The sequence below is a fragment of the Symphalangus syndactylus genome, chromosome 4, assembly GCF_028878055.3.
Source record: "Symphalangus syndactylus isolate Jambi chromosome 4, NHGRI_mSymSyn1-v2.1_pri, whole genome shotgun sequence".
NCBI lineage: Eukaryota > Metazoa > Chordata > Mammalia > Primates > Hylobatidae > Symphalangus > Symphalangus syndactylus.
In genome coordinates this window covers 18310824-18422433 of record NC_072426.2, presented here as the reverse complement: position 1 = coordinate 18422433, position 111610 = coordinate 18310824, and the positions used below count along the sequence as shown (strand labels likewise).

The following is a 111610-nucleotide window of genomic DNA, read 5'->3' as shown; positions in this document are numbered from 1 at the left end:
GGGGCATTGCCCCCATAAACTTATTGTAAAGCAGCAATAATTTCACCATTCTTCTACCCAGGCTTCACCATAAATTGGATGTTTGTTTTTACTTCAGTTTTAAAGGAATTCGTGTTGCTTCGATAGGGGCTCTATTCAAACTGAAGTTTTATCTTTCTGAGTGCTGCAAAACTAGATCCTATTCATACATGTTATAACAAGTTAGTACAAATTAGTACAAGTTTATTTTGGTACAAAACAATTTGAAATCTACACACTACTTTTTTTATAATAAGCACTTTCCATGAACTTTTTGATGACCCCTTGTAGATATACAGTAATTTTTGCAAACTAAGAATTTGAAGACACCAGTCCTCTTAAAGATTTTCCTAATTCATAAAAATCACTTAGTGTTATCAGAAACTGTTTGCTAAATAACTGTATACACACAACTTTAATATCAACACTTGCTGAAGATCGGTGTTTTAGCCTTTCTACCCAGGTCAGGTTGTGAAAGATAATGGAAAACAACCTCAAATGAAAGAAGCCACATATCTCTTTTACCTTTCTGCTTAGGTGTACATGTTATGTATGTAGCTCTTGTATTGAGGAAGAAATAAAAACTAGCGCAGCTTCTGTGTGGATCTTTGTTTTACATTCAAGAGTATACCAAGCATAGAGGAAAGCTGACATATTAACTATTACAAAATTGTTTAGAATATGTGTACAAATATTGCACAAAGTGTTTATTACAGTCATTATAAAAAGACTTCCTAATAAATTCTTAGGTAAATGTTTGCTGCCATCAGAAATTAAATACTAAATACTAAATAAATACTAAATATTGTGTCAGAAATTTTTCTAGTGCTTGATGTGACATTCTACCTGCAAAATATACATTCACCCAGGAAAGAGTTAAATACAGTCAAAAGGAGAGATGGGTAAAAAGGGGAAAAAATCTTCAAATATTTATTGAGAACCTTTGTGTCATACTCTTCCAAAAAATAGTTATTTTTCAGAGAGAACATAGATGATTATTCTCATGAGTTAATTCTTAAGAACTTTTCATCAATATTTACTTAAATGAACAACTTTCATGAACTTTCTAGTTTATTAAGTGCAATTTACAAGTAAAGAACAGATACAGTTTATGGTGAAATCATTAATGTATGATTTACACAGAATTTTGCATGTACCCATGTATTTATAAAATATGTATTTGTAGCATAATATAAATAATGTGGCTACATTAAGCTACAATTACATATTATTTTCTCTAATTTATGAATTTGATGTCTACTATTGGCTTACTATTACCTACATAAATAAACCAGTTTAAATTAAATATTATTTTAGGGGAAACATATGCCAGGACAGTTAACAAAGAACCTAAGTTTAAATGCGTACATCTATAATATTGCATATTATGTTTTTATAAGCGTTATGACAACTTTTAACATTCAAAGAAAGCTCTCATTTAAGTAAATAAAATTCCAGATCATCTTAAAACATATATAGATTTCCATGGTAAAATCAAGTTTGGCCTATTTTCCCTTTGTATACATTGTAACACAAATCTATTTTCTCTTGTGCAGTTATATACTTAGTAGGTAACATGCACACACACACATATACATACATAAATTTTTTTTTCCATATTTATTTTTGCTGTTGGGTTTGTACTCACAAACCATAACATAAAAGTGGAACTTGCAAATCCAACTGCTACTAGAATTTGATTGTAAACAATGAAAACAAACTTTACCTAAGTAAACAGAAAAGAAATCTGTTAGAAGGACATGGATTAGCTCATAGAATCAAAGGGAAAGTTGATAAGTAACCCCATGAAGGACAGGTCCTAGAGTAGTTCCGGAGGTCTAGGTGGGAGGAATCAGTGAACAACACTCCCAGAAAGCTCACTGGAATGAATCTACATTGGCCATTTTTCTGTCTCGACCTCACTGTGCTCAGGATTCAGATATAGGGGAGAGAGTCTGATCTGCGTAGCCAGGTTCATGAGGCCACAACTTGACTGCGGCAGCTGGACATCTTCACTGAAATTACCGAGAAGAAAGTTGGCATTCGAGAAGACATAGATTCCCAAAGGAAAAGTGAACTGTCGTTACTGAAAAGGGGAAGTGATTCTGGGCAGGCAAAAGCAGTACATGTTCGTAGATTCTAAAATATGGGATACCATCACTACCATAATATTTACTTTCAACTTCTACCTATGGCTTCAATCATTAATACTTTATACATTCAAATGGAAGCAAGGCTTTCATTAAAAATAATGAATTAAAAAACCAGGACTTTTTTTTATTTATCCTATTTATCTCTTTCATTCACCTATTACTGCTAAGCTTTCATGAAGCATGCAAGCCTTATACAGATAATCTCTTTGCACTTGAATAAGTATTGACTACAAGCCAGGAGACCTAGACTCTATTCCCAGTTGCTTCTCTAATGTTCTAGGAGATATTAACTGAATGCTTCTTAGGATTTAGTTTCCTCATTTGTGAAATGAAGGCATTAGAATACATTAAGCTCCAGCCGTAGCATTCATTCTGTAGTTTGCTGATGGCCGGCAGAATTCTCTGCTGTTGGTTTCTGCCACCCTTTCCCAGAGTCAGGCCTTTCTGCAGAGGAGCCATTGGCTTAGTGCTTATAATTCCTGGAGGATGACTACTGGCCGGAGAATACCCAGCTCCTGCTGAAGAGTTAAGATGAGTTCATTCAATCATTCACTGACGCACTCACTCAATGAATCATTAACCAAGCTTACAGTATTCCAAGCATTAGGGGATGCAGGTGAGAGCCACTACTCTCAAGAAGCTCACGGATTCTGGTTCATAGTAATCCCTAAGTAAGAAACAAGATCTTGTGAATTTGAAGAAAACTGAAGCCAAGAAAGAGTTATATAAAGATCAGTTCATCCAGGTGTGCTAACTGTAGAGAGAGGTTATGTATAAAGGCTACGGAAGCAAGGAAGTGTGCACTCTTCCCACTGCAGGAGGTCAGAGGGCCAGATATAGTTCTGGAGGACTTAAAAAACAAACAGGAGTTTGAGGCATTTATTTATTCAACGGTTATTGAACACTTTTGTGAAAACCCTGTTGGGCAATGGAGAATGGCTATGGAAATGAAAGCCAGAGTGTATAGAAGATAGAGTGAGAGCAGAGGGAGGATAGGAAAGGAAAGATGTTTTCGACAGTAAAGTCAAGAAACAGCACACCTGCAGTTATGACTTCATAAAAACAGAATAATACCAGCAGCTATGACCTAGTGCTTGCTCTTTGGTAGGCATGATTCTAACTGCTTTCCAGGTACCAATTTATTTTTGAGACAGGTACTGTTACTATTTCTGTTTTTCAGTTGAGAAAATGGAGAGAGTTTAAGCCATCTTCCCAGGGTAATGTGGTAAGAATGCAGCAGGCTTGCGATTCGAACCCAGACAAAGCAGTCTTCAGAGTCTGGATGTTTAATCATCAAGCTATACCACTTCCCTGCACATTTTCAATAGCTGAACAAACAATCATCCAATATAAATTTAGTAGGGTTGATCTATTTTAGACCAAATCAAAATACCGAGCCAGTTTAAAAGAATAAATTAGTACACACAACTATAAATATTCTTCTTAAAATTACACCATCATTTCCTTTTTATAGTCTCTTCACCGCACCCCTAGGATACATTTTCTCCAAATGCAGCCTTTATGACAGAATCTTTGGCTAGAAATTAACACTTGGATAGAGCTGGGAAAAATCTGATCTATTTGGGGTTTCTTAGGTTAGAAAAGGAAAGCTTCTTGTGAAAATGGAAAAGTGTGTTTATTTTGTTTACTGGAAGAACAGTATTTTTGGTTCATAATAATTCCTAAGCGGAGGCAGGTGAAAGCCACTACTCTGTAGTTTCTCAAGAAACAAAATCTTGTTAATTTGAGAAAACCTGAAGGAAAATAAATAAATGTACTATTGTAGGACAATCTAATCACATTTCCCGCCTCAGATTTAAGGTGTAACCTTAATAAGAGTTATAAAAAGTTGTTATTTGATTACAGAATCTTTTATTTTATTAGTAGTACTCATTTTTAAATACATTATCTGGAGATACATAATCTTGTACCAAGTTTTGGTTGTGATTTTTTGAAACTGGTAACAAGGAAGTTAAGAACTAATACTATTACGAATTAAGAAGCATGACATATACACATTCTCACAATAGAGACACACAGCAAAGTTTGAAGGATCATATAGAGATAACTTTTTGATCTCTATAGAATTATTTTCCATAAAATAACAAAAATCTTAAGTCTAACGCCCAAATTTTTCCATCAGAATTATTTCTAGGCTTTTTCATAACTCACAGAACTATTTCTTTCCTCTGAATTTCCATGACATACTCTCTTTTTTCAAGGTATTTGGCCCTTCTTTGCCTGAAATCTAAAGGACTACTATATGTGTATAATTGTTCTTATCCTGCGTGAAGCATGTTCACTGTGCACTGGTTACCCATTTGTCTGAGTCTGGTGACAAATGCAAGTTGCTCTGGTTTGAGGCCTTTGCTCATGCTGTTTCTTTGGCCTGAAGCACCTTCGCCCACTCGCTCACCTAGCTACTATGCATTCCTCCTTCAGTTCTAACTAAGATATTACTGTTTTCAGGAAGCCTCTTCTGGCACCCCACATCCACTTAGCTGTCCTTCTTCTGTACTCCCATACCTCCTCCATTATTGTGTATGTTCTTTAAGTGCCCGTTGACTTGGCTGTCTTCCTGCGGGATTGTTAGCAAAGACCTCTTTATTACCTATCAAAGAATCTGACACCTAATAGGGGCCAGGAATATGAATGAATTAATATCTAGATCATCAGAATCTCCAGATCTTTTATTGCCACATATTTTTCGCCATGTTTTTACAAAGATCCACTTTCCTAAATCCGAAACTTAGAGAAAAAATTTCCATGAATTAATTACCCTGATCTCACTAAGTTTTATAATTTAAACTTTTCCTAATTCTCTACCCTGACAAGATGATTCTTAATTTTAATTCACGGCTCCCTGATATGGTTTGGCTGTGTTCCCACCCACATCTCATCTTGAATTGTAGTTCCCATAATCCCTACGTATCGCGGAAGGGACCCGGTGGAAGGTAATTGAATCATGGGGGCGGTTACCCTCATGCTGTTCTCATGATAGTGAGTAAGTTATCATGGGATCTGATGGTTTTATAAGGGGCTTTTCCCCCTCTTTACTCGATACCTCTGCTTCCTGCTGCCATGTGAAGAAGGAGTTGTTTACTTCCCCTTCCACCGTGATTGTAAGTTTCCTGAGGCCCCCCCAGCCATGCTGAACTGTGAGTCAATTAAGCCTGTTTCCTTTATAAATTGCCCATTCTTGGATATTTATTAGCAGCATGAGAACGGATTAATATACACACTCTGTGGGACTAATAGCCACCCTCTACTGCATGCCTTCAGTGAACATACTTTTTAGGTATTCAGTCTTTTGCATCAAACATTTGACCAAGAGGAATACCAGATAGTGCCAGGCCTAGTGTCATTCCTGGAGAACATGCCTCCATGGTGCTTCTCTGTGTGGGGGAGGTTTTGCCTGGTCCTCTGCTGCCTCTTGGCTCCCTTTCCACAATTTCCATCTGAATCTGCTGCTCTGGGGTGCTGGTTTCTTCTCCCTGACACCTTGTAATTGGCCTGGACCTGGCTTCTTGTCTATGCCCTTGCCTCCTGGCCTGGAGCTGAGATTTGCCTGCTGCTTGTCCTGTTCTGATCCCAGCACACTCAGGGCAGGGCACGCAGCTGTCATTATCATTAGCTGCATGGAGCACTTTCATGTCCTAATGTTGCTGCCCCTATGATCCTCACAGCAGCTGGGAAAGGAAGGCACTTGTCATTTTCAAATCCTTTTGCATTTGTTGCAGTGTTGAAAATTTAATAACTTTGTTTCTCATAACCAATTTACTCTTTCTCACCTGCTAGATTGTGTATTTTAAGTTTAAGGATTCACAATAACTGAGTTTTTTTGTGGTTTAAAGTCTTTTGGGGATACCTCAGTCTCTTCTGGGAAAATGCTAATTATTTAAGATTTTCTCTTCTTTTTTTTTACTCAACTCCAAGACGCCATCATGACATCATGTGAAGGGGGCGAGGAGGGTGGTAGCAAAAAGGAGTTTTGGATTCAGATGGTGACCTCGGTGGCCTCTCCCTGGTCTCTGCAGTTGAGTGGCTGATCTGGTCCCTGGACTTGTGACTGTGGTGGCTGATAGTCCCATTTGCCCTACGAGTTGTGTAAACACCTACCATTGGACTATTTGCCTATCTGTCTCTCTTCTGGACTTTGTTAGTCCATTGGGCCTTCTGGAACTCTACTTTCCCCAGCAGGATACACAGGCACTTCTGGATCCCCTGCTCATCAGATGCAGGCCAGGAGAGCAGACTCTTTGGTCTACACAACTCTCTCCACCAAGTGCCACTGTTGGGCTTCTCACCCCACGTGTCCTCCCAGAATTCCACAGAGGGAGCAATGCAAAGACTCTCTTCTTGCAGGTTCCCCAGTATATCTAATGCACCACCCTACTGGCAAGACTTTTGCCTGGAAGAGATGGTCGAGAGTGAGTCTTACTTCCTGCCTCTGTCTCCTTTCTCTTTGTTGCAAATCTTTCCTAGGCCAAAAGAGATGATAGGCTGGCCTCTCCTTCCCCTTTGTCACATTCTTCTGAATACTGAAACCCTCTTGATTTTTGTATTCCAGTTATAATCCTAAAGCCTTGGGCAGAATAACCAAAGGTTACACATTAAGAAAAGTAAAAGAGGAAAAACTCATTAATATATACCAAAATAGTGCAAGTATTCCCAATACAATATTGATTTGGAGAAAACACTAACTATAGCAAAAGTTCATTAATTTGCACTGAAAGGTGGAGTCAGTCTGGATTAGCAAAATGTTTAAGTTATTGACTATTACCAAAGAAAAATAACATGAAAGTGTGTAGAAAGAAAATAAAATATTATTAAAGATAAGAGACAACTGTTACTGAGCATTTGGAAGGGCTGGGCTCTACATGTTTTGTAGAGTGCTATATATGTTATGCATATATGTCGATATACATACATGTTACGCATATATTACATGTATATGTTCAGAGCTTTACATATACGAGCCAATTTATCTTCACAATCTATTTTACAGAAGAGGAAACAACACAGAAAGATTAGCAACTTGCCCAGTGTCGAGAAGTTCGTAAGTTGTTTTGCTAGGTTTGTCTGACTAAGGCAGACTCATGTATAACTTCCATACAATTCATCTTTTAAAAAAATAAATTCTATGAAAAGATAATTAACCAATAAAAGAAAATAATATAATTAGTATATTTTATATAGAAATGACCACTCTTGATATTTTCTCTTATTCACCTAGTATTATATAAAAATTTTCCATTGCTTATTTTTTGAACAAATACTTCACAAATTTTATAATGAAAGGTTCAGCCACTGTTTTACCTAGCTATTCAGAAAGTCCACCCTATAAGGATTTGCCTTAAGGCATTTTACTCTATGATTTACACAGAAATAAGCACAATCTTTCCTTATTATATTTGTCATTTAATCTACTTTCTCTATGCACTTTGTAATTACAAGGTGTCAAAATATTTAGTCAATTCACTAGGAATTTTAAAAAAAACAGTCAAAGATCACTTAGCTTCACTTAACCATACAGCCTCTTGAACGGATTGGACTGACAAAATGTAGAAAAATATGAGCTTTTAGACACTGTATTTAATAATAAGATATTTAGAAACAAAATATGTGTGTAAATGACTTGCTTTGGAATAAAAGACATACTATTCAATACAAGCAGACACCTTAGGTAACTTTTGAAAATTGAACTTATGAAAATCAAAATTTAAAAATAACCAACTATAATAAGTAATTTAAAAATTTTTAAAATAGGTATAATGGCAATAAAAAAAGGACTTTGTTTTTTTTTTTTTTTTTTTTGAGACGGAGTCTCGCTCTATCGCCCAGGCTGGAGTGCAGTGGCGCAATCTCGGCTCACTGCAAGCTCCGCCTCCCGGGTTCATGCCATTCTCCTGCCTCAGCCTCTCCGAGTAGCTGGGATTACAGGCGCCCACCACCACGCCCGGCTATTTTTTTTTTGTATTTTTAGTAGAGACGAGGTTTCACCGTGATCTCGATCTCCTGACCTCATGATCCGCCCGCCTTGGCCTCCCAAAGTGCTGGGATTACAAGCGTGAGCCACCACGCCCGGCCAGGACTTTGAAAAACTTTATTAAATCTAGTCCTTAGATTTTTTTTTTGGTTTTTGACAGAGTCTCACTCTGTCGCCCAGGCTGGTGTGCAGTGACATGATCTCAGCTCACCACAACCTCCTTCTCCTAGGCTCAATTGATTCTCCTGCCTCAGCCTCCCCAGTAGCCGGGATTACAGGCATGTGCCACCACACCCAGTGAATTTTTGTATTTTTAGTAGAGATGAGGTTTTGCCATGTTGGCCAGGCTAGTCTTGAACTCCTGTCCTCAAGCAATCGCCCACCTCGGCCTCCCAAAGTGCTGGAGTTACAGGCATGAGCCACTGCACCTGGTCTTGGATCTTTATTTCTAATACCGTTCTCAAATTAAAGGTACCAAGATTCCTTGAAGAAATGGCTGATTCTAGGATGGGGTCAGGGAATGCATATGGTGAGCCGAAATCATCTTGTAGTGCTAGAAGGTAAGAAAGTCCTTAAAACCACACACACTCACAGCAGTAGGGGTATGACAAAGGAACACAGGAGCCGAACGAAAAAGCCAACGGCCAAAGCTGGAACAATTTGAGCAACAATGTAAAGTAGTATAGAATTATAACCCAAATGTAAAATAAATATCTGTGAGTCCATACTGACTAAATTATGGAATAAATAAATAATTAATTGGAGGAAAAGGAACACATCTGTCGCGCAGAAGAATTCCAAATAATTTATGAAAATAGGCAGGGCACAGCGGCTCACGCTTGTAATCCCAGTACTTGGGAGGCCTAGGTGGATTATCACTTGAGGCCAGGAGTTTGAGACCAGCCTGGCCAACATGGCAAAACCCTGTCTCTACTTAAAATACAAAAATTAGCTGGGCACGTTGGCACACACCTGCAGTCCTAGATACTCATGAGGCTGAGGTGGGAGGATCACCTGAGCCCAGCAAGTGGCGGCTGCAGTGAGCCATGATTGCGCCACTGTACTCCATCCTGGGTAACAAAGTGAGACTCTGTCTCAAAATAAATAAATAAATAAATAAATAAATAATAAAAATATTCCACCCAAAAGGATGAAACATAGCTCTCTACTCCTTAAGTGTAGGTTTTGTGTAGTGCTCCCCTTCCAAAGGGCACTGTGTAGAAATGGGGAAAAAAGAGTAGTTTTATAATGGAGACTGACGAACACTACCTCAGCCAGGTGATCAAGATTACATCGACAGTGATAATTAATGTGTACAATATGTACCTTTGATATGATGTCATATAAATGGCACTTGACCTCTGTGGTCTCCCGTAAAACCCGTAACCCATTCTACAATGGACCTCACCAGTACCCCTCAAAACTGTCAAGGACATCAAAAGTAAGAAAAGTCTGAGAAACTGCCATAGCCGAGAGGAATCTAAGGAGACGTAACTACAAATGCAATGTAATATCCTAGATGGGATCCCGGAACAGAAAAAATACATTAGGTAAGAACTAAGGACATCTGAATAAAGCATGGATTTTAGTTCATAATAATGTATCAATATTTGTTAATTTTAACAAATGTGCCATATTAATTTAAGATATTAATAATAAGGAAAACTGGATGTAAATTCTCTGTGTAATCTTCACATATTTTTCTGTAAATCTAAACCTATTCTGAAATAATAAGTTCATTTTTAAAAAAGAAACTATATGTGAATATGATATTGCATAGCACATTTCCAGACCCTACTACTAGTATTCAGGAAACACATAGGACTGAAAAACATATTACACTATACCGTGGGATACACTCAGTAAAATGTAGGCTGTAGAAAAGGCCACAGGACAATGACCCAGTTTCTTCATCAAATAAATTGCAAGAGGGAAAAAAAGAAAAAGTTGAAGATTAAAATAGAATCGAGGCATATTAACCAATCAAAATGTGTGGGCCTTATTTGGTTACTGATTGAAACAAACTGCAAAAAATATATAAAATTATGAAACAACTGGAAATTTGGATACACACTAAATATTTAATGATATTAAGTAATTCTTGTTAATTGTATTTGGGATTTGATAATACTATTGTGATTAATTTTAAAAAATTCTTTCTTTTTAAATATACACATTGAAATATTTAAGAATTAAATTATAGGATATCTGATGTTTGCTCCAAAATAACACGGGGTAGAACAGAGATTGATGCAAGTACAGATGAAGCGAGACTGGCTATGATTTGTTAATTGTTGAAACTGGGTTAGGTGTGTGGGGATTCATGATAGTACTCCATATGCCTATTCACATGTTTAAAATTTTCCATAATAAAAAGTTAAATAAAATAAACCTACAGAGTGAAAATAACAGTCTAATAAGCCTTACTGTATAGTACTCTACTTGTAAATAGTAAAGTGTTTTCCACCTACACATCACCAGTTTTCAAAATAGCAGCTTGAAGATAGAAAGTGACATTTAAGCTGCATCTACAGGAAGCCAAAAATCTACTGGTTGATTTGATTAGTTCAGGCAAAGAGCTAGTCAGTTTAGAAGAGGGAAAAAAAATCAAACTGCTCATTTTGCTGAGTTTACTGAATAGTACTTTGTATAGTAACATGCACATAATAAGTGAATAAGTTATTAATATTTGCTGGTCAATAGATTACTGAATTTAATATTTGTCTGGCACCTTAATGAAGACATGATTTGACTGTCAATAAAAACTGTAAAAGAACTCAGAAACAAAGTAAAGGTCACAAGGCCTAGCTCTAGGTAAAACTGTGAAGGGAGCATTTATTTTTCAAATATTTATGTGCAATGAACATCACTGTAAACACACATAACCTAAATTGATGATAAGTACCAAAGCATGAAACTATTATTACATTAAGTTTGGATAAAATTCGATCAAAAGTTATAACAATATATATCTGTGCTGAAGTGGTATTTTAACGATTTACGTATTATTTTTTTAAAGCCTAATATAAGGACCCTAATGTATAGAACTCTCTAAAATTTACAAAGCACTTTCATGTTGCAGTATATCATGTTACCTCATTTTGGAAATCAGACAAAAATAGGTAATATTATCTGTGTTTATCAGGTAGAAAGTAGGCTCTGGGAGGCCCCGTAGTGTTCCCATTGCCAGAAGCAGAGGAATGGAGACTGAAACCCAGGTGTTATGGCACCAAGTCCAGTGCACTTAGCTATCTCTCAGGAGGAAATTCATAATATATTCTTGCCGCTTCTACTTGGGTTACAGTGGAAAGAAGGTTGACATGAACAAACATCTTTAGGAACACGAATAATCTTCTCTTTTGCCAATCTCTGGTATTTAAATCATGTTCATAAACTGGTGCTTCCTCTCAATGACTGTATATTATTAATAGTCAATATTCTGGGCAAGGTAATGCTCCATTAGCATTGCATCCTGTTTGTTCAGTGATGAACAGCTGAGATCCAGAAATTAAGCTCTGTGAGAATGCTAAATATTCTTCTCAACATTATTAAATCCTTTGATGTTGGAAAAAATGAATATGCATTAAAGTATACTAAATATTGTATAATAACTTTACAATGTCAATTAATACAAAGTTCATCATTCTGGTCCATTATTTGGCAAATGGCCTTATTCTTCCACAGTGTCTTTCTCCAGGAGGACTTCTGTTCTCCTCAGTAGATTTAGTCTATTTACTTATCACACTTTCACTGCTGCTTGAATCCATTTTCCACCCTATTTTATGTGCAAAGAAAACCATTCATAATAGTTTAAGTGACTGTTTTTCTCACCTCATTAATGACTATTTCTCAAAGTATTTTAAACAATGTTTTGGAATCAGTCCATCACTTGCTTTTGCATATAGACCGTATTTTTTTCCAACTTCCCCCAAATGACTTGCCTTTGTTTTTAATTAAGGGCTCCTCTTACGGTTTCTTCCTGAGTATCCCCTTTGGAGCTAGACAGATTCTTGTTTTGCACAGCAGTCTGTCCAGCCAAGAATAAAAACATAGGCATGCATTGCAATAAGGTTTAAGTGGATTTAATCAGAATGCAGTATAACAGTTCAAATATGTTCATATTTCAAAGACCATAGAAGAAGTTAACATTATATGCTCAGTTTTGGCAATATGAACAAACCAAATTGTCAAACTGTACCAACAGAAAATAAATGTACTTCCAAAACCATTTCCCTGATCCACTGCAGTTTGATCATACTGGAGAATGTGACTCATAGGGTTGTCAAAGGGTATTTTGCCGCTTTACCTCATGCAGAATAATCAGACTAAGAGGACCTAAAATGTCACTTCACAAACACAAGTTGAGGAAACGGAAAGAGATAAACTGGGTTGAAAAAAGAATGCCTGTTGGACCGTGGCAGAGTGGCAGTGCATGTATCCAGTTTAGCCTCAGAAACTCGGGTAAGAGTCAAAGATGAAGACTGAGGTTCAGGGGAACTTGATCTTCCCGAAGCATTCGCACCAGGGAATTAAGGACCTCCATCATCTGCATATATTATTGGTGATTCATTGCCCTGCTTCACCAAGTGTATTAGCTTTGTGTATTAGTGTATTGCTGCAGTAACAAATTACCACAGATGTAGTAGCTTGAAGCAACACAGATTTATTAACTTACAGTTCTGTAGGTCAGAAGTCCAGCAAGAATCTTACCAGATGAAAATCAATGTGTCGGCAGGGCTCTGTTTTTTTCTGGAGGCCAGCTCAGCAGGTCCAATCTCACTGACTCTTCTGTCATCACATCTTTTTCTCTGGCCACAGCCAGGACAGGGACTCTGTTTTTAGGGATTTGCATGATTAGATTGGGCCCACCTGGATATTGCAGGATAATTTCCCCATCTCAAAGTCCATAACCTGAATCCTATTTATAGAGTACCTTTGCCGTGTAAGGAACATAGTCACAGGTTCTGGGGATTAGGGTGTGAATTTCTTTGTGAACCATTATCCTGCCTACCACACCAAGTAAAGAGTAGAATGATAGAGACTTGGGGTGCAGGCTTTTTCTGGCCTCCATCTTTCAACGTTTCCTCATGTCTTAACCTACCGACTGGATCTGGACCTACCACGAATGCACCCCACCATATTTTAACCCTATACTCTTATTGTTTACTGTCAGCTCACCTGGCTTTAAAAACCACATCATCCATAATTTACTCCATATTCTCAACAACAATATCTATAAGTCTGGAAAATTTATATGAAATAAGTTACTTTTTATGTTAGCTGAAAAAATAAGCATTTATTCTTAGGAAAAATCTTGCATTCACACATCAGCCATCTTCTGGAGCCAGGGGTGGGGGCAGACATTTTTTTCCAAAATTAAACATACTCATTACAATACAATCACAAAGCAGGTCATCATATATTTAACAATGGCGGCCAATTTGGATTCTATTAGATAAATAAAATTTGAATCAATGGGTTTCTTCAGAGAAGGACATCCAGCGAATTCCTACCTCCTTTGTAGTTTTTAAATGACCTAGGTGACCTCAAGAGGCCAGAAGATTATCTTATCATGTTCTTAGGTCTGAACGAATAACTGATTCTCTGTTTATTAAAAAAAAAAATACAGTATCATGCCGGGCACTGTGGCTCACGCCTGTAATTCCAACACTTTGGGAGGTCGAGGCAGGCAGATCATGGGCCAGGAGTTCAAGACCAGCCTGGACAGCATGGTGAAACCCCCGTCTCTACTAAAAATACGAAAATTACCTGGGCATGGTGGCACACGCTTGTAATTCCAGCTACTCAGGAGGCTGAGGCAGGAGAATTGCTTGAAGCTGGGAGGCAGAGGTTGCAGTGAGCTGATATCATGCCACTGCACTCCAGCCCGGGTGACAGAGTGAGACTTCATCTCAAAAAAAAAAAAATACAGTATCTTATTTTAAAAGAACAGTACTAATACAAGTTTTGAAGTGAAATTTCTACCAAAATTTTATTAATGAATGGAGTTAGGTTGTTTTTACATTACTTAAAGTGGAGGCAAAATCAAATTTACCTTGAAGCTAATTAAATTTAAGCTTCAAACCCCCTAATTTTTATTAGTACTATTTGACCATATTTTTCTAAAGATGATCATAAAAATTGCACAGGTTTCAGGCCCCATAAAACTTGGGTCCATTTACCACTGGCAGAAGGAGTTTTCTGTCTCAATTATGTGTTTAATAATCATAATATTTTCTTTAAAAATGTACATTTGGTCATATTATTTTACTGTTTTCTATCTCTCGGGTGTGATAAGCTTATTTGTTCACAGTTCCTCATTTCTCTCCCCCTTTCCCATGTTTTCTTGTGGTGCAATCAATTTCCTCGCCCCACTGACTTTGGAATTGCTTTGCCAATGGAATGTGAGTGGATAAGAAGTACGCTATGTCCCTGCAGAAAACTCCAGTGATCTTGTGGGGAGTAGCTCTTGCCCCCCTCATCTTCTGCCCTTCTCTCTGAGTATTATATGCTCCAAATACTGGCTGCTGCTTTAACCTGGGTCCCAGAATGAGACATAGAGCCTAGCCACGGTTGCCACAAGCCTGATCAACATACTGCCCTCCTATAATGTGAGCGAGAAATAAATGTTTGTGTTTGCACTGAGATTTGGTTATTATTTGTTACTGTAGCAAAAGCCAGGGTGATTGCCATTCTGCTTACTTTTTCATTTCACCATGTCTATCTATCTGTTTATTACTTATCTGTCCACACTAGTGTTTTCCTGGGTTTGCAGTATGCATATTACGCTCTTTGATTGCCTCTAACTAGCATACTTATTGATGGTTGCCAAGGACTGAGTCATTAAGCGCATACCTTCTCTTCCCTGGAGACAGTCCATTGTAAGCACTTTTTTTTTTTAAAAGTAAATTGGCAGGTATACATGAAGAAGGAAGCTTACATCACTGGGGACTTCCGATCTCAAGCCTGTACTACACGCTCACCATTTTCTGAAAATGCAAAATCCATCTCTGTCTTTTCCTTGAAGTTTTTAAATAAAATAAGTGAGAGGATTTTTTTCTGCCTAATTATTTTTAATTATGCCCCTATAGAATTAGTGCAAATTTCCCCCACTTGTTTATCTGAAAACACATTATGTGAAGTGAGGCTACGTCCCCTGATGAGCACTATTTACATTTTAAAGTATCTAAACATGAGTCTCTTCTGCCGCTCCTCTCCAATGTGGCCAAATTAACATCATTTCAATTTTTGCATTTCTACTAAATTTCCTCAATCAGTGATAAGAGATGTTATTTTTGCATGTGAGTTTATTAAATATATTATTTCCTTAAACACACAAAATTATGAAAAAATCTATCCCTTCCCTGAAAAGTGCTGTGATTCTAAACTATCAACTTTCAGCCAGGCACAGTGGCTCACGCCTGTAATCGCAGCACCTTGGGAGGCCAAAGGGGGCAGCTCACCTGAAGTCGGGAGTTCAAGACCAGCTTGGCCAAATGCTGAAACCCCCGTGTCTACTAAAAATACAGAAATTAGCCGAGCGCAGTGGCTCACGCCTGTAATCCCAGCACTTTGAGAGGCTGAGGCGGGTGGATCACCTGAGGTCGGGAATTCGAGACCAGCCTGACCAACATGGAGAAACCCCGTCTCTACTAAAAATACAAAATTAGCATGGCGTGGTGGCACGTGCCTGTAATCCCAGCTACTCAGGAGGCTGAGGCAGAAGAATCGCTTGAACCTGGGGGGCGGAGGTTGCAGTGAGTCGAGATCGTGCCATTGCACTCCAGCCTGGGCAACAAGAGTGAAACTCTGTTTCAAAAAAAATTAAAAAAATAAATAAATAAATACAAATTTTAGCCGGGCATAGTGGCGCACGCTTGTAGTCCCAGCTACTGGTGAGGCTGAGGCAGGAGAGTCGCTTGAACCCAGGAGGCGGAGGTTGCAGTGAGCCGAGATTGCTCCATTGCACTCCAGCCTGGGAAGAAGAACAACTCTGTCTCAAAAATAAAAGCAAAAGGGCCGGGCGCGGTGGCTCACGCTTGTAATCCCAGCACTTTGGGAGGCCGAGGCGGGCGGATCACGAGGTCAGGAGATGGAGACCACGGTGAAACCCCGTCTCTACTAAAAAATACAAAAAATTAGCTGGGCGTGCGGCGGGCGCCTGTAGTCCCAGCTACTCGGAGAGGCTGAGGCAGGAGAATGGCGTGAACCCGGGAGGCGGAGCTTGCAGTGAGCCGAGATTGTGCCACTGCACTCCAGCCTGGGCCTGGGCGACAGAGCGAGACTCTGTCTCAAAAAAAAAAAAGCAAAAAACAAACAAAAACAAAACAAAGAGAAAACTGTGAACTTTTTTGACTATATGAGATGTATTGCCCTTGAGATATCATAACACATTTGTAGAAAACCCCATCCTTGGTAAGACAAGCTATCCTTGAAAAACAGCAAGATATTCTCTTATTTTACAATTATTTTGATGAATTTGACTGAATGTGCATCCCTTGGTCCTGTTTCAAACATTCCTAAATCTGAATTGTAAATAAAGCTTTATTTAAAAAAAAGTTTTTCTAGAAGTAACCAGTTGCAGTTATGTAAAACCTTAAATGCTATTTAAAACAACTTAAATTTAAGAAAGGAAAAGAGCAAAACAAGTTAATATTCAATAAATTAGGTTGAAAAATAATCCAGGATGTGGAGAATGCCAGAATATTTTTGGGCCTCTTTTTGGTGTGAGTTCAAATTTATCCTTACAGTAAAATAAAAATGTCCAAAACAAGGGAAGAAGGATTTCAAAGCATATCATACTACAAATTATAGTAGGTACTCAGCAAATGTTGAGAGAATGCACTGGACCAACCTAAAGAAATGTGCCTTTTTTTCAGGGGATAAGAAAATGGAAAAAGACACTTTGGAACATTGTATGGATATTGAAATTTAGGTTAGGTTGATATTTATTTGGATTTAACTGTGAAGACAACTCATATAATTGCCTGGCTATATTATTTCTTATTTTAGACTGAATGCTCCTTTAGCAAATAAGAATTTTACTTCTTTTAGGTCGAGACCAGTGGAGTGCACAAGGTCACCTGTGAGCACCATTTCTGAGGCTGACTTTGTTTTGGTGGGAACAGTGCCATATAACCAACCAGTCACAGGGTAGACCACGTCAGCACTGGATATGGGTATCAGGAAGCTTTGGGGCGAATCTTAGCTCTGGCATGCACCAGGAGGCTTTGGCCGAGTACTTCTTTCTAAATTTTCATTTCTTCACCTGTAAACAGAGGATAATGATGTCTCCATCACAAGATTGCTGGAGAATTTAACAAAATTCTGGAAGTAAATTGTAGTGAACTGAATGATGGTCCATAAAAAGACAGGCTCAGGTTCTAATCCCTAGAGCCTATGAACGTGACCTTATTCAAAAAAAGGGCCTTTGCAGATTTAAATTAAAAATCATGAGATGAGGAGATCATCCTGGATTGTCCAGGTGTGCCCTAAACCCAATGACAAGCATCCCTACAAGAGTGAGGCAGCAATACATTAGACAGACAGAAGAGGAGACTGTCTTGTGACCACGGAGGCAGAGATTGGAGGGAAGTGGCCACAAGTTAAGAAATGTTTACATTTCTGTTGGCACCTTGACTTTTGACTTCTGGACCCCAGAACTTCAAGAGAATAAATTTATCTTGTTTTAAGTCACGCAGTTTGTAAAAATTTGTTATAGCTTCCGTAGGAAAGTAATGCGTAAACTTTGTGGTCCATAGTAAGTGTTTAATAAATATAAATTTTCTCCTTTTATTTTAACCTGTTATCACTGTCACATGCATTTTTAGAAGGTATACAACAATTAAAGCTTCACAGTTAGGGAATGTGAAGTTATTCACTCACGGCATGTCTCCCTTTCTATGGTCTTTAATTGTTAAGGGAATACAATACAGGGTAGCTCTTGGAATCTAAATGTGTCGGCACAAAACTAGCCCAGTGTGTATCAGTGGGAGAGATAATAAATAGCACTGGGGGCTGGAAAGTTATTTTAGAGGACAGTCTCAAGCAACACAATGTTTCTAGAATCTGTGACCCCTGTTTACTCAATGCCCGCCCAATTACTGTGACAACCCAAATCTCCCCACTTTCCAATTGACACCCTGCTGTTTGAGCCTCATTAAGTCCAGCCTAACCTCAGGCCCTTCAGGCTCATTCTGTATCTCCTTGGAAGAAAGACTCTCAGCCTCACACTCTGCTCCCATGAACTTTGTCTAAAATGGGCCACTTGATTGCCTCCTACTTTGTACGTCCTGGAGTAGACTACCCCACCCCATCCTGGCCTCTGGGAACCCACCCTTCGGTACTGGCTACTTAACACCCCAGCAAAGAGGAAGTAGGACTTGGAGAAGAATGTGTTAACAAAAGAGCTCAACATGATAATAAAATATAATTGATATATTTGTATATTTAAAGCTACAAAGATGGTGTATTTTATGCCATCTAAAAATGTAAGATATATTGTAAATTTTCAAAGAATAGATATAAGGTATTCAAATATTATATATTCAATTACTATTTTTAAAGTTATGCATTTCCAAACTAAAAAAAAGTGTCAAAAGTCTTTAAATATTTATAATCTTTGACCCAGTGGTGCAATTTCTAGGACCCTATCACAAGGAAAAAAGAATTTTATATGTGACCAAAGAACTATACATAAAGTTATGTTCTAGAATATTGTTTATCATAATATAAATTTAAAGCAACCTAAATGAGGAATGGTCATGTGAATTATAGCACATCTAGATGATGGACTTATATGCAACAATTAAAACGATGTCTACAAAATATTTTTAATTATGTGGAAAATACGTTTGAGAGAAAAAAGTGGTTTATAAATTTTATTGTATTTAAATATTGTTTGTTGCATCCAAATAAGAAAAGAAGAAAAATTATCTGTTTGCAGATGACATAATCTTATATGTAGAAGACCCTAAAGATTCTATTAAAAAAAAAAAAAAACCTGTTAGAACTAATGAACAAATTCAGCAAAGTTTCAGGATACAAAATCAACATGCAAAAATCAATTGTGTTTTTATATACTAACAACAATCTGAAAAGGAAATGAAAACAATTCCATTTACAGCAGCGTAAGAAAGAATAACAAACTTAGGAATAATTCTAACCAAGGAGATACACTTTTACCTGAAAACTACACAACATTGCTGAAAGGAATTAAAGAAGACCCAAATAAATAAAAAGACATCCCAGGTTCATGAATTGGAAGACTTAACATTGTTTTTTAAAAAAATTATTTTTTATTTCATTAGGTTTTTGGGGAACAGGTGGTGTTTGGTTACATGAATAAATTATTTAGTAATGATTTCTGAGATTTTGGTGCACCCATCACTCAAGCAGTGTACACTGTACCTAATGTGTAGGGAAGACTTAATATTGTTAAGATGCTTATACTACCAAAAGCCATCTACAGATTCAATGCAATCTCTATCAAAATCCCAATGGCTTTTTTGCAGAAATAGAAAACGCCATCCTAAAATTCCTATAAAATCTCATGAGATATTGAATAACCAAAACAATCTTAAAAAATAACAAAGGTGGGGCTGGGCATGGTGGCTCACGCCTGTAATCCCAGAACTTTGAGAGGCTGAGGTGGGTGGATCACGAGGTTAGGAGATGGACACAATCCTGGCTAACATGGTGAAACTCTGTGTCTACTAAAAATACAAAAAATTAGCCAGGCGTGGAGGTACATACTTGTAGTCCCAGCTACTTGGGAGACTGAGGCAGGAGAATCACTTGAACCTGGGAGGCTGAGGTTGCAGTAAGCCGAGATTGTGCCACTGCACTCCAGCCTGGGTGACAGAGTGAGACTCCATCTCAAAACAAACAAACAAACAAAAAACAACAAAGGTGGTGGTCTTACACTTTCTGTTTTCAAAACATACAAAAAGCTATAGTAATCAAAACAGTGTGATACTGGCATAAAAACAGGCATGTTGATTGATATAATAGAAGAGAGAGGCCCGAAATAAACCCTCAAATATATGGTAAAACAGTCTTTGACAAGGGTTCCAAGACCACTCAATGGGAAGAGGTCGATCTCTTCAACAAATGGCTCAAGGGAAACTATATATCCACATGCAAAAGAATGAAATTATGCATTTATCTTATGCTATATATGAAAATTAAGTTAAAATGTATTAAAGACCAAGGCATAATAACCAAAACTATAAAACCCCTAGAAGAAAACATAGGGGAAAGTTTTCATGACATTGGACTTGGCAATGATTTCTTATATGTGACACCAAAAGCATAGGCAACAAAACCACAAATAGACAAATGGGACTACATAAAACTTTAAAACCTTTGTGCATTAAAGGACACAATTAACAGAATTAATAAGTGAATGGGAGAAAATATTTGCAGATCAGATAGCTGATAAGTGCTTAACATCCAGAATATATGAAGAGCTCCTACAATTCAACAACAAAAAACAACCTGATCAAAAATGGGCAAAGAACTTGAATAGGCATTTCTCTAAAGGTGATATACAAGTAACCAACAAGAATATGAAATGATGCTCAACACCACTAATCATTAGAACAATGCAAAACAAAATCACAATGGAATATCACCTCACATCCATTATGATGGCTACTATAAACAAACAAACAGAAAATAACAAGTGTGGACAAGAATGTTGAGAAATTGTAATCCTGTGCACTGTTGGTGGGAATGGTGAAACTACTATGAAAAAAGTATAATGGTTTCCTCAAAAAATTAAAAATAGAACTATAATATGATTCAGAAATCCTGCTTCTGTCTGTATGTCTAAAATAATTGAAAGGGGACTCTCAAAGAGATTTGCACATCCATGTCATAGCAGCATTATTCACAATAGCCAAGAAGTGGAAGCAACCCAAATGTCCATGGTTGGGTGAGTGGATAAACAAAATGCTGTGCAATAGTCCCTTCTTATTCCTGATTTCACTCTTTGTGGTTTCAGTAACCAGTATTCAACTGTGGTCCAAAAAATCACATACAATAAGATACTGAGAGAGAGACAGAGAGAAAGATACCACATTCACACACTTTTATTACAGTTTATTTTTATAAGTGTTCCATCTTATTATTAGTTATTGTTGTTAATCTGTTATGGTGCCTTAATTTATAAATTAAACTTTATCATAGGTATTTACGTATAGGAAAAAACATAGTAGACCCGTAGTTTCAGGGATATGCTGGGGGTCTTGAGGCATAACTCCTGTGGATAAGGGGACTATTGTGGAATATAACAATGGGTTATTCATCTTCAAAAAGAAAGGAAATATCGATCAGGTATGGTGGCTCATACCTGTAATCCCAGCCCTTCGGAGACTGAGGTGGGCAGATTGCTTGAGGTCAGGAGTTCCAAACCAGCCTGGCCAACATGGCAATACCCCGTCTCTCCTGAAAACACAAAAATTAGCTGGGCTTGGGGATGTGCACCTGTAATTCCAACTACTCGGGAGGCAGAGGCATGAGAATTTCTTGAACCTGGGAGGTGGAGCTTGCAGTGGGCTGAGATTGCACCACTGCACTCCAGCCTGGGTAATAGAGTGAGACTCTGTCTCAAAAAAAGGGAAATCTTGTCATGTGCTACAATGTGAATAAACTGAGAACATTATGCTAAGTGAAATAAGCCAGTTACAAAGGCAAATACTGTATAATTTCAATTATGTGAGGTATCCAAAGTAGTCAAATTCACAGAAACAGAAAGTAGAATGGTTGTTATCAGGAGTACGAGAGGAGGAAAAAATGCAGAGTTGTTCAATGAGTTTCAATACTTCGAGATGGAAAAGTTCTGGAGATCTGTCATACAGCTATGAGAGTACACTCAACACAACTGAACTGTATACTTAAAAATGATTATGATGAAAATAATTATTTTAGAAAGCCTTTAGAATGTTTCATGGAACTACATACAACAAAATTATATTAAATATGGAAATAAAGGACCATGGAAAATAGGATGAAAGAAGTCTGAATAGAAAAACATAAAGTTAAGCTGGGAGTATTTTGTTCACAACATGAATGCTGTAAGGCTTTGTGCTGTTGACTGTAGGCTTTTTGGCAGCCATTGCCAACTGGAGGCTCGTCATGATATTGTAATCTACAAAAATGAATTTATAGTATGAACTTAATTAGGTCATAAATAAACATAAATATATATATATATGAAACCTTAGAAAGAAACATGCCAAAATGTTGACAAAGGTTATTACTAGGCAGTGGTGGTAATATTTTCTTCTTTATACTTGAATACATTCTCTAAAATTTTCCCAATTGCTTGTTGTGAATGAGAAAAGAAAGTAGTTTCTTGAGATGGAATCTACATTTGTTGAAGATACGGTGAACATTGTTCAAATGACAACAAAGTATTTAGAATATTACATGAATTTAGTTGATAAAGCAGTGGCAGGGTTTGAGGGGATTGACTCTAATTTTGAAAGAAGTTATACTGTGGATAAAATAGCAAACAGAATCACACACTACAGAAAAACTTTTCATGACAGGAAGAATCAATCAATGTGGTAAATCATTGTCTTATTTTAATAAATTCCCACAGCCACCCTAACCTTCAGCAAGCACCACCCTGATCAGTCAGCAGCCATCAACATTGAAGCCAGACCCTTCATCAGCAAAGACCAAGACTAGCTGAAGGCTCAGATGATTGTTAGCATTTTGTAAGTAATAAAGTATTTTTCAATTAAAGCATGTAAATTGTTGTTTTTAGACAAAATGTTATTGCACATTTAATAGATTACAGTATAGTATAAACATAACTTTTATATGTACTGGGAAACAAAGTTTGTGTGACTGGCTTTATTGCAATATTCACTTTATTGTGGTAGTCTGGAATTAAACCTGCAATATCTCTGAGGTATGCCTGTACCATAAAATTTACCTGTTTAAGTGTACAATTCCATTGTTTTTATATATTTACAGATATATATATATATATATCATCACAGTCTAATTTTCATTATCCAAAAGAGAAACCTCATAGCTATTAAGAGTCATTCCCCATATTCCCCATTCTCCTGCATCTCAGCCTTAGATAATCACTAATCTACTTTCTGTCTCTACAGATTTGCATTGGATGGACTTTTCATATAAATAGAATCATAATATATAGTCTTTTGTAACTGGTTTCTTTCACTAAGTGTAATTTTTTGAGGTTCATTCATGTTATAATATCTATCAAGTCTTCATTCCTTATCATGGAATGATACTTCATTGTGTGGATGCTATGGTTTAATGTTCCCACCAAAACTCATGTTGAAACTTCATTCCCATAGTAAAAGTATTAAGAACTTGGAACTTTAAAGAAGGGATTAGGTCATGAGGGTTCCACCCTCATGAGGGGATTAACGCTACTATGGAGGGAGTGGGTTAGTTATCTCAGCAGTGGATTACTGATGAAAAGGATGAGTTTGGCTTTCCTCTGTCTGTCTTACATGTTTGCTTTTGCCTTCTGCTATAGGATTGCCCTCACCAGTTGCTGGACCGTAGTCTTGGATTTCTCAGCTTGCAGAACCATGAGCCAGATAAACTTCTCTTCTTTATAAATTACCCAGTCTGTGGTACTCTGTTATAGCAGTGAAAAATAGACTAAGACAATGGATTTACCACATCTCATATTTCCATTCATCAGGAGGCAGACATTTGGGCTCTTTCCACTTTTTGGCTAGATTTTTTAACTGTTAATAGTTTTTTTCCACGTGAAGCCTATTTCCTAAAGGGTCTTCTTTTTGAAAGTCTTATAGCATGATTAATTTATCCCATTTATATTAATCTAAGACATTAAATGACTATTATTTAAAGTTCCCAGATAGCATGAGATAATCAATTATCAATCATTATCCTTTTAGACAATCAATTATTGTACTAAACTGATGTCATCTCAGTCAAAAAGCAGAGACTTGGCATTTTAGTGAGCTCATACAGCTTCAAGTTAAATGTCCCATTTCTGCAAGGTTTTCTGATATAATGAATATAACACACAGTTTCCCATCATTACCTCTGAGGCCACTGAAGGGCCTGGAGATAGGACCTGAGGTTGCAAGTCCCTGTTTCAAATTACAGAAGAGTGTAACAGGCACTTAGCTTTATTGTTTTCAATTACATAAAGTAACAAGGACTAATTTCCAAAGCATTGGCATAAAATGTCCCCAGGGGATTTGGTTTAATGAACAGCTAAAAGTGATCTACAATGAACATATTTGCTATTGTTCATAAATGGTGCTTTTAAAGAGCTTTAGTTTTTTTTCTTAGGGAGGGAAATCTGGTTTAGCCTGTTCGTATGTTGTAATAAAGGAGAACCTTGCATCGCATTCTGTCCCAGTAATTCCCACTGGTCCACCGAAGAGCAAGCATAAATCCTCTTTCTTCCTGATGTCTTTTTACCCAGCTTGCACCCATCTCACGTAGAAGAGAGCTGATCCTGATGGCCTGGTTTCAGCATTAGGAAGGGATTACTTTTTCCAGGGTGGAACTGTCTAAGGCATTTACACATCCAGCAATTACAGGTAGGGTCCCTTTTCTCTGACTCCATCTTAGTTCTTTTTTTTCCATCTCCAACAGCGTCCAGGTTCATTGCTCTGACCTGCGAAACAGAAGCAAAGCAAAGGAAATGGCAACACTTAGATTAATTTTGAAAAAAAGAGATGATGCTGATGAGGAAAAGGTAGGAAAAATGCCATGAGATGAAGGCTATCCAGAGAGTAACACTCTTTCATATGCTCTTTTACAAATCTAACTTGGTCTGCCCCTGCCCGCGGGCTAGGTCTGCTGGACCCAGGTTTGCATTTGCTAAGAAGATCTGTAGCAGAAGGTCCAGGTCAGCTAACTCGTCTAACAAACAGTCCCAGACCTCAGTGGCTTAATTTGATACAAATATATTGCTTCCTCACATCACAGTCAATGTGGTTGGCAGTCATGCAGGAAGAGTTCAGGTTTCTTCTATCTTTTGACACCACCACTGTCAGCACATATCCTAGTTGTCGCAGAATGAGTGGCCAGGCATGCAAGTCACGTATATCACTGCCACCCATCTTCCATTAGTCATAACTCACATAGCCTGAGCCTAATTGCAAAGGGGCCCAGGAGGAAAGTAAATGGGCTTGGTAAACACTGGGCAGTGTCTCTGCCACACCAGGTCTGGGCTAGGGGATGAGAAATATTTCTATTCCTCTCTGAAGGCCTGATTCTGGTGTCTCTGGAAGGGATTCATTGTCACACTTAACAGTAAATTCTGAGATTTGCCTTTCAATTTAGTGAATAGTAGGGGTTCACTTGAAGTTGAATTGCTGAATATTCCTGATTCTCCATCAAAACATCATCTCAAATAGCATCTAATGGTACCTGAATCAACAGTTGAAATTCTGAAAAAGTGAAATTCAAAAGCTTTGCTGGATCCTCTCTAAGTAGATTTTATTTAGTGTTGTAAAGGTCAATAAGAGTGCAGTAGTGTACTAGAGTTTTGGCTCTTTTCCTGATTTACACTGTTGACATTTTTTTTTATCACTGAAAAAGATTTCACCTTAAGCAAAAAAAAAAAAAATGCTACTGGGATTTTCATTTAACCTATGTGTGCACAGGACACACTGGACTTTCAGGAGTGAAGCCCAGTGGTTAAGAGCATGGGTTCTTTGAAGACTGTCTTAGTGTGACCTTGAGCAATTTCCTTTTTTGTTTGTTTGTTTGTTTGCGACAGTGTCTTGCTGTGTTGTCTGGCTGGAGTGCTGTGGTGCGATCTCAGCTCACTGCAACCTCCTCCTCCTGGGTTCAAAGGATTCTCATGCTTCAGTTCTGGAGTAGCTGGGATTTACAGGTATGCACCACCATGCCTGGCCATGTTTTGTATTTTTTGTGGAGATGGTGTTTAACCATGTTGCCGAGGCTGGTCTCGAACTCCTGACCTCAAGTGATCCTCCCACCTTGGCCTCCCGAAGTGCTGGGATTACAGGTGTGAGCCACCACACCTGACTGAGCCATTTACTTAATCCTCTGTGCCTCAGTTACCCTATCTATCAAACTGAAGGGTGAGGCACAAGGATGATAATAATAGTACTTACCTGGAATAAAGTGGATTGCCTTGCTTATCCTATATTCCACCTCCCTCCAGGGGTCTTTCCCCTCCTGCGGAGGTTGAAAAGCTAATATGTGCATTTCTCAAACCCCTTGGCATGTGGGGATTTGGATGTTAGGTCAGTCTTGTCATTTAGATTGGCTTGTTTGAAATTTGGAAGGCAGATGTGAGGAAGCCATTCTCTCACCTCACTTGGCCATTTTTCTGCTGGAAAGCTAGATCTTGGAGATGTGAGGCTACATCTGCAGCAGGGGTCCAGCGTCCTTTTCCCAGCTTCTTTGGTGCCAAAGGCAGGGGTAGTGGTGGGATCTGCAGCAGCTTCTCAAATCTAGATTCCTGCTCTGGGATGCATTCTTGGATTTACTAGCTCTCAGTGACCTTGAAAGTAGCAGTAGCTTTCCTAGCGGGAGAGTTCTGTATTTCTCTGATAATTACTTTTGGAGGCCCAGCCTAGAACCTATTCCTTCAGCCTTTCCAACAACTTTGTAAACATCTAATTCCTTGTATTGAATCCCAGCTTGCATAAAGTGGTTTCATTTTTTCTGTAATGAATCCTGACAAAATCAGTATCTCATAGTGTTATTGCGAGAATGAAATAATGTATGTAAAACACTAAAACCTGGCATGTAGTATTAAACACATGAGTTTTACTATTATGTACACATATGACCAAGAATGTGAAAGGAGCTGTTACAGGATTGTCCAAAGAGTTCTATTTTAAAAGTTGAATCTAGCTCTAGCAATATGGCTACCCAGCAGCAAATAAAGTGGACATTTAGTTATACAAGGTTAATTTGCCCACATTCCCTTTCACATGCGAATTAAGAAAAAGCTGTTCAGCCCTCTGCTGACCCCATTACTTTGACAATTGCCATTTCACCTGGTCCTAAAAGGGCGCAACCTCAAATTACTCTTTAGCTCTTGGACTTTATGAGAACATTGTGGATAAAGATGAAAATGCACCAAGAACAGAAATATCTTATTAAAACCCTCTTTTTAAAAATCAATTTATTTAATTACAGGAGCCAGCTAAAGATGAATAACTGTCTATTCTAAAAAAAAGTGCTAATATAAAAGAAGAAAATTTTAAACAAAATTGTATTTGGTCACTTTGAAACTTCCTTTATCAAGATTTTAAAAGCCTAATTTAACATTCATTATTTCATCCTGAAATCCACTCAGTCTGCCTTTCTTATAAATTACCTTTTCAATGCATGCTTTGTTATCAAAGCCACAGAATCGTTTCCTTTTGTGGTTCCTTCTATTGAGCTGATATTTTGAATCCAAAGTGACCATTACTTGCCAGGCATGAGGAATTTTCAACAACTCAGTATCATTAATGAAATTTGGGTGGCTGTTTTTGGGGATGGCAGATGTTTGTTATGAATGATGATGATGACATTTTTGACAAAAGAGAGACTATGTAACTAGCTTTTTCTGGAAATAATTCAGTTTCATATTTACATCCTTGTATGACTTAATAAGCATCTTCTATCATCAAAGAAGGATTGCTGGATACCACAAAGAAGAAAGGTGTGAATACACTTTAGAACCAGGTAGACTCTAAAGAGATTCTAGCTACAAATTTAATAGCAATTTTTGGCAAAAATTATTCCCAAATCTCATTTGTAAAATAAGGATAATCATAGTTTCTCCCTGGATTTTTTTATGATAACATAAAAAACATGTATATAAAACATGTTTATAAAATACATGTATATAAAATACTTAAAAGAGTGCTTGGCCCATAGGAAATCTATGGAACTACTCCTGATTACAAACAAGTTGCTTTAGTTTTCTCACTAAAACTTCTTTGCAGAATATTAAGATAAGTTTGTTTCAAGACCTAGTAAATGCTTCTAAGTATTATTCTGACTGTTATTACTATTCTTTATAATTAGTCAACTCTCTTTGAACCAGAATATTTCACTAACAGAGTACTCCTAAAATATGACAGATGACAATGGGTTACTGTATTTTTCATAAATCACTCAATAGTTCTAAAAAATAATAGGTTAAAAATAATAAAACAAAGCTGGAATAAAAATGGCTACAGACCTAAATGCCATAGAATCAGTTCATGAATTTCTATTGTTGCATGAAAAAAAGGAATTTTTTTTCCAGTTGAGCACCTGTTTATTTCAATCACCAGAGCACGGGAGACTATATCTGAAAATTCTGCTTCTGAGCTCAGCATTTAAACTTACTCCAAAGATGGTTTTTATGCTATTTCTAGACAGGAAATACAAACTGTTCATAGAAGTATTAAATATTCTTATAGTCGTTATTGGGAATGTTTTATGTTTACAAATGTGACTTCAATTATAACCATGTAGGGCTTTAAAAAGCCAAAGGCAGAGGGCCATTGGTGGTAATTATGCCACTGACATTTTCTACAATGATCATTTGTTGATCCCCATGACTGTATTTTCCTCTGCATGTGCAAAGATGCAGAGAGTTGTTAAGAGTTCCGAGTATTCTGTTAGTTTTGAGTTACCAAAGCCAAGACCCCTGCCCTGGTCCAAGGAACTGACTGGGTCTTGGAAGTTGAGGAGGGAGTTTCCTTCTAAGTGCCCAATGCCTCTTGTCCTTCTAAGGCATGATCCACACAAACCCAGGGAATAAGGACCCTGATCCCCCATAGCCATCACTGGCCATCTGACTTGCCTTTCGCTTTACCTTGGCCTATTGTTCTGTAACCAGACTCCTCAGTGCTCTGTCAGATAAATGGCAATCAAATGTGATTGTCAAAGTTCTACCTCCTGGTGTCAGTACTGAGGTTTATGACAGTGGTATATCTGACTGCTACTCTGAAAATGACCTGGAATTACCACATTTGGGGCTCTATCCTTCAAAATCAGAGTATTTGACACCAGATATTACAACATAAAAATTAGGTGTAGATAATGAGTAAAATCCTCCTTTTGTAAAAAAAAATTGTGGTTTTTCCTTCTTTGACATCCCCTAATTTGTAAAAATTTTTAGAGACAGGGTCTTGTTCTGTCACCTAGTCTGGAGTGCAGTGGCATGTAGCATCATAGCTCACCGCAGCCTCAACTCCTGGACTCAAGTGATCCTCCCACCTTAGCCTCCCAAGTAGCTAGGACTACAGACATGTGTCACCATGCCCAGCTAATTATTTTATTTTTTGTAGAGATAGGGTCTCACTATGTTGCCCAGCCTGATCTGGAACACCTGGACTCAAGTGATCTTCCTGCCTTGGTCTCCTAAAATGCTAGGATCACAGCCTGAGCCACTGTGCCTGAGCCATCCCCCAATTTTAAAAATACTTTATGGGGGTATAATTTACATACCATAAAATATGCTCATTTTAAATATATATTTCAATTACTTTTTGCAAATTTACCCAGATTTGCAACTATCACCAAAATTCAGTTTTAGAACATTTTGGATTGTTCATTGCTAGTATATTGGAATACAATTGATTTTTGTATATTGACCTTGTGTACTGCAATTTTGCCAAACTTTTCAAAAGTAGTTCTAACAGTTTTTTTTTTTCTATGTGTGTGTTCCTCAGGATTTTCTAAATACAAATTCCTGTTGTCTGTGAATAAAGACAGTGTGCTTCTCCCCTAATTTTTAACAGATTTCAAATCCAGTCAGTTTCTGAGAAGGAGATACTGGGAGGAGATGCTGGTCTTGGCCACACAGCCCCTGCAGGGTGTCTGTCTGGCAAATCTGGCAAGAACCAGGAACCTATTTCTTGTTTTCAGGAGCAGGACCCCTCTTTGGAGTTATTTATTTTCTTATAACTGTAGTTATAATTACATATATGTTTTTATATATTTATAACTGATATTTAGCACAGTTAATGAGAGTGTTTTCCTTCTTAGGTTAAAAAAGAAAAGAAATGCAAGACTGGTAATTCAAATGCTTTTGGGTGGCATTTATGGACACAACTATACACATGTACTGGAATTTCTACTAGGTGTTCATTGCCATTGCTTCTTACTCAGCTGAGCAATGAAAGAATTACTCAGCCCTCACAAAAAAAATTGTCTCCTTTATTTTCCTTTTTTCTGCACAATTTGTCAATAGCGCTTGATTTTGACATCTTCATAAACTCCCTTCGACTTCATATCCATGACCCATTTATTGCTAAATTCTACTCCTTCTCTCTTATCATATTGACAAAAAAGGCTTAACTTCTTAAATTATTCTTCTCCCTTTCTCTCCTTGGCCACCTGAAAGGCCGAAGATATTTTCTCCACTGTTAAAGCTACTTAATATTCTTCCAGATAAAATATCAATCTACACATTTACCATTCCTCATCTTGATTAATGTAAACTTCTCCTGTCGGCCTTACTTATAAATCACTTTCATTTGCCAAAAATTATTTTCCATCTTTGTTCTTGTAAGAGCATATCTTTACCAGACTCTTCTTTTGTTAACTGCATTCCCCCTTAGGATTTCCATGATGTTATGAATCTTGTTTGTCTTCTATGTGTTCTGCTTCCCATCATCTTGGCTAATGTTTTAACTTTGAGGACTTTAGTCTCTGCGCATCTATCTTTTTGAAATGAAACTCCTCTACCCACTTCAGAGAGTAGCACTCTTGCATCCACACGTTTACCAACCTGGGGGTTTGGAAGTCGGGAAATGTGTTCTGTTTTAGTCATCTCTGTGCCCCCAGCACAGGCCTCTGCTTAAAGTTGCCTCTTCACGTTCCCTGACGACTGAGCATCTTCTAGGCACCTGATGCCCTGCTGCACTCTGGGGACAGAAAAAGGAATTAGAAGCTGTCCAGGGCTTTGATGGGCTCACACTCTAACTTTGAGTATTGTGAAAAGAGAAACTTATTATTCATTGTGATGAAGGCTATAATGGAGGCACAGACAAACGGCTGTGAAAACATAAAGAAAAGACCTGCCCAGGGGTGAAAGTTTCATGAAGAAGGTGCCACTGGAACAGGACTTTGAGGGAGTTTTTACCAGAATCGAGACTCTAAGCGAAATGGTTCCATAGCTGTTGAAGTAAAATTGAAAAAAAAAAAACAAACAAACCAGTATATTAGGAGCAAATATTCTGGGCTCCAGTTCCATCTTTGCTATTTTCTAGTCATGTGGTCTTGGCCACAACATTTATCTGTGTTCTGATTTCCTTATATTTTAAATGGGAACGATATGACAACATACCTGTCAACAATTCTGTGAGAATCACATGAAATTATACATGTGCAAATCTAAAACATTATATGAAAATAGCTTAATTTCAATATATGCTATACATATGGTATGAAAGTCTGTATTCCCTATTGGGAGGCCAATCGATAGTATTTGTGGTTAAAAGTAATTTTTATAATATATATTAACATATATAATATATAATTATTAAAAATTATGATTAAAAAATCAACTGAGAAGAGAAAAGCATGTTATTTAGAATTTTGGAAGCAAGACACTAGGGGAATACCTGAAAGTGTTTGCTTTTGGGGAGTGAGCTTTGGAGGGCAAGTGTGTAGTAGGCAGGTACTTATGTATCACTTGACTGTTAAAACATTTGGCTTTAAAAAAGGTAAAAGTAAATAAAAAAGAGTGGAGATCCATCGAGAAGGGAGTTTATTTGTGACCTGGAATCCCCTGTTCCATCATACCCCCAAAGAAGAGCACAGACCCTGCCCCTTGAAGCCTGACCTTGTACCCAGACGCTCACTCTGACTTCAGGATGGGAGATTAGTGAAGTTCTAAAGCAATAGCTCCTAATGCGGGATGCACTGTGCCCTCGGGGAAAGTTTTCGTCTTCTGGCGAGTCATTATTAATTGTCACAGTGACAAGGGATGGTGAGGCAGGTGAGGGAGGGTCTGGAGTGGGTCACTGGCGTCTCCTGGGCAGGAACTAGGGATGCTAGACATCTCGCAATGTGTGAACAGGTCCACACAGTGTAGGATTGTCCTGACTCTCTCATGGCTGTCATATATCCCACTGTACATTCATGTAGTTAAAAACAAGTCACCTTGTTTAAAAGTATCCAAGCCTAGAATCTAACTGTGTTTTAATATATTCACATTGAATTTTCTGAAATTTTCTTGCAGTTTTAAACATGTTTAGTTCAGACCTTTAATACGTATTGTGTGCACCATTTCAGAAAATCATATCACCAATAGTAACACCATTTCTAGACTTTGAGACTCCAGTGCAACTGTAACTGTTGCATCACAGTGATTCCAAGCATATGTAGAAACATATTTTTTCTTTATTTCAAAGTTTCAAGTATAAAGAAGCATGTTGATAATCCACTGAATAGGTTTTATTTTTCCTAGGTTGTGCATCTATCTCTTCCATTATGTCTTCTTGTGAAGTCATGCCTAAACATCTACATATTAAAATACACAGTTTATTATAAATTACTTACAAATTCATATTCATTTTACAGCTAGAGCAGTATGTGTTGATTTTGAAATTATGCCTGTAGATAGGTTATATTATCTATGAACTTTGTTTCAAGATAGTAAAAGAGTTTTGAACAAATATTTATTACATAAAGCAGTAAGTCTGATAGGGCTTGAGTATAGTTATTTTAGGAAGGCCTGGAAGTTCTTTTTTGTATTTGACCTGGATCCCTACTGTCACTGTTTAGGGCCATTTTCGATTTTTGGTCACATTCCCCCTCCCTTTAGAGATGAAAAAGAGCTACTCAGAACCACCTTAAATTTTTCTTTCTCTTTTTAAGTCCAAAGGTGTCAATGATGTAATATTGCCCACTAGGTTTGGCATAGCAAAGCCTTTTCTGGTTGTAAATATAATTTTGCATAGTTCACAGTTCAAAATCCACGTTTTTGTGTGTGTGTGCGTGTGTGTGTGGAATCAGCTGCAGGATGGCAGGAGCTTTTCTGCAGTCTTTCACTGCAGCCTCTTTGGAGCTTCCCCAACTGGTTATGTAGAACTGGTCCTGCTTCCTGATCTTGGGGGCCCCATGTGCCTCTACCCCAGAGCTAGGGCGCACTCTGCATTCTACCCTTCACACTGCTAATTCACCAAGCTAATTAGGCTGGTTAAGGGTCTGTAAAGGCAGAAATCTGTTGGAGTTTAGTCTCATTCATTTCTTTCAGAGGAACTTGCAAGGAAGCTCCTGTCAGCTTTTGGAACGGGAACAGAATCTCAAAGGCTTGGCATGAGAAATAGCTGAAGGTGCCAACCTTCCAGGCCAAATATTCTAGTCACAAAGAGTCCCAATTCAACTTTTTCCCTTGAGGCAAACTTCAAAGTATGCAGGAATCAAAAACTCATATAATGAAAATAAACCAAGGGATAACACACTTAGCTAAGACTTGCTGGAAACACATTTCTCCCACTGTACCTCAATTCTCTCTGCCTCCAGAAAGACCTCATGGTACTTAATTACTTGCAAGGAGGACAGAGCAGGTTTTCTGATGTTCACTTTATTCCAGTTGCGCCAGTTTTATTAAGTAAAGTTATGTAGCTTACCACTAGCCAGGCACTGTTCTAAGCACTTTAAAAATGTTAATTTATGTAATCCTCATAACAACCCTAGGAGATAGGCACTTTTATTGTTCTTATTTTACAGATGAAGAAACATGTACACATTGTCTATTTTCCTTTGCTGGTATATGTTTTTCTTCTTTCCTTTTTTTTTTTCCTTACATAAGGTTTTAGGACAATGCATAATTTTCTTGTGGAACTTTTTTTAATGATTGAAAAAAATCACAAAATGACTAGAGCAAAGCATAATCTCAAAACACGATGTTTAGAGTTGTGAGTTTTTTGTTCTAGTGAAATATAAGCTACTTAAGGAATTCCATAGAAGGGCATAAACTAAAACCTCTTAGAGATTCATTTGACCATTAGGCCTAATTTAGGAGAATAAAACAGCACCAGAGGTTTTAATCTCTTGATTTTCTCATCTTTTTATGTGCTCTTGGCATTGCCTAATTTTTTCCCCCACTAGTGAACCTCTAGGCTTCTGGGGGTGGCAAGAGAAGAATAGCATCCTTACAACCTGTGTAAGGCTATTGTTCACACACCAATGCACATATTAAAAGAGCAAATGTCCAACTATGGTCATTCACACTTTTCCTTGCACCTATATAGTACCATTTATGTGCAAGCTTTTGTGACAATTTGATTTAATGAATATCCAGCTAGTTGGTTTAAAAAACTATCATAGTTCTAGCAAAGCCTTGAGACTTGTGGTCTGTTAAAATTAGAACCCTCCTACTGGAGCATTTTGGATTTTGAAAAAGAAAAGTATATGGCAGCTTCACTTATTAGATAAATCTTCTGTAATATAATTTCCTTAGGGTATTGCAATTCTTACCACCCCTATTTTGGAATTCTGAAGCACATGCCATTTAGATTTGGATTATTTTCAACTATCAATTAGTGGGGAGAGGTGGGACTACTCTCCCCTTTACAGCATTTTTCCATGCCACTGAAATTTTACAGGAAGCTTGGTATTAACTGGAACGGTCAGAGAATGTGGATGTCTGGCTACTTGGATAAGCAAAGAGTTAATGAGAAAGCCCATTCTGTTAGAACTCTTAGCCTTCTTTGTAAAACTAATTAGCCCACCTAATGGCCTTAGAAAACAAAGTATGTAGTACTAAACATCACTGATTCTTTCTTTTAGAGAACAAGGTATTGGTATGCCTCAGGGTCCTCATTCAGGAGGACCATTATTGCTCTACAGAACTGTAGTCAGAGAACAGAGGGGACAGGACTCAACCTTCATTGCTTCCTGGACTTACCTACTCTGGAATTCTTTTCACTTGTATCTCTAAGTTATTTTTTTCCTTTCTTTCTTTTTTTAATCAACAAGATGCACAGGCTGTGGAGCAGCTTGCCAGGGTTTAAATTCTAGTTCTACCATTTACTCATTGTATGATGTTTAACAAGTTAATTCCCCATTCCTGAGTTTCCTCATCTGTAAAATAGGCAAAATAGTAGCACCTACAACAACCCATTACTACTCATGTTATGAGTATTAAATATCCACACTAAAGCACTAAGGAGAATGTCAATGTCTGTATCTGAAATTAGGCAAACTGCAAAGTCTAATGGGACAGTCTCCAAGACTGTCCTCACTTCTGACACTAACTGCAAGCCTAGGGTGGGTCTCTAAAACCATGCCTAGTTTTGATAATTCACTGAAAGAGCTAACAACTTACTGAAAGCCATTACACTGATAACTGTTACAGTTTACTACAGGATATACCTTAGAACCAGCCAAAGGAAGAGACACATAGGGCCAAATCTAGGGGGGCTCCAAACACAAAGCTTCCATTATCCACAGGATGTTCTACTCTCCTGGTCTCAATGTGCAACAATACACATGTAATATTGCCAACCTGGGATGCTCACCTTGGCTTCAGTGTCCGGAGTATTTATTGGAGCTTCATTATGTAGGCATGATTGATTGTTTGCACATGTGGTTAAACTCAGTTTCTAGTCTCTCCCCTCACTCTCCAATGTCAAGCTAACACCACATGGCTCAAGGGCCACACCATGGGTAACCTTGTTAGCATAAACTACCAGGAGTTGTCTAGCCCACCATGAATAACAAAGACGTTTCTTTCACTTGGAAAATTCCAAGAGTTTAAAGGTTACCTCCCAGAAGCCAGGGACAAGGACCAGACCTCTCTTTGGGTCAGGCCAATTTCTTTATTACGCAGGGTAAGCATTCTCCTAATGTTTATGATTATCATAGTAATTGCCCTCTTTCTCTTATAAGAAGATGAAAGAAAAACATTTTTTCCCACTTCTCTTATTATAAAAATGTACAAACATACAGAAAAAAACATTGTAAGAAACACCAATATAACCACCACACATTTTGCCATATGTATCTATCTAGATGAATATGTGTATACATATGTGTGCATATATAATAGGTATATTATGTATGGGTAATATTTTTGGTAAATCATTTGAAAATCAGTTGCAGCTGTCACAACCATTTATCCCTCAACACTTCAGCACACATTTCCTATGAATAACTACAATACCACTATTATAACTTATAAAGCTAACAGTAATTTCCTAATATGTAATATCCAGACTATATTCTAATTAAAGATAAAATATGAGTTAATTGAGGGATCCAGTTAGTTGCCAGACTCCTTTTCCCCAGACGCATGCTCATCCTGTATTTCCCCCATGGAAGAATCTAGGGTGGCTTCATGTTTCTTGCTGATCAAGTCCAAACACTGGTGGTTGACTTTCAAAGCTTTCTATGATCTTGTGGGTGTTTTGTGCATTGCCTATGTTCCCACATACATTTACATAACATTTCCTGAGTGCCTACTGTGTGCCAGGCATGGTGCTGATTGCTCTGTATTCACAATCTTGGTTCCTACTGCCTCATTCCATCAACCTTCTGCTCAGACATGGTGTCTCCTCATCTTTCTGCAAAAACTGTGTGGATTAATCGTCGAGAGGAGTTATTTTGTCCTCTCAGCCTTTAAAGTTCCTAGTTCAGTAGTCTTCAAATTGTGTCCTATGGATTCAGTTGATGAGCCCCAGGAGTGGCCTTGAGGTTGAGGTGATGGCCAAGAGGGTGGGTCATAGTGTCCCTATAGCTTCCCCTACTACCACCGAGAAAGAATTGTTATTATTCTACCACTTTAAAAAAAATAGTTTTACAAACCATTAATCTAATCCAGCCAAATCCTTTTACAGAACAGTGAATCAATTTGCTCAGATATCCAAAACTTGGGTTTGGAGAGAAGAACCTACTTCAGGGATATTTGAGTACCTATGCTTACCTTTAGCCTTTGGAAAGGTTGTCCCCTTGTCTGAACAGCCACTCAAACTCCTCTCAGATCCACTCTTACCTCCTTAAAGCATTGGCAACATCTACCCTTTCTTTACCATTAAATCTCCCAACAAGCTGCCCAAGGTGGTATCTTTTTCTGCTCTCCTAAAGCATTTTTAGTCTGAACTGCATACATTTAACATTTAATTCTGTGCTCTGGAAAATATTTTTTCTTTTTTTGTGTGTTTTAGTTTTCTCTCCCTTCAAGGTCAATGGTACTTTGAACTCGGGAGAACAACTTGGACTTTTTAGTCCGCCAAACAAATAAACATTCACCAAATAATTACTGTGTACCAGGCACTAGTTGAGGTGCTTTGAAGAAATAAGGATGAATAACTCCTTGCTTCCAGAGGCTCAAATTCTACTTGTGAAAAGAGACAAGGAAATAATGTTCTACAGTGTGAATGAAGTAAGTACAAAATACAGGTCAAGAGAGGTGCTGTGAAAATGCAAGAGGAAATGCAACTCATTGTAACAGAAAAGATCAATAAAGTTTCCATTTGTTTCTATCCATCACGGGGCACCCTGTAGACAAGTGCTGTTGATTAACAGAGGGTTTTACTCCATCTCAGTTTTGATGAATTAGTATTCAACTTTGCTGGGAAAAAAATCCAGAAGTGGATATGGCCAAAGGCCTGTTTTGCCTTATAAGAACAAAGCCAAAAATTAAATCTCTTTTTGGGGTTGTGATTACTCTTGTAACACAGGGCTCAGAACATAGTAACTGCTTAACAGTTGCTTGTTAAAAGCAGCTTGTGGTGCTTTGTATATACCAGTTTTTAAGAGTACCATTTATTATCAATTTCCTACATTGAATTCCATTAAAGAACAAAAGCACATTTTAAAATCACCTTATTCCGATTCGATCCTACCTTTGGGAGATTTCAAAAATTTCTCAGGAAAAAAAGCAATTCTTTTGGAATTCAAAGGAGACTCAGCTCCAAGAATAAAACTACATCAGATAATTATTAAGGTCAAGCCCAGGTCTATGATTCCTAACTCTGAGGCTACCTTCCTCTTATCATTTATTCCCCAAAACTATTTTACCTCAAATTCAAATTCCATTGGCAATTTGTGTGACATTCTAGGGTTTTCTAGTACAAAAATATATTAGTGGAAGAGCCACAAGAAATACTCAGGACGAATTATTTCCTGGAAATACAACTAAACATTAATTATGCCAAACCCAAATTGTCATTTTTGGCAGGCACTCTCTGGCAACCAGATGAATAATACTCTTAAGATGTTATTCATTAAGTTAACGTATTTAATTTCTTGTGGGTTTGTTTATGGCTAACATCTGTTAAAGTCATGGAGATATAGTTCCCAAAATGAAATCCATTAGAGAAACTACATTAAAGGTGTACCACGAAAGAGGTTAGGATTCCATAATGGCTCTTGTAAATGTATGTTTATTTGTGTTACTATGTAATTAATGTTGGCTTCCCCAACCACTATACTCTAAGAACTATAAGAGCAGGGAAACGAACCTTTTCACTACTGCTTCACTACTGCCTTGCAAAATGCCTGATACCTAGGTGTTCAATATATTTTTGCTAAGTTGATGAACTTGGAAGACAGACTTTGGTGCACTCCTGGATTACTCTTTGCCTAATAAAATATACTTCTTAGAGATCAGGATGAACTCACAGAAGACACACTAATCAAATTTGCAGAGGGGGGAACAGCTAGAGAAAGTGTAGGTTGAGCCGTAGGAAAATGCTGTTTTTGCAGGTCCAAATGAGAAGAGAAGATAAACCTTTCTTTTGGTTCAACCTAGTGTGACAGTTTTGAATATTCCTGCCCCTTTTTCTCAACCATCTGAATTTATGACTCATTTAAATGCATCACACTTTTAAAAGACATCGGCTGGGCGCAGTGGCTCATGCCTGTAATCCCAGCACTTTGGGAGGCCGAGGCTGGCGGATCACGAAGTCAAGAGATCAAGACCATCCTGGCCAACATGGTGAAACCCCGTCTCTACTAAAAATACAAAAAGTAGCTGGGCGTGATGGCATGCGCCTATAGTCCCAGCTACTCGGGAGGCTGAGGCAGGAGAATTACTTGAACCCAGGAGGCAGAGGTTGCAGTGAGCTGAGATCGTGCCACTGCACTCCAGCCTGGCGACAGAGTGAGACTCCACCTCAAAAAAAAGAAAAAAGAAAAAGAAAAAAAGACATTTATGTCCTATGACCATAATCTGGAAGGGTAAGAGAAACAGTTTTAGACAGGATGTGATAGACATCTTTAGATATTTGAGCAGCTGTTGGGGGAAGGATCAAATTAGCTTATATGTGCCTGATCGTAGTTTAACTGGAATCAATAATTGGAAGCTACAAGGAGACAGTTCTTAATTCAGCAATAAGGATGAACTTTCTTTCAGAGCTGTTTGGATGATACTTCTTCAAACTGGATGTATTTAATCAGTCTAAGTAACTCTTTGCTTGATCCTATTGTAAAGAGAAATCTAAGCCACATCGGGGAGAGACTAGATGACCTCAGAGGCTCTTCTCAACTTTAGAGTTTATGACTTGGCTTCAAGGAACCCAGTGAGACCCATTAATGTAGGTCCGGGTGTATTTATCTCTAAGGGGATATTCTGTATTCAGTTGTTGAATATTATATGATTTAAAAAGAAAGGTATTACAGATCATGGTATAATTTTTCTACAAAAGTGAACTTGGGTCTAGATTAAAAATAAATGTGTATACACAAGGTGAACAAGTTATTATCACAAGAATAGGACCACAACCAACAGAAATATTTTCTTAAATTTGTGGTATTAGTGTTTCAAAAGGCTTTAAATCCAAACTAAATTAGATAAAGATTAATTTTTGCATTAATTCCAAGGAATACTTGCCAGAACTATGGTTTATATGTTTGGGCTACACCAAACATATAGCTTCCAATTAGCTTCAGTTGGAGATGGTTATAGCAGTGCTAACAACCCTGAGCTTGGTCATTTCCTGTCCATAAAAGACCAAATTCAGTTCAACAAGTATTTACTGACTCTATTTAATTTGTCATGTCCTAGAGGCCCAAGGGAGAATGAGACAATGCAACCACTCCTCAAGGAACTAATGTGCTCCAAGTTTTGGCTAGAAATATTAATACTCCCTGTATCGGTCCATTCTCATGCTGCTAATAAAGACATACATGAGGCTGGGCAATTTATAGAGAAAAAGAGGTTTAATGGTTTCACAGTTTCACAAGGCTAGGAAGGCCTCACCATCGTGGTGGAAGCCAAAGGAGGAACAAAGGCACATCTTATATGGTGGCAGGCAAGAGAAGTCAGAAGTGAAGGTGGGGGGAAGGCCCCTTATAAAACCATCAGATCTCATGAGAACTAATTCACCATCATGAGAACAGGATGGGGGAAACTGCCCCCGTGATTCAATTATCTCTACCTGGTCCCTCCCACGACACTTGGGAATTATGGGAACTACAATTCAATGTAAGATTTGGGTGGGGACACAGACAAACCACATCACTCCCTGAACACTTAATTTGTGCCATTTAACACTTCTAAACACCTTATAAAGTAAGTACCATTTTTAATCCCATTTATATATAAAAATACTAAAATATAAATAACTGAGTAAACGCTGTGGTCATACAGCTGGTGAGTAACCAAGACAAGTTTGGCTTCAGTGTTCACAGGCTTAAACATAATAATATACTGCCTTCTAAGAGAAGCACAACTCCTTTGCATTGTTCAAGGGATACCCACTGCCTCTGACAAAAAACGTGGAATATACTCATCAGAAGATGGCTACATAGCCCGTTTGTATTCATCCAATGAGTTCAATTGATATTTGTGGAAAACCTGCTGTATTTTAGATACTGCACCAGGTGATTTCACAGTGACTATCTCATTAAATCTTAACAGCTTTGTCAAACAGATACTATCTTTATTTTACAGAGAAAACTGAGAGCTAGAACTTAAATGACCTGTCTAGGTTCACATAATTATTGAGAAATAGTGCTGGGATTTAAGCTCAGGCCTCCTAAGTCCTGTGCTCTCAGTAGGCTTATAAAAGTCATTTTTTAAAAGAATACAAGTCAGTAGTTGTTAGTATATTTACAAAGTTGTGCAAGCATTACCACTATTTAATTCCAGGACATCACAAAAGACACCCTCCACCCTTTAGTGGTTACTTCCCTTTCTTTCCTCCCCCATCCCCTGGCAACCAATAATCTAGTTTGTGTCTCTATGGATTTGCCTATTCTGGACATTTCATATATGGCCTTTTATGTCTGGCTTCTTTTACTTAGCATTTTGTTTCCAAGGTTTATCTGTGTGGTAACATATATCAATATTTCATTCCTATTTATGGCGATTCCATTTTATGGACATACTATATTTGTTTATCTACTCATCAGTTGATGAACATCTGGATTGGTTTCCACTTTTTCGTTATTACCAATAATGCTACTATGAACATTCATGTGCAAGTTTTTGTGTGAACATATGCTTTCAGTTCTCTTGGGTATGTACCTAGGAGTGGAATTGCTGGATCATATGATAACTGCCTTAGCTTTTGAGGGGCAGCCAAACTGTTTTCTAAAGAGGCTTCCCATTTTACAGTCCCACCAGCAGTGAATGAAGGCTCAAATCTCTCTATATCTTCTCAGTACTATTTTTCCTTTAAAATTATTATAATAGCCATCCCAGTGGGTATAAAGTGATTCTTCATTATGGTTTTCAATTGCAATTCCCTACTAATGATGTTGACTGTCCTCTCATATTTCATGTGCTTATTGGCCATTTGTATCCATTTTTGGAGTGATGTCCATTGAAATCTTCTGTTTTTTTTTCTTTGAGATTGAGTTTTGCTCCTGTCACCCAGGCTGAAGTGCAATGGCATGATCTCAGCTCACTACAACTTCCACCTCCTGAGCTCAAGCAATTCTCCTGTCTCAGCCTTCCTAGTAGCTGGGACTACAGTCATGTGCCACCACACCTGGCTAATTTTGTATTTTTAGTAGAGACAGGGTTTCACCTGTTGGCCAGGCTAATCTCGAACTCCTGACCTCAGGTGATCTGCCCTCGGCCTCCCAAAGTGCTACGATTACAGATGTGAGCCACCGTGCCCAGACTAAATTACTTATTTTTAATTTGGTTTCTTGTGCTTTTGATGTCATACCTAAGAAATCATTGCCTAATTTAAAGTCATGAAGATATACATGTAAATATCATTTTAAAACTGGGCTTTCAAAGACTTTCTCTTCCCCCATGAGGGAACAGATGCATAATCACAAAGTTCCCTTTACGGCTTTAAGTGAGCCTAAGTCTCTATTTGGTGTTGTAAAATTGGGCTTATTTTCACTAGGGGATAGGAACATTACATTTAAATAAATAATTAAACATTTTCTCCTAAATTAAAATTTATGTAAAGTGCTTATTACAGGACCTTAAACACATTCTGGCTATTATTATCCTAATCATTATAACCATCCTAAGATTTTAAATCAATATTCTGCATAAAATAATAAATAGAAAATAATAAAAGTTTTGCACTCAGGGTAAAGGGAAGAACATTCAAAAAAGAGACACGTTAGCATGTGATAGCTGAGCTGAGACAGCTTCTCTAAGCCCACTATTTTTGGTCAACCTAAGGGATAGCATTTGTACCTCTAACCAACAGTTATGTTCCCTAAAATTTGGGGATAGAAACCTTCATTTCATACCTGTTTCCAACTTCTTAATTATGTAAACATACACTTAAGATGGTTCACCTATTGTTTGACCATTGTATCTTGACTTTTGGTTCAGATTAACTTTTCACAGAACTTACAATTGGGGATTCCAGGGTCACATGCTGCACCAGAATCCATGGGGTAGCCTCCAGAGAGAATTTTAAGTGTGCAGTAAATTTTAAGTGTACAAATAGTGCAACTCAATTACAGGGAGTACCATTTGACTCAAAGTGATTGTAGATTCATAGGGCTTTTATGATTCTCCAGCAAATTAGCAGACAAGTGTCTTAGAGAAGAAGAACCTTTTTCTAATTTTCTATAAATTCACCAAAGGGGTAGCAGTGGGGCAGTGCATGGAGAGTCCCACAACTTCCATGAGTTGAAGGTAGTGTGTCTATCTTTGGCAGTATATTCATCAAATCTTCAAGTTCCGGGGGACCAAATTTAGGGATCCTGGGTTATTTCAGGTAGCTGTGGTCTCTATGATATCTGCTCGTTTTGTCAATGTGGCCACGATAATATCCATATATTGTACTTAAGTAGACACCAATAGCCTACAGAACCCCTGATCTTTGTGTGTTTGATGCTATTACTAATAGTAATAATAGTAATAATTGATGCCATTAATAATAGTAATAGCATCAATGGTTATTATGAGCAACAATGATTTAAAACACACTGACTCCCCAATAGAAAAATAGACAAAATCAGAATTCACAGAAGAAATTCAAATGACCATTAAACAGAAAAAGTTTAATTTTACTAGTAATAGAATATATTTAAAATTAAAAGTGAGGCATATTTTCATTTATTAGACTGACCAAAATGAGTGCTGGCAAAGGTGGAAAGAGATGGTATTCAGATGTCGGTGATGGAAGGGGAAATTAGTACATCTTTTTTGGAGGCAGTCAAAATGTCAAATGTATATTCCCTTTGATTCAGACATTCTGCTTCTGGGAAGTTATTTAGTTGAGCAGAAGAAATACATAGGTAGGCAAAGCTTTGTATACAAGCATGTTTACTGCAGTATCATTGACAGCACTGTAATATTAGAAATGATCTATTTCTCCAACTACAGATTGAATAAATTCAAAATAGGATACTGATTGATTCTCTTTTAAAAATTATATATGTACATATATATGTGTGTGTATACATAACCCTAACACACACACATACACACACATGAGAAAGAGAAAACAGAGAAAGTAGTGTGCAGTGATTATCTCTGGGATGTAGGAATGGGAGGAAAAAAGATTTTGACTTTTTGCATTATGTATTATTGTAGTATTTGGTCTTTTTTAAAAAAAAATCACTGGTATCACTTACATAATTTTTTAAAAAGTAAACCTAGGGAATTTATGGTTCACTTCTGGAATGGAAACTAGCCAGCAATATACTTCAAATGAGTACCAACTGTATACTGAAAATATTTTTGTGAAGACTTCATTGGATACTAAATATTTTTCTTTGAGGTAAGGCAGTTTTTAGCATGTCCAAAACTCATGAATTAAAGTACTTTTCATACTCAGAAGCCAAGTAAACTATGAACAAGGTTATTCTGTATATAACATGGTTGATATACGCAGTCAAGTAATGACAGACTTGGGACAAGGAGGCAAGTTTAAGTTCTTAGCCCCAAAGTATAGTCTGGAGGAACTTTGTTTTTGTTCATAAGCACAATATAAAAGCATCTAAGGCCCAAAGGAACAACAGCTTCTTTGCAGGAGTTCCTGAGCAGCACAGGCACTACCTGCCATCTCAAAAGATTCAAGTTTTCATTTAAGCCGAATGCCCAGAATTCAGCTTTCCTGGAGTGCTTATGCAGTTACCAAACTTCTCAGGTTGCAAACAACAACAAAAAATTACACGTATAAAATAACTCCTCTGTTCCCGGCACTGCTATGTCCTTTCGTAGACATAAAGACACTGTTTAAAATTCAAGACTCCAGCCTGGATTTTCTCCTTCCAGTAAGTCAAATACACTCCACATCCCTATTTCTTATCCTAGAAAGGAGCTCTCATAATACCCATGCAAACTCCATTCTCAAACTGATGCAAGGCTGAAACATGCTCATGTTGGGTAAAGCACTTTCAAAGCTGTGAAGTTCTCAACTGAATGCGAAGGATTTTGTACAAATGCGACTTAGTATTTATTAGTTCGAAAGTGGGAGATTTTCAAAGTTAAGCCTTAGTTTATTTATTTATTTATTTTTTACCAGCTTTGATTTAGCAGCACTATATCCCATTTATAACGATTTTAAAAAATTAGTGCTTTATGAAGTTTTATTATACAGTAATCATTGCTGGCCACTTCTGGTATAAAGTGAATTAGATGTAATTCTTCTACATTAGCATTCATAGATGATTTTATTAAAATAGTAACAATGTTAAAGGCCAGAAAATTAAGAAACAATCTTATTTGACTTACTGGAGATACCGCTATGGCAAGGTCTATCAAAATTCTTTATATCTTCTGCAACAATAAAATGAAACACTCCCAAAATGCAGTAAAGATACTAAGAGTCAGGTATTCTGCAGACAAGTAAACCTTTTATTTTAAACCACAAATAGTCAGCAGGTGGCCACAACTATCTATGTTTCATTAAAATCACATAAAACCTAGGTACAAAAGCACCACTGATTATTGCTCTAGAAAAACTGCATGAAAAATTCAAATATGCACAGTAAAAACACCACAGTATGCACAGGACTAAATTTTAAAGCAAGTGCATGGAATGCTGAATCAATCTTACACAGCTTCCAATATTTAACTGATATTTATTTTACTTGAGGATGATGTAAATTTCCAAAAAGCATGACTATGAGACGATAAAATGTCCATCCTTATATATTTTTGTATGCCAACTAGTAGAGTCCTAAAAAATTAGCATTTACAAAATACTTGGTAAAAATAGCTTTTAAAAGTTGTCCCAAGAGATACATAAAATCAACCCCAATTTTTCATGACAATTCATTCTCCCTCGTTATCTACAGATTCAGTTTTCTGTGCCTGTGAAAAAGGAAAAAAAAACATATAGTTACTACTGAAACTACTATAAGCAAAGGAAATTCCACCCACCAACACACACAATTTTGAACATTTGTTTTCTTTTTTTTTTTCCAGCTTTACTGCAAAACCTATTTCAACTCTGAGTGAAGAAGACAAGGCAGGAATATATTACACAAACACTTGGTTGCATTTATTGCTTTCTGCTTTTCAAACAACCACAGAAGCCTTACCTGCAAGCTCCCACTCTTCATAATGATAATTAAAAAAAAAAAAAAAAAAACAAACCACCACACTACTATCTGATTCTAGTCACTGCAAACATGCAGAATTTTCTACTGTACCCTTAACTCTCACTGTTTCAATCTGCCCCTTTACTGACAGTGTGCTGGGTGGGGTGCCTCTGGAGGTTGAGACATTAACAGTTGAGCGAGAGATGTGGATCTGCAATAACATTACAGGCAATAAAAAGAGACATTAAGAACGTGCTATCACCGGCTGAAGGATTGAGAAATTTCTTTAAAGACACTGATTCAATCAGTGGGAGGTATTTATGGAAAGTACCTCTTCAGCTTTAGTTTCACCATTTTCAGATGGTGCAGTACCTTCCTTTCCAGCTTCCTGCTTTTCCTCCTTCTTCCCTTTAGCACCTCTGCTAATCTTTGCTCCAGGTTCTTTCTAACAGAGGATCAAAGCACAGGGAAAGAGAATGTTAGACGCGGTGTGATGATGGCTAAAATCAATCAGCCTCTGTCCAAACACAAGGTGAAGTACAACCGTCACCATCATGGTGGCCTTTATGGAGACACGGGAGCCTAATTTTGCTGGGTTTCAACTGAGTTACACTGCACAAATACGAGTCTCTGTGAAAATGTAATAACAGGTTGCACAGAAAGTCGAGTGTACTTTCTCTTCTGTGGAAAACACAATGATTCCTCTCCTGGATTTGTTCAGTGGACCTCCCCTCCAGTAAGGGGAGAAGTGGTTCTGCCATGGAGAGAGCAGCAGCAGGACTTGGGGAAGGAGGAGGCAGAGCTGGGGAAGAACCCAGCCAGGGGGTGGCTCTGCAGCTGCTTTCCAATGAAACCCCTCACGTGGAGACATGTGGCTCGCATGACTAGAAAGCTGGGAAGGTGCCAGGAAACGAAGCCCAGATGAAGAAAAGTTCCTAATTTTAAGACCAAACAACAAAGTGAGTTCTGTTTCTGAAATCACCTACTCACACCACTACACACATAAGTTTTAAACAATTCACATGGGACAATACCAAAGGGCAGAGTGCAGAAAAGCCATTTTGGGTAAGTTCCCTAAGAATTCTGTACTTCAGTTTCCTCACATGCAAACAGGATATTTGTATCTACTTCAGCAGAGTTGATGTGAGGGTCATATGAGCAATCAACCTTATCTGCCATACCATAAAGGCCTTATAAATGCTAGTATTACCTGCTGGCCTTATTATATTATTATTATTAGACCTCAGACTGGCCTGCAAAATCCAGTTAGATGAAGTCAGAAGCCCCTTCCCAAATTCCTCCCATAGTGGGGCAGTGCTGCCAGGGCCCAAACTCATCCCCGCCGCGTGCCACATGAACCGCATGTTCACAAGGCTGCTGCCAAACCCCCTTCGGAAATGAGGCTTCTCAGAGCAACATCTCTGACTTCCTGTGCCTCACTGACCAAATGTAAAACACGTTCTTATTAACGCGGAAAACTGTGCTTTATGCCTTTAAGCAAGCCCGTAACAGTGGTTTTAGTTTGGATCATTAAATATGGCCTTTCCTTGAATGATTGTGAGGTAGGGAATTATAATTTATTCATTGTTTAAAAAGCCATAAGTGGGAAACAGCACTTCTTACCTTAGCAGATGTTTTTCTTGGTTTGGGTTCAGGTTTTGGTGGAGGAGGTTTCTGCAAAGATAATTTAAATTACACAAATACTGAAAAAGACAACTATCAGCACCAAAAAAAACAAAAAAGGACTAACAAAGACAACTATCCATTTTGACATGGCTTTGGTCATTAAAAAGTATTTCATCCTATTTTCAGCATCAGGTAACAGCATAAAGATCTCTGCATTTCATAACTATTTTCACCCTGGGTTCACAAGGGAACTGCAGGTGAGATCGAAAAGCTGACTCCTTATTCCCTGGTCCAGAATAGCTCTCCAGGAACAGGTCTAAGCTTCTATCTCCAATGTGTCTGTTCTTCCTTTTATCACAGCACAGCAGCAAGAGGAATGACTCAGGCCCATGGCCAAAGGACTCAATGAATTCAGTTGCATTGGCCTTCCTAACAGTCTAGAAAACACAGCACAATCACTAGCAAAGCCCAACTGGTAATGAAGACTGCTGCCTGTGAAGTATTTCAATCACTTCCAAATCCTTCCACTTCTGATGTAGATTTCGAGTTCTGTTGCCAAGCTTCTTCCTACTTTTATTCTCCCCAATGCCAGCTCAAGGTGAGAATCTCTTGTCTAACCAGATACGCTGGGCTCATTTGTTTCTAAAGGTTTTTATTGAGAACATAATTATAATGATAAAATGTCTACTGTTAGCTCCCAAAGTTTAAAATTTTTCACAGATATTATTAGCCGAAGAGTCCCCTAGGAAACTATTTTTCTCCTGCCTCATGTGGTCCTCCTCCAGTTCCCATGAACAGCACTCGCACACCGTGTGACCATGGACCCTCTGCCACACAATGCTTCAGCCCTGGCCAGCTTCCCAGGGGCCTGAGATGAGGTGGCACATGTGGATAACTGGGGAAAGATAACCATTTTACACCAGGAGTTTTCTGTAGATATTTTAGGGCAAATATTTCTCTCATAGAACTAGAAAAAAGTGTACATCTCTCCTGGCACTAGAAGAATGGTTTTAAAATAGAAAACACTGGCCAGGGTCTCCCCCTATGGAGAAAAATACATGTTCCTCCCTAGTGCCTCTAGGTAATTCAGGTTCACACTGAATCTGCCCCCTTTTCATCAAGGGCATAAAGTGAAATTGTAGACAGTTCGATTTCAGAAGATTGGCTGTTAGAAATGACCTTTCAAATAAAAAAAGAAAATCGAGCTTGAAAAGTTAAGAAATGTTTTTATTAATCTTCTTATCACCCTAAATCTGCAGGCCAAATACAGCAGCTTTCATGGCTCTTACATTTTCAGAATTTAAAACATTTTGTTATCCTAAGCTTTGATATACTGTATGAATATACATGTTTTCTTCATTTACAGTAAACAATTTCCTTTTATATTATTTTCTGTAGGACAGACCTTTCACTCTGACCCAGCATTCAAGTGTTTTGATAGGACCAGGAAATGAGGTTTTGTAGTCTGTAATCCTGCTGGCCTCTGAGGAGGCTCTGTTTCGGTAGCACAGGGAATGATCTCAGTGGAAGGTGCTTATATTGCTGGTTTCTGGTGCTCAGGAAAAGCTTTGTTTTAAATTTTGGTTTTCATTTGACTTACAAGGTCTATTCCCCTAACTGCCTGGAGATTCACAACAGCAACCCCAGCTCTTAAGTCCTCCTAGTGACTGATACCTCTTCCTGATACGGTTTAGCTGTGTCCCCACTCAAATCTCATCTTAAATTGTAACTCCTACAATTCCCATGTGTCGTGCGAGGAACCCAGTGGGAGGTGATTGAATTATGGGGGTGGGTCTTTCCTGCGCTGTTCTCATGATTAGTGAATGAGTCTCACAAGATCTGATGGTTTTAATAACAGGAGTTTCCCTGCACAAGCTCTCTCTCTCTTTGCCTACCACCATCCACGTAAGACATAATTTGCTCCTTTTGCCTTTCTCCATGATTGTGAGCCTTCCCCAGCCACATAGAACTGTAAGTCCAATTAAACCTTTTTCTTTTGTAAATTGTCCAGTCTTGGGTATGTCCTTATCAGCAACGTGAAAATGGACTAATACAGTAAATTGGTACAAGAAGAGTGGGGTGCTGCTGAAAGATAACTGAAAATGTGGAAGTGACTTTAGAACTGGGTAACAGACAGAGGTTGGAACAGTTTGGAGGGCTCAGAAGAAGACAAGAAAATGTGGGAAAGTTTGGAACTTCCTAGAGACTTGCTGAATGGCTTTGACCCTTCCTAAAGCCTTGTTGAATGGCTTTAACCAAAATGCTTATAATGATATTGACAATGAAATCCAGGCAGAGGTGGTCTCAGATGGAGATGAGGAACTTGTTGAGAACTGGAGCAAAGGTGACTCTTGTTATGTTTTAGCAAAGAGACTGGCAACATTTTGCCCCTGCTCTAGAGATTTGTGGAACTTTGAACTTGAGAGAGATGATTTAGGGTATCTGGTGGAAAAAATTTCAGAGCAGAAAAGCATTCAAGAGGTGACTTGGGTGCTGTTAAAGGCATTCAGTTTTAAAAGGGAAACAGAGCAGAAAAGTTTGGAAAATTTGCAGCCTGGCAATGCGATAGAAAAGAAAATCCCATTTTCTGAGCTGAGGAGAAATTCAAGCTGGCTACAGAAATTTGCCTAAGTAATGAGGAGCCAAATGTTACGCACACGACAATGGGAAAAATGTCTCCAGGGCACGTGAGAGACCTTTGCAGCAGCCTCTCCCGTTACAGGCCCAGAGGTTTTGGAGGAAAAAATGGCTTCATGGGCCTGGCCCAGGGTCCCTCTGCTGTGTGCAGTCTAGGGACTTGGTGCCCTGTCTCCCAGCTGCTCCAGCTGTGACTAAAAGGGGCTAAGGTACAGGGGCTATTGCTTCAGTGTGTGGAAGCCCCAAGCTTTGGCAGCTTCCATGGGGTGTTGAGCCTGCGAGTGTGCAGAAGTTAAGAATTGAGGTTTGGGAACCTCTGCGTAGATTTCAGAAGATGTATGGAAACACCTGGATGCCCAGGCAGATGTTGTTGCAGGGGCAGGGTCCTCATGGATAACCTCTGCTAGGGCAATGCAGAAGGGCAATGTGGGGTTGAAGCTCTCACACAGGGTCCCTACTGGGGAACTGCCTAGTGGACCTGTGAGAAGAGGACCACTGCCCTCCAGACCCCAGAATGGTAGAATCACTGGCAGTTTGCACCGTGTGCCTGGAAAAGCCGCAGCCACTCAATGCCAGCCTGTGAAAGCAGCCAGGAGGGAAGCTGTATCCTGAAAAGCCACAGGGGCAGAGTTACCCAAGACCATGGAAACCCACGTCCTGCATCAGTGTGACCTGGATGCAAGAAAAGGAGTCAAAGATCATTTTGGAGCTTTAAGATTTGACTGCCCTGCTGGATTTCGGACTTGCGTGAGGCCTGTAGCCCCTGTGTTTTGGCCAATTTCTCCCATTTGGAATGGATGTATTTACCCAATACTTGTATCCCCATTTCACCCAAGAAGTAACTAACTTGCTTTTGATTTTACAGGCTCACAGGTGGAAGGGACTTGCCTTGTCTCAGATGAGACTTTGGACTTTTGAGTTAATGCTGAAATGAGTTAAGACTTTGGGTGACTGTTGGGAAGGCATGATTGGTTTTGAAATGTGAAGACATGAGATTTGGGCAGGGCTGGGGGCAGAATGATATGCTTTGGCTCTGTCCCCACCCAAATGTCATCTTGAATTATAACTCCCACAATTCCCATGTGTCATGGGAGGAACCTGGTGGGAGGTGATTGAACTATGGGGTGGTTCTTTCCTGTGCTGTTCTTGTGAAAGTGAACGAGTCTCATGAGATCTGATGGTTTTAAAAATGGGAGTTTCCCTGCACAAGCGCTCTCTCTGCCTGCTGCCATCCACATAAGATGCGACTTGCTCCTCATCTTCCACCATGATTGTGTGGCTTCCCCAGCCACATGGAACTGTAAGTCCAATTAAACCTCTTTCTTTTGTAAAATGCCCAGTCTTGAGTATGTCTTTATCAGCAGTGTGAAAACAGACTAATATACTTCCTTATGAGACTCATGTGAAACACTGGCTCACCCAATCCAAATAGCTGTATTTCTGAACTTGTGAGTGGTCCTAATACCCATTTTTGCTTTCATTACCTATATTGTACCAGGCACAGATTTGGGTTGAGAATGAAATCCATGCTTTCCTGAAGACCAAAGTAGCATGAAGCTTCTCTAATAGCTAGTATGGGGATATACTAACATAGTGTCAGCCAAAATGCCAATGCCTTTCCCTCTACCTTCTCAGTGGGAAGTCTGGGCTGCAGGAATTTTAACCAAAATCCTCCACTAGAGTCCAGCTAATCTCTTAGGAGAGCAGCAAAAGAGAAGAGCATAAGAGCCAGTAAGGAGCACAGGCTGGTGAGGAAGAGCTGAAGGATGTCCACCTCGGAGGCTCAGCCACATCTGCCCATCTCAGCTTGTATCCTAACCCCGCAAGAATCTCCTGGCCCACAGAAGGAGTCTCCAAATAGCAAAGTAGAATTATTACTGTTACAAAGATTCTTTAGGTCTGAAATGAGGCTACAGTATATGGACTCAGACAACTTTCAGAACATTCTCATACATACATTCTAAAGTATGAGTTGTAGACAGAGAATCAGAATTCTGTCCACTTCAGCACATCATAGGTAGAATCTGAAGACTGTAACTTTGCCTAATATACTACTTTTGTTTCAGAGATCTAGCAATGTCAAACAACATCCTGCTTTATATTCTTCGTAAGGGGGCTGGCCACTGTTTTTCTGACACATTTGATCAAGTGAATTGCTTGGCAACACTGGTCAAATTTGCTAGACATGAGGACCCTAGGTGATTTTCAAAAAGAAAATAAGCTCATGGGAAACCATGTTAATCTTCCTTTTGCTGCTTCACTTTGGACAAAGGGAACATGTACTCATAAGAACTAACACTGAAGTGGTTCTAAGGTACTTACCGCTGACAATCTGGCAGACCGTCTTGTGGGCTACAAAGGGAATGGAAAAATATACATATTTTTCGGTGATTATATAAAACGAAGTTGATTTTTAAAAATCTATTCTTAATATACCTTATTTTGTTGAATGACTATAATGTATGATTCCCATCACCTTCTCCAGGTAAGCACAGTGAAACATATCCCAAGTCCCCTGGGCACGATGGCACTCAAGAGGAAGTGTTTCTAAAAAGGGGTAGGTATACTGTTCAAATAAACGGCTTCTCCCAGCTAAGGGTGTGGTGAGTAAGTAAGGGAAATGAAGATCAACTTAGGCTTTATCCCGAATTAAAACCTCTACTTTTATGACAAAATCAACAGCAAGAACATTGAGGTGCTATTTAAGAGCCAGTCTTCAGTCTGACTCCAGCTCCTTAAAAATGGAACTAAAGCTTTTAAGTTAATACAAGAAGAGACTTATGCAATTGTGTAGAAACCAAAATAGCAGGAGTTCCCCATCTTGCTGCTATGTTAGAAATGAAAATGACTACAAATCTTGGCAGTTAACAAGAAAGGCTTCCTTTTACCTATAACAAAACAAACACATTTATCTAGTAGTATATGTTCAAAGGATTTAACTAGAATTAAAGTGCATTAATTTTTTCTTTTAATTTCAAAGTTTAGAAAATTTACAGAGAAACTGTGTAGAGATTGATATTTTGGGGAAATCTTTTTTTCTTCAAGGATGTTACAAGTTAACAGCAAATGACCCTGAAAAGAAAATCTGAATTAACAGAACTGTCCTAGGCATTTCAATAACATACAAAATTGATACTCTACTTACCATCCAACCTACGGTGGCTCCCCAAGGGATTTCACATTCTAAAAGCATAACTGCTTTTTTAAAACAAGTGCTCCAGAAATAAATACTCCATACATTTTGTCTGTTTTATTCACTGCTCCATCTCCAGTACAGTACGGTACTGGCCAACATATAGTACAAACTCAGTATTTGCTGAATAAATGAATCCAAGCCTTTCCCTAATTCTCACTGCCTTATGCAGACTTTGCCTCATTACAATAGGTTAAATGTTTCAAATAATTTTTCCCAAGGGGGACAGCAAAAATGGTCAGTAGGAACCCATGCCATAATTATGAGGAATCATGGAATTCTTGAAGTGGGGCTAAGGTCAGTCTAGGTCAGCCAGTCAGGCCAAACTGGAAGAAATATTTCTTGCCATCTCCACATCTAAGAACTTTCTTGCTGAAAATAGCCAGAGAAGCTAAACTCATCTTTCTTTAAACTACAGAAGGAAATGAAGGGCCAGAGCCTCCATGAATACTTTTAACCCTGGGGTCTCGAAGAAAGATCAGAGCTGGACTTAGGGCCAGCTAGGAGAATGTGCTGAGAATGAAAGGCTGTGCAGGTTAAGTGACTGGGTGGGATACACTCACTGCACAGAGTAAAAGCGTGTACAACTCAGCACATAGCCCTGTGAATTAGTACAGGAGGAGTGTGTGTCAGATTCTCCATAGGAACCACAGTGCCTACTATGGTTATCAAGGGTGCATTCCTGACAGTGCACCCACAAGTCCCTGGGAACCAGGATCCAAATCCTGCAATACTTTTCCCAGCATGGTTAACTGTATTGAGTATACTGAAGGCAACATTTTCAAGTAAACCGGGCAATAACAGGGTATCTTGTGTTTTTTAATGTACTTTCTGAGCATAGAGGAGCAGAGAGCACCTTCCAATTACCCAACAGAGCTCAGCTTTGAAGCTTCAGTGCGGCCTCAAGGACTACCCACGTCTCACAAACTACAGCAGGCAGAACAATACCTTCCAAGATGAAAGTGGCAGTCTCCACGCTAAAGAGAGGTGAAAGAACCTTATCTGACTCCCTCTCCAATTGATGTCAACTCATGTGCACCATGTTGGTCTTGCCTCACATTCACCTCATCTGACACGTCTCCATACCCTCTTGCACAGGACCACCTTCTCTTATATTTCTATGGCTCCAATATGTAGCAGGGGCCCTCAATAAGTGTTGAGATGAACAGAAGGGGTAAGCACCAGAAACATACAGCAACTGTGAACTTGTAGGGAGGGGAAGAAGTCCTAGAGCCACTACTCAGTTACTCTTTAGCTTGGGGCCTGAAAAGGGGCCAAACATGTTAGCCATTACTCAAAACTGCCTCCCTATCTGCCATCTAGTTGTCTTGAATAAAATCTCCATGAAGTGAGGCAAAGTCACGTGAAAAGTTCCCCAGCTGCGACATTGCTGTTCCTCTCCACGTGAATACCTGAACATGCCGAATAGACTAAGTGACGCCAGACGGCTCTTTGGGATTTCCAGACATTCCAATCTAAGCACTGCTCTGCAGGGACTAACAGCTGTTCTGATCCAAAGGACTTAATACCTTTTAAAAATTCAGGTCCAGTACAGGAGTTCCAAAATAAAAAGCCTAGGAAATTAATGAAAAAAAAAAAAAAAAAAAAGAAAAGAAAAGAAAAGAAAAGCCTAAGCTGTCTAAACCAGCCAGTCCCTAAAAATCCTATCTTCTATTATAAAATCATTTTATGACTTGCTACCTACAATTTCCCAGCTCTTCTTTCTATGCCATTAAAAAAGACTTCTTACACTTTCTTTCCCAGTAGCCATCATAAGAGATTTTCGTTTTCACTGCAAACAGTGGAGGCTGAGATGAACCTTTCACTCAACAGTCAGCAGTACTGATTATGCATACAAGTATGGACACCTTCCTGGAAAGTTCCATCAGCTTTCACAACTATTGGACTATATTTATTGGATATGAAATAGATTAGACTGTTATTTTTTCCTTTTTAAAACACTAACATGTGAAGTGCTCATCTGAGACTCAGATTGTTGGGTGGGACTACTAGGGGAAAAAAAAGCTATTAAGAATTTCTCTCTTTTTTTTTTTTTTAAATTGTGAATCCTCAGGAAAAGTGGTCCAGAGACTGCTCCTTAGCACTTCTCTGACATTCACTATTTCCCTTCCCTGCTTTGTTTTCCTTAATTGCCAATATCCAATTATTTTACTAGCTCTCAGGGAAGGAAGGAGGGCTTTTAGAATGAAAAGTCATCATTGATAAATATGACAAACAGATACGACAAATGTGAGGGTTTGTCACTACGGTATATAGGTGCTGGTCACAATGGAATTATCCCATAGGCATCATCCCATAGTCATGATCATCCTTTAGGTTGGAGAAAATTCTGGTGAAGCCTATTCTGAAAGACATGAAATCTCTACTTTAATATCCTGGTTGCAAAAGCAACATGGAAGTCTAACCTCCCAATGACAAAGTACACAGGGATAGCTAGATTCAATAGAATCACTGCACTTTGCTGGATACGGCTTGAAACACATGGACTATTCCTTTGAAATGTGGGAGTATTTTTATTTTTATGAGATGTTTTTGCTCCTGAGCCTGACCACGTACCTCCAAGCAAAACCCAAAAGTCAAGTTGCTTTTAATTCTAAAAAAAAAAAAAGCCTAAAAAGAAATTACCTTCTTTTCAAAACTGGGAAGTAGAAAAGTTTGTACCTCAGAGCCTTGGCTGGGAATAGAAAAGACAGAAAAATGGATACTGGATTACCAGATTTTTAGGACTGCCATAAAAGGGCCATAGGGATAGCGGATTTTGGAGCAGGAGATGCAGATATCTTTCCTGGTTCTGTTATTTACAAGTTCTAACACACAGGGAAAATCATGTTTCTCTGAGAACTTTGCTCTAGTTAAAATAGGGATAACATCTGCCAATCTGTCCTCAAAAATAGCACTTCTCTGACATTCACTATTCTCCTTCCTTACTTTGTTTTTCTTCATAGCTAATATTCAATCATTTTATTTTACTCTCTCTCCCACTAAAAGGAAGCTCCATGAAAGCAGGGATTTTTGCTTCTTTTGTTCACTGTGGGTCTGGAGAGCTCAGAACAGTGCTTGGCGCACTATAGGTGCTTATACATTTTTGTTGAGGAATAATCTGCCTTCTTCTCATTTTAGAGTTACTATATGGACCAGACAATATAATGGATGTAAAAGGGTTTGTAACTGTTGATTGTAATGACTATAATGTATTGTTTTGGTTATTTACCGTGCAAGTCCCCTGAAGTACTATCTTCTGCACAATGCCTTCTAATATGGCAGTGGAAGAGGATTTTCAAGAGAATTCCCCTTAGTAACTGTTATCTATTCACTAAAGTCAAGATGATGCATACTCAATGACATAACTGTCATTCCCAATGACAATCCAGTGGGAAAGAAAAAAACTCAATCAATCAATACACTGGCAGTTTTTACCCGAAACCATCAGCAAACTAATTGACCTTTTCACTTTTTAAATAACTGTGTTGATGTCCTGAAGACATTATCATGAGTTTTAATCTGGCCTTGGCTTAAATGACAGGTGGAGGCTTGTCTAGAAACCATTTTTATTAACAACAAAAAATACATAAAATATATAAAAATAATATAAAATAAAATATAAAAACAATTAAAAATAAAAACATAAGAAAAAAATTAACCAGGTGTGGTAGCATGCACCTATAGTCCCAGCTACCTGGAGGCTGAGATGGGAGAATCACTTGAGCCAGGGAGATCGAGACTGCAGTGAGCTATGATCTTGCCACCTCCCCCACTCCAGCCTGGATGACAGAGTGAGATGCTATCTCAAAAAATAAAATAACATAACATAACATAACATAAAATAACATAAAATAAAATAAAATGTATAAGACAGCTGTACAAGGAAAACCACACACATATCCTTTATATATATATTCTCACAAGCTTGATTTGCTTTTGGTGTAGTGGAATTGGGAAGACAATCAAAAGATTACTGGGTGCCATGGTATTTCTAGGTTTTTTGACTGACAAATCAATTTAAATGCCAGTCCCTAAGGAAAAACCCAATGCTTTTGTTTTGGTGTCCAAATCTTAAAAACATTAAGGTTAGTTATACTTAGCCAACTGTTCTAAAAATCACATTTTGCCATTTCCCAAGAAAATTCAAGCATTTATCATTTTCTGGTTGGTTCTCGCATGTGTGTGGTGACTCTGCTTTGGATGACAAACTTCATGATTATTCCAAACTCTGTCAAACAGTGAATACTAGGTACATGGATGATGGGGACAGACTGTTTTGTTTTGCTTTTAAGTTATTTCTTTATAGGTTCTGTTTAAGATTTTCTACTTGGCAGAATGAATTTCCTTGTACAAATCTTGTGCAGGGGTTTTGGTATCACAATAAACTCCTCTGAATTATTAACCACATTATGAATCACCCAATCAAAGAACCTGTAACTAGATATTGTTTTTGTCTCACTCATGACCCCTTTTAGTTGATAAGTTCAAGGGTAACAGCTGCAGTTTTCCACCTATTCTAAAGCCCTGTGCAAAGGGAATGGTTGTCATCAAAGTTATATCTCATTTCCTACTGTTTAGCCCATCTTTTTTTAGAGGTTCATAATAATAACTGTGGATGGTCAAATCCAAGAATCTCTTCCAAGTTTCTAGACTTTTGGAGGTTTCTGAATTTTAATACAAAACATCTTTGAATCATTGCCTAATTAATTATCCCAGTATCCTAAGAGTGTTCCCAATTTTAAAAAAAAGCTTTAATATTTTGACATATTGTGTATCCCTCTATAGTTCTTTTTTTTTTTTTTTAGAGTCTCTCTCGCTCTGTCACCCAGGCTGGAGTGCAGTGGTGTGATCTCGGCTCACTGCAACCTCCACTTCCCAGGTTCACACCATTCTCCTGCCTTAGCCTCCCGAGTAGCTGGGACTACAGGCGCCCACCACCACGCCTGGCTAACTTTTTATATTTTTAGTAGGGATGGGGTTTCACCGTGTTAGCCAGGATGGTCTCTATCTCCTGACGTTGTGATCCGCCCGCCTCGGCCTCCCAAAATGCTGGCATTACAGGCGTGAGCCACTGCGCCCGGCCTATAGTTTTTGATTTTAGAGATGATCCTTCTCAGGCAAAATATTCAGAACCTAAAAAGTGATTTATAATCCACTCATTGGAGCATAGAATTTATGAGATCAACAGTCTTTCATTTTCTTGCTGTGAAAGGCAGACTTTGTTCTCCTTGATGAATTTACCTATTATCTTACTCTTTGCCCAGAAGGAATTCTCACTTTCTGCTTTAACGGAAAGCAGGGCTGACAGGTAGAAACATAAACAACACAGTAAGTGGAAAATGCCTCATCAATATAACCAACTGAAACACACCTAGGCCAAGCGAGACTACATATAGACACTTATTGCTGTTTTATGTAGTCTTAACAATCTTGTTCATTCATGTTAAACTTTGTTCATACGATTGTCCGCATTTCATTCAGATGCAGACAATCCTAACAATATTAAACATTTCAATGTAAATAATTAAATATAGGATGTCAAAGATATACTTACCTCCTGTTTAGTTACTTTGGATCCATCTTTGCCCTCTGTATTCTCTGGAGACTAGAAAGAAAATATTTCAGTGAATTGTATTTAAATTGAAAAACACACGTTAGAAAAATGTTTTTAAAAAGTTCTCTCATTCCCAGGACAAGATAAGCCAACAGATTTTTTTTGCAGAGAAAAAGTAAATTACAACAGGGTATGTCTTTTACACACCTACGTGCATGCATGCACACACACGGTAGATAGCTGCATAACTGCTAGACTTTAAAAGCAGAAATGGTGAAAGAACGATGTGATTCCCTGTCCTCGATGTGCATTCACCCTAAGCGACTTTCATTTATCTTTGATGATTCCAGTTAAAGAACAGGGGCCAGAGGTCAGTGGCAGGAATGCCTGGGAGCCACCCTCTTGTTCCATTTGCTTGTTCCAGTCACTCCGTTCCTTTAAGATAAGGGCAGGATGCTGGCAAAGCCCAGGCCAACCACAAAAGCACATTTTCATCCCATCCTTGCCTAGCCTTGATTTCTAGCCCATTTCTTGATATGAACTGACAAATTTATCATAGATTACTATTTTTCCATTATCAACTCCAGCATCTCTACTAAACTCCCAGCCTTGGCATGACAGCCAGGCTATGTGCCACCCCCAGCTGATTTATTTCCAGGTTTTGATCCATCCCCTGGGGCAGCACCCGCCTCCTCTTGTGACAGCTCAAACCTGACTCCTTTATAGGATGTGTATACTATGGGAAAAATGTTATCTCACATTTTCTTTCTATTTTAAAGTAAAATATACTTTGGATTTATTGGACACTGCACATGTCCCAATATTTTTTATTGGCTAAGAGTTATTAAATAATATTAAAACAAACTACTTAGAAAACTAGACTATTTAACATTTTAAAACTTAGAAAACTAGACTATTTAACATTTTAAAACTACATAAAGTTAGAAAGTGAATACTCAGTCTCTATGGCACAAATAGGCTGCTGATCTGAATAGAGCTACTGTTAGAAAAAAATACAAATAGCAAACTGACATTTGACACGATGTTTGGCTCAGCAAAATAAAACAGCTATGTGGTAATGCCTCATCTGATAAAATGAGAACAAAATTCAAGAGATCATAAAACCCACTGTTTGAGGCTAGTGACACTGTAAATTAATATAATCGTTTCAAAGAACAACTTGGCAATATGAAAAAGACACAGAGGACTAATATGATGACCTAGTAATTTCAATTTTGGAACCTGGACTCAAAAAAAGAAACTTTTTGTAAAAATATGGTTTTATTTGTACTATTTCTAATATGGAATAAGTGGAAGCAACTCATGTATCAGTAAATAATAGAGAAATGATTAAGTAAACTATTACTTATTTACATATTTATGTAACAGTGAATGGAATTAAAAAGTTAGGCGATGTGAATACATGAAAAGTCCACATAAAATAATGCTAAATTCAAAAACTTAGGTCATAAAGATGTATGCAAAACAAAGGTCCTAAGTATACATAAAAGTCTTTAGGAAAGATAGAAGCTTTTCTTCAAGGCAAAGGACCCAGTGACCTTTCTCTATTCCCTAGAGCTGCCCTTTACCCATAGCCTATCATATGCCCTGTTTCCAGAACCTCCCATGTCATGGATTTCTCTCTCTTGTTTCCAAATTAACCATCTCCCCGCCTCCATGGAACCTTCTCAATTATGAAGAAACAGTTTTCTCTTTTTTGTACCCCACTCTCTTGCACAGGAATATTTTGTTTATAGATCTTGTGTTAATCAGTCAGTTGTGGTAGAGATGGCAAAATATTAGTCTGAGCATATGAAGATAATTCCTAGGTGGACCACTGGTCTTTGCTCACTTCCATGGCTACAAACTCAACCCTTCTGGCCACACAACAGACCCTTGGTTGTCTGGGAGTGCTGGGCTTTCATTCAGACCTGTCAGGCCACTCAGTAGATTTCAGTCTAGGGTACTCTCTACCTATAACTGATAGGCAGTTAAAGCAGCAGTACATGGCTATTATAAGAAAAACTGATGTTAATGACATTATTTTCATATTTTTCTATGCAGTGGATTAGTGACAGGCAATATGATGGAGTTCAATCTCTAAACACCGAACTAATAATGTTTGTATGGGATGCAAATTATTCAAAAAAGAGAAACTTGGAAAGGCACTGCATGAAAAAAGCAGGTACACTGAAAATGTGAATGCCTTCAGACGAATGAACATAAGGCTCTGGATGTAAAGAGCTAGCAAAGCTTGTTTCTCTAGCAATCTCCCACAATGGCTTTCTATTAGCAAGCATTTAATACATCTGCAGTCAGGAACAATCAATCTTTACCGGGGATCAGTGTGATACAATGGTATGAATGCAGGACGTGAGCTCAAGACACCTGGTTTGAATCTTGGCTCTATACCTAGAAGCTGTATGATCTGGGACAGTGACTTGATCACAGTGGCTCAGTCTTCTTCATCCAGGAATGATAGACGATAATGACAGCTAACTCAACGGGTACTGCTTATGATCAAATGAGATACTGGAGAAAGCATTTCATAAACTAAATTGTTATACAGAGGTTATGCAATAAAAAAGATCTTTAGTCTTCTGAATTATACAGTATGAAACTATATTCAACAGAGCCTTGAAGTTGAGCACATTTCCTTACATCCAGATTCCCTGCAAACTGGTTATCTGTTTTTGTTGCACAGAGTAACAGGTAGACTATTTTGGAAAGACCTACCATTATAAGCTGTCTTATCACATAACCCTGTCCATCAATTAACACTAAGCCACAGGCCGGAGACAGGAAGGAAGAGAGCATGGTTTTAAGGGATTAAAACAGAAACCCAAAGCTTTTTGCGCCAAGGGATTGTGAGGAATAAAAACATAGAAAGGAGGGAAACAAAAGGTTGGGGGGGGATATAGGGGATCTCAGATGTACTTCAACCTTCTGGCAGGTGGATGTGAAAGATGAAGAGAGTTAGATGGGATGCAGGGACTGCCAAGGCAAAGGGGGCTCTTGCCCCACTCTCCAGGACACAACAGGCTGACACTAATCCAGTTTGAACCAAGAATGGTCAAGAGGGCCCAAATCATGGTCAAATAAAAGGTCTCATGCATGTATCCATCTCTGCAAGAGATGTTTTAACTTTTTGTTGTTAGTTTCTCGTGCCTTTTAAGGAAGCTGCTTATGTGAGGATACTCTTTTTTTTTTTTTTTTTTTTTTTTTTGAGACGGAGTCTTGCTCTGTGCCCCAGGCTGGGGTGCAGTGGCACGATCTCGGCTCACTGCAAGCTCAAGCTCCGCCTCCCGGGTTCACGCCATTCTCCTGCCTCAGCCTCCCAAGTAGCTGGGACTACAGGCGCCCGCCAACACGCCCGGCTAATTTTTTGTATTTTTAGTAGGAACGGGGTTTCACCATGTTAGCCGGGATGGTCTCGATCTCCTGACCTCATGATCTGCCCGCCTTGGCCTCCCAAAGTGCTGGGATTACATGCTTGAGCCACCGCCCCCGGCCGAGGATACTCCTATATGCTCTCTCACCCTGTACCAGCCCTAGGCTTTATTTCTTATCCCTTCTGGCACACCCCAAGAAGGAAAACAATGGGGAGTGGGGAGGGAAGGAATGCTTGCTCAATCAGATTTTAAGACTTAAAAATAATAAACAATATAAGTAACTAACACTTATACAACAATATGATACTTAAAAGAGACACCAAAAACTCAAGGATATAGAAAGCATGAAAATAAAAGGATGTTGAAAAAATATATACTTAGCTAAAATTAATTAAAAAGTAGAAACAGCCTAAATATATGTCATCAGAAGGACATATACACTGTGGTACATAATAAAATAATATGTAGCAGTGAACACAAATGAACTATGGGTATGCACATCAACAGAGATGAATCTCACAAACGTAATGCTGGGCAAAAAAGGGAAGTCATGGCATGATTTTAAATAAAGTTTGAAAATACAAATACAAGAAAAGTCTATAAAGAAAAGCATAACAAATGATAACTGCAAAATCATGACAGAGGTTACCTTTTGCTGGGGAAAGGGAGGGTAATTTGACTGGGAAAGACATAGTCATCGGTAAGAGTTATATTTCTTAAGCTAAATGGTGGTTTATTATTATGTAAATAATATTTATTTAGATACTATATATGTATGTATGTTTTATATTAAAATGTTTTTGATTCATACAAAATAGAAATTTTGAAGCTAATAAAAGCAGGCTCATTGAAATAAAAAACTCAAAACATGGATAAACTCTAGACCAGACACAGTAGGAACTGCCATAGACTGCTGAGGAATTAAGAATGCAACAAGGAACAACAGAAGGATGAACAAAAGAGAGGTTAGGTGATGTGGTTAATTGAGAAGCTCCACAACTATCTAATAGGCATTTCAGAAGCAGAGAAAGAGGTATCAGTAGGAAGGCAAAGACATAATGACTATTTTCCCAAAGTAAAGTCTTGACTCTCCAGATTGAACACTCACACCAAGGAACAAACTGAAAACAAAACAAAACAAAACAAACAAAATAATACAACAGGACATATTGTAATAAAACTATAAAGCATCAAGGAAAATGAGAAAAATTCATAAAGTTATCAGAGTTAAGACAGATTACCTATAAAGAATTATTTCTCCAACAACAAATACAAATGTATGAAAATATAGAGTACTATTCAAGGAGTTGAGGAAAACTGTCAACCTAGAATTCTATACCTAGCTATCATTCAAGAGTGATGGCAAAATAAAGCCATTTCAGAATACAAACATAAAGAGAGTTCACTTCCAACAAAGCATTTCTTTCAACAAGAATCTATTACTAAAGGATCAAATTTAGTAATAAGAAAAACGAATCTAGAAGGAAGGAAAACCATGTAAGAAAAAAACATAAAAAAAATACTAATAAATCTAACTACTAATTGTAAATAACATTACCTATTGTGTTTTTAAGTTACAACAGAAATTCTAGAGCAGTTCTTTCCTACAGAAATACAACACAATTGCCACATTAAAAAAGCATAAAAACAGGTAAAATTAATTTTAATATTTTATTTAACTGAATAGATCTAAAACTTTATTATTTCACCCTGTAATTAATGCAAAAAAAGATTAATGAGATATTTCACAGACTTTTTTGTACTAAATCTTTAAAATCTGGTGTTCGTTTTATACTTAGAGCACCTCTTTATTCGAATGCTAAATTTTTATCAGGAACATCTAATCTGTATTTAGAATTCATAAAATTTATAGTAGTTTCACCCAGGTTGTTCCAAACATTTATAATTTACCAATCACCGATTCTAATATCAGTTTTTAAACTTAAGTTTATTAAAATTAAATAACAAATTCAGCTCCTCATTCTTAAGTGTTTAATAAACTCATGCAGCTAATGGCTACCATATAGCACAGCTTTAGACAATAACAGTCATGAAAAATAGAAGTGGGGTCGGTAGATAAGTTAAAGGATACTATGGTCCTGGTTTTGTTCTGGAGGATGATACAGACAGAGAGTAATTTTAGACTTTGTTAAAATAAAATTTAAAGTTACCATTAAAAAATGTAAGAACAGAAATAGGATCTATAAACTTCCAAATCAGGAGGGGTGGAATAAAACATATTTACTAATAAAAAGCAGGAAAGTAAAGAACAAAGGAAAACAAAGAATAGAAAACATAAAAAGTCCAAATATATCAGCAATCACAATATACCTAGACATAGTACACCCTTCCATTATAATGTCAAGTGACAGAGGGAAGAAACAGAGTAATACATATACAGGACTACACTTCTACAAATTTCTTTTTTTGTTTTTTTGAGACGAAGTCTCACTCTGTCACCCAGGCTGGAGTGCAATGGAGCGATCTCGGCTCACTGCAACCTCCACCTCCTGGGTTCAAGCGATTCTCCTGCCTCAGCCTCCGGAGTAGCTGGGATTACAGGTGCCTGCCACCACACCTGGCTAATTTTTGTATTTTTAGTAGAAATGGGGTTTCATCATGTTGGTCAGGCTGGTCTTGAACTCCTGACCTCAGGTGATCCACCCACTTCGACCTCCCAAAGTGTTGAGATTACAGGTGTGAGCCACCACGCCCCACCACTTATACAAATTTTAGAACATGCACAAATCAATATTATGGATGGATGGATGGATGTGTCATAAAGGTATAAAAACAAGAACTGGAAGAATACACAACAAATTCATGATGATGGTTATCTTTGGGTGGGGGGGTAACAAGGAAAAAGGAACCAAGGGGATGTTTCAAAGGAAACTGAACTTTAATAATTTATTTTCTAAAAAGGCCTGAAATGAACAATGATTTTTAAAAGATTCCAATTTGTGAATTCTCAGTGGTGGGTAAATAGTATATTATATTATTTCCTGGATTTCTCTGTATTTATGTTTTTTTCCAAATAAAAATATTATCTATACTGGGGGGAAGAAAAAGACTAAAAGCAAACCTACTGTATTAAAAACAGTACCATATCTATTCCCTAATACAAATTACATAACTAGGTTTACTCACAGCATTTTTTCTGTTTCTTCAATATCGTATCAATCTGGTTTATATTGCCTCCTCTTCTGTACAAGACATGTAATATAACTGCTTCATTTGTACTGATAATGAAGGCACTGGACTCAGAACTCTTGAAGGAGTGTGGGGGTCGAGATGGGCAGAGGGAGTGTGGACTCCTTCAACAGCTGACCAATTGTGCCATCCCCATTCTTTCTTTACACAAAGATGCCTGGGTCCTGCATGTGCAGGACACTCAAATGTACTGAAGGGATCAGAACTGTATTTTCCTTAAGTCTTTCCAGCAGTCCCTGTCAGAAACCAAGGGAACAAACCTGGAATTTTTATTCTATAGGCCATCCATGAAGAATCAACAAGGTTTGCTGACCTTCTTTTATGTAAACAATGGTTACCACAACATAAACAGGCACTGTGGGGTGATGAGCCCAATTTCCTCCCTCCAAACTCAGGAAGGTATCAGAAGAGTGTAAGAAAATCCTTACACCCTTTCAACAGCTGCTTAGGAACGGCTTTAGACGGCAGCAGTCTGTGGCTTTGTTAGTGTGGAGAAGGACACTGAGGGAGAGGCAGGAGGCAGAGAAGTTTAACACTAGTGCACTAGGAGTGATCTTCAGCCCATGCAAGACAAGAAAGAGGTGGGCTCAGGATTTTCAGCACAGTGTTGGACCTTTCTTATGTTAAAGTTCCAAAAAACCTTCATTAGTACATGTAGGCTCTTAGTTACTTACTTAGAGTTTTACTTCTAAGAGTTAAAGTGACAAAGGCTATTGTTTTACGACTTCAGCGAATTAGCTGAAGGCCTAGAGTAATTATGAAACTCAAATAACCATTTGCCAGCAGCCCCAGAATAAATCCAATCTCAACTCCTAGGTTATCCATGGTAACGAGGAAAAGCTAATGGTATATATAACAGTGCAAAGAGACCAACAATCATTTCTTTTAACCTAGGGAGTGTATTACGTTGAGATGATCTTTTTCTAATTTGCTGGCCAATGTTTTAAAATTATTACTTTCATTGTTTTTTGTTTGTTTGTTTGTTTGTTTGTTTTCTGTTACAAACTCAAGGCTGGAGAAAAAAGCAGTCCAGTATTAAATTGGTTAACAAGAAAACCACTCTGGGACCAAAAAATTCAAATAACACACCACGAGAAAGGTCTGAAATGTGCCTATACCTAACTCTGTCGCTCTTCAGCTAAAATGAACACATAACTACTTAACACAAGGTTAATTCTCTCCACAAATGAGGGCACTGTCCATGAAATTCTTTTTTTTTTCCCAAATCAATAGGTCTTTTATTGCATCATTTAAATATCACAAGTAGGTCTTAAGTGTCATCTGGCATCTTCTTTCTGTAGCCGGGTAACTCTTAGATCTTATTCATCAGCCTGCTGAACAGTTCCTTTTTCAGAGACACAGATACCATCCAAAAATTTCCTGATATCCTTGTTTTTAACTGTTGTGGCTTGCTGAATCAAAGCTGCTGAATTTGAAACAAGCTCAATGTCATTTCCTTCAAGGATTAATTCATCTTTCTGGGCTTGAGATACTGAACAAGCAACACCTGGTCTCATCCGAACCCTGCGGATGTATTTTTCACCCAAGAAATTTCGGATTTCAACAAGAGACCCATTCTCCTGGATAACAACATTGATGGGGAAGTGAGCACACACAGACCTCATCTTGTAATGGAAGCCCAGTGTAACACCCTTGATCATGTTCTGTACGTGACTACAAACAGTCCGAATGGTAGCCAGTTCCTTTCTGTTACCCCACCATTTGTCAACCCAGAGCCTCTTTTTTTTCTTTCCAAGAAGACTGAGTTCTACATTGATGTGATTGAAGTCCCTCCACAGGGTTCCTCTGGGGCCCTTCACGATAACTGTGCGTCCCTTCAGAGTAATGTTGACATTTTCTGGAATGTCGACAGTCTGATTGCTGAGAATGGTCTTCATTCTCGCAGTAGATGCAGCAAAAAAAGCGAAATTCTTATAAGGTTTCTTGAGTTAAAAGGTAGTCTCCTTAAATTCAAATACTTCTATGACACATTAAACAGACACTGGAAGTTTTACTCAAAGCCACCAAGCCATGTTTAACAATGGCGTGGTAGTTTTTCATTGATCCTGTAGGTGTATGTCTGGGATCCTCTATTACTACATTGCGTTTAAAGTAATCTTTAAATATCCAATACTTGGAATTGAGAGGTCCCTTCATGGGATTAATAATCAAACTTATGTTAAATTTATTTTCCATATCCTCCCCTGCTTGGCTTATCAATTCCAACAGGTGACTTCTATAAACTCAAATTACATTGATTAAGGTCACTGCAGGCTACTATGTCTTTTGTAAATGGTATTTTATTGTTCAAGATAAAAGTAGTAATTAAGAATGCTTCTTTAGAAGACTTTGAATGAACTGAAATAAACAGCAACTCTCTCTTTTCTGAGGACTTTGTAGGGAAAATATTTCTCTTGCAATCAGATATAAAAGATAATTAAAAATAAAGAAAGTCGTGTGCCAGTATATTCAGTGAAACTTTATTAGTGTAAATACACACAATTCAATAATGAGGGTTTATATTTAATATTAAGGAAATATAGGCCAGGCACAGTGGCTCACATCTGTAATCACAGCACTTTGGGAGGCTGAGGCAGGCAGATCACTCGAGGCCAGGAGTTCGAGACCAGCCTGGTCAACATGGCAAAATCCGTCTCTACTAAAAATATACACAAGGCTAGGTACGGTGGCTCAGGCCTGTAATCTTAGCACTTTGGGAGGCCTAGACAGGCGGATCACGAGGTTGGGAGATGGAGATCATTCTGGCTAACACGGTGAAACCCCATCTCTACTAAAAATACAAAAAATTAGCTGGGCCTGGTGGCATATGCCTGTAGTCCTAGCTACTCAGGAGACTGAGGCAGGAGAATCGCTTGAATCTGGGAGGCAGAGGTTGCAGTGAGCCGAGATCGCGCCACTGTACTCCAGCCTGGGTGACACAGCGAGACTCTATCTCAACAAACAAACAAACAAACACCCACAAAAAACAATTAGCTGGGCATGGTGGCACACTGGCACATGCCTGTAATCCCAGATACTTGGGAGGCTGAAGTGTGGGAATCGCTTGAGCCTGGGAGGTGGAGGCTGCACTGCACTCTAGCCTGTCTTGTCTAAAAAAAAAGAAAAAAAAAAGAAAGAAGTTTAAATATTTTTAACCTCTTTGGTCTGAGCTGTCCCTTTCACTAGAGTTATCTTTTTTTTTTATGTGCTGTGGTTTTGTACAAACATGGCCATGGAGAAAGCACGTGGCTCAATCAGAAGCCTGAATTCCAGTCTGGCTCACACTTGACTTCTCTAGACTTGAGTTTATTCACCAGTAAAACTAGTTAAGATGGACCTTAAGATCTCACTCACCTGACTAACTTAGCTACTTGTGTACTTATTTATCACACTATAGAAGTGCCATGTGTACATCATGGGAATGCCAAGCACTGGGGTATCAGGAAAGCAAGGGAAAAGGGGCGCAGCAGAATAATAAAGATGGGTATTGCAATTATGTGCAAGGCAATGATTGAAATGATTTCATCTTCACCGCAATCTTACGAGGTTGGTAAAACATGATTATATCCATTTTATAAACTAGGAATTGTGGCCAGAGAGGTTGAATAACTTGCCCAAGATTAGTCAGCTGGTAATCTTGCTGGTAAGTATTAACAGAAGAGCTGGAATTCAGCTCTTCTAGGCTGGCTCAGAGTTCATACTCTTATCCACTACACCATTCCAAGTGGTTTGTGTTAGTGTTCTTAATTTCAAAACTGGGTGCAGATCTGGGATTCTAGAAGAGCAAAAGACTTCCAGCTTGGGAAATGCTTTAACCTGTAGCCCTAGCCAAAGAACAAATGATAAGTAAAGGAGTGTTTCCTATTCTCCATCATTCATGAGCCTCTTGAAATAACAACGAACAATAACCTATTAAAAATAGTTTATGTTGAGTTGAGTAAAATTTTAGTACTATTCTGGGTTTTTAAAAAGTCATACGCACAGATCTGGTTGTTTTTATCTCAGTATTGAAACCAAAAACATACACCAAATCATCTATAATTTTTGTAGAACTTTACATGTTCAGTGTGCTTCCATACGGTTGTTGCATTTGATGCTTTCAATATTTCTGAGATAAACAGGGGCACAGTCTTAATATTGCCATTGTACAGATGAAGAGTAGAGCTTCCAAGAGGTCAAGTGACCTTCCCGAGGTAAACAGTGGCAGAATTCACACTAGACCAAAGTCTCTGTATTGTTATACCAGGACTCTTAAAAGAGATGTTACCAGATGGTTACTTTATTATTTTCCTGTTTGCTCGGACATACATTAACTTCTGGCAAATGGTAAACACAGTTATGATGTTCCTTGTATTTTTGCAAAACTAATCAGCTGGCTGTAATGTGATCTACACATGGTTGCTTAAGGACAGATAAGATTAAAAATTGTAATTAAGGGGTAAAGTAAAGCAATGAGAAGTAGTCAGAATGTAGTTTGTTAAAAAATGTATTAAATAAAATACATACGGAACTTAAGGAGCCTTTAAAGCTTCACATTTTGATAACTTCGTCTTTGGTACGTTTATCTCCCATATACGTCATGCCTTACTTTTCTTAATACCATGAATTTCTACAATGTAGGACTTAACTAATTCTGTCCAATATCGTAAAAACATCTCACAGTTTACACCTAAGAAAGAGACAAAGAGCGAGCAAAAAGTAAAAGAAATAAGAAAACCAATACCTCTCAGGGTAGATTTTGTATTTCATTGTATGGGGTCAAAATAATCAAAATATAATTTTAAAATATCACTTGTACATTTAAAAAATAACACCTGAAATAAAACATCAGTCAACTGGTAATCCAGCACACCTAAATAAAAATCCATCCAGTCCTAGGTCCAGTGGATTTTCCTAGCTATTAAGCTTTTATTCTTGACGTGTTCCAAAAACAAAAGCATCTACTTATTTTTTAAACCCAGTCCCTAGGTAATGACAGCTTGATATTTACATTAAAATTCCTCAATATATTGTATAATATGCAAGCATATTTACATGTTCCTGTTCACAAGGGAGTATTCCCATTATTCTATATATAGCAAATTGATGAAGACAATATATCATGGAAATAGCAAATCCAGCAGTTCACAGTGGAATCTGAGAAAATTATAAAGAGTTGGACTTTTAATACTCAAAACAATCAATATTTAGGTGAGGAAACTGCATATGTGTATCTTGTCTACGACCCTACAGTCCACTAGTTATTGAAATACCTATAAGACTTCATGGTAATGCTCCTCTCTTACCAAGAACAGAACTGGACCCTGAGGCCAGCCTTAGGGCAGGATCACAAATAATAATGACTTGTTGGGTAACTTTCTACAACTGGCATTTAGAAACCATGGCACCAGCCTATATTGTAATAAAGATATTTTAAACAAATGAACACTCATGTTTACGTAACTCTTGATTCCTCCATGTTTCATTCATTACGCACTGTAGTTAAAATAAAAATACAGGTGGTTATTAGAAATAAACATACACAGAAAGTATTATGGTGTAATAGTTAATAGCAAAATTCCTGAGTAAAAGAGGGCTTGATTAGAATGCTGGTTCTATCACTTCCTAGCTGTGTGACCCAGAGGAAATTTGTTAATCTCACTAAATCCCAATATTTTCCTCTGTGTTTGAGAAAGGGTGCAGGGCTCACTGGTTAAGATCACAGGCTCTGGAGCCAGACTTCAGGAGTGAAATCCCAACTCAGCCATTCCTTACCACAGGTGCTGTGGGGAAGTCTGTTAACCTCTTGGTGCTTCAATTTTCTCATATGTAAAATGAGAACGGGAAGAGGACACACCTTACTGGATGGTTGGAAGAATTAACATTATTAATGCAAAGTGCTAAAAACAGTCTGACTCATAGAAAGAGACCTCTTTCTTAGCTGTGAGATGAAATTGCTTCATTAAACTGTTGTGAGAATAAAGTGAAAAATGAAATTATAGTCTAATACTCCTCTCGCATTTATTTATAATAATTTCACATTTTTATTTAAACTAAGGTGCATTATGAATATAAAACACGTATCTCAGGTCTAGTACACCCAGGTATTCAGGAAATAGCTCGATTTTGACATTAATTCAATTTTAATAGTAGTAAATATATTTGTGTTAATTACTAACATACATTTCTCTTAAAATATTAAATTTTGGAGCCAATTTCGAAGTTTAAAACCATTTTTCTATCTTCCTACTTCTGAATGTGCATATCATTTACTTTACGTGTGACTGAATACGTATTTGCCTTGGGCATATCTCAATAGCCCTGTTTCTGGATATGCCCGCAAGGTAGAAGAATATTGGATTCAATAAATAGCTTGACCAAGAACCCCTATGTGATTTGACTGAATTCCTCTAAGAAGACAGTGAAATGTACAATAAGTAAGTAACCAATGAAAAGGAATTCAACATTTTGATTTGGTCTGTTAACTTCGACAGTGATTTTTAAATTACTCAGGAGACTAACATCATATTTCAACACTCTAGGTACTGTGAAAGCAGACAGCATAAATGGTGTTTATTTCAGTCACCATTTCCAAATTGTACCCTGCAGGAAAGTGGAATATATTTAACTATGGTGTAAACAAAAGCAATGTTTTAGGAGAAAAATATAGGAAATGTGGATCACTTGGTACCTGATCTTCCAGGGGAATTTTAACGTTATATGAAGATATTTTTAAACATGTTTTTTTCCATGAGAAAAATCAACCATGTAAAAATGCACAAGATTAAAGCTTATGTTCTTTCAAAAACACTCCATTTGTTATTTGATGATTAAACATGTATTTCTATAATTGCAGTGAATTTGACATCAGGGTGGGATCTGCTTGCTCCCTACTACTCACTGTGTGCACCATTTGTCATCCCACAAAGTGGAGGCCTAGTGCTTGTTAGAAGCCTGTTATTTCACTGTGATTCTCTTAATAATTAAAAATCTCATAATCACAACAAACATCCATTGACTGTTTTACACATATCAGGCACTGGGCTAAGTTCTTTGCATTCACCATCTCAATTAATTCTCATAATAATGCAATGAAATAGAGCATATCATTATTCCCATTTTACAGAAGAGGAAACTGAGTCTTAGAGAATTAGGAACTTAGCAGCTTAGGGAGGGGTTAAGGAACCTACCTTAGATCATATAGCTAATAAACAGCGAATGCCAGAACCATACTGGAGTTTTTCCCATTGTATTAAATAATTAAACCTACTTAGTATGAAATGATTAAACTTATTACTCCCTTCCTTTGAAAACAATTTATTCATCCATTTCTTCTACAAATATTTACACTACCTGTGCTAGGTGCTATGGGGGATGAAAGGAAGATCAGAGCCATGAATGACTTCAAGGTAAAGTAAAATTAGGATTACAAAACAAAATTAATTCAGAAATAGGTAATCAATCAAATAACTTGTGCTGATTTAGAAACATGGCACCAGACAACTTCTGAAACACAACAGGGTGGTTAAAAGCTATAACTCCCAACCCTTTTAACCGAACAACACTCTTATGCAGTGTTTCTTCTTTGGACATTCAGCCTGGCCAAACCTTTGAACGCTCACTGCTCATAGCTTCTCTTGTGGCTCATTATCACTTTCTGGCATGAATTATAAATACTTGTTTATGTGTTCTACCTATCCCATCAGACAGAAAAATCCTTAAAAACAAGGGCGTTTACTCATTCGGTTTGAAAAAAACAGTAATTTTTCATTTAATTTCCCAAGGTGATGGTATCTTGCATAAAGGTGATGCCCAATGAATGTTTAACATGGAGCAAATGAATAATTAAATGTACAGCCCTACCATTTTGGAGCCTTTACTCAAATATAGATTCCATATCAATATTTAACTCAATCAAACGCAGCAAGCATTTATGGATGTCAGGCCCTTTCATATTCAGACTGGGAAACTCAATATTGCTAAGAAAGCAATTCTTTCCTAACTGATTTATAGATTCAATTCAATCTCTATCAAAATAATGGCAGGCTTTTTTTTTTGTAGAAATGTATAAGGGATTCCAAAATTTACATGAAAACATAAAAGACCGAATAGCCAGAAACTATTTTGGGAAAAAATAACAAAAATTGAAGGACTGACATTACCAGATTTAAAATCTTACTATAAAACCGTAATAATCAAGATACCAAGATAGTGTCGTTTTTAAATTTTTTGAAGAGATGACGTCTCGCTATGTTGCCCAAGCTGGTCTCAAACTCTTGACCTCAAGTGATCCTCCCGCCTCAGCCTCTCAAACTGTGGGGATTAGAGGTGTGAGCCACTGCACCTAGTCAAGATAGTGTAGCACTGGTATAAGAACAGACATACAGACCATAGAACATAATAGAGTGTCCAGAAATAAAGTTTTACATTTATGAAGGAGCTTCAACAAAGGTGTGCAGGCAATTCAGTGGAGAAAGGATGGTCTTTTCAACAAATGGTGCTGAGATAATTGGATTTCTACAAGCAAAAAAATGAATTTAAACCCTTACCTCATACCACACACAAAATTAACTCAAAATGGATAACAAACCTAAATATAAGAATTAAAAGTATAAAACCTCTATGAGAAATATCCGTAACCTTGAATTAGGCAAAGATTTATTTGATATAACACTAAATGGATTTCATCAAAATTAAAAACTTTCGTTCTTCAAAAGACACCATTAAGAAAAAAAAATATTTTTAAGTCACAAACTGGGAGAATATATCTACGAATCATATATCTGATAAGGGACTTGTATCTCAGACTTATAAAGAACTCTTTCAATAATAAGACAACCCAATTAAAAATGGGCAAAATATCTGAATAGACATTTCACATATGATACACATTATGCTAGTAAACACGTGAAAAGATGCTTATTGTCAGTAGTTATTACAGAAATACAAATTAAAATTCATTAGAATCTCTATAAGCAAAAAATCAACAATACCAAGTATGAACAAGTATGTTGAAACTAGAACTCATGCACTTTGGAAAACAGTTTGGAGGTTCCTTAAAATGTTAAACATAGACGGCCGGGCGCAGTGGCTCACACCTGTAGTCCCAGCACTTTGGGAGGCCGAGACGGGCAGATCACGAGGTCAGGTGACTGAGACCATCCTGGCTAACACGGTGAAACCCCGTGTCTACTAAAAATACAAAAAAATTAACCGGGAGTAGTGGCGGGCACCTGTAGTCCCAGCTACTCGGGAGGCTGAGGCAGGAGAATGGCGTGAACCCGGGAGGCGGAGCTTGCAGTGAGCTGAGATCGCGCCACTGCCCTCAAGCCTGGGCGACTGAGCCAGACTCCATCTCCAAAAAAAAGAAAAATGATAAACATAGGCTTTCATACCACCCGCCAGTTCTACTCTTAGAAATCTTCCCAAGAGAAATGAAAATATATGTCCATGCAATAACTTATTTACAAATATTCACAGCAGCATGACTGATAATAATCCAAACCTGGAACAATCCAAATGTCCATCAACTTGTGAAAGGATAAACAAAAACGAGTATATCCACACAATGGAATACTACTGGACAATAAAAACGAATGATGTACTGATACATGCTACAACACAAACTGATCTCAAAAACATCATGCTGAGTGAAAAAATCAGTCACAAAAGACTACATATTGTATCATTTCTTTTAAATGAAATTTCCAGAAAAGGCAAATCTAGACACAGCAAAAGTAGATTAGTGCCTAGGGCTAGGCTGGGAGTGGGGATTGGCTATAAACTCCATGAGGGACCTTTGTGGAATGATGGAAATGTTACAAAACTGGATTATGATAATGGTTGCACAACTCTATACTTTACTAAAAATCACTGAATTGTATATTTTGAAGGGATGAATGGACTTTATAGTAAGTAGATTATACTCAATAAATGTTTTAAAGGAAGTTATACTCTCATAACTGAGAGTGCCGAGTGTCTATATCCCTCAGCACTAGCCAGTAAGTACTTTTAATCTTTTTTTAAACCAGATTGGTTATTTTAAAAATTACACCTCATTATTCTTAATATTGTACATTTCTTTGATTTCTAGTAAAACTAAACATTTTTGTCTACTTGAGTCTTCGTTACTTTCCTATAAAGATATACATCTTTTCCATAAGCAAATGTGAGATGCTATCTTTTTAAAATAGCAAACCTTTTTCAGTGATATGTGGTACAAAGATTTTTTTCCCAGTTTTTCATAAATTTAAAAATTTTGTTAACAGTTTTTTTCCCATATTGAAATATTCATTTTCATGTAGCCAAATTTATCTGTGTTTTCATTTACAGTTTCTGTTTTTGGTGTTATGACAAGTAATACTCTTTTCAAAATTAACTATCACAAATCTTGATCATGGTTAGTTAAGCATCCCCTGTGCTAACAAGCCCAGTGCTACTGCTACTGGGCCTTCCCTTTTAAGGAAACAGATAAAAACCTAATTTTGAATTTCAAAGCTAGAGGCAGATGGGCTTTCCTTCCTTAAACCTTTATTTTAAGTGTCAAGAGACATGACTGCTTACATGCCACATTCATGGAAAATTGCCTCATTAGAGAATTTCTGATGTGATACACTAGACATTTAAAATAGTTCTAGTGATAAGGAACGGGAAAATATTAATAAAAAGAAAGATGTAAAAACGTGTTTCCTGTTGCTAATCATGCCAGGACTGTGATTCTAGGCCTCGCTGGCTCATGTCTCTTTGTAGAACATCAAATCATCACATAACAACATGACCACTGCGGGCATTTGTGGATGTCTGGCCAGAACAGTCTAGAACTCAATCACTCATTGTCTCACCACTGAGTCCATGAATGTTATAATTTCCCCTGTAATTCCACTCACCCACCATCCATTATCTAATAAATACAGGAAACTTACTTTTATTTACATCTCACCAACTTAGAGATAATATGCACTGAAGAACTCTTCACTAAGTGCTGTATTACTTCACAAAATACTATGGCATTTATAAAAAACCACTTGGCTTAATGTAGCTATGACTATCACACACAAAGATACACATAAAACCAAGAAATGTCATCAGAACATTTTAATATTAATTCAGATGATATTACAGCCCTGAAGTTGCAAAACTGAGGCCTGGTCATGTTAAGATACAATCAGGAGACACATTTGAATACCTGGTAACAAAAAATGACTCTGACTTCTTCTTTGTATATTTGAGTCCTACCCACACTTTTAAGACCAGCCTAAAGTTAACTTTCCTTATCTGTCCTACTGCTTGTGGGATCTATAACTACACATTCTGGAACATATACACAGTTTTAATGTTATTCAACTGTTTTGTGCTGCTAGTCTTATCACCTCATTGAATTAAACACAAGTTCCAAGAGGGCAAAAACTGTATGTCCCTACAGCATTACAACAGGGCTAGGATTCCAGATGTTTTCATTGACTTTATCTGTACCACTTCTTGCTCTGCAGAACAACTTACTCAGATGTTCATTAAATAACATTTCTTGATTTCTAGGAAAGGTTGATACAGGGGGCTAAGAAGGCAAAAAAGTACTATGGGACATTTTAAAAGCTTATTATATTGTACAGCAGACAGTTCTTTAGTCAAGAAAAATATTGTGTAGTATGTAAATGCTTTGGCAGTTACCCCAGCTTTGAAGATCTTGAAGAGATATGCATGGATTGTCTCCAGTTCTTTTTTGTATCTAAGCAGGCTTTACCTAATGACAGTGGTTCCTCACATAAGTTCCAGTGAACTTCAGGATTCCATGAAGCTGCTCTAAGATTTGACTGATAGATGGGAGGGCCATGATAGCCGTGTTTAATCTGAGGTTGTTCCTGCCCAGGTACCAACTGAGGTCGTTAGGCTTCAGGTATAAATGGAAAGCCTTCCTACTAATCAAGGAGTGGTTTTCCATCACCGGAGAACATTCTGATGTCCTCAGGAATGACACACAGGTGCCTGTACACAGTTTTGACCCTAGTCTCGGGACCATTGGCTAGCTTATGCATGGGCGGTTCCCTGCCTTCCAGGGAAATAAAACCGTAGTTGTTATTTTATTGTTTTTTGGGGTTTTTTTTTTTTTTTTTCCCCTTCCCTCTGTCTCCTTGAGAGAGGTAGACAGGAAGTGAGAATAATGGCTTCAGCAACTCTGGCCCTTGAATAAACAAGGAAGGGTTCCATCGTCAGGGTCCATTACACATAAAGTGTGCACACCTAACCTACTGTTTATGTAAACAATTGTTATAATTCCCAGGAAAAAAAGATGGCCTCCAGCTCACTTACTCTGTAACCCGTATCTTGATAATTAGTTCCTTTGTCTCTACTAGAATTTCCAACCCATCATTAACCCTCAGTCAAAATGCTGAAAATGGTGACATCATTTAATATCCTAATTCTAGTAAAACACGGCTAGAAAATACCTTCATAAAATTAAGTTTAAATAATAAATCTCAAGTATTAGTGCTCTTAATACGCCATCTGTCTCCTTAAACTGGGAGTACCTTTGGATTTCCTTAATTCCTCTTGACCCACCCTTTCGTAAATGAGTACGAAATGGGTGAGAATAAGACTTTGGCATCTATAGCATCTAATTAAATCTTTACTAGTAGTTATTGGTTGGTGAGATGCAGGGCAATTTATGTCTTTAAGTCCCAGCTGAATGGGGGTAACACCGCTCAAGCTGTTTTCAGGATTAAATGAGATAATGCAAGTCAAATTCTGCACAGCTTGAGGGACACAGTATGTGCAAAACAAACTCTAAGACTTTTAATCACTTTCAATTATTATTATTTTTAAAAAGTGGGGAGGAGACAAGTTTCCACCCAATTCTTAGTAATAACACGTAAGAAGGGGAAAGCTTTTGAATTTTTAAAACTTCAATATTTTAAAATAATGCAGTCACTCTCACACACAAATTAGTCCATGGTCTTTGATAAAGCAGGATATTAGGTGTAAGTTTGCTTCAAATTTAATACCCACACTCGTTGACACTGTTGGAAACACTGAGGCTGGCGGTGGGAGGGTGCAAAGCACCTGCTTAGGAACCAGCCATCACATACTGGTTTCTCAGGGAGGAGGAAAGCTTTCCCTCCCCTCCCCGGGACAAGTCGAAGCCCCACCCCGAGGGAGATTTGTGTTCCCGAATGTGGTAGTTGGTGTCCCGGGCCTGCGCAGAAGGGGGCAGTCCGCAAGAGGCGGAAGACAAGACAAAAATGACTCCAGTTCGCTATACGCGCAGAGGGGCGGATAACGCGCGGACCCCGCCTTCCCCAACCGAGTGTGAGTTCCAGTCGCTGGGGAGGACCTGGTGGCCCCCTGACCTTGGACGAGCCATATTGGACGCCCCGGCGCCGTCCAGTCTTCCACGCTGCCAACTCCGCCGCTCCCGCCCCGAACTGCGGGTAGGTCCAGGCCGCCAGGCCCCGCCTCACCGGCTCCAGCCCTGATTGACACTGGAGTTGGTACATACGGGTCTGCAGCGGAGGCGAGCAGGAGGGTGAGCGCTATTTTAAACATGGCTTTCTCTCTCCCTTAGCCTCGGAGCCACCGCAGCGCACCCAGCCCGCGGGTACAGCCGCATGGGAATAATCCCAACATTTGCCTGATTTATTTTCTTCCCTATCCTTACGCTTGTACTTGTTTTTCTCCTCTCGCTGTTTTCCCTTCACACTAATTCGCAACCTGGCAGTTTGCAAAGAGGAAACTCCCTTTCGGAATGGAAAGCCGCTTTTGCTTCTTGTTGTTGGGGGTGGAAAACATTCCAGGGAGAATGAGTTCAAAAAGAGGGGAAACCGCGTCACTGGAGAGAAAGTAACATTAAGAGATCGATGAGGACGGAGTGGGTGGAGGGGAGAGGGAGAGAGGAACGTCTGCAACAGGCATCTAAAAACAAGCGTGGAGGAGCAAAGATTCCCAATCCCCGGGTTACTACCGCGCGCGTTCTGCGTGAGCCATTGCAATGCCAGGATTTACTGTAAGCACAATTTGAAGGCTTTTGAAATCTTTTTTTGGTAAGACTTACCTTTCTCTTCGGCATAATGACTATGTCGGTGAAGCAAAAAGTAAAGCAACGGGCTGGAACTGCTGGCGCCGCCGCTGGATGCTGCCTCTGCCGCTGCAGCTGCTCACGCGCAGGGCACGACGTAGCCCGGCCTCTTCGACCCGCACCTCCGCGGCTCCCTCCGGGGGCCCTCTGCTCGCCTCCCTGCTGCTCCAATGAGGAGCCCCGCCAGCCGGCCGCGAGGCCCCATTGGCTGAGGCAACGTTCTAAATTTCACGAGGGCACGCCCACCTCCGCGCGCGATACGCGCTGTTGTAGTTTCCACTTCACCGAAAAATCTGCCTGGCGACTGAGCATGCCCAGTTCAACTAGTAGCCTCCAGGCCACACAATCCTGAAGTTTCATTGTTTCGCTGCTCTCTCTTTGAGATTGTAAGAATAAGAACAGTGTGTGCCTTCATGGGAAGGAAAAAGAGTAAGAATGAATACGTAAACTTTATAATGTAAATATATACACAGCAGGTACTTTATACATTTCCTACCCATAAAGACTTTTAATGAATGTTACATGATGGGAACCTGTAAAGCGTGGGAAGGTACTCTGTACTGGAAGAGCTTGGCAACCTCTAAAGGTCTCAGTTTCCCCCTCTAGATATATAGTGACAACAGTCCCTAAAATCACTTAGCTCTAATTTTCTAAAATCTGTGATTATAAATCACTCACTAATTCAGCCAACTTCAAACTAGATGTGAAGATGAATAGGACATATTTGTTATGGAAATTAGGAAAAGAAAGAACAAGGCAAAAACTGATTATTTTATATTTGAGACATATATTTGAATGACACCTGTCATGTTACACTTTATGCATAATGTTTCTCAAAGTTCTGCAAGGCATAAAATGAGCATTGCAAAAATATTTCTGAATTCATTTTATGAGACCAGATTTACTCTGATACCAAAACCAGTGAAAGACTGCAAAAGAAAAGAGAGTTACAGACCAATATCACTCATAAACATAGACACAAAAGTCGTGAACAAAATTTTAGTAAATGAAACTCAACAACATTTAAAGGGACAATACATCATGACCTGTGGGGCTTATCTTGGGAATGCAAAGCTGCTTTTTTAATATCTGAGAATCAATCAATGTAATTGGCAGAATTAATAGAATAAAGGGGGGAAAACAATCCTTTCAGCAGATGCAGGAAAAGTGCTAGTGAATGGGTAAGCAAATTGTGATGAGCACATGCAGTGGAATACTATTCAGCAATAAAAAACAATAAAAAATTTTCCTACATGGATGAATATCAAAAACAAAGTGCTGTATGAAAGAAGTCAAATACAAAAGACCACAATGAATGATTTCATTCATATGAAATTATAGAAAAAGCAAAATTGGGCAAAGTTAGTTTCAGAATCATCTTAGCAGGCAAAGCTCACATCATAGGAAAATGTGTTGAAGCCTTACATTACAAATATGGCCAAATCCACTTTGGTAACACAAAGGCTGCAAATATGTATTAAAAATATCATCAAGCAATGAAGTTTAGTATTTCACTTTTTCTTTAGTAATTTTCAGAATACATTAATTGATCTAGCACACTCCAGAGGTGGTTGATTACTTTCTTTTTTGGAACATCTTTATGAACTCATGGATTTTTACGTATTTGGTGTGCATCAGTGTATTGCTATCATTATTATTACCTTTTTAATGCTCCTATTACCACATCTTTAGCCAATGCATGCCCTTTCAAATTAGTGCTTGTGTCCTTTTGACATGATCTTGATCATTTTTGATAGATTCCCTGTTCTTGGGCATTCAGTGAATGACAATAGTATACTGAAACGAATTAAGATAAAAACCAATTGCTTAGAGCTAGATAAAAATTTACAGGTTAATAATTTTATCATTAAAATAATATTTATAATGAAGATGTCTTGCAAGAGATTAGTTTGCCAAATACTTGATAGTTAAATAAACAAAAAGTCAGTGAAAACATTTTTAGTAAGATATGTGTGAGAAGGATACTGAGTAGCACTTGCAATCTGGACTGGATGGCTATTTTTCTTCATGGATATGGAAAGGTGCCACAACAAAGGTAGTGCTAAGGTGAATATTTCTCCTCTGTGATGAAAAATAACTCACAAAATTGGCTTCTGTGTTAATTTTTTTTCAAAACCAAACACTCAGATCATCAACAGCAAGCAAAATTGTGAATGTTTTTACTGCACACAGTAAAAATGCTACAATGAAATTGAAGCTTGCTTGTTGGATGAAGAAAGCTGATTGTGAGGACCTTGAGTTCTTGGAATCTTTAGTTCATTTACAAGTTATGAAAATAACAGCTTTGGTTGAAAAACAACAGCATTGCTTATCTTTCCTTTGATGTAGATTGCACCTGACTGAGCAGTACTCTGGGAAATGAAGAGTTCTCCCTTGTATCTTTAGTAGCCTTCAAGATCTGGGAAAGTCAGCGCAAACCTCTACTGGTGGCCCTGGAGGTAAGAGGAGTAGGCAAAGAGAATGATTTAGCAGGTAGCTAGAATTCTAGGTTAAGAGATAAAGACATCTGGGCAGAAATGAGCGTGTCACATACAAGACAGTGAAGAGGTCAAGCTGGTAACAAGTACAGACTCATTTGTTTATCAATATATTGCACTGAGCATTTCTACTACTTTGGAATATCAGCCTCTAAGACAGTAAAAGTAGGATGTATATAATATCTTAGCTAAGGTAGACCTGGATAAATTAACAGAGTTACTGACTGAGAAAGAAAGAAAAAAAAAATAGTGAACAAACTTGTTTTCCAATTCCAGCTCCTCTCCTCTTTTTTCCTACTCAAAACTGTTGGAACTGTGCACCTACTTCACATTTTTCAAACAGCAGGGCAAAACCATTTATAGTGTCATGACTATCATTAAGGAAAAGAAAGAGACAGAGACATTGACAGACACACACATGCACACACACACACACACACAGAGAGAGAGAGAGAGAGAAGGGAGAAGGGAAGGATAAGAAAAGCAAAGAAGGCCAAGCATAGAAAACAGCGGAGCATACATGGTAAAGGTAAGTAATGTTTCATAAGATAATTGTCTCTATTTCCATATGTGCTCATATAAACACATAACCCATATATGTATGTGTGTATGTTGGATTGTGACATGAAATATATTTTTAGTATGGACTTGGTCAAAAAAATTGAATGCCACTGCTAATGAATGTTGTGGATATTTGACGTTCCGAAAAAAATGCTTAATATTAAAAATTTTTTTTAGAGGTAAGATCTCATTCTGTTGACCAGGCTGGCATGCAGTGGCACAATCATAGCTCACTGCACCTCAGACTGCTGGGCTAAAGAGATCCTCCTGCCTCAGCCTCCTGAGTAGTTATATAGGTGCAAGCCACCACACCAGGCTTGAGAGGAAGTTTTCAAAGGAAAGAATGACTTGCAGATCACCTCCCTCTTGAACTGTCCCTCTTTTCCTTCTTCAGGCAGACACAGGCAGCGTCCCTTAGGTTTTTGCTATAAATAATGACAAATTACTGGAGAAGTCAGATCCAGAATGTACATATTGTTGCTTCTGATAGTTGCAACTGTACACCTACTTTGCATTTTTCAGACAGCAGGGCAAAACAAATGATAGTCATGACTATCATTAAGGCAAAAAAAGAGACAGAGACATTGACAGACAGACACACACACACACATACACACACACAGAGACAGACAGACAGAGGGAGAAAGGAAGAAAGGGGAAAAGTGAAAATGATAGTGTGTTGCTTCTGATAGTTTGTAATTCCAGATTAAGTTACTAATCTTCCATAAATAGGCCAAAAAAATACACAGTGAAGAATTCAGGTGTGTAACAAAACAACATCAAAAACAACAAATAAGAGGTGGCAAAAGAATATTTTGTTTATATTTTCCAGCCAAGTCTCTGCTTTGATTGGGTGCTAACTTTTGAAGAGACCAAGGTTAGTTTTTACAAAGCAATAATAAGAGTCCAAGAACCAATGGTCCCAAATCAAATGAGCTGCCTGATAATATTGCAGATCCCCAGGCCCCAACCCCAAGGTATTGAATGGCTAGGCTTGTAAATCTGCATTTTCAAACAAGCTTTTCACGTGTTGCCTACACTATAATTTGGGGACTAGAGTATTTAATAGACTAGGCCCTTGCTCTCAACAAGTATTTGCTGAATGCCGGTACTTGGATCCTGATGACAGATATCTATAAAAGCCTGTGGAGTTCTCAACGTACTTCCAGAGCAGGAGCATAATTCTGTGGGTGAAACTCGCCCCACAGTCCTCACCTCGTGCTTTTGCTCCATCTCAGTTTTGCTGGGCACAACCTGTTTATTTCACATTCTTTCTCTTCTCTAGTTGCAAGGAACCTGAAGAGTGATTAAAAACTGCACACATCCAGATACCTAGAAAAGTGTCTTCTTCTTCCCAGGCAGCCCTCTAGGCAGCTCCTTGGGTCCCTGGGAGATGAAAATCCCTGATCCCAAATCCTCAAAGGGAACTTACCTTGGCCAAAGCCCCGTAAGCCACACCCTTTCAAGGCTAAATGTCAGTGATTGCATAAGCATAGTTCATAACTGCATTAACAGCAAGAGGAACCAGCGCATTCTGTGACCTTCCAAGGAACCCACTCTTTGTTTTCCCAACCTTCAATCAAATTTAATATTTGTACAGATTCTTTACTCCAGGTATGTTTTACACAGTTTTCCCACCCCCGGTACTTTTCAGGTTCAATCTCTGTGATATTTACCTCTCCTTCTTGCTCTTGCTGCTTAAACTCACAGGAGTGTGATTAATTTGCTCTTTGTAGCACCCAAATGACTATTTGGGAATGAATTAGATATGCTCCGTAGCTAGAACCAGGGATTGGGCTACATTGGTTTAGCCATTCCTTTTCGTCAGATTGTTAGCATGGCTGGTGCCAAGAGCCATCCAGGCTCAAGGAGGTGAGAAAGTTAAGGGAAGGAAATCCCCAGAGTTCATGGTGAGGACACAGCAAAATAAGGACTCCGTCCCATCCCCTTAGGTAAAAAGCCATAAGCTGCAAGGTGCCAAAGACCAATTAATGGTTGTTGTAGAGCTCTCCGACTGAATTGCACGTTCTTGTAAACTACTGTCAGTGCCAGTACACTCTCAAATGGGACCACACCCTTTTCTTTAAGCTAGTGATTTTGACTACCTATTTTTGGTGTCTTCTGCATTTCCTTCAAATCTCAGAATCCCTGGGAGCTTGTAAGGAACATCCAGTAACACCATCCCTGTCGCTATTCCCAATGGTCCTGCCTTTCAGAGATATCACACCATTTTCCTTTTCTCAATGAAAGCAAGAAAATGCTGGTTTGGGGAAATGAGAGTCGAATAAATCATTCTGAAAAATACCATAAAGCAACTGGAGATGATTTTCAGGTTAGCTTGGTTAATAACTCTTGTAATTCTCAAGCACTAAGAAAGAGTTAGCTAATAAAATGAGTTTGGCCAGGTCAGAATGAATTCTAGCCACCAGGTCAGAATGAATTCTAGCCACAAGGCAATACATTTTTGCCTGGCAGTGGAAAACTAGCCTGCACATGTGCCATAATCTTCAAGGCTGCTTATCTGCATAGGGTTTTTGTTGTTTTTAAAACACAGAATTGTGCCACTCCCACAAAAAAATCTCTCGTCCTTTTCTACCTTCTCATTCCCACTCCCGCTTCTGCTGTCTGGAATCTTAAGCAAATGAGGTTTTTTTTTTCTTTTTTTTTTCCTCCTAAATAATGCAATTTACCTCTTAACATGTCAAAAAAGTTAAGTTTTAACCATTTTAAAAATAAATGTTTATCAAAAAGCTTGGAATTTGCAGTCATAGGCATGAATTCAAATCTCAAGCTATTGAGCTACCATCACATTACCTAACCTCTTTGAACCCTGATTTCCTTATTGTAAAATGAAAAAAAGAACGTCTATTCAGGGCAGATACCACTAGTTACCTGCCCAATATTCACACTAGCTTTCTTCCTACTAACAGAATTCTGATTTCGGCAATAGGCCTGGTCAAAACAAAACAAAACATAACAAAGCAATCTTTAGTTCCTCCGGCTCCCTGGCAGATAGAGGTTGCTATGGGACACCTCTGGGGCTAATGAAATATGTGCAGAAGTCACAAGGTGATTGTGTAAGCAACACCAAATAACAGGGCAAACCTAGCCGGGTAGCTAGCTGCCCTGTGCCTTTGTTCTTCCTCTCCTTCTATCCTGGAAGTTGCTAACAATGTCTGGAAGTAGAACAGCCATCTATGTCCAAAGAGAGAAGGGCCACAGTTCAGGATGAAAGAGCAGAAAGGCAGGACGTGAGATCTCTGCAGTGGCCCCAGATTGTCCAGCTTTAGTCTACCTTTAATGTTTGGAAAATAAACACGGTGTTTGATCAAGGCACTTTAGGTGGATGTCTGTGATGTGCAGCTGAATACTATCCCTAACTGATACACTGCTTCATGGAATTGGTGTGAAAATTGAAGATGATAAACCACCAAACTATGGGAATGTGCCTATCCCTGAAGGATGATGCTTAACATATTTCATTTGAAGCAAGAATATTATACTCCCCCTAAAATGATAAAAGAGAACACAGAAAATTTTTAACTTTTCCTGAATCCCTAAGGGCCTGATTATGAACAGTTAGCATAAACCTCTTAAAATTACTTTGAAGTAGGCAGGAATAAACATGATTAAAAGAAGTATTTTATTGTTGCTATAGAACGGGGTGCTCCATAATATGGCCTATTGCTATGTTTTACCAATGCAAATGCTGGATTGTTGCTCAACTCCATCTCAGTTTTAGCGTGACTCCCTACACTCTAGATGCTGGAGTCCGCACTACAGCTGGGGTTCTGGATGTAATTTGCATTTGCCTAATTAGATGCACTAGCATGAGGTATAGACAGTGGTTAGGAAGAGGCCACACTTTTGCTACATCTGCTATATCTGCTGCTTCTTGTTTTCCTAAAACAACATCAGCAAAGATCCCAGGCACCAGCATTGTGGATTCGGAGAGGCACGTCTCTCTGCATTCACTCTGCAGGCATAGACTGCAGCAGGTGAGGTGTGGTCTGAAACTGGCAGAGACAGGGGCTTTATGATTGAGAAAGTATTTTTATTCTTACAGAGTCCTGATACTAGTGCATTCCTGCTTGCAGAAGAGCCACAGCTCCTTTGACGACCTTGTTCTGAGTGTGACTTTGGGAGACTTTTCTGAAAGTTCAACCTACAGTCTATCTCTTTAGTCTTCTGAGCTATCCCATAGGCTATTGAATCTTTGAAACCTTTTCTCCTTAAATTAGGTAGAGTGGGTTCCGTTCTCTACAACTGAATCCAGAACTACAGAGCTTCCTTTAGTGTTGCTTACCAAATATTTCCAGCTTTCAGAGACATACTTGGCTGGGCTCAATGGCTCATGCTTGTAATCCCAGCACTTTGGGAGGCCAAGGCGGGTGGATTGCTTGATCCCAGGAATTCGAGACCAACCTGGGCAACATGGTGAAACCCTATCTTTACCAAAAATAAAAACCCCACAAATATTAGCCTGGCATAGTGGCATGTGCCTACAGTCCCAGCTACTCAGGAGGCTGAGGTGGGAGAATTGCTTGAGCCAGAGAGGTTGTGGAGGTTGCAGCGAGATGAGATTGTGCCATTGCACTCCAGCTTGGGTGACAGAGCCTGACCCTGTCTCAAAAAACAAAACAAAACAAAAAACAAAGAACAACAACAACAAAAACAAAAAAAGAGATACACTCTCACTGGAGCTGATTATGGAAACAGATATTGATAAGGAGATTGCCCATGTGTTTCTTTCAGTGATCACAGTGAACAGAACCCTTTGAAGATCCCCCCCTCCAATGGACATAGAGCTGTCAAAGCTAAAAATGAACCTTTTATCTAAGCTGCTGAGATTTGAGGGAAATTTGTTTCCACAGGATTATCTATCTTATCCTGAAATGATATAGAACTTAGATCCTGAGAGAAAGGTGCTGCTTTAATAATAAAACAAACCCTAAAATAAGTGGCATTGGCTTAAGAGCTGGTCAGAGGGAATCAAGCAAACTATTACTGAAGGCTGGAAGAATAGAAATTATTTTTCTAGTGGGGAAAAGTTTGGTAAGACTATTGCCTATAGTAATTTGAAGGCAAAAGGCATATCTAACTTTGGGGAAGAGGTTGAAAACAGATTATCATTACTGTTTATTGCCTATTTTTAATTGTATTTAATAAGCCATTGTAAGAAAAAGATATGTTCAGAGAAGACTTGGTCAGTTTGTAAGGATAGATGAAAGAGATTTAGAGAGTCGACAAAGTCAAGAACTTATAAGGTTGGAAAAGACAACTGCTTCTCAGTCTAAAAAATGAAAGGACCCTACAAGAAAACCTAGGCAATACCATTCAGGACATAGGCGTGGGCAAGGACTTCATGTCTAAAACACCAAAAGCAATGGCAACAAAAGCCAAAATTGACAAATGGGATCTAATTAAACTCAAGAGCTTCTGCACAGCAAAAGAAACTACCATCGCAGTGAACAGGCAACCTACGGAATGGGAGAAAATTTTTGCAACCTACTCATCTGACAAAGGGCTAATATCCAGAATCTACAATGAACTCAAACAAATTTACAAGAAAAAAACAAACAACCCCATCAAAAAGTGGGCAAAGGACATGAACGGACACTTCTCAAAAGAAGACATTTATGCAGCCAAAAAACACATGAAAAAATGCTCATCATCACTGGCCGTCAGAGAAATGCAAATCAAAACCACAATGAGATACCATCTCACACCAGTTAGAATGGCCATCATTAAAAAGTCAGGAAACAACAGGTGCTGGAGAGGATGTGGAGAAATAGGAACACTTTTACACTATTGGTGGGACTGTAAACTAGTTCAACCATTGTGGAAGTCAGTGTGGCGATTCCTCAGGGATCTAGAACTAGAAATACCATTTGACCCAGCCATCCCATTACTGGGTATATACCCAAAGGATTATAAATCATGCTGCTATAAAGACACATGCACACGTATGTTCATTGTGGCACTATTCGCAATAGCAAAGACTTGGAACCAACCCAAATGTCCAACAGCGATAGACTGGATTAAGAAAATGTGGCACATATACACCATGGAATACTATGCAGCCATTAAAAATGATGTGTTCATGTCCTTTGTAGGGACGTGGATGAAACTGGAAAACATCATCTCAGTAAACTATCACGAGGACAAAAAACCAAACACCGCATGTTCTCACTCATAGGTGGGAATTGAACAATGAGAACTCATGGACACAGGAAGGGGAACATCACACTCTGGGGACTGTTGTGGGGTGGGGGGAGGGGGGAGGGACAGCATTAGGAGATATACCTAATGCTAAATGACGAGTTAATGGGTGCAGGAAATCAACATGGCACATGGATACATATGTAACAAACCTGCACATTGTGTATATGTACCCTAAAACCTAAAGTATAATAATAAAAAAAAAAAAATGAAAGGTAAAATCGATCCTTTGAGCAACAAAAGCACATTAAAACTCAGCTTTGTGGCAAGGATCAGATCACTGATCATGAATTAGGGTATGGTGCCCAGTAATTCCTTCAATTAGACCAAATGGCCCAGAATGACTTAAATTGGCTCATGGGAAAAGGCGTAGCTGTCACTGCTAGGCTCACGGAACCTATAATAGGGGAGAGGGGACAGAGGGAGAAAAGGGAGAGGGAGGGAAAACAGAACTGCTGGGGCAAGAAGACACAGAAATATGGCAAAGAAATATATCTAGAAAGAAACATGGGAGTAAGTCAGAAGACAACCAAGGTTAATTTTGTAAGACAGTTTTACTGCTAAACAAAGGCTCTAGCCTGGATTAAATGTGATTGTTGCAATTTGAGACTTAACATGGCTCTTGGACTCTCCACCATTTATAGGCAGGAAGCAGGGTGCCTATTCAGAGAAGGCTGAAAGAGGACTTTCCCAAAGGGAGAATCCAAGAATCACAGAGATCAGTGGAAAGGGGAGCTCCTTTCAGGAAATCCAGCCTATTCAGGGAACATTTCCAATCCTCTGGGTAGGAGGTTTAAAACATCTGCCCAGTCTAATATTGAAAGGCCAATGACTGCTAATGGCAGGCCAGTGACTGCCATATGTTTCCCATTCTTCTGCTTTTTAATGTGAGTATTTGTTGAAGGTAGCTTGACTCCGTTCTACCACTGGATAACATGTGAGTGGGAGGTGGGAGGGCCAGGTCTCTAGATCAAAAGGAGATATACACAGACCTATTTTACAGGCTCCTTCACATTATCCCCTGACGTAAAGACTACCATGCATCATCCAGGGATCCTGGGTTTTGAAGTTGATGCCATCACTGAGACTTTTGAGTTTTCTTCCCTCAGAGGAAAGTGAATCAATGCATTTTGTATATGGGAAGAAAGATGAAGGAAATATTTCATACCCTGAAGTGAAGACTGCAATTATCATTAGTACTATTCACCAAATATTTCTGCTTTACTCCCTCATGACAGGATTGCACTTCCCCTCCCCATCTTTTAAAGGTAGGCATAACTATGTAACTTGCTTTGGCTAATTAAATGTGAACAGAAGTGATGTGTGTCTTTTCTGAGTATCATTTTTTTTTATTGCAGCAAAAAAAAACATAACATAAAATTGACCATCTTAGCCATTTTTAGTATAGTTCAGTAGTGTTAAGTAAATTCCCACTGTTGTGAAGCCAATCTACAAAACCTTTTCATCTTGCAAAACTTAAAACTCTATACCCGCCGGGCGCGGTGGCTCACGCTTGTAATCCCAGCACTTTGGGAGGCCGAGGCGGGCGGATCACGAGGTCAGGAGATCGAGACCACGGTGAAACCCCGTCTCTACTAAAAATACAAAAAATTAGCCGGGCGTGGTGGCGGGCGCCTGTAGTCCCAGCTACTCGGAGAGGCTGAGGCAGGAGAATGGCGTGAACCCGCGAGGCGGAGCTTGCAGTGAGCCGAGATTGCGCCACTGCACTCCAGCCTGGGCGACAGAGCGAGACTCCGTCTCAAAAAAAAAACAAAAAAACTCTATACCCATCATACAACTTCCCTTTTCCACCTCCTCCAGCCCCTGGTAACCACCATTCTACTTTCTGTGTCTATGCATTTTACTACTCTATGTCTCTCACATAAGTTAAATCATACGGTATTTGTCTTTTTATTGACTGGCTTCTTTCACTTTGCGTAATGTCCTTAAAGTCCATTCATGTGGTAGTATGTGACAGAATTTCCTCCGTTTTTGGAGGCTTGGTAATATTCCATTGTATGAATATACCATATTTTATTTATCTGTTCATCCATCAGTGGACACTTGGATTGCTTCTACCTCTTGGCTATTGTGAATAGTGTTGCTATGCTGAGCACCGTCATTAAGAGCCAGTGCACGATTCACCATACTGCCCCCCTTTTTTGCTGTCATGAGTAAGGAAGCACATGCAAAGATGGGCTTCTCTCCACCTGGGCTTTTGAATTATTAAAATGAGCAGAGCTCCCAACTGACCCAAGATGGACATGTAGAGTGAATGAGAAATAAGCCTTTGCTGTTTTGAAGCCACAGAGATTTGGGGATCCTTTTTATTTTCCTAGTGAAAACTGATAAGGTTTAAAATTAAATTTGACTCTTCCAAAGTTTGCAGAGAACTTTGATGAGAGACTCCCATAATGGAGAAGGCTGATGTATTTGAGCCCTATAATTCTCTTGTGTCCTGCAGTTACACCTTCTTCTTGAGTTTGTGGGGGTGGGAGGGTAGGGAGGATGGCCATACCCATAGCTTCTCCTTCTTTAACTGGCCAAAGTCTGGAGAAATCTCAAATCCCGTTTTCTCGTTCTTCATCCATTTATCTCATTTTCTGTACACTGGATTGGCAACTTTATTGCATGTTGTATTTGATAGGATTAGCTTTGGCTGTGAGTATGAAAATTGCCAAGTAACAGTGGGTAGGAAAACAGAGTTAATATTTTCCCTCACATTAAAAACACAGGGTTGATACAGTAGTTCCACAACTAACTGAGACACACTTTTCTGTCTCATTACTCTTTCACCTTCATTACGCACCTTCTATATCTTGGCTGAAGATGTCTAATCCACCTTCATTCCTCATGTGTTCATTTTGGCCAGCAGGAAGGATAAATGATAAATGCCCTCCCTCTTTAAGGCAACTTCCAGAAGCTGCACGTATCACTTCCATTTACATCCCATCATAGAATTTAGTCACATCAAAGGAAGTGGAGAAACATGGTCTTTCTTCTGGGCAATGATATTCCCAGTTTTTAGTAAATGACATGGATATTTATAGTGATATTCCCAGTTTTTAGTAATTACTTGTGACGAAGAAGGACATTAGTATTGAAGTGCAATTAGCTGTGGTAGGTAGAATAATTTCTCCCCAAAGATGTCTACATCCTAATACTAGAATGTTTCTGTAAATATATTACCTTTCATAGGAAAAAGGATTTTGCATATGTGATTAAGGCAAGGACCTTTAGACAGGCAGATTATCCAGGATTATCCTGGTAGGCCCAATCTAATCACATAGATTCTTAAAAGCAGATAATTTTTCCAAGCTATGGTAAGAAGGGAGCTAAGATGAGGGTCAGAGATTCCATGTGAAAAGGACTCAACCCACCATTGCTGGCTTTGAAGATGAAGAAAGGGAAACATTAGCCAAGGAATGTAGTTGCGCTTTAGAAACTGGAAAATGCAACGATATAGATTTTCTCCTAGGATCTCCAGAAAGTAACTCAGCTCAGCTAACACCTAATCTTAGCCCAGTGAGGTCCATGTCAAACTTCTAGTCTATAAAACTGAAAGATAATAAATTTTTGTTGTTTAAGCCAGGAGTCCCCAATCCTCAGGGCACGGATCCATGGCCTGTTATCTATTCATTCATCTATTATCTGTTAGGAACTGGGCTGTACAGCAGGAGCTGAGTGGCAGGTGAGCATTACTGCCTGAGCTCCACCTCCTGTCAGATGAGTGATGACATTAGATTCTCATAGGAGCATAAGCCCTATTGTGAACTGCATATGTGAGAGATCTAGGTTGCATGCTCCTTATGAGAATCTAATGCGTGATGATCTGAGGTGGAACAGTTTCATCTCCCATCCCACCCTTGAGTCCGTGAAAAAATTGTCTCCCACAAAACCAATCCCTGATGCCTAAACAGTTGGGGACCACTGGTTTAAGTCACTAAGTTTATGGCAATTTGTTATGACAGCAATCGAAAAATAATACATTAGCAGCTTCAGCCACAGTGCCCTCCACTTTGGCCACCCAAATATTCACACCGTTTTTTTGACACATAGAACATACTCACCTTCTCTCCAAAGGAGAAACCCATCCACATCTTCCAGTTACAGTGTTCAGCTCAAAGTCTAACACACCTCCAGGAAATTAGTCCTTTCCATCAGGTCTGGATATAGCTAAGTTATCTGCTCACCAAATACCTAATATACTGCAATGAAGTAGAAAGATTCATTCTCTTTTCAGTAACATTTTTTTAAGATACAGACAGGGTCTTGCTGTGTTGCCCAGGCTGTTCTTGAACTTCCAGGCTCAAGTGATCCTTCCGCTTGGGTCTCCCAAAATGTTGGAATTAGAGGCATGAGCCACTGTGCCCAGCCAAAAACTCATTCTACTGTGCCCAGCCAAAAACTCATTCTCTAGCACAAAGTTCCTTGACTGGCTCATTTAGCAGCCTTGATGACAGGTTTTCCTCTTTGGGATGATTAGCTATGGAAAACCATTACTTATCAGAATATGCAACTTCAGAAAGATACAAACTCTGCCTAGCTTCAGGCCTCTACAACCTGTGCCCCACAAAGGGTGTCTATACATGGACATTAGAAACTAGAGCTTCTTCCTAGATCTTTGATCTCATCTAGCATTTTAGCTAACATCTCTTTCTGGACCAAAGAGAAAAGTCTTGAATGAGGTTTCACATCTGCTTTTGACTCTGAAAGGAAACTATGAGAAATTTTAGTTCAAAGGCATGGATCAACTGACTTTACATAAGGAGAGTTTAAAGAGGTTAAGCCCCACAATTTGAGAATCAGCATCATCCCCAGTGTTTGGGCCCATTTGTAAGAAATCCATTTGCTGCTTTCCCCTATATAGAGACCCCCTTCAGAATAAAGTGCCTAATGTGTCAGTGTCTTTAGCCTGGAGAATTAATCTTCACCTCAGATACTGATATACCCCTTCTTCTTTCTCAAATATATGGAATCCCTGTATCCTGTTAATTTTTCTCCTCTATCAATATGGCAAAATTAAAATAAGTAGCATTCTGCTCCAGTTAGAATGTAGAAAGTTATGACAGTCACTCTCACTTTTAACTGGAAAAAAATTGGATAAACTAAGAATAATTTTTAAAATGATAGCTGTTAAATACAAAAAATTCTAAATTTTGAACTAAATTCAAAAGAGGGGTCAAATCCTAGAAATTTATATAAATACATAAGAATGATAGAAATGTAATCAAATTTTTGAAAAATCACTCCAAAGTATTATTTTTCCAGCCAAAATAAAAATATTAAATTGATTTCTTAAAAACTATTCTTAATAAGTTAACTTTAGGCTTATGCTTGATATGAGAATATAATTTAATGTAATTGCTAGATTTTATTCAGATACTGTTTTTTTAGCACTCAACATAACTAATAATGGATCACACGATTTTTTTCAGCATAAGTAATAAAATGTAAACTATTCTTGTTTAATTCTCAAAGCCCAACTCACACACAAAAGCATGAGGAACAAATATAAACAACATCCACAGGCCAACAGCAACCCATAGCCATGAGCAGGCCACTTCTTGAAATAGGAGTCTGAGATTGAGCCATCAAGCAAGAGAAAGTCCTTGATTCGCACCTGTCTATGTGTATAGTTTTGTAGCACTGATCTGGCATGTATCTTGTGTACCTTTGGTGAATTCAGTGTCCATGCTGCTCATGTGATACCTCTCTCAAATCCAAAACCCAATGAGAGGAATTAAATAGAATTAAGAAATGAGATTTTACCAGGTAGGGTTGAGCTTTGGCGGCCCATATACCATTGCAATATTAAGATTTTTTGAGCATCCCCCAAGAAATAATTTTTGCCCAATTGACCGTAATAGTGTACTCACTGGGAATGCATAATGTAAATGAATTTAAACCAGTGATAGGACATATTTATACAATTAATATTTTGAATGTGTATTTGCAGGACAGAAATATTTTCCTTTGAGTTGTATGACTTTTTTTTAACATGTAACTTATATTTACAAGAGATAACTCACCTTTACCTGCCCCCCCAAATTTCCCTAATTTGATTTCAGAAGTCGGTGACTCAAAACTCTTTTAATAGGAATTCACTTTGAAGCACACTTTTCCTAGGCACTTCAGGAATCATCTTGTGCTACAGTGTTCAGCTCCAGATCTTTGTATAATTACAAAGGTAGTAATGGGTGTTGTAAGCTATTTTTAATATTTCAAAATACCTAGAGAAAATCCTACTCTTGCTGGAGTTTGTTTCCCTAACGTGCTCAGTCATATAGGTCTTTGTTCTATAAAAACAGGACATTAATTCCCTGACATCTCCTTCCAGCCCATTCATGTACCCTGCCTTCTGCCTCCCACAGCTCCCCTTTTTTGTTTGCCACCATTCCTAACCCCCTTAGATATTTGTCAGAATTTTTAACAAAACAAAATTTACTGCTCAGTAAGTGAATTTTTCTAAATATAATATTTTGAAGCACAAGATTTATGGTTAAAAGTTATTAACAGGAGAGCTTAGTAGTGAAAATGTTTCAACTACTGATTTATTCTAACTTTCTACTGAGGTATAAAGAGGTCAAATGCATTTTCCAAGATCATCCAACTGGTTAATAATGGAGGCAGGATTAAGTCCCAAATTTCTGACTAAAACCTGTTATATATTTCACTACATTATTGCTGTCCTCAGCAGGAACAATGCTAAACACTTGTACCATAAATGGCATGAAGGCCATTTTCTGTGGATAGAGGTTAGTGGTTGCCTTGCCCATTTCCCACGGATAAGGCTTGTGAGAGCTAATTTTGCCTGCTTGGTGTATGCCAGGGTACTGTCTTCAGCCCAGAACACAGCAGAAGGCTGAAGTGCAAAATGCTGGTGCAGCATTTTTGACAGATCCTGAAAGCAAGCCTTTGTTGTCTGTGACTGCTGAGTTGTGCTATGATAATTGTGGTTCACAATGATGTCCCTAAGGCACTACAGGTTTTTAGGATGTGATCTGAAGTATGGAAAAGTAGTTATATTTAGAACAGTCTTAGCATTCACTACATACGATGGCATTCTAAGGTGACAATATGGCAACCCACACAATTTATTTAATTGGACTTTAAAATAAGATACTTGGAATATAATTTAGTAGAAGAATCAAAGTATAGAGTCAGATTACTTGTTATTATAGTTTATATTTGTAATAGTTTTACTTTTGCCTCATCAAGCCTTTGCGGACTATTATGGTATGGATGTCATTCACTTTTTACCTCTTTGAATTACTCAAGTTCATTAAAACACAATTAATTCATCAATTATGCATTCATTTAATAAACTCATTGTGTATCTACCATGTACCAGACTTGTGCTAGATACTGGGGAGATACTGATGGGAAAAAAAACTATAAAGTATAGCAACTGTAACACTTATAGCACAATAAATATAAAATTGCAACTGTGATGAGTGCTATTGAAGGGAAGGTATGCCTGTATCACAGTTTATTAAAGGCAGATTTGATGAAATTGAAGATAATAGTAAAGGATTCCTTGAGGAAGGAATGATTAAGCAGCAGTCTGAAGAAGTAGCCTTTAACTAAACAAAAAAGGCAGAGAAGGGGCTTCCAGGCAGAAGAGCAGCATGTATGAAGTCCCTGTGGCGTGAATTGGTTCAATGAAATGAAGCCTAGTGCTGGTGAAGTGCAGAGAGGGTTGGAGAATGTTGTATGAGGTGAAACCAGAGTTAGGACCAAGTTATGCGTGATTTGTAGGCAGCGTTGGGCATTGTGGCTTCATTCTGAAAGCACTGAAATCATTGAAGGAGGTGGGGTGATCTGATTTATGTTTTGAGAAATCATGTGACAGCATTGTGCAGAACAGAGCAGAGGGGAAGAAAGGAGGTATTGAGGCCTACCAGGAGATTATTTTAGAAACAGGAGTGACAAATGATACTTATTTAGACCATGACCTCTCAACAGGGGTGATACCATCCCCAACAGGGCTAAAATTGGTTCATGGAGGGCAAAAAAAAAAAAAAATCTTAGCTATTACAATGATTTGTAGCCCTACAAAGCTCAACCCTAAATAATAAAACCTTATTCCTTAGTATTTAATTTCTATTACTGGGTTTTGCTGTTGTTTTGAGGCATCACATTAGCAGTAGAAATTGAATAATTGGAAAATATGCAAAATGTATGGAAGATCAGTGTTACAAAACTATGTGGAATAGACGGCTGTGATTAAAGAACTTTCTAATGCATGATTATTCCATCTTAAAGTCATATTGCAAGGGATGGCCCAAGCATGACTATGGGCTATTGGCCACCTTGTGGATGTTGTTTATATTTGATCCTCATGCTTTTGTGTGCGCACTGGGCTTTCAGAATTAAACTAAAATATTTTATATTGCATTATTTAATTTGACAAAATTAATCAATTCATCATTCATTTTGTCAAATGTTAAAAAGAAAAAAATGCCAACAATATCTGAATGGATATCTAGCAGCTAAATAAGCTAAAAGATGCTCTCATACTGAGTAAAGGTCAAAAGTTTACTAAAAATAATTTTTAAGAAATTAATGTTATTAATAGTTTTACTTTTGCTGGAAAATATGATTTGAGTGTTTTTTAAAATTGATCCTATTGCTATCACTATTGTGTAATTCTATATATTAACCATTTGCATCTGTAATTTGATATATTATAATTTATTTATGCATATAAATTATATTTGAAGCTACTCAGCATATTCAGTTTTAAAGTTGAGTTAAATATTAATACCTTTTTAATTTTTAATTTACTTTAACTTGAAAACTTTACTTATTCTTCATTTTGCATTATATATAAAAAGCTTACTCTTTTTTTTTTTATTATACTTTAAGTTCTGGGATACATGTGCAGAACATACAGGTTTGTTATGTAGGAATACACGTGCCATGGTGGTTTGCTGGACCCATCAACCCATCATCTACATTAGGTATTTCTCCTATTGCTATCCCTCCCCTATCCCCCAACCCCCTGGACAGCCCCTGGTGTGTGATGTTCCCCTCCCTGTGTCCATGTGTTCTCATTGTTCAGCTCCCACTTATGAGTGAGAACATGTGGTGTTTGGTTTTCTGTTCCTGTGTTAGTCTGCTGAGAATGATGGTTTCCAGCTTCATCTATGTCCCTACAAAGGACGTGACCTCATCCTTTTTTATGGCTGCATAGTATCCCATGGTGTATATGTACCACATTTTCTTTATCCAGTCTATAATTGATGGGCATTTGAGTTGGTTCCAAGTCTTTGCTATTGTGAATAGTGCCACGATAAGCATATGTGTGCATGTGTCTTTATAGTAGAATGATTTATAATCCTTTGGTTATACACCCAGTAATGGGAATGCTCTGTCAAATGTTATTTCTAGTTCCAGATCCTTGAGGAATTGCCACACTTTCTTCCACAGTGGTTGAACTAATTTACACTCCCACCAACAGTGTAAAAGCATTCCTGTTTCTCCACAGCCTTGCCAGTATCTGTTGTTTCTTGACTTTTTAATGATTGCCATTCTAACTGGTGTGAGATGCTATCTCATTGTGGTTTTGATTTGCATTTCTCTAATGACCAGTGATGATGAGCATTTTTTCATATGTTTGTTGGCCACACAAATGTCTTCTTTTGAGAAGTGTCTGTTCATATCCTTCACCCACTTTTTGATGAGGTTGTTTTTTTCTCGTAAATTTGTTTAAATTCCTTGTAGATTTTGGATATTAGCCCTTTGTCAGATGAGTAGATTGCAAAAATTTTCTCCCATTCTGTAGGTTGCCTGTTCACTCTGCTGATAATTTCTTTTGGTGTGCAGAAGGTCTTTAGTTTAATTAGATCCCATTTGTCTGTTTTGGCTTTTGTTGCCATTGCTTTTTGTGTTTTAGTCATGAAGTCTTTGCCCATGCCTATGTCCTGAATGGTATTGCCTAGGTTTTCTTCTAGGGTTTTTATGGTTTTAGGTCTTACATTTAAGTCTTTAATCCATCTTGAGTTAATTTTTTTATAAGGTGTAAGGAATGGGTCCAGTTTCAGTTTTCTGCGTATGGCTAGCCAGTTTTCCCAGCACCATTTATTAAATAGGGAATCCTTTCCCTATTGCTTGTTTTTGTCAGGTTTGTCAAAGATCAGATGGTTGTAGATGTGTGGTGTTATTTCTGAGGCCTCTATTCTGTTCCATTGGTCTATATATTGGTTTTGGCACCGGTACCATGCTGTTTTGGTTACTGTAGCCTTGTAGTATAGTTTGAAGTCAGGTAGTGTGATGCCTCCAGCTTTGTTCTTTTTGCTTAGGATTTTCTTGGCTATTCGGGCTCTTTTTTGGTTCCATATGAAATTTAAAGTAGTTTTTTCTAATTCTGCGAAGAAAGTCAATGGTAGCTTGATGGGGATAGCATTGAATCTAAAATTACTTTGGGCAATATGGCCATTTTCACAATATTGATTCTTCCTATCCATGAGCATGGAATGTTTTTCCATTTGTTTGTGTCCTCTCTTATTTTGTTGAGCAGTGGTTTGTAGTTCTCCTTGAAGAGGTCCTTCATATCCCTTGTAAGTTGTATTCCTAGGTATTTTATTCTCTTAGTAGCAATTGTGAATGGGAGTTCACTCATGATTTGGCTCTCTATTTTTTTTTAAAGTGAAAGCGTGTTTATTAAGAAAGTAAAGGAATAACAGAGTCACTACCCCATAGGCAAGGCAGCAGTGTGGGCTGCTCAGCTGCCATTTATATGGTTATTTCTTGATTATATCCTAAACAAGGGGCAAATTATTTATGAGTTTTCCAGGAAAGGGGTGAGCAGTTCCCAGAACTGAGGGTTCCTCCCCTTTTTAGACTATATATTGTAACTTCCTGACATTGCCATGGCATTTGTAAACTGTCATGGCACTGGTGGGCATGTCTTTTAGCATGCTAATGCATTATAATTAGCATGTAATGAGCAGTAAGGATTACCAGAGGTCACTTTTGTTGCCATCTTGGCTTTGGTGGGATTTGGCCGGCTTCTTTACCATATGCTGTTTTATCAGCAAGGTCTTTGTGACCTTTCTGTAGGTTGCCTGTTCACTCTGATGTAATGTTATTAATAGTTTTACTTTTGCTGGAAAATATGATTTGACCTCCTATCTCATCCTGTGACTAAGAATGACTTAACCTCCTGGGAATGCAGCCCAATAAGTCTCAGCCTTATTTTTACCCAGCCCCTATTCAAGATGGAGTAACTATGGTTCGAACACCTCTGACATATTTCCCCCTTCCTTTTTATAAGAGAACCCTTAATCCTAAGGGTTGTAGAGCAGCAAAGATCCATCTTCTGTAACTTCTTCAGGCTGAATGGGGTGATGATATTCTTGCTTAACTATTAGGGTCTCTTGTATTTGGGGTAGAGAGGAGCTCAGTCAGAAAGCATCAGTATGGCCATTTATAACTCCAAGTTCCAACAAAAGGTGATATCTGGAAGATTAATAAGTGTTCGATTTAAGAAAATGTTTGGTAAGCTTATCCTGCATTCCTACACAACAAGTACAACAGGAATATATTCCACAACAGTAAAGCAAAGTAAGTAAAATTATCCCAAGTAAACTAAATAACAAGGCTTTCCATGAACTGGGCAACTGTTGGAAACAAGCTGATGTGTGGTTGCTAGCTGATACCAATACATACCCAGAATTAGAATACTAATCCAGACTTTAACATTACCCGTCCCTCCTGTTTCTTTTGAGCACTGGCCAGAGATCACTGGTTGGTTCACAGGAATAAGCAGGGTTAGTCTAAATTGCTGGGAAAAAAAAAAACCTCAAAAACAACTGATGAGAATGGAATCCAATAACAGGTATACCTTAGTTCTTGAAACATAATTTTCCTCTTTCTGGTTTCCCATTTTTACTAAAGACATATCATGGGAAGACCAATTTGCTTTATTATACTTGGCTTGATTATTGGTATAAAGTGCAGCAAGAATAATTATTTTTCATATAAGCTTTTTACATTGGCTTTGATGGAACTTTGTTCCATAAAAGGAATCTCAGATAAGACTGTTTTTAAACCTGAGCCTAGCCATGAGTTTTTATCGTCAAATACCTATGAACTGGGTAAATTCCTCTCTTCTTGAGGTCCCAAGATAACTTGGGGCTCCTGGGCCTGTTAGAAAGTGACATTCTTTACTTACCACAGGTCAGGAACCCTGTACAGGGACTGTGTAGACAAGGTATGAGGCCAGTTTTCCCAAGAGGCGTTTATTGGCTCTATAAGTCAAGTTTGATTCCTTAAGAGAAAGCAAACCACTCCAGTCAAAACCTTGGTAAAATAACCAATTTCTCCAATTGTGTCTTGTTGCAAAAAAAATTCCTTTTTTTGGTAAAATTTTTTCTTTTTTTAAATTTTATTTTACTTTAAGTTCCAGGATACATGTGCAGAACATGAAGGTTTGATACATAGGTAAACATATATAATTGATACATAGGTGTGACATGGTGTTTTACTGCACCTATCAACCCATCACTTGGTATTAAGCCCTGCATGCATTAGCTGTTTGTCCTGATGCTCTCCCTCACCTCTCTCCCCCGACGGTCCCTGGTGTGTGTTGTTTCCTTCCCTGTGTCCATGTGTTCTCATTGTTCAGCTCTCACTTATGAGTAAGAACATGTGTTGTTTAGTTTTCTGTTCCTGTTTTAGCTTGCTGAGGATGATGGCTTCTAGCTGCATCCATGTCCCTGCAAAGGACATTATCTTATTCCTTTTTATGGCTGTGTAGTATTCTGTGGTTTATATGTACCACATTTTCTTTACCCAGTCTATCATTGATGGGCATTTAGTTTGATTCCATGTCTTTGCTATTGTGAATAATGTTGCAATAAACATACATGTGCATTTATCTTTATAGTAGAATGATTTATATTCTGTTGGGTATATACCCAGTAATGGGATTGGTAGGTCAAATGGTATTTCTGGTTCTAGATCCTTGAGGAATCGCCACACTTTCTTCCGCAATGGTTGAACTAATTTACACTCCCACCAACAGTGTAAAAAAAGCATTCCTATTTCTCCACAGCCTTGCCAGTATCTGTTGTTTCTTGACTTTTTAATGATTGCCATTCTGACTGACATAATATGGCATCTCATTGTAGTTTTTATTGCATTTTTCTAATGATCAGCGATGTTGAGCTTTTTTTCGTATGTTTCTTGGCCACATAAATTTCTTCCTTTGAGAAGTGCCTGTTCATGTCCTTTGCCCACTTTGTTTTTTTGACCTTTGTTAAAGTCTGTTTTGTCAGAGACTAGGATTGGAACCCCTGCTTTTATTTGCTTCCCATTTGCTTGGTAAATTTTCCTCCATCCCTTTATTTTGAGCCTGTGTGTGTCTTTGCATGTAAGATGGGTCTCCTGAATACAGCACACCAATGAGTCTTGACTCCTTATCCAATTTGCCAGTCTGTGTCTTTTAATTGGGGCATTTAGTCCATTTACATTTAAGGTTAGTTTTGTAATGTGTGAATTTGATCCTGTTATCATGATGCTATTTGGTAATTTTGCACACAGGTTGATGCAGTTTCTTTATAGTGTCATTGGTTTTTATATATTGGTGTGTTTTTGCAGTGGCTGGTATCAGTTTTTCCTTTCCATATTTAGTGCTTCTTTCAGGACCTCTTGCATGGCAGGCCTGGTGGTAACAAAATCCCTCAGCATTTGCTTGTCTGGAAAGGATTTTATTTCTCCTTTGCTTATGAAGCTTAGTTTGGCTGGATACGAAATTCTGGGTTGAAAATTCTTTTCTTTAAGAATGTTGAGTATTGGCCCCAATCTCTCCTGGCTTGTAGAGTTTCTGCTGAGAAGTCCACTGTTAGTCTGATAGACTTCCCTTTGCAGGCAACCTGGCCTTTCTTTCTGGCTGCCCTTAATAGTTTTTCTTCATTTCGACCTTGGAGAATCTGATGATTATGTGTCTTGGGGTTGATCTTCTTGTGGAGTATCTTAATGGTGTTTGTATTTCCTGAATTTCAGTGTTGGCCTGTCTTGCTAGGTTAGGGAAGTTCTCCTTGATAATATCCTGAAGTGGTTTTCCAGCTTGTTTCCATTCTCTCTGTCTCCTTCTGGTACTCCAGTCAATTGTAGGTTCAGTCTTTTTATGAAGTCCCATAATTCTTGGAGGCTTTGTTTATTTCTTTTTATTCTTTTTTCTCTATTCTTGTCTGCATGTCTTATTTCAGTAAGGTGATCTGCAAACTCTGATATTCTTTCTTCTGCTTGGTTGATTCCACTGTTGATACTTGTGTATGCTTCACGAAGTTCCCGTGCTGTGTTTTTCAGCTCCATTAGGTCGTTTTTGTTCCTCTCTAAACTGGTTATTCTAGTTAGCAATTCCTCTAACTTTTTATCAATATTCTTAGCTTCTTTGCATTGGGTTAGAACATGCTCCTTTAGCTCAGCATAGTTTGTTACCCATCCTCTGAAGCCTGCTTCTGTCCATTCATCCATCTGATCCTCTGTCCAGTTCTGTGCCCTTGATGGAGAGACGTTGCAATCATTTGGAGGAGAAGAGGCACTGTGGCCTTTTGGGTTTTCAGCATTTTTTTATTGATGCTTTCTCATCCTCAGGCGTTTGTCTAGTTTCTGTCTTTCAGGCTACTGACCCTTGGATGGGTTTTTGTGGGGGTCTTTTTGTTGTTGTTGTTGATGATGCTGTTTTCTTGTTGCTTTCTGCTTGTTTGTTTTTCTTTCAATAGTCAGGTTCCTCTTCTGTAGGACTGATGCAATTTGCTGGAGGTTCACCTCTGGCCATATTCATCTGATTCGCTCCCTGGAGATGTCACTCAAGGAGGCTGCAGAACAGCAAAGATGGTGCCTGCTCCTTCTTATGGGACCTCTAACCTCAAGTGGCACCAAGCTGATGCCAGTAGGACTGCTCCTGTATAGGGTGTCTGACAACCCCTGTTGGAGGGTCTCACTCAGTTGGGTGGCACAGGGAGCAGGACCCATTTAATGAAGCACTTTTTCCCTTGGTGGAGGGGGTGTGCTTCTTTGGGGGAAAACCCATTCATCTGGGCTGTCTGGATTCCTCAGAACTACCAGGAGGAGAGGCTAAGTCTGCTGGTCCACAGAGACTGTGGCCACCCCTCCCCCAGGGGCTCAGGCCCAGGGAGATCTGAATTCTGTCTTGGAGTCTGGGGCTGGAGTTATTGGGGTTCCAGCAGGCAAGCCCCAACCAATGAGGAATGATGGGTCAGTGTTAGACCGGAAGAGGCACTCTGGCTGCAGACTGCCACAGCCAGTGTGTTGGGCTGTGAGGACAAGTCTTGGGACCAAACCATCCAGCCTCCCTACCTCCAGCAGGAGAAAATTACAGCCTGGAGCTATAGAAATGAGTGCCACCTTTCCCCTGTCCAGGGAGCTTAGTGTGTTAGGCTGTTGTGAGTCCCAGTGCTAGTTGCTACCCCTCCCCCAAGGAGCTCAAATGGCTTAGACAGCAGGCAGCCCCAGCAGGTGCTGGTTGCCCTTCCCCCCAGGAGTTTAGTAGGCTTAAACAGATTCCAGCTGAGAGGCTGTAAGAATCTGCATGTTCCGGGGTTTGGACGCTAGGCCCCAGTGACGTGGGTTCCTGAGTGGGATTTTCCAATCTGGAGATTGCACAGTTCCATAGAAAAAGCACAGTTTCCCCAGCTAGGTAGCATGCTCACTCACCACCTCCCTTGGCTGGGGGGAGGGGGTTCCCCTGCCCCTGTGGCTCTTAGGTGGGCAGCTGCACCACACTCTTCTTCCTTCTCTCCGTGAGTCACGCCAACCTTCTAGTCAATTTTAATGAGAGAACCTGGATACCTCGGTTTCTGGTGAAGGATTCACATGCTTATTATGGTTTCATTCCACTGGGAGCCTCCGAACACTGCTGCTTCTAGTCGGCCATCTTGACCCTCCAGGTCCTATTTTTATACCAGATTCTGGATCCCAAAAAGATGGAATCAGTCCATCTCCCATGGGAGTCTTATTTCTCAGCAGAAGGGTGGGATGTTGCCATACCTTCCAGGTGACCAAGAGCTTGCTTTTCTAATTCAAACGTGCAAGGAACCCAGTATCTCCCCATAACTGCCATCAGCCATCCTCAAAAGTATATGTGCTACCTAGTTATTATACACAAAACTCTCGCATAATGTGAAGTAATTTCTTATACCCCAAAAGTAAAAAATGTCGGATAATGCAATGCAAAACAGAACAGAGCTTAGATTTTGAGAGAGGTGTATCCACTTTCAATTCCTGAGGTTTCATGAGGAAAACAGAGGTTTTTTTTCCCAAAACAGGGTCTGTGGCACCTCTGTTTTGCCCAAGGAGTCCCAGGTTATTAGAGCTTGAATATCAGCTTTTAATTAAGCTGACTTTTAACCATAGCACTCTTAAAAAAAATCCTTTTACATCTCTTATTACCTGACTTTAGCCACATCAAATGGCCAATATTTCTGGCTTTTAAACTTTACCAAAGGTAACCTCCTAGGTGCTCAGAGAAAGGAAAATTCAAGATGGCTCCTGCAGGGGAAGAGAATCAACAAACAGTAAAGATCACACAGATATCAAATCAGAAAGGATGCATTCCCTAAGCCAGGAATTGAACCTAAACCCAAGCCACTATTGTAAAATGGTGAAATCTTAGCTGCTTAGCTACAGCATTTGGTGGTTTCTATTGCCCTTCCCAGAAGGAGCCTACAGCAGTCAATTTTGAGCTTGCAAAGGCTTTTAACGGCTCAAGATAATTTTTAGAGCTAACTATGACATGAATTTCAAAATTCCTGGAAGGCAGAGATTAAGAGAAAGTGCTGCCATGTGATTACAAGGTCAGGCTCCCAAGGACATAACTAACCAGTTTGCTGGACTGGCTTGAACAGCAGGCTTAGGTGGTCCTAAGCCCATGTTCTATCCTAAGGTACTTCTCTTTATGACAGAGTGACACAGACAGACGAATTCATAGCACAAAGTACAGCATATTCACTACAGCTTCAGACTAGCTTCACAAATCTTTTTTCCATTAATCAAAAGTTTACAGTAGAGATAAACAGTGATTTTCACCATTCATTCAACTAGTTTGCACAAAGTAAGAGAAGCCAGAAGCCTGACTAGCAAGAAATTCCTAACTCTTTGCTGGCATACCACGCTTCTGGGTTCCCTCTCCCTCAGGTGCCCTAGCAACCCTCCTTGTCACACTATAACCCTGGGGGCCAAGCTGAAACACAAAAGAAAATCTTTTTTTTTTTTTTTTTTTCTGTTTCATGGAATCACAGGCAAAGCCTCTCAATTTTGTAAGATGCCACCAAACCAACTGCATGGGGGACCTGAATTAACATTTTCCATTCTGGCTGGTGCAAAACACATGTGACAAAACATAGATATTAGCCACTCTGCTTAGCACCCAAAATTGAAATGGCAAGGCTCAAAGTGGCCCATGGATGGGCCCTGTCATCTTTAATCCATTCAGAGTGGATTAAAGGAGTCTCAACATGTGATCTCTGGGCAAGATGGTCACTCTGAGTAACAGAAAAGATAGAAAAGGGAAAGGAGAGAAAGAGAGAGAGAAAATCATTGCCTGCAGTGCGGTGGAGAAGGTAAAGAGCTCAGGGAGACCAGAGAAAGACCCACCCATTACAGCGACACTGAATCAAAAGTTCAGGCTTCTCGACAGTGAAGGGATCTTTTCCAGCAGTCCCATCAGCTCTCATGTGTCCTCCTTTGGGGAGAAGAAAGTTCCCCATGTCCCATGATACTACATATGCCTAATCCTGTCACCCATAGCCATCAGCAAAGAGCGCAAGGCAGATTAATCCAAAAAGAATAGTGACTAACATCCCACAGTACCAAATCCATTGTAACCAAGAAGGACTTTACTGAGGTGGAGGACCTCTAACCCCCTAAATCTTAGGAAGGACTCTAAGCCTTCCTAAGTTGGGCCTAAGTTCAGTCAAATATCCTTGTCTTTTATTAAGTGGGGCCTTTAACCCACTCTGTCTTAGGAGGGACGCTAACCCTCCTAAGTTAGACTTCCACCCAATCCCATCCTTTACCTTAGTACCCCACCACTTACCCAAAGTCAGCCAATTGGTGCTGCAGTCTATCTCCTTTGGGTCAAGGGAGTCCTCAATATTTTCCCTTCGTGCTTTGCCAGCAAGATGTTACTGGAAAGGGGTCCCAATCCAGACACCAAGAAAGGGTTTTTGGATCTCACACAAAAAAGAATCCAGAACAAGTCCATATAGTAAAGTGAAAGCAAGTTTATTAAGAAAATAAAGGAATAAAAGAATGGCTACTCCATAGGCAGAGGAGCCAAGCTTATTCTTTTTATGTATAAATCACAGCTGTACAGTATACTCACGGTATTAACATTTCATGGTAACAATGAAATGAAATTGAAAATCAAAAACAGAAGAAAATTTGAAAAATTCAAATATACATAGAGATTAAACAACATACATTTAAAGGACCAATGATTTTCAAAAGAGAAACCACAAGGGAAATTGGAAAATACTTCTAGAAGAATGTAAGTGAAAACACAGCATACCAAACTAATGTGATGCAATGAAAGCAGTGATCAGAGAGGATTTATAACTGTAGATACCTACATTTTAGAAAGAAAAAAAACCTACATTTTTACTTAAGAAAAAAGAAAAAGAAGAGCAAACTGAACCAAAAGCAAGCAGAAAGAAGGAAGTAATAAATATTAGAGCTAAAGTAAACACAATAGAGAATAGAAAAATCATATAGAACCTCAATGAAACCAAAAGTTGTTTCTTTAAGGATATCAACAAAATTGATTAACATTTAACTAGACTGATAACTACTTGAAGGGAGAGAAAGAGGGAGAGAGAAGACTCAAATTATGAAAATAACGAAAGAAAGGGGGGCACTGGTAGCAATGTTCTTCCTTAGTAAAAAGAATTTTAATGAAATATGGTAAATAATGGTATGCTGACAAGTTAGATTATCTAGATAAAATGACAAATTCTTAGAAGACACAAACTACCAACACGGACTCAGGAAGAAATATAAAATCTGAATTCACCTATGACAAGTAAGGAGATTGAATCAGTTATCAAAAATTTTTTATTAAAGAAAAGCCCAGGACCAGATGGTTTTACTGGTGAGTTCTACCAAACACCCAAAGAAGAATTAGCACTAATCCCTCACAAACTCTTCTAATAAATAGAAGAGAAGGGAATATATCCTAACTCATTCTATAAGACCACTATTACCCTGATACAAAAGCCAGACAAAAGCATCACAGGAAAAGAAAACTATAGATCAATATCCCTTATGAATCTTCAACAACATGATAGTAAACATAATCCAACAACATATAGAAAGGATTATATATCATGACCAAATGAAATTTATTCCAGAAATTCAAGATTGGTTCAACACACAAAATTGAATCAATGTAATACAGCATATTATAGAATAAAGGAAAAAACTCCACATGATCATTTCACTAGATGCAGAAAAAGCATTTGACCCATATACAACACCCTTTCATAACAAAAATACTCAACAAACTAGGGGTAGAAGGAAATTCCTCAAACTAGTAAAATGCATCTTTGAAAATCCCACAACAAATATCATGCTTACGGTGAATGACAGAAAGCCTTCCCCTTAAGATCAGGAAAGCCAAGGATACCTGCTCTTACCACTTATATTCAACAGAATAAAAAGGCATCCAGATTGGAAAGGAAGAAGTAAATGTATCTGTTTGCAGATGGCATGATCTTATATGTGGAAAACCATAAAGAATCCACAAATAAGCTAGTGGAGCTAAAAAACAAGCTCAGCAAGTTTGCAGGATACAAGCTCAATGTACAAAAGTGAGGGGTAATTATACATACCAGTAATGAGCAATCACATATACCAGCAATGAGTAATCTAAAAATAAAATCAAGAAAACAATTACACCTAACAATAGCATAAAAAAAAACACGAGTAAATTTAACCAAAGAGGCATAAGACATTTACACTGAAAGCTACTGGATGTTGCTGAAAGAAATTAAGGAAGACCTAAATAAATGGAAAGACATCCGGTCGTCTTGCATTGGAAGCTTAATATTGTCCAGATGGCAATATCCCCCAAATTAATTACAGATATAATGCAATCTCTAACAAAATTCCAACTTCCTTTTTTTCAGAAATAGATGAGCTGATCCTAAAATTTATGTGGAATTACAAGGAACCCAGAATAATAAAAATAACCTTAGTCTTGAAAAATAAGAACAAAATTGAAAGATGTACACTTTTTGATTTCAAACCCTACTTCAAAGAAATACTACTCCAAACAGTATAATACTGATATAAATTTAGACAAACCCAAACATGTATGGTCAGCTGATTTTTGACAAGGGTGATAAGACCATTCAATGAGGAAGAAATGGCCTTTTCAACAAAGCGTGCTGGGACAACTTGATATTCACATGCAAAGTAATGAATTTGGACTGCCTTCCTCATGCCATATGCAAAAATTAACTCCAAATGGATCAAATAGTTAAATATAAGAGGCAGAATTATAACATTTTTAGAAGAAAATGTAGGCATGCATCTTTATGACCTTTGACCAAGGCAATGGCTTCTTAGATATGACACCATAAGCACAAGCAACCAAAGAAAAAACAAATAAATTGGACTTCACCAAAATTAAAAAAAGTTTGTGTATTAAAAGACACTATCAAAAACAGTGAATAGACTACCCACACTAGGGGAGAAAATATTTGCCCATCATATATCTGAAAAGAGTTAACTGTCCAGAATATAAAAAGAACTTTTACAACTCAACATTAAAAAAAAAAAACAAGAAACTAAAAAATGAGCAAAGGATTTGAATATTCATTTCTCCAAAAAAGATACATAAATGGCCAATAAGCAACTGAAAATATGTTCAACATCATCAGTTGTTAGGAAAATGCAAATCAAAATGATCATGAGATAACACTTCATAGCCACTAGGATGGTTATATAAATTTTTTAAAGGAAGAAAGAAAGAAAATAACAGTGTTGGTGAGGATGTGGATAAATTAGAATCCTCAAAAACTGCTGGTGGGAATGTAAAATGATTCTACCCCTAGGTCCATACCCACTGAAAAAAAATATGTTCACGCAAAAACTTGTACCTGAATGTTTATAGTAGCGTTGTTCGTAATAACCAAAAAGTGGAAACAATCCCTATGTTTATCAACTGATGAGTAGATAAAACAAATATAGTGTATCCATACAATAAAATATTATTCAGCCATAAAAAAGAATGGAGTATTGATACATACTACTACATGGATGAACCTTGAAAACATTATACTAAGTAAAAGAAGCCAGTCACAAAAGACCACTTATTATTTCATGTCTATAAAAGGTCCCAAATGGGAAAATCCATAGTGACAGAACATAGATTCCTAGTTGCCAGGGGCTGGACGAGGCAAGAATGGGAAGTTACTGCTAAGGAGCATGGGATGCCCTTTGGGGATGATAAAAATGTTCTGGAATTAGACAGTGGTGGTGCTTGTGCAACTTTGTAAATATCCCATCAACCACTGAATTTTAAACTTTAAAATGATGAATTTTATGGTATGTGAATTGTATCTCAATTTTTAAAGAGTGAAGAGGGAGACAGAAGAAGGGAGTAAGAAAAAGAGATGCCATAGAAGATGGAGAAAAGGGATCACAACTAAAGGCATGCTGGTGGCCTCTAGAAGCTGGCAAAGGCAAGAAAACAGATTTTCCCCTTGAGCCTCCAGAAAAGAAAACAGCCCTACCAGCACCTTGGACCTTAATTTTAGTCCATTGAGACCTTTGTCAAACTTTTAACCTACAGAACTATACTCATGTTTGTGGTAATTTGTTATAGCAGCAGTAGAAAACTAATACAGTACCTTTGACACGTGTAAGTGGAAATGTCCAGTATGAAATTTCATATGTAAGTCTAGGGTTCAGAAGAGAGATTTGGGCTATACATATAATAGCAATTTCTAGGTGCTATTTCAATACATTTATATATATGTATGAGACAATTAATCTACTGACTATCTGCAGGTATTTGAGGTTAATTATTACCTATTATTTACATTTTTAATATCAAGGCACAGAGAGATTCAATAACTTCCTTGAGGCACGCAAGCATTAAGTGGTAGAGCTATGACTCAAATGTGGGGAGTCTGGCTTCAGAGTTGGGTCACTTCTCACAAATAAATAGATTTGTGAATTATCGTGTAGGTTATAATTGAAGCTATCTGAGAAACACCTATTAGTAACATGGAACACATCAGTCACATTTGCAAGAGGTCTTTTGTGGAGTGTGAGGCAGAGGCCAGATTGGGTTGATGAGTGAATGAGGGTTCAGAAAGTGGAGATGCAAGTGTAGACAAGTTTTCTGGAAAATATGTCTGCGAAGAGGGAAAGAGAGATAGCATCATATCAGCAGGAGAATGGGAGTTGAGAAAGGTAGTTTTTCAATGAAAGTCTTGAAGATCTTTTAAAAGCTGTTCAGAAATTCTGATGGAGGGGGGTGAGTCTGTAAAAGTGAGAAAGAATAGTTATTCCTGTTTGAGAATTCTGAGAAGAAAGGAGGAGGAGGATATACGACACTGGAAGGATTGGCCTTAGATAGGAAAGGGACAGTTCCTT

At 38.4% G+C, this 111610-nt stretch overlaps 2 protein-coding genes and 2 long non-coding RNA genes across 8 annotated transcripts; 1 reads left to right on the top strand and 3 right to left on the bottom strand.

Annotated features, from left to right (window-relative positions):
* Positions 1-19026: 19026 nt before the first annotated feature.
* Positions 19027-43445, bottom strand: LOC129480437 (uncharacterized). The gene is made up of 2 exons (XR_008657040.2): positions 30893-43445; positions 19027-24808 (listed from the first exon to the last, which is right to left on the bottom strand). It is a non-coding gene; the product is annotated as an uncharacterized lncRNA (long non-coding RNA).
* A 1874-nt stretch (positions 43446-45319) lies between these two features.
* On the bottom strand, positions 45320-79952 carry HMGN3 (high mobility group nucleosomal binding domain 3). 5 transcript variants are annotated; one of them, XM_055274193.2, is made up of 7 exons: positions 79668-79918; positions 59043-59093; positions 52615-52644; positions 47653-47703; positions 46361-46474; positions 46141-46240; positions 45320-45799 (listed from the first exon to the last, which is right to left on the bottom strand). In XM_055274193.2, exons 1-7 carry the CDS (start codon positions 79680-79682, stop codon positions 45786-45788), a joined length of 375 nt encoding a protein of 124 aa, XP_055130168.1. In that variant the 5' UTR covers positions 79683-79918; the 3' UTR covers positions 45320-45785. The 5 variants fall into 5 exon arrangements, with proteins under 5 accessions (XP_055130168.1, XP_055130166.1, XP_055130167.1 ...); XM_055274191.2 differs by having other exon boundaries at positions 46148-46240; XM_055274192.2 differs by having other exon boundaries at positions 46154-46240.
* On the bottom strand, positions 65418-70145 carry LOC129480434 (large ribosomal subunit protein uL6-like). The gene has a single exon (XM_063637849.1). The coding sequence runs from the start codon at positions 67540-67542 to the stop codon at positions 66964-66966; it is 579 nt and encodes a 192-aa protein (XP_063493919.1). The 5' UTR covers positions 67543-70145; the 3' UTR covers positions 65418-66963.
* LOC129480436 (uncharacterized) lies at positions 78859-79092 on the top strand. Its single transcript, XR_008657039.1, has one exon. It is a non-coding gene; the product is annotated as an uncharacterized lncRNA (long non-coding RNA).
* Positions 79953-111610: the final 31658 nt, after the last annotated feature.

Bases quoted from the DNA above. Each gene is read 5' to 3' on its own strand.
- LOC129480434 (XM_063637849.1), bottom strand. From the start codon at position 67,542: ATGAAGACCATTCTCAGCAATCAGACTGTCGACATTCCAGAAAATGTC.
- HMGN3 (XM_055274191.2), bottom strand. The intron at 46,475-47,652 runs GTAAGAAGTGCT...ATCCTCTGTTAG, and splicing joins CAAGAAAAACATCTGCTAAG to AAAGAACCTGGAGCAAAGAT. The intron at 46,241-46,360 runs GTACTTTCCATA...ATGTTATTGCAG, and splicing joins GTGAAACTAAAGCTGAAGAG to ATCCACATCTCTCGCTCAAC.